This window comes from Jaculus jaculus, chromosome 1 (genome assembly GCF_020740685.1).
Source record: "Jaculus jaculus isolate mJacJac1 chromosome 1, mJacJac1.mat.Y.cur, whole genome shotgun sequence".
Lineage (NCBI taxonomy): Eukaryota > Metazoa > Chordata > Mammalia > Rodentia > Dipodidae > Jaculus > Jaculus jaculus.
Window position 1 is genome coordinate 90,057,639 of NC_059102.1, and position 144,179 is coordinate 90,201,817.

Consider the following 144,179-nt stretch of genomic DNA (forward strand, 5'->3'; position numbering starts at 1 on the left):
CTCTCTCTCTCTCAAGTAAATAAACAAATAAATAAAATAAAATATAAAGAAGTCCAAGAACTAAAAATGAATATAAGAGTTAGGCCAGTGAAGAAATCCATCAGAAAATGGTTTCAATCTATTGTAAAAATGACTTAAAACAGGGAATGACCTATGGCTGTTTCTAATCAAGCTCAGCAAAAGCATCCCTGCTGCTGTCGACTGTATATAACAAGTATGTGTAGCTCTTGATGTAAACCATCTCATCGCAGCGCTTTTGTCATCATGTAGCAGAGCTTCAGTACTGGTGCCAAATTCCTCAGGGGTGTTAGACACATTACACCAGCATATTTCATGATAAGCTCCATATGTGTTTTTATTCAATATTACAGTAAATCCCCACCTGCATAACTCTGAATTATATATTACTGTGGTAAATCCTTCATCGGGCAATGATTTAGACTGAGACTAAAAGTGCCTCGGGCAACTTGATTTTTATTCTTTGTTCCAGTGGCTTTAATCTACAGCTTACTTCATAAGCAAAGAATATACCAGTATTTCTAATAAAGCCTAAACCCTGTTTGGCTAAAGAGTGTTCTATAGTGAAATGAGGTCTATTAGTAACATGACAACTATGTTTAGCGATTCACTAATTTCATTTGTAAGACTGCAGAACAGAGAGCCAAGACAACCATTGCCTTAATCCTTTGTTCCTTAGCCTATTTCAAGTGATAGGCAGCCTCAACTTGCTCCAAGGGTAAAGCTTAGGAGGCTGGATGGAGCCATGCTCTCTCTCAATGGCAGAGTTCCCTCTACCCCTCCACCCTTCAGCTGGTCTAGCAAGTAAATACAGCAATCATTCTCTCCATCCCACATGGGCAAGCCATGGAATGTCCCTTAGTTCTAGCCCTTCCTTTCTATAAAGTTAGGAACTATGTCTTTCCTCTTATATATCCCTAACACATTTTAGTGCACATTCTAGAAATGTCAGAATGGACAGAAGGCACCCATAGTATTAGTGGCCTGGAGACACAGTATTGCTATATATTTTTTTTTTAAAAAAAGACTCAATAACTGTTGCATGAAACTTTCTTCCTGAGTAGACATGGACACATGTCTATGCTCCCAGGTAGGGCACAGACAACCAAAGCATGATTGCAACAAAATCAGTTTGAATGAACCAGTGAGTTTATTGGGGTTACTTACAAAGCAGCATAAGGGGGATTGCTTTCAGGAGAATGAATGACTCAAGGGCAGCTGCATCTCCAACAAACCCACCTCAGCATAGGTGACAGCTCCCAGGAACTGAATCTCTGGAGCTCACTAAAGGACTTCCAGGCAGGTCTTCGGGGCGGGTTGGAAAGTCTCCTTTCAAGCAGGTGTTTACCCTTTTTATGACATTAGTGAGTGTTTTTGCAATCTTTTTCCCAGGCTTATTGTCCTTCTAGGTCTCTGGGCCTCCCTCCTCTCCTCAGGAGGAAATGTGTCAACTTAGATAAAATTGCCCCTCCGCAGTTGGTTTGAGTCCCTATAATCCTGAGGAATGATCCTGTGAGCTTTTAAGTTTCAGCTCTACCAGACTTGACCTCCCTAGTCTCCTGACCCACCCTCTTCTCTTGGGGAGGGAATATTTCCATTTGATAAACAACAGCAATTTAGAACAGCCTACAATCAATCTCACACTGTGGATCTGCAGGTGGTGTGGTTTGGCTACTTTGTCGACTCTGGACTCCCAGGCTCAGGTTGGCTACACGTGGTTTCCACCTATTAATTCAATTCAAGGCTGTCCCAAGGTGTTTTTACTCTGGGGAAACAGGGGTTCAGGAGAAGTTCTTCTACTCAAATTCTGAGGACACAAAAAGGAAGCAGACCATGCAGGTACATTTCTGGTCTTTGTTGTATCACAACAGCCCTTTGTCTAAAAAAAGTTACATGGTTAAGCTCAAAGTTGAAGAGTAGGAAAAATATGATTCAGTAACATGAGGGCAAGGTGAAAGGGAGTGATGCAAACCTATCATGGACTAATGTAAAACTGAGGCCAAGACTCCACTTTGGGTCTATATCCAGGGGCTATTTTGAGCTTTGTGGTGAACCAATTTCTGGAAAGACAGAGGAGAAAGGGGGAAAAGAGAAAACTACATGAGAATAGTTATGTGTGTATTCCCAGCAATAAATTAAATTTGACAGTTCCAAATTGGGATAACATTAGCTGGTTTTATTTACTAATATCATCATTTCTTGCATTTTAGCATATTTACAAACTGTTCATTCCACCTCCTATAGTTACATTTCCCATTAGATATCCTTTTTTTTTTTTTAGCACTGAGATATATAAAACTTATGCTAAATCTATAGTTTGAAAGACTTGGGTTTCAAACACAGATCTATATTGTACTTGTTTAAAAACAAACCTTGCCAAGTGTGTTGGAGCACGCTTGTAATTCTAGCACTTGGGAGGCAGAAGTAGAAGGATTTCAGTCAATTTGAGGCCAGAATGGGACTACAGAGTGAGTTTCAGGTCAGCCTGGGCTAGAGTGAGACCCTACCTTGGAATAAATAAATAAATAAACAAATAAAATGAAACAAACAAACAAACAAACTTTAAGCAAGTCCCTCGGTGTTTCTTGGCCTATGTCTTCTCTCCTCCTGAAATTATAATATCTGCTGCAGAATTCTTCCAAAAATTAGACACAACACATTAGACATAACAGTGTATGTCTGGCATGTAATAGGAATGCAAAAAAAAAAAAAAAAGCAGGAACTCATTTTCTTATAATTTTAGTCTGCCCCCTCTGCCTTCCCTCTCACTACACCCACCACAGAAATGTCAGAGTGGTCAGTGGATACCAGTGAGGATTTGGGCCATGACATTGGGAGCTGCCAAGAGTACACCCTGTCACAGTTCAATAAGCCTTTGGCTTTGTTCTTGTCCTCTTTCAGGATCCAGCATTCTGGGCTATATCCTAGGGAAAAGGCAGACAAAGACTTCCAAGTGTGCTTGTATTTAACTGTATTGTCAGTTTCCAACTAACCTACAAAGAAATGCCACCTTTGGCCAGGATGCTTCCAGTCAATAGGTTTTAGAAGCTGTAAACATTCTCTTGTAAGAAAGGAGAAAGTGTCCATACTTGTATCTCCCAATGCTGATTCCCCTTCTTCTTCCTAACATATATCATAATTGGGATTTGCTGATGGACTCTGTAATTAATTTTTACAGAGTGTTTTAAAATAGTTGAGCTCATCTCTTTCTACCACTGTCCTTAGTGATGGATGCTATAGATGTTCTATAAATATTTGTCAGATAAATTAATAAAATAAAGCTATTGTTAAGCTTGAATTTTAAGCAAACTGGAGGAGTTCATAAGTAAATACAAGCTGAACTCAGTGCTCTTATTTCTCAATTCAATATGCATTTTATTACTCTTTCTTGTCATCTTTAATCCGTTCTTTCAAATAATTGTCAGTCTAAGTCCCTAATATTTGAATTATAATAAACTAGTCTCTAAAAGATTTACTGTGTAATGGCTACATTTCCTACTTTGTATGCATCGTACAGAATTTAGGTGTTAAAGAAGAGCTAATTGTGATCTAATCAGTCATTACATTTGAGCTTATAAAATGAAAGATAATGTTAAAATGAAGCTCTCATTATTCTGGATTGATGTGTAAACAATTGAATCTTAACTTTTTAACCCTTATTAGATTGTGTAATTGCCCATAGTTGTATTTTCTCTATTGCTCTTTCTTTAGAATAAAAAGAAAATATTTGACAATCACTTAAAATGATTACCATAAAACCATACTTCAGAACTGGAACTGAAGTAGTAGTTGAAGGGTTGCCAAGAACATAATATATTACAAACTTATATATATGTGTTTGGACACAATACATGCAGTATATTCTAATTTGTTACTTGATATAAGTATATACATAGAACATTACTCCATATTTTACATAAACTTTTACATACAATTCATACAAGGCAAAAGTATCATAATTTCAAACAATTTTTACAATGCTCTTTAGTGGAAAGTTCTCAAAATAACATAATTTTATTCTGCTTTAACTCATTTAATTTGAAATTTTGTGAAAGCTATAAGGAAAAAACAAAACTACTTATAAAAAGGGTAGAGACAGCTTGCTTGCTCACTGCCTGCTTGGACGTGCTCGTGGGCTGTGTTTCATCCATACCTCAGTTCTCCCTGGAAAGGGAAAGAGGCTTCATGGCTTGAGAGTGAGCTGCCTCCGTGGCAGTCAGCCTGAAGTCACTAAGACTTCTCTCAAACTTGTATGCTGAGGAGGCTCAGATGTTGGCCTCAGCTCCTAGGCTGAACTCAGCAGATTGGCTCATGAAAACTGATGTATTGAGACAAAGGAAAGAATCTGGCAGAAAGCAACATCTGTTCTCCTGGGCTTGGCAACATGCAAGAGGACATGTAGTGGAATGCCTGCAGTCTGAAAAGCACACTGAAAGGTGACAAAGAAGCAAAATACGGGTGGTGGAGATAGGTATAATATTATAGCCCCTCAGTCTAGAAATGTTAGTAAGAATCAACAACAGCTTACTAGACAGAAGACAGGAACAGAACTCCCAGATGAAGACTGTTCACACGAAAAAAGAATAAGGACATGATTACCACTCATCAGCAGCTGCATGACAGGCCATGCAAAATGGTAGGAAGAACAAATTGGAACTCTAGCCTATCAAGGCCCGCTTTGCTTTTTTTTTTTTTTAATTTGAGAGAGAGAGAGAATTGGCACAACAGGCCCTCAGCCACTGCAAAAGAACTCTAGTCACTTGTACCATCTAGTGGGCATGTACAACTTTGTGCTTGCCTCACCTTTGTGTGTCTGGCTTACGTGGGATCTAGAGAGTCAAACATGGATCCTTAGGCTTTGCAGGCAAGCGCCGTAACCACTGAGCAATCTCTCCAGCCCCCAGTTTGCTTTTTAACTCTTAAGCTAATCAGAACTATGCTTGAGCCAAATTTAGTGAGCCACCATCACCAGGTGTGTTTACCAAGCCACCAATCCAGTGGGTTCCAGTTTCATTTAATCCTTCAGATAAGAAAATAAAGACATTTCAACTTAAAACCGTACTCAAAGTACATGTCTAAGATGAAGTACTAATGTTTAAATTTAGCACTGCTTACATAGTTATCAATTGGTCTGAGCCAAATTGACTTAAGGAGGTAAAACTGCTAATTTACGAGTATAATCAAGACTATCTCATTTGTTTTATGTTCTGTGTGCACGGTGACATATCAATGCAATTTAAATAATTGTTCTTGATAAGATTGCCAATAAGTAAACTCAAGTGTGCCATTCACGTTGATTTAGGGAATGATAATTGACTTTTTAAATTTTCTATTGTGGAGACAGTTTATTTATAGTGAATCAGGTTAAAGGTTTCTAGATGACATATAAAAGGACTGAAAACAAAGTGGACATTAGAAAATTAAATGTCCTAGGGGCACCTAAACAACCTACTGCACTGCAAAAAGAAAATAAATTTTTAATGAAGCATTCATTTTACTAAATTGTACTTACTAATTGGTTTCTGTGTGCAGGTCAGTCAGGACTTGCTAGAATAAAGTAGTCTATGCCCCAGTCACCCTGATTTGGGGTCTCACTCTAGCCCAGGCTGGCCTTGAACTTGCAGTGATCCTACCTCAGCCTTCCAAGGACAATGGGATTAAAGGTGTGTGCCACCATGCCTAGCTTTGTCCCCATTAAGTACAGTGGATATGCATCTGCCAACAGATGAACTAATTGTTTAAAATAAAACTTGCTCAAAGCAGGGAGTTGTATAATGTTTTAAGTACCTAGAAAAGAAAGAGCCATGTGATAAGTTTATAACATATGTAAAGTTTTCTTTGATCCTACAAAAAGACTATTTTTGGTATAGATTTTCTGGATATATGACCATGGACTTTTTTTCTACTAGGGTCTAATTTTAAAGGTCCCCTATTGTTTTAAATTTTTGCCTTCATGCTGAAGTGTCAGTGTATGTACAGTTGATTTGGTTTTAAGATACACATCAAAGTAAATCCTGATGATAAGGTCATATTAAAAGATTTAAGGTGCTAAGACATTTCCTATTTTTGAGATGTAAAATGCAGTACAGGATCGCCCCTCTATTGCCCACTCTTTAAACCCAAAAATTCATTTTTGCTTTCACCAATCCTGATGAGTGCTTGATTCCAGTGGCTCTGATGCTTTTGGTGATTAAGTACAATCTAGGAGACTTATGCAAAAGGTGTAATCTCAACCCTAGGGGTAAAAATACTAATAGCAGTCAATGCCACTATCTAACTTGATACCCATATTTTGATGTTGACAAGCAAAATTAGCTAAGTTGTAATTCTCAAAATTCTGATGAGATAATGTGGAATCTACTTGAGTAGGGCAAGAGGAGATTATTATGGAAATAGAGGAAGACTTCCAAAAGTAGGAGGGGTCCTCAAAAGGAAGGAGAGGTTCAAATATTGAATCTTAATGGACTTTGCATAATACTTAATGTATATGATCTGAATTTAAAACATGAAACTTTAAAAATTCTGCCCAGTAGCTTGCTTTTAAATAAAAAGGGGGGTTGTAGATACAATTATACAACTCTCATTGCACCAGCCAGGGAAGACAGGGGGATTTCCGAGAATATTTTAGTATATTTCTTCGCTTATGATGATAATTTCATATGCGTGTATGATATGTCTATATAGAGGGAAGGAACAAAACCTAAGTCATATTGCACAAACAACATTGTTTTTTTTTTTTTTTTTTCCAGATAGGATCTCACTCTAACCTGGGCTGACCTGGAACCCTGTAGCTCCAGACTGGGCTTGAACTCTCCCTCCCAAGTGCTGGAACTAAAGGTGTGAACCACCATTCCTGGAAATAACTTTGCTTTTTACTTTTCTCATTCAGCCCAAATTATAGCATGAATATCTTGCATAATTCACTAACTGAAAATAGTGCAAATATATAGCATCCCATAGCATGTATTTACTCAATCCTCTAATGCTGGAAATTCCAGATGTTTAAAATTTATAAGGACATTAAAAAGACAGTGATGATGGTCTGTTGGTAACTACTCCATCATCCCCAGAAGCAGACATTAAACTAAGTAGTAAAAGCTGAATTTTTAAACCTGGCTAATTGGTTGGTCAGTAATTAAACTATAGATTTCTTGGCCTTTGTCCAGGTATGCAAGCCTGATTGAACCAGTCAGGGTAGGCAGTGATGTTTCTGGTTACAGGTGCTATGTGGCTTTTCCCGGAGAAAGATGAACAAATGTCTTCACCTGAAATATCTAGGGCACCCATGACCAACCAAAGAAATGATTCCACCCAAGTCTACCTTGGTGAAAAAATGGGTTACTTATAGGAGCATAAATGACTAAAGGACAGCCTCATCACCAAAAAGTCCACCCCAGCATCAGTGACAACTCACCAAAGCTGCAGCCCTGGAGCTGACTGCACAATTTGCATAGAGTTCCATCTGAGAGTTCCCTTTTCTCCCCACCCCATCTGCAATTACTAGCTGCTTATGTCACTATGGGGAGGGGCCTTGTGAATCTTATCTTTCATGGTCTTCCTGGGCCTGGGCCCTGTAGGTAGGTTTCCTTAGTTTTCTGAGCCTTACCAGCCTCCCTCCTTTTTTCAGGAGAGAATGCTGCAGTTCAAATACATAGCTACACAGCAAGGTAATGGAAAGTGCTACTCAGGGAGCAACCCCACATATTCAAACACAGGGAAGATGGCCATAGGCAGAACATGATCAACATCTGTTTCATGAGTAATATGGTGATACCAAAGAAGCAGCTTTTTGCATTAATTATTAGCGTAAGTTGTAGTAATGGCTTTTATTCATTCATCAAATAAATGTTTATTGAGAATCTCCATGTAAGCATTGGTGATATCACTATAAACACAGCAGGGAAATCTCTACCCTCAGAAGGTATATATTCAGCAAGATAAACAATCAAATAAATAAAAATGTTTGAGTAAATTCAAAGAAATGTGAAGAAAATATCAAAATGTAAGGGGATCAAAATGGTTGGGGTCTGGAGAGATGGCGCCAGCAGTTAGGGCCCTTAACCTGCAGAGCCTAATGACCGGAATTTGATTCCCCAGTTCCTTCATAGAGCCAGATTCACAAAGTGGCACATCCATCTGGAGGCTGCTTGCGGTGACTAGAGACCCTGGAGTGACCTTTTTCTTTGTCTTTTTTCTATCTCTCTCTGCTGGCAAATAAATAGAAATAAAAAATGGTTGGGAATATTTGACTTCATTTTAAATAAGAAGATCTGGGAGTTTATCTTCATAGAAGTTACTCCTTGAGTGGAATAAGGAAATGAGTAATGTGAGATAGGTTCCTTCTATCCCCAATTTCTTCAGGACTTTTGTCATGAAGGGGTGTTGGTTTCCTCAAAGCCTTGTCTTCATCTATTGAGATGATCATGCAGATTCGGTCATTAAGCCCATTTATGTGGTGCAAAAATTTTGTCACTTTGCATATGATGAACCATCTCCTTATCTCTGATATAAAACTTTAACAGGATGAATGATCTTTTTGATGTGTTCCTGTACTGTTTGCAGGTATTTTGTTATGAATTTTTGCACCTATGTTCATTAGGGAGATTGGTCTGCAATTTTATTTTTCATTGCATCTTAATTTCATTTTGATGAGACAAGCTTTGTAAAGATAGTTTGATACTGTTCCTTTCTTTCCTATTTGAAGGAATAGTTTGGGAAGCATTGGTGTTAGTTCTTCTTTGAAGATCTGGTAAAGTTTATCAGTGAATCCATCTGGGTCTGGAATTTTTGCAGTTGAGAAACTTCTTTATTATTGCTTTAATCTCCCTGCTTACTATAGATCTGCCTAAATTATTGATCTCATCTTGTTTAATTAATTAATTTATTTATTAGTTTTGTACTCAGTGAATACAGTCAACTTGGTACCATTGTTAGGCTCGTCCATGTCCTACCCCTCCCCCTGACTCATCCTGTTTTAATTTTGGTAGTTCTGAAGTACCTAGAAATTCATCTATCTCACTGATCTACCAATTTAATTGAATATATGTTTTTAAGATATGTCCTTATAATTTTCTGAATTCCATTGAAATCTTTTTATAGTGGCTTCATTTTATCTCTAATATCATTAATTTGGGTCTTCTCTCTTTTTGTTTGTTTAGCTAATAGTTTACCAATCTTGTTTATCCTTTCAGGGTCAGATCTTTAATTCATTGATTCTTTGTATTGATTTTTGGTTTCTATTTCATTGATTCTATGCCAATCTTCTTTCTTTTGGTCTACTGTTTCCAAGGCTGTAAGTATATCATTAAGTTATTTATTTGAGACCTCTCTGGTTTCTTAACATAGATACTTCAAGCTATAACCTTTCCTGGTAGGATTGCCTCTATTTTATCCTATATAGTTAGGTAAGTTGTGTTTCCATTACCATTTGATTCTGGGAATTTTTTATTTCCTTTTCAATCCATCACTCAATTCTATACTTATGTGTTTAAATCTGTAAAGGCCAAAAAAACTAGAAAGGGACTGTGAGAGAACAAAAATGAGACATGAAGTGGTGGATACTAGGATGCATATGATATGCAAGTAGAAGGGGGAGTAGTGGGAGTGGAAAACTTTTTTTTTTTAATTTTTTTTTGGTTTTTTTTTATTTATTTATTTGAGAGCAACAGACAGAGAAGGAGGCAGAGAGAGAGAGAGAGAGAGAGAGAGAGAGAGAGACAGACAGACAATGGGCACGCCAGGGCTACCAGCCACTGCAAACGAACTCCAGACGCGTGCGCCCCCTTGTGCATCTGGCTAACGTGGGACCTGGGGAACCGAGCCTCGAACCGGGGTCCTTAGGCTTCACAGGCAAGCGCTTAACCGCTAAGCCATCTCTCCAGCCCAGGAGTGGAAAACTTTAAGGGGGGGATAGATATGGTAGGATGCGAGAGACAAGGGAATGAAGAGAGGGTTGACCAAAGCTAAGATTTATGAACAACTACTACTTTGCCAGCTAATTAAAAATAAAATTTTAAAAAGAACTCATACTGGCTTAAGCAAAACATTACAGGCTATTGCCATTGCTCTTGGTTGCCCTTCAGAGCTAGATGGTAAGACCCCATTGCTGAAGACACCATGTGCTTCAGTAGTTTAAAGCATAAAAAGTCAAACTGGGATGGGCTGGAGAGATGGGTTAGCGGTTAAGCACCTGCCTGTGAAGCCTAAGGACCCCAGTTCGAGGCTTGATTCTCCAGGACCCAAGTTAGCCAGTTGCACAAGGGGGTGCATGCATCTGGAGTTTATTTGCAGTGGCCAGAGGCCCTGTCATGCCCATTCTCTTTATCTGCCTCTTTCTCTTTCTCTGTCCATCATTTTCAAATAAATAAAAATTAAAAAAATTAAAAAGTCAAACTGGGGCTGGAGAAATTGCTTAGTGGTTAAGGCATTCGCCTGCAAAACCTAAGGACTCATGTTCAAATCTTCAGATCCCATGTAAATCAGATACACAAGGTGATGTAAGTACACAAGGTCACACATGCACACAAGGTGGTGCAAATGCCTAGAGTTCAATTACAGTGGCTGAAGACCCTGAAACATGAATCCCCTCTCTCTCTCATAAAAAAAGGCCAGCCTTTAAAAAGCATTATTTACTTATTTGACAGAGAAAGAGGAGGAGAGAGAGATGGGAGGGGAGAGAATGGGTGTGCCAGGGCCTCCAGCCACTGCAAACAAACTCCAGATGAATGCGCTCCCTTGTGCATCTGGCTAATGTGAGTCCTGGGGAAATCAAACCTGGGTCCCTTGGCTTTGCAGGCAAACACTTTAACCACTAAGGCCAGTCTTTTGAGCTTGCCTCAAAAAACAAAAAACAAAAAACAAAAAACAAACAAACAAAAAAAAACACCAAATGTTTAATTGGAGCTGAGCTAAAAGCATCCTCCCTGCTATCTAACTTTCATAGCACTGAAAGGTGCTATGTGGGCTGCTTAGGGGAGAAAAGTCATAAAAAGCCATAGTTAGCTGTGGACCTTGCATGCAACTCTACTGACCGTCCAGGCAAGATGTGACCACTGGTGCAATAGTGGCATCAGTGTTATAAAGGCAATAAACTGCTTTCTAATTGGATTTGAGGCTCATTCCACAGGAAGGAATTAATACCTAATATTTTAAATTTGGTCAAAAGTCATGCCTTATAACTATTTATGTTCATGCCCATAGATTAGTGCTGATCTAAGATGGTCAAATGCTAAGGACAAATGACTTTTGAGTGAATCATCCCCCCTGTTGTTACCTTCATGTTGCTGAGGCAAATCACTCAAGTAGAAGCAGCTGAGGAGACTAAAAGGTTTATTTCTGGCTTACCATCTCAAGGGGAGGCTTCATGATGGCAGCAGAAAGCATGGCATGGGCACCGGCTGGATATCACAATCTTCTAACATCATGTGGAAAATAGTAGCAAGAGAGTGAGCTGAACTCTGGCTAGGGCTGGTCTATAATACCCTATTGTCTCCACTACCCAAATTGCCACCATCTGGGTATCAGACATGCAAATCACATGAGTTTATCAGGATAACTGACTCAAACTACCACAATCCCCAAATGTGACCTCCATATCACCCCTTTAAAGGCTCAGAAGGATAGAGCACAGAACATAGTGGAAGAGTGCACAGAGAGAATGCAAGTCCGAAGAGAGAAGTGCTGTGGGACTCAGTTTTTCTGAATATGACATGACCTTCACTCATGAACTCACAGCACCTCTGGTTACCTGTAGAAGACCTGAGCAAGATTGGGCCAGTCAACCCTCTATCAAGGAAGAGGGAGAGGGATCATGAGGCTATACTACTCCATGAAAAACTACTGGTAGCCAATGAATGGTTCTTAGAGGGAGTGGAGACATTTTCTTTAGTGATAAGTTGTCTACTATCTAGTAAATTACTAGCCACATTGTCCAACTGCCTTTTCATGGTACTGGGGAATTGAACTTGGGTCCTTTGGCTTTGATGGTAAGTGCCTTTAACCACTAAGCCATATCTCCAGCCTGAGAAAGAACTGTTGATTTAATATGCTGTGCTTTTTAGATAACCAGTGGAATTATCTGGTAGATATTCTGGTATACAAATCTGGAACTCAGCAGAAAGGATGGAGAGTGAATATAATCATCATGAGGATGCTATTCAAATTCATGCGCCTGGATCAGATTACCTAGAGAATGAGACTAGAAGAGAGTATGGGACCAATGTTCTCAAGCTAGAGCACTCTAACACTAAGAGCATGGAGAGAAGAAATGAGCAAAGGAAACTGGGAAGCTATGCCAGAAAGTTGTGAGGAAAATCAGGAGACTGTGGTTTCCATATCCAAGAGAAGAGTCCAGAGAAGTGTTCTTCAGTTGTACAATGATCACATAAACTCTGCTGAGAGGTTTCATAAGATGAGGCCTAAAACTGAGCACTGCTTTTAGCAGTCTGGAAATTGCTGGTGATCAGCTTGGGGAAAATGATAAAGACAAATCCTGACTGAAGTGGACTAAAGAAAGGAGAGGTGAGAAAGTATGACAGCAAGTGAGACTTTTCATTCTAAAGAGGACTTGCTTTAAAAGGAGCCAAGAAAGGTAGCTGCAGCTTGAGTGTAATGGTAACTCTAGGAAAGGTGTATTTTGCATTATTAAGATGGTTATGTCTACTTATGTTGATTTGTGAAGGGGAAAGTAGGGGAGGGGAAGGTATTATCATGGTTTATTATTTATAATTATGGAAGTTGTGAATTTAAAATATTTAAAATAAAAAAGGTCAAGTCAAAAAATGAAAATGGGGGCTGGGGAGATGGCTTAGTGGTTAAGGCATTTGCCTACAAAGCCAAAGGACCCAGATTCAATTCCCCAGGACCCACATTATCCAGCTACACAAGGAGGTGTATGTGTCTGGAGTTCATTTGCAGTGGCTGGACTCCATGGAGTGCCCATTTTCTCCATCTCTCTCTCTCTCTCTTCCCCCCTTTCTCTATCAAATAAGTAAATAAATAAAAATAAAATATTTTTAAAAATTAAAATGGGACCTACGTGTGGTCACAAGCCTTTAATCCCAGTACTCAGGAGGCAGAGGTAGGAGATTGCTGTGAGTTCAAGGCCACCCTGAAACTACATAATGAATTTCAGGTCAGCCTGAACTATATGAGAGACCCTACTTCAAAACAAACAAAAAAATGAAAGTAAAACAGAATTCAAGCAAGAGATGCAAATGCTGAAGAAAAACACAACAGAAAATAGAAATATAGTAACCCTCTTAAAAGGTTCCCAAGAAAGCTAAACCAGCAGAATACACAACATGGAGGACAGAATTTTGGAACTCTAGGACAAGACAGAAGAACTAGGCAGGGCCTCCAAAACATTGCCAAATTCAAAAAAGTGTGTGTATAGAACATGAAAGAACTTTGTGACACCTTTGAAAAAACAAATATTCAGATCATGGGCACACAAGAAGAGGAAGAAATAAAGTCCAAGGGCATAGAGAATATCTTCAACAAAATTATTGACTTTATTTTCTTCTTTGATTCTTTTGATTTCTTTGTCAGGCATTTCATCTAAATCAGTCTCACTGGAGGTAATTTCTGATGGATTTATAATTTTTGGTGGAATCATGTTGTCTTAATTTTCTGTGTTTCTTGTATCATAATGTAGAAATTTTTGCATCTTGAGTTAATTTGATCCTTGGGCTTTCTAACTATCTGTATATTCTTAGATGTGTAAATCCAACTTTACACATTTTTATGGTAAGAGATTAAGGTACCAGATATGGCTATAGCATTACTCCCAGAGTAATAGCAGAAGTAAGCCTAGGCGTGGAGTTTGCCTGCTGTGCAAATATTCTACTAGGCTGGGAGATCAAATTACTGACAAATCCTAAAATTCAACTGAGCAATATACACATTCAATTATAACCAGCAAGAGTAGAGATTAAACCAGATAATCTAACAAAATCAAAGTTCCTAAAGGTGTATGTTGTCCCACACTCTTAATCCTGTCAACTGGGAGGATTCGATTTCTGGTCTAAAATGTGTTCCAGGTCAGCCTGGGGCCAAGTGGGACCCTGCCAGAAGAAAAATACAAAAGCCCTATAAATCAGGAAATGTCAAAGGCAAGAATAGTCAACACCAAAATACACCTTATTTGAGAAGGGTAAAGCCAACCAAGAATATATAAATCAAATCTAACACATAACCTGTCCTGACATGGAAGGTGAGATTAGCACTTCTAATGCAGGCCTATGTACCTGGCTTTGGGTAAATAGGCCCTGTTACCTTTTGGGATGGCTTCGAGTCTCACCTGTGCTAAGTGTTCTCTCTGTTGCACTATGGACTCAGTTATCAGTTAGGCTACTTAGTTCACTGGATCTGGTCTTATTTTATTTTATTTTATTTTTTGTTTTTTTGAGGTAGGGTCTCGCTCTGGCCCAGGCTGACCTGGAATTCACTAAATAGTCTCACAGTGGCTTCAAACTCACTTGGTTTCTGATTTCCTGTGCAGGATGCTGCCTGGCTGGGGGTTGGACCAGTTCTCTGGTGGTTCCCAGCACTGGCAGCTGGGGGAAGAGAGGCTAGGCTGTACAGGGTACCTGGAGTAGTACCAGAGCTGCTCAGCTGGTCCCTGCCATCTTCCCCTATGGGTTTCTTGACTGAGAGGAGGCTGGTGTGAGGGGGAAATCCCTGTACCTGGCTTCTCCTCCTGTGCCTCTGCACCTGGCTCAGTAGGGCACAGACCAGGGCCACTGACACTCTGGCAGGAGAGGATTCTGGCTGGTTTCCTGCTTGTGAGAAGCTCTGGGTCTCTCCTGCTTCTCCACTGTCATTGATAATTCCTTATACACCTTCACCTTTTGGTAGAAGACTGTATTTTGCTATTTTTCTGCTTATTGTACCCCCCAGGCTTGCTTTGGTGTGACCACTACACTGCCAATTTTTACCAGAAGTCTTGATTTGACCTTTTTACTGTCTCTTGGGGTTCATTCCTGCATCTAGCTATGTCCTCATTGAGCTTGTTCCATTGGCCCATGAGCTTGTTTACTTGTTGGTTGTCCTCAGATTCCTTCAGCCTTCTGTTGATCCTTTTTTAAAAAAGAAATTTTATTTACTTATTTGAGAGAGGGGGGACACATAGAGAGAATAGGAACTTCAGGGCCTCCAGGCACTGCAAATGAACTCCGGATGCATGCACCCCCTTGTACATCTGGCTTACGTGGGTCCTGGGGATTCAAACTTGGGTCCTTAGGCTTTGCAGGCAAATGCCTTAACTGCTAAGCCATCTCTCCAGCCTGTTGATCTCTTTCTGATTGTCTTCAATTTCATTAAGCCATCTGTGCAGTATTGTTTCTTGATATTTCTTTCAGCCATTTATTGTGATGTTCTTGTTGAGTATTTTCCATTTTCTTCATCCATCCTTTGACAATATTTTGGTTGTCTTTCTTTCAATTCATTGAGTCAAACTTTGCCTCATATTTTGAATTCTTTTTGCCAATTGTCTTCCATTCCCTTCAGCCATTCTTGGACTTGCTATTTGATTACTCTTTGTACCCTTTCTTCCCATTCAATAAGCCATTTGTTCATGGTTTTATTAAGTTAATTTAAAATGCTTGTTGAGATTTCGTTCTGGGCTTCTGCACCTTGGTTTTCCTCTAGGTTTTCATTGGAGGCTTCCATTGTGGGAGTAGGCAATCTTGGTGGGGATCCCTTTGCTGGGTGTTGTTTGTTGTTTGCCTTGCTTTGTGTTCTGCCCATCTTGAGTTGTCGGCTCACTGAGGATGTAGCAATAGCAGCTCTTGTATAGTCTGTTTTGAGTATCCTGGTGTAAATTGATCAAGGTGGGTGTGGGATTGGAGACTGCCTCTTGGATTGGGGTGGGTGCACTTGAGCCTGAACAAGGTCTACTTTGAGTGTGGCTCCTCTGGTCAATTCTGAGTTATACCTTAGAAGACCTGGATTTCTATAGTGTCTTAGCTGGGCACTTCAAGCTCAGCCACATCTCACAATGCTCACAATGGCATGCAGTTGGGCCCTCCTCTCAGCTTCTCTTGTACTGGCCTTGCCCTCCTCGACATCCACCCAGGGATGGCTCTAGCCTTGGGGTGTGACTGCCCAGCTCAACCCCAACTCACAATGGGGTGCAGCATGGCACTGCTCCCAGCCTCTTTTGTACTGGCCTTGCCCTCTCAGACAGCTGCCCAGGGATGCCTCTACCCTTAGGGCATGGCCACCAGCTCAGCCCTGATTCACAATGGCATGAGACTGGGTCCTGCTCCCTGCCCTTCTTATGCTGGCCCTGCTGCCACCCAGGGATAGCCCTACTCTTGGGGTGAGACCCCCAGCTCAGTTCCCTTCTTTCCCTCCCCTACACATCAGTGGATACAGCATTGAAGTGACTCCCCCTCCCCCAGCAACCACTTATAGCCAATGGCTCCTCAAGGAGGAGTGGTGCCTCAGAATTTCCTCCCCATCTCTGATGGAATGTTAATAGGCCCTCGTCTTTTATGTCTTGTGCAGGTAACCACAGCTGCTGCTGTGAGTTCATAAGTGCAATGACAATGTCATGTCCTACAAAGAGAGTTCCACAGACTTCCTCTCCTTCCTCCAGCTCTTATATTCTTGCCAGCCCCAGTTTTGCAATGTTTTTTGAGAGGGAGAGAATAGTATCCCATATCAGGCTGAGCACCCAGAAATCACTTGTCTACAGCACTTTGACCAGCTCTGAGATTCTATTAAACTCAGCCACTGCAAATAACAAGCTTTTCTGCCCAAGGCTGATAGCATCACTAGTCTGTGACTTTAAACATAAATATTTAGAGGGCAGTTTAACAACACACCCATCTCAGCAAAACAACAGCAGTAGGTTCCTCCATAGGGTACAAAGCCTCCTTTGTCATGGGCTTTTGACCTGGATTACAGTATCAGCCATGACTTCCTTCTTGTAGAATGGGTTTCAAATCCAATCAGAAAGCACTTGGTTACCCTCATAGAGTCATGCCGTTATTACAGCAGTGGGTACCTCTTGCCTGGCAGATCAGCATTGGAGCAAGAATAGGCCACACTGCTGGGTGAGGTCATTGATGGCTTTTCTCCCCAGTAACACTTCTTGACACAAATGAATGCTGCTGATAGGAAGACAGCTTCTAATTCCATTCCAGCTTGTTTTCTCTACATTCTGCAACAGGAAGAGTCTTGAGCAAAGGTTCTTATTTCTCAGTTCTAGTGGGCAATCAAGAGCAATAGCCATATCTGGTATCATTTGAGGAGCAGGAGCTCTTCTGACAACTCATTTGAAGGCATTTCACACCTGACTCTTGTTTTTATTTAATAGATAACCCATATCTTCTGGAGACAGAATTATACAACTGTGTAGGATACCTCTGTTTATGCTTTTACTTTTTAATTATATTCTATTTAGTTGACAAAGTAGTAAATTTACAATAGGGCTTTTTCATATCTCCTAAGTTTTGACTAACCTTGCCCCAGTCCTGTCTCTCACTCAGCCCACCACCCTCATCCAAGCATTCCTAATACCTTGAAATACTCCATATTCTGCTATGCTCCCACCACTTTAAGAATTAATCTCCAACCCACTCCTGGCCTTTTTCTACATTTCTGATCTTTAAGATACTCTTAAGTTACACATACAAATATGAATTCAAAGTTAGGAATCACATATGAGAGAGAACATGCAGCAGTTTTGAACCTGGATTACTTCACCCAATATAATATTTCACCAGTTTCATCCATTTTTGTGCAAATTCCACTATAAAAAAATGAAGATGGGCTGCAGTGATGGCTTAGCAGTTAAGCACTTGCCTGTGAAGCCTAAGGACCCCTCCCTGTTCAAGGCTAGATTCCCCAGGACCCACATAAGGCAGATACACAAGGGGGCGCATGTGTTTGCAGTGGCTGGAGGCCCTGGCACGCCAATTCTCTCTCACTCTCTCTGCCTCTTTCTCTCTCTGTTGCTCTCAAATAAAGAAATAAAAATAAACAAAAACAAAACAAAATTTTAAATGAATAAAATCCATTGTGTATATGCACCACATTTTCATTATCCATTCAGCATTTGATGGACATCTAGGTTGCAGACCTATTCTGAATGGAACAGCAGTAAACACGGATGTGCAAGCATCTCTGTGGTAGTATTTGGAGTCCTTAGAGTATATGCCCAGGAGTGGTATAGCTGGGTCATATGGCAGGTCTGTTTTTAACTTTTTGAGGACTATCTACAGTGATTTTCAGAGTGACTACACTAGTTTACACTCCCACCAACAACAAATAAGTGTGGCAAAAGAGATTTGCCACCACACTAGAAAATATTGTCGTTTTGGAAGAGTAAGAGATTGAGCCTTATAAAGGGATATATGCCAATGTATGGATGGCAGTATCTTTAATGACCTGGACTGTGGTTACTGAGCCCAGTCTTTCAGTCTTTTAGAGAAAGGTGGAGAATTACTACTGATTCCTTCCTTCCTGGAATGGGTGTTGGGTACATGTGGTGATGAAGCACTTGGATGGACCTGGGTGTGTGGCTGAGAAGGAAGCCTTTGAACCTCTAGATCCCTTTGCAGCAGGAGAATGGGTATTGTCAAGGGATGGAAGATAGCAGTTCTGTTGTTTGAACCGTGAGCACTCTTAAAATCTTTGACATGGCAGTTAAGTGGTTGGAATCTCAGGTCTCACAAAATTATACTGTCATCATTTGTTTAGGCATCTCCTTACAACTAGTCTGGAAACAGCTTCAGCAGAATCCTTTTATTTATCTTCTTACCCACAGCACTGAACATCATGCTCGATATGGAGCAAGTGATTATTATTAAATGTCTGATTATAAAAATGAACTGCTGGACAAGTGAAAGATAAGGATTTTTTGTGTTACAGTGAACTAAACAAATGAGGCAAATAATTGTGTGAACAGTTCTGAATTGTAGCCTGTTGCAGTTAGGTTCTCATAGCTGGCAGAAATCACCAGACCACAAATGGGTAAAAAAAGGTTTATTTTGGCTTATGGTCTCAAAGAGAAGCTCCATGATGGCAGGGGGAAACGATGGCATGAGCAGAGGATGGACATTACCTCCTGGCCAACACCAGATGGACAACAGTGACAGGAGGGTGTGCCAAACACTGACAAGGGGAAACTGTCTATAACACCCATAAGCCTGCCCGCAACAATACACTGTCTCCAGGCAGCATAAATTCCCCAAACTCCATCAGTCACAGTTTTTCTTCATGCACACAGGAAGAGAAAGGTAATGATTAAAACTCATCAGTTTGAAAGTTCCTAACACATAGAAACAATAATAAAGAGATAGAAGTGCAAATTATCCTGATTTTTTTTTGTTTAGTTTTGTTTTATGTGTGCTTGATTTTTTTTCAGACAGGGTCTCTCTCTGTAACTCAGGTTGGCTTCAGACTCCAGATTATCCGCCCTGAGCTCCTAACTACTGAGATTACAGGTGTGCACCTCTAAACTCAGCCTAACTACCCTAAATTCATTATTACATATTTTATATACACATGTGTATATGCACAGTAACTCCAAAATAAGTGACAATGTTATATGGCAATTAAAATAGCTTCAAAGAAGGAGACCTAATCTGTCATATTTCTAAGACACTTTGAATTCTAATGAGAATTTTCCTACAAAATACAAAACAATAAATTGCATGAACTATCTTAAATACTATATATATTCTATAAAATTCTATATATAAATATGTAATTTATATCTGGGCATGGAGGCGCACGCCTTTAATCCCAGCACTTGAGAGGCAGAGGTAGGAGGATCACCAAGAGTTCAAGGTCACCCTGAGACTACATAGTTAATTCCAGGTCAGCCTGGACCAGAGTGAGACCCTACCTCGAAAAGCCAAAAAATAAAATAAAATAAATAAATAAATATGTAATATATGATAACATAAGTTTAATATATATGATGGTATTTCTGAGGAAGGGCACTGTTGAGGGAGAAATTTTATATGCAATATACACGATATTGTATGTGATAGTATATGAGTATATACCTGGAAGTTATCACATCCTCCTAAAACAAACAAACAAAAATACTGTCTTAAAATTATGTCTTGAAAAGTTACACTTAGAAAGGACATTTAAAAAGCTCTCACTGTTGCTATCACTAGGACATTTTTAAGTAAAATGTGACTCAGCAGAAAATTTGTTAGTTAAGTAGTTAATTTGAACAAATCTTGAGGAATGATGTCCCAAGCCTAAGTTTTAAAAACCTAATATGTGTTATTCCCAGTCAGAGCTTCTGCTTTTCCTTGAAAGGATCGTGGAGGGGATGACTGGAAGGCATTTACTGCCTGGCATTGGAAAGGAAACTGAGTTTCTCAAGTCTATGGGAGGGTAGCTGGGATTTAATTTTAATATGAGATAGACGGTTAGAAGACCTTCACACCGAGTCAATTCTATCCAGCTGCTAGATCCCATTTCAGGAATTATTTCCTGGGTATTCATAGACAAAATTTGGGGGAAAAACCACTCTCTCATTTCCTTTTTCCAGACACTAGTTTACATCTAACCACAGATCAGAATCAATTACTTCTGGGCCATAAACTCTGCCCCTCTCTTGGGTCTCTGCTTTGAATTACAATTATTGGTTTTCAGCTTGATTTCCTCTGAGAAGGATAGCCTCTTGGAGGCCAAAATCTGTGTCACTCATTGAGTACACCCTATAGCTACGGTGCTTTATAAATGAGTAGTCAATCTTGGACAATTTGGAAAGGGAAATGGGTATTTGATACATACCCCAGAACAACAGGTATAAAACTGAATTAGATCAAACAACTGAATTCTATTTTTATTTTGCCTCCATATTTCAACACAAGGCATGGCAGAGGCAGGACTATAGTCTCTGTTCAAATACAGTCAGTCCAATTATGATTCTAATATTAGCTACCACGTTGGCCCTGAGCATGTTACTTATCTCTAAGCTGCTGTTTCCTTGTCTGTACAATGGGAATAATATGAATACGCATTTCATGCTGTTTTGACAATTAAATGAGGGAATTTGTAAGAACATGCCATAATGATATGTATAGCATATTAAATAATTTTCTCATTGCTGTAACCAAATACATGACAAGAAACAAGCCAACAGAAGATTTATTTGGGCTCATGGTTTCAGAGAGAGGTCAGTCCTTCGTGGCTGGGAAGGCATGGTGATAGGAGCAGTGCTTCTGCAGTCAGGAAGCAGAGAGAGGTGAGAGTGGTACTCAGCTGGCCTCCTCCTTTTCCCCTTTGTATTCAGTTCCGGACCCCAGCCCATAGGGCACGGCCCACATTCACCATCCCAAACAATCCAGAAAACTTGTTGTGGAGCTATACAATGTTAAGAAGCAGTAATCCGGACCCAAACGGCAATGGTACCATAAAATTCTACTTCCTAAAAGACAGACCAAATGACTGAACCTTCACTAGTCCCTTACAGGAAACACCTGAACCACAAGACACTGGAGAGGGTAGGATCAAGACTGACCTAAATCTCCTACATCTTCCCTCCCTCCCTCTCCCCCTCTCCCCTCTATCTCTCTCCTCTCTAACTCTTGTATATTAGTTATCTTTTTCCTCAATTTCTTAGTGGACACTGACCTGTAACCCCCACTTCCAGCTTGGGCCTACAATCCACAATGAGCTTTTGATCAGAGAAACCTACAAGGTTTCCCAAAACAATGACAGACTTCTGTCAGAGTAATTGATGACCCACCAAAGGCCAGTGGTAAGACCCTATTGCTGAAGACTCCATACGCAGCTGACACGTAAAATGGAATGACATGGCTGGAAGCCAGGAGAGAGTCAGTCCCCAGACAGTCAGCGTGTCTAGTGCCAGAAGGCGCTACATAGGCGACTGGGGGAAGTGACCAAGATCTGTCCAAGCAACACATTGTTTAACCTAAGTAGCAACAATTAACCGGATGTGATACCCACACAAGTGCAATAGTGGTACACAGCCATGGTGAGGAATCAATTGCTCTTGATTTGGCTAACTGATCCACTCAGTGGTACTAGACCCTTAGCTGGAGCTGGGAAACAAGTCAGAACCATACCCAAACACAAGCCCACTCTACAATATCAAGCTACCATCAATCACGGGGTATAAGAGGGCCTACACCTATCAAACTGTCTATCAAAAAAGTAAGTGTTATCTCAATTTTCTGGGTGCTAACTTACTCTCCGTTGGAGAATCTGCTTCTCTTTTCCAGATAGATGCAGATCCTAAGAAGAGAGCTGCCCCAACATACCTCAGAAGGGGCCCAACTGAAACTAAGGACAACTGGCGAAATAAGCAAGGGTGTTGTTTTCCTGTGAACTGGATACCAGCACAAAGGGGAAGGAGATCAATGCAGAGAAAAATCAACTCCTACCAAATCAGAGAGCCAGAGCCTCAGAGGCCCCCAACACCTTAGCACTGAAGCAGACCAAAAATGAACCCAACATGGCTCAGGGAAATCTTGCGGAAGAGGGGGTGGAAAGAATGTCAGAGTTACATGTTGGGTCATGATTTTCAGAGACATTTATCATACTAATAACTGGGGGCTAACTCCACAATGCACGACCCATTTTCAATAATAAGGAGGGTCTAATGGGAGGGGGTAGATCACAGATGAGCCTAAATAATGGTACCAAACTGCCTGTATTTACTGAAAAGAAAACTAATAAATTAAATTAAATTTAAAAAAAAAAAAAGAAGCCATCAACAATCCATAAAAGTTTTCTCTTTTTTCTCCACTGGGCATCTGCTTACCTAATATAGGTACTAGGTAAAACACACACATTATAGAATGCAGTAAGAGTAAGTAATATGATGTCAGCTCAACCCACAAATTAGTATGGGAACCTATTGGCAAATTATAGCCTGCTACTTTTGGCAAGTGAGCTAAGAGGCCATAATAGAAATTTGAGCAGGTTTGGGTTTTCTGGTTTTGAATGTTGTGCAGGGAAGTTATACAGAGTGTGCATTCAAATTTATGCATTTAAATATGTCTGATATAAGAACATGGTAATTACTTTGCTATAATACATTCTTAGACCATTTAGAAGCACTGACTGTTAATCAAGAACACTGTTTTAGATTCAAAACTCAAATCAGTAAATGGAGAATATGGCATGGTGGATTGAAAAAAATCACGATATACTTTTATAGTCTTTCTATTGTAATTCTAGATCTCCAGCTCACCACCTTGGTTTTTTTTTTGTGTATGTGCCAAATCAGATCAATGTGAGGTTTCACCTACACACAGCTCTGTCCCCTACACCCCTGGGCCAGGCTGCTGGCTGTGTGTGTGTGTGTGTGTGTGTGTGTGTGTGTGTGTGTGTGTGCGCGCGCGCGCGCTCATGCTTGGGGTCACGCTGCTCACTCTGCTTTTTGTATTCTGGCTTCTCATGCCTCACTTTGTTATATGATAAAGAAGGAAGGCAAAGAACAGTTCTTAGTAACTTGCACATAGTCAGAAAACATGACATAGTTTGTTGCATTAAATCTTGGGGTAGTTATTAATTATGCTGTTTGAACAGATAAATGTAATAATACTCAAGGAGTTGAGGCTGGGCTAAAATAGATTCAACAATGAGTGAGTGAATGTTAAAGGGTGAAAAGGTTCCAGTGCCACACATCTAAGCTAGTATACTTCTCTCCACATTCAGCACCTTGACTACCAAACAGACCTGCCTTCCAGGTATCTGTATCTGCACTCCCACTTCAAGGAACGAACACTAGCAACAGCACCTTACAGTGCAGACAACTGTAGCCGGTATGGGCTCCACACATGCTCCGTGAATGTCACATGTAAACCCCAAGCTGAAATCTGTTTATCAGGGATGAGCATAACTCAGTACAGGGCCTTCTATACCTTCCCAGTCTGTATCAATAGACTAGCCTGTGCTCAGATGTCCATTTCATGTACCATCTTGTCTAAGCTATCCTGCCAGCTGTTCCACAATCTAGATGCTGATGAGAAGGTACTCTTTACCTTCATGTTAATGTGATTAACATTTACTTCAAAAGTCTTTAGGGAAGGGCACATCACTCTCCATGATGTGGGTGAATTTCATGTAATCAGTTGTAGGGATTAGCAGAAAAGACCCTTGTCCCCCAAGGAAGAAGAAATTCTCCTTCCAAACTCTTCAGACTAGAGACTGCAGCACCTACTCCTTCCTGGGTTTCTAGCATATCTTAATGGCTCAAAAATTTCAGACAACTCCCACAATGAAATAGAGATGACAGATAGATAGATACACATAAATATGTATATGTCAACATGTATACATTCTATTGGTTCTGATATGTACATTCTGTGGTTCTGACTATACATGTGATGTGTATGTGTGTGTGTGTGTGTGTGTGTGTGTGTGTGTGTGTGTGTGTGTGTACAAGCATATACATCATATCGGCTCTCTTTTTCTGGAGAAACCTGATGTTTCTAGAATAACTCTCCCAACCTGGAAGCAACCAGTGTTTTTACAAAAGCCCCAGACTGAGTAAAGGATTGGCTTGTCTCCCTTCTCATCATTATCTTCTATCTTCCCACTCCCTGGAGCCGAAGGAAGTAGGTGTGAGATGCTTCATGATCATCTGCCTCACTCTGTGATCTGTTCTGGGCCCAGCTGCTTCAGTTCTACCTCTGCGAAATTCCCAGGGGCTTGAACTGTAAGCCAGGAAATCCTTGCATCTATCTATATCTATCAGTGCAGTTTGCAATATATCTTTCCCAAAAAAAGCCATAGATTACCCAAAAATGAGATATTGCCTTTACTAATAACAGCATATTTCAGATGCAAAACCTAAAGGAAATAAGTGCACTATAGGAAACTTTGCTGCCTTTTAATAAGGGCTATTTTGTACCAGCCCCTCTCTTGATATGCATTCCCTTTAGACCTTTCTAGATGTGTCAATATCTGATTTTACTCCCTCATTGTAACTTCCAACAGGGCCATCTGTTGATGCTTTAAAGTAGCTACCAACCTAGAATAAAGGTTATTTTCTTAAATTTCTAGACCCACCACAAGTTTCTAAAAGTAATAATTATATACAGTTGATGGAAAGATCGATCACTCTTTTATAACAAAATTTTTAAAGTTAAAGGTTGGGCTGGAGAGATTGCTTAATGGTTAAGGCATTTGCCTACGAAGCCTAAGGACCCAAGTTTGATTCTCCAGTACCCACATAAGCCAGATGCACAAGGTGGCACATGCTTCTGGAGTTCATTTGCAATAGCTAGAGACTCTGGTGCACTCTCGCTTTCTCTCAATCTCTCTCTCTCTCTCTCTCTCTCTCTCTCTCTCTCTCTCTCAAATAAGCAAATAAATAAACATATTTTTTAAAGGTAAAGGTTGTAATTCTCTTTTTAAACTATTTAGAGTCTCTTGCCACTGCAAAGGAACACCAGATTCATGCACCACTTTCATGGGAAATTGAACCCAGGCTGGCAGATTTTTCAAGTAAACTTCTTTAACTACTGAGCTGTCTCCCCAGCCTCAAAGTTATAACTTTCAAAGAATGAATTCCATTTTATAACAAACCCTAGCAGTAAAATGTAGTGGCACTCAGTTGTCCTAATATGTGTCCAGTCACTGTTTATGATGACATATTTAATGATCCTGGGAAGGGGAGCCATTCTCTGCTGTGACAGCCACAGGTAAGTGATGAGCAAAGAAAGAACACAGTGGGACTGATGGATGTAAGGGATCATATGTAGGGTACATATGATCAAAATACAATATATGTGAATGAAAATTACATTAATCGATTTTTAAAAGCTATCTTGTTCTTTAAGCTGTCCTTCACACAAAAATACAAATCAGATCACAACAGAATCTCCTGCCTAAAGAAAACCAATGTTCTGTGTACCTTGGAGATTAAATCAAAGCTCCTCAGAGGGATATATAAAGACAAGACAGAAATGTTTGTGGAACACAAGGTAAGGTCAATGACTGAGAGACTTGCAACAAGCAGAAGAATATTATCCATTTATACTGTGCAAGGACAGAAAATGAAAGTGCCAGACACCAAACTTGCTGGAAATACATATTTTTCTTCTTAAAATTCCTAAAACTCAAATGTTGACACCTTATTTTTTGAAAAGAAAAACAAACCCTGTGCAAGCCAAAGGAAACTCACTGATTTCTAGCCCATGGGCCCCTACCACAGTGCTAGACTCTGACCTCTGTCACCTGCTGGGCTTCACTTCTCCTTCTGTCCTTGTAAACACATAGTCCATCCTCTGATCATATTCCAATATGGGCAGCTCTGGAAAGGCAGTTTGGTGCCTTTAGTCATGTGTACTCCATTCACATGTTTGAAAGCCTCTGGTGGTCCCCTTTCTGACCTGTGAACACATAGAAAGCATTTCTCATCCTCACTCATGTTTCTAAAAGCCTCTTCTTGGTCCCATTTCTGACCTGTACATACAGAACATATAGAAGCATTTTTCACCCCTATCTGGGCCAAACTTAACATATCATCCCTTATGCTCTTCCATCACAAACTGTAACCTCATATTATTCCTATGTTTTGATTATATTCATTTGCCTGACACTCACTAAAAGCCTGTAAACTTACCAACAGTAGGGACAGCATCTTGTCATTTTCTGTATTCTCAATAGCAGCTCCTGGACTAGCATCACCATCACTGTCACCATCACTGTCATCATAGCAAAGAGTGCTAAATTCTTTACAAATATTAACTGGATTCTCACACCAACTCTGTGTAGTCAACCTAATTTAACAGATAAAGAAACTGAAGCAGAGTGTGATAAGATTCAACAGTCTGGGGTCAAAAACAATGGTTTTAGCCCATGCTTTTTCACCATACTTTCCACATGGAACAGTGTTGTTCATTGAAATTAAAAGTAGGGGGCTAGAGAGAAAGCCTGAGTACTTAGGTTCAATTTCCCAGTACTAATGCAAAGCCAGATGCACAAAGTGGCGCATACATCTGGAGCTCATTTGCAGCAGCAAGAGCCTCTGGTGTAGCCATCTTCTCTGTCTCTTCCTCTCCCTCTCTCCTAGCAGATAAATAAATACATTCCTAATATTTTTAAAAGAAGAAGTAAGGGTCTGGAGAAAAAGGAGCTTGCCTGCAAATCTAATAACCCCAGTACCCACAGAAAGCCATGCATCTGGAGTTTATTTGCAGTGGCTGGAAGCCCTGGCATACCCACACCCATTCTCTCTCTCTCTCTCTCTCTCTCTCTCTCTCTCTCTCTCTCTCTCTCCTTGCAAATAAATACAAATTATGAAAAGAAATAAAAGGAAATATAAGCCTTATTCCTAGCAGCTCTCCATTTTTCAATACTCCCAATCCTTTTGTTATGTATTTTTCAGTTGCCAATAAAATACTAGGGTTCAGAAATGGTTTTCTCAGGAAGGACTTTATAAAAATAGTGGCATTCAAGAACTCTAAACCTATCCAGCCTTCCTGAATTCATGTGAGCTTGCTCCAGCCACGGTGGAAACAAGAGAGCAGCCTGACCCAGTGATAACCCCATCAGGCAGGTTCTTTTGGTGCAAACAGCCATTTAAGCAAATATGCCCTTTTGTTTTTTCTAGTGCTCCTTGTTATTGTAGGGAAATCCAAGTTGGGCTTCATGTGGGAAATCAAAGAGAAAAGACAGGGAGATTTTTTGTTATACACAGAAATGCAAAAGAATGGTTTTTATTCCCATTCAAGCAGTTATTACTTATCTGTAGGCTAAGGAATGAGAAATCTGAATAGGAACTGAATGCTAGTTTGAGCTCTGCGCCTTCGCCCAGATGGGAGTTTCACAGGCGTGTCTAAGGTTTCGGGTCAAGTCCTGCAGTCTCAGAAACCAGTGGGGTCTGCATTTCATTTTGCACTGAAAGTGCTCTGGCTACAGACATTGTTCTTGTTTTTATCTGATTACAAATATCCAACTAAAATAGCTAACTGTTTAGAAAAGGTGAAGACCTGATAATGCCTAAGAGACTCTGTGGTGCTCTGTTGACACTTAAATAATGTTGTCAAGGGCAACTAGGAAATCATTTCATGCTATTAATCAGTAATCTTCAGGCATTGTATCTGTGTGCAGTGTCTTTCTCTTGGCTAACATCTGTGAATTAACTGGTGTTACAAAATCTGATAAAAGAGCATTCTAAAAGTTCATGGGAAAATACAGATGATGGCCATCAATTTTAATTCACCATTTGTAAGGATTAAACTTGACTTTTGACATTTTCATTATCAGTTTGCTTCAAAATTAATTATGTACCCCTGGTTGTAATTCTACCTTTTTATTTTATACTTGAAATATAAGAGGTTTAATTTTCTATTTAATATTGATTTCACTTCTTTTACTTCTAAATAAATATTTTATCCCCGCTATATACATGTTTTATTTTTCCCTCCCAAGATCTGGTTTCATGGGAAGTGCTGCCATCTGCTGGCCACCATCATATTAACTTCGTATGAATTGGGAGTTCTCTAAGGGGGGAACCACGAAAAAACATTGTTTATAGCTGAAGTACAGTAACATATGTTTATCACGTTATGATTGCCCTTTAAATTATATACTTTTCACCCTCTTATCTTATTTTCTTTAACACAGGAAACTAATATTATTAAGGGCTAGGCAATGTTGAATGCAAATTTGGAAAAAGAAAGCAAACTTTTACTGCCTCCTGCTGTTCATGTACTTTAGCATTTCTGAATTTTTATTCACTGTTTACATGTATGGTTTTTGGTTTAACTAAGACCAATTTATGAGGTGCAATGTGATCTGTCAATTCTTGTGTGCAAGGTCTAATGATCATATCAAAATAATTGGCACAACTTTCACCTCTGGCATATGTCATTTCTGTGTTGGGAACACTCAAAATCCTCTTTACAAGCTATTTTGAAATATTTGAGTAAGTGTTGTCAACCATTATCATCTTATGGCAGTGTAGAACATTAGAAGTCAGCCCAATTGCCCAACTGAACCTCTGTACCTGTTTGGCTTAAACCAAAATCGAAATGATTAAAGTATAGGTTCATTTGATAATTTGTCATTTACTCTGTGTGATAGTTAATCTCTGGTTGTCCACCTGACAGGACTTAGAATCACCATGGAAACAAACGCTGTGAGTTATTTTCTAGGTAAGTGGGAGGACCCACCTTAACCCCTGTGGGTGGCATGATCCCATGGGCTGGATTCTGGTACTGCATTATGAAAGAAAGGAAGAAAGAGGGAGGGAGGAAGGGAGGGAGGGGAGAAGGGAGGGAGGAAGGGAGGAAGGGAGAAAGCAAGCTTGAATATTCAGTGTTCATCACTGTCTACTTCCTTCCTGGTGATGTGGCAATATGAACTGGCTTCCCATTACCACCATGCCACAATGGACTCTACCCTCTGGAATTGTAAACTGAAATAAACTCTTTCCTTCCCTAAGTTGCTTTCAGTCTGTTACTTATTCACAGCAATGAGAAAGTAACTGCTATACTCAGTTATTCCTTTAATGAATGAATATAAATTATACTATGAGACTCTGAACCATATTCTATTCTGTTATGACAAGGAAAAAAAATAAAGAATTTCACAACAAAATTTATATTATATAAAAGTTGGGGCTGGAGAGATGGCTTAGCGGTTAAGCACTTGCCTGTGAAGCCTAAGGACCCCGGTTCGAGGCTCGGTTCCCCAGGTCCCACGTTAGCCAGATGCACAAGGGGGTGCACGCATCTGGAGTTCGTTTGCAGAGGCTGGAAGCCCTGGCGCGCCCATTCTCTCTCTCTCCCTCTATCTGTCTTTCTCTCTGTGTCTGTCGCTCTCAAATAAATAAATAAATAAATTTTAAAAAATATTTTTAAAAAAGTCTACTGTGAAGTGTTTCTAGCATGATCAGCTTAGTTGAAGCAAGTCTGGTTGGCACTTTTAATACTGGCTCTAGGAAGAGAAGGAAAGAAGGCAGAAGGAAATAAGGTGGAAGGGGGATGGAAGGAGGGAGGCAAGGACATGTGAGGCAAAGGAGGAGGTGGGTAGGTACTGTGAACATGATGTAACCCATGATGGAGGGGACCACTTGATGCTTCCTCTTTAAGAACACAATAGGGATGAAACTCTTAAATAAGGAGCTAGTCAAGGGTCACAAGACTATATGACTTTCAGGGTAAGATCTGGGTCTAATGTTTTAACTTAATGGTGACAATTATTGTTTAATCATTTAGCAAAACCTCTTGCATCTGGCACGAGATCTCTGGGGAAGCCTACAGAGCTCAGCAGTACCACCAACCCAATCTCTGATCTATTTAGCCAGCAAGGGATATTTTCACAATTGACTCAGAAAGTTCTCCAGAGAGTTCAATTCCCTGCATAGTGCTTAGTCCAGCCCCTTGGAGTAACTGGCATATCACACAAGTCCACATCGCTGTGAAATGCTACCCCTTGGCTTAAACTTGGGACTGACCTCTTTCTGTCCTCCTCCAAGCCTCTTTTCATAGAACTATCCTTGAGTGCTCCATCGCAAACTTCCCCCTAACCCACTCAGATCTGCTGCTAATGTGGCAAGTCACATTTAACAATTTGCATATTTGATGTTTAACAATTTGCATATTTGATGTATCCTGTCTCCCAAGGATAAATCCCATGTGATCGTCACACACACACACACACACACACACACACACACACACACACACGAGCCAAGGTGTGCATGTCGAGGACAAGGAAGTTGTCTATACTCCGCCTTATTTTAAACAGGGTTTTTGTCAGTGAAAATGAGTCTGACCCATGAATGGTTAACATAGGTGCTGGGGAATTGAACCCAGGCCAGTGGGCTTTGCAAACAAACATCTTTAACCACTTAGCAATCTAGGCATCCCCATAATGAGTATTTTTTAAATTTCTTCTTCTTGACAGCTTCCATAGATATAGACAATACGCCATGATCAAAGTCCCCTCCACTACCCTCCATTTTCCCCCTCCTAAATCCCCCTACACTGAATGGTGTCTTCTTTCCAACTTGATGAGTATTCTTTCAATGTGCTGCTGCTGTTTGTTTACTGATATGTGAGTCAGCACATTAACAGACTGTAGTAGTTTGATTCAAGTGCCCCCCATAAACTTAGGTGTTCTGAATGCTAGGTTCCCAGCTGATGGGGATTTGGGAATTAAAGCCTCCTGAAGGGAGTATATTGTTAGGGGCGGGCTTATGGGTGTCATAGCCAGTTTCCCCATGCCAGTGTTTGGCACACTCTCCTGTTGCTATTGTCCACCTTATGTTGGCTAGGGGGTGATGTACACCCTCTCCTTATGCCATCATTTTCCCCTGCCATCGTGGAGCTTCCCCTTGATCTGGAAGCCAAAATAAACCTCCTTTTCCAAGAAGCTGCTCTTGGTTTGGTGATTTCTACCAGCAATGCCAACCTGACTGCAACACAGACTAAAGAATAAAAATCATGGCTGGAGAGATGGCTTAGTGGTTAAGCGCTTGCCTGTGAAGCCTAAGGACCCCGGTTCGAGGCTTGATTCCCCAGGACCCATGTTAGCCAGAGGCACAAGGGGGCACATGTGTCTGGAGTTCGTTTGCAGAGGCTGGAGGCCCTGGCGTGCCCATTCTCTCTCTCTCTCTCTCTTTCTCAAATAAATAAATAAAAATGAACAAAAAAAAATTTTTAAAGAATAAAAACCATATAATCATCTCAACACATAAAGAAAAGCCCTTGATGACCTTATCTTTTCAAAATTAAATATCTCTCAATAAATTAAGTTCAGAAGGAATGGTTCTAATAGAGTAAAGGTCATATGTGGCAATCCCACATTAACATCATACTGTATGGTAAACAGTTGAGGATGCTCACTCTCACCACATCTATTCAACAAAGTTCTGGAAGTTCTCACCACAGCAGTCTGGCAAGACAAAGAATTAAAAGGCTTCTAAATGAGAAAAGAAGAAATGAAACTGTCAACATTCACTGACAACATGACGCCACCAAAAAACTGTAGTAAGTCTGCAGTATGCAAAAATTCAGTAATACTTCTATGAAGTAAAAACAAACTATCAGAAAAATAAATTAGTAAAACTAAACCTATAGTGGTCTTGTTTCTCTTTACCCTCTACAAATGTTGAGCCCCCCCCCATCTCTCCCTGATAGAACACCATTCCTTCAATGAATTGGAAGAGATATGCTGAAGAGATGCTTAAAGTTGATAATTTGTGATTATTAAAGCCATGTGGGATGATGTGGGAATTAATGATGAAGGAGGTAGTGACCATGTTACTTTACCAATGGTTAACAATGATATTAAAATATGCCATTCCAAAGTGGCTGTACCATCTTACAGTCCCACCAAAAGGGGATGAGTGTTCCTACTTCTGCAAATCCTTGAGATGCCTTACACACCCAATAAGCATCTCGTGGACTAGACAATGGGTGGGGAGGGAGGGGAGTGCAATGGAGGGGGTGAGAAACACAAATATAGACACAAATGGCAATAGTACCATAAAATTCTACATCCAAAAAGGCAGACCAAAGGCTGAACCTTCACCAAGCCCTTAGAGGGAACACCTGAGCCACAAGACACTGGAGAGGGTATGATGAAGACTGACCTTATTCTTCTACAACTTCTCTCTCTCTTTTCTCTCTAACTCTTGTATATTAGTTATCTTTTTCTTCCTTTTCTTAGTGGGCATTGACCTGTAACTCCCAGTACCAGCATGTGGCTGTCATCCACAATGAGCTTTTGATCAGAGATATCTACAAGGTTTCCTAAAAGAAAGACAGATTTCTGTCAGAGTACTTGATGACCTACCAAAGGTTAGTGGTAAGACCCTACCGCTGAAGACACCTTATGTGGTTGACACGTAAAATGGAATGGCATGGCTGGAAGCTGGAAGAGAGTCAGTCCCCAGACAGTCAGCATGTCTAGTGCCAGAAGGTGCTACATGGGTAACTAGGGGAAAATAACCAATATCTGTCCAAGCAACTCATGGCCTAACTTACTTAGCAGCAAATAACCTGTCATGATGTTCACACAAGTACAATAGTGGCACACAGCCATGGAGGGAAACCAACTATTCTTGATTCAGCTAACTGATCCCCTCAGTGGTACAGGACCCAAAGCTGGATCTGGGAAACAAGTCAGAAACATATCCAAACATAAGCCTGCTCTCCATTAACAAGCTACCACCAATTGTGGGCTACAAGAGGACTTACACCTATTAAATTCTCTATAAAAAAGTAAGGGTTATCTCATTTGTCTGGTGCTAACTTACTCTCTGTTGGAGAATCTGCTTCTCTTTTTCAGATAGATGTAGCTCCTAAGGAGAGAGCCACCCCATCATACCTCAAAAGGGCCCCAGCTGAAACTAAGAACAATTGGCAAAACAAGCAAGAGTGCTGTTTTCTTGGTGAACAGGGTACCAGCACAATGGTGAAGGAAATCAACACAGAGAAAAATCAACTCCTACCAAATCAGATTATCCAGAGACTCAGAGGCCCCCAACACCTCATCACTGAAGCAGACCAAAAATGAACCCAACATGGCTCAGGAAAATTTTGTGGAAGAGGGGGCAGAAAGAATTCCACAGCCACATGTTGGGTCATGATATGCAAAGACATTTATCCCACCCATAACTGTGGGCTAACTCCAGAATGCATGACCCATATACCTCAACAAGGAGGGTCCATGGGGTGGGGGTAGGACATGGATGAGCCTAACAATGGTACCAAATTGACTGTATTCGCTGAGTACAAAACTAATTAATAAAAAAAGTTAATATAAAAATTAAATAAATATGCCATTCAGAGGAGCTACAGAGGTGGCTTTTATTCTACCCAACGATAACAATATTATTAAAAGATGTCACTCAGGGGAGCTGAAGAAATTTCTCAATGGTCAGGTGAGCTTCCTGTGCAAGCATGAAGCCCTTACAGGGCCTGAGACCACTTGAGTTTGGCCCTCAGAACCCATGCAAACAGCTAAGCATGGCCACACAGGTCTTCAACCCTATAGTAAGCAGAAACCAGAGAATCACTGGGCCTAGTGAAAAAAAAAAAGGGCAAGTTTCAGGATCAGTAAGAGACTGGCTCAAGTACAAGTGGGTGGAAGGGCAACGAAGGGAGCACCCAGCGCTCCTCTGTGCCGCCACAGGTGAGAGCACCCCACTAAAGCAAGCACACTGGATGTTGCTTGGGCACATACATGTGCATACCACAGACAGGCATGCCACCACTATCACATCATACTACGTTACACACACACATGTAAAAGAAATTTTAAAAAGAGGTATTGTTGGGAATATGGCAAAAAAGGAAGCCTTTGTATATGTAAGTAAGAATGAACAGCCATTTGGAAAAAAGGTAGAGATTCCTCAGGAAAATAAAATTGTAAATACCACATGATCTAACAATGCCACTTGTATTCAATACAAATGAAATCAGTGTGTTGAGGAGATATCTGTGTTCCAATATTCATTAGAACTTTAGTCACAAGAGCCAAGATATGGAAGCAGCTTTAAATTCAGTCTGTCAGTGGATGAAGAGTTTATGGGATTGAAAGCTGGGTGTAGTGACACATGCCTTTAATCCCAGCACTCAGCAGGGGAGACACAGGTAGGAGGATCGTCATAAGTTCAAGGCTACCCTGAGACTACATAGTGAACTCCAGGTCAGCCTGGCTAGAATGAAACCCTACCTTGAAAAGCAGAAACCAAAAACAAATAAACAAAAAGAAGTTATGGGATTTATATGCCATAGGATGCTATTAAATCTTGAAAATAGACTTCCGGTTAAGATGGCGGCGTAGGTACCACGCCAAAGCAGCCTAGGGGGGAAAAAGACCAAAAAAACTCAGCAAAATACACACTTTTACTAAAAAGTGAGGTGTATAGGAAATTGAGGCGGCAGCGGAGAAGTAGAAGAGTTATAGAGCATCCAGAGCCCGCACAGGCGGGAAAAGTGGCTCCAGCGGCTCCGGCAGCTCAGCCTACCGCCGCAGCCGCGGCGCAGTAGAAAGCCGCCAGTCTCTCGGCTCGAGCCGCAGGAAAAGCCAGGTGCGGGATTTTCCCCTCACACCGCGCTCTCTGCAACTCGGGAAACGTGAGGGGAGAGCGGCAGCGAGCAGCGGAGGAGCAGAACACGTGGAGCAGCGAGAGAACCAGAGCAGCTGCGGCTCCCTCCCCTCCCCCACCGCCTGAGCCCAGCTCCAGCGAACACAGCAGCCGCCCGGGACCGGCCACGCCAACTTGGGCTGACAGAGGGACCCAAGCAGGAGCAGAGTTCGGCAGCAACTTCAGCGGCTCCAGCACCGGTACCAGCGGCCCCAGCAGCAGCGGACCCAGGTGCGGCAGCGGCGGCAGATCCCGCAGCAGCGGCTTCGGGGGGAGCAGCGGCGGTGGTCACGGCAGCAGCAGCTTCAGCAGCGGTGGTGGCTCCGGTGGTGGCAGCTATGGCAGCAGCAGAGGCAGCAGCAGCGGCTCGGTTTGCCCTGTAGGAAAAACAAGTGCCCAGCTCCAGAAATCAGAACAGCAGCCCGACGACCCAGGCAGCAACTTGACTGAGACCAAAATCACCCAAGGTAACTGGGATTGCACCAGGGAAGGGTCTCACTTGGTCACAAGCTGACTTGGATCCCTCAACAGACCAGAAATCTAAACCTCTTTGTTGATAGAAGATCTGGTCATTATAATAACTACTCTAGCATACATACTCGGGGCTGTTTTTGATTGAATGTGTACAGTGTTTAGTTAAATTTTAGAATCTACCTGTATTTTATTCCACTCAGCCTGCTTGAATACTCCTATAGCAGGGAAACTCAACCCCTAAGAACATCTTTATAGATACTCTGAGAGTCTTAAGAGCCACACCTAATACCTTAAGGTCCTACCCTGAAAATATATTACATCAAATCAATTGATACAGCTAAGAATACACAGCTAGCTAGAAAATCCAAGCATTAACTTAATCCAAGATGCAAAAATATATACATTATAACACAAGAAACACTAAAAAGCAAGATGATATAAATCCACCTAAAAGTATTAATGCATCAGAAATGTCCTCCAGAGAGAAAGAGTTAGAGGAAATGCCTGAGAAAGAGTTCAAAAGAATAATTATAAATATGTTCAAAGAGGTCAAAGAACACATGAAAACAATCAAAGAAGAAATCAAAGAGGAAATCAAAGAGGAAATCAAAGGAATCAAAGAAGAGGCAGGACACCAATTTAATGAAATAAAGAAGGCAATACAAGACATAAATAGGGAAATAGAAATAATAAAGAAAAACCAGTCAGAATTACTAGCAATGAAGAATACAGTTAATGAAATAAAAAACTCTGTAGAAAATCTCACCAATAGGATGGATGAGGGAGAGGACAGAATATCTAAGCTAGAAGACCAGGTGGCAGACCTAATGCAGTCCAACAAAGAGAAAGACAAACTTATAGAAAAGTATGAGTGGGAATTTCAAGATATTCGGGACACTATGAAAAGATCCAATATAAGAATTCAGGGCATAGTAGAAGGAGAAGAACTCCACTCCAGAGGTATAGTAGGCATCTTCAACAAAATCATAGAGGAAAATTTCCCCCAAATTGGGAAAGAGGTGCCAATACAGATACAGGAAGCCTTTAGAACCCCAGCCAGACAAAACCCAGAAAGAACCTCCCCTCACCATATTATAATCAAACTTCCAAACACACAAACCAAAGAAAAATTATTGAAAGCAGTTAGAGAGAAAAATCAAGTTACCTACAAAAGCAAGCCCATCAGGATTACAGCAGATTATTCAACACAAACTTTTAAAGCCAGAAGGGCTTGGAGTGATATATTCCAAGTTCTGAAAGAGAACAACTGTCAACCAAGGTTACTTTATCCTGCAAAGTTATCCATTCAAATAGATGGAGAAATAAAGACATTCCATGACAAAAGCAGGTTAAAGGAGTATTTGAAGACAAAACCAGCTCTACAGAAAATACTTGATAGAATCCTCCATGCTGAACAAAAGGAAAAGCACACATATAAGGAACCTAGAAAAAACAAGCTATACTCAAATACCAGTTAACAGAAGAGAGCACAGATAGAACCAGTAACACACACACACACACAAAAATGGCAAACATAAATACACACCTTTCAATAATATCTCTTAATATCAACGGTCTCAATGCCCCAACGAAAAGACATAGATTTGCAGACTAGGTTAAAAAGCAGGATCCTACAATTTGTTGTCTCCAAGAAACTCACCTTTCTACAAAGGATAGACATTATCTTAGGGTGAAAGGTTGGAAGACGGTGTTTCAAGCAAATGGGCCTAGAAAACAAGCAGGGGTTGCTATCCTAATATCAGACAGGGTAGACTTTAGTCTGACGTTAGTCAAGAAAGATAAGGAAGATCACTTTATATTGATTAAGGGCACACTCCAACAGGAGGACATTACAATCCTAAACATATATGCACCTAACATGGGGGCTCCCAAATTCGTCAAACAAACACTATTAGAACTAAGGTCACAGATAACACCAAACACAGTGGTGGTGGGTGACTTTAACACCCCACTCTCATCAATTGACAGGTCATCCAGGGAAAGAATAAACAGAGAGGCATCTGGTCTAAATGAGGTCATAGAAGGAATGGACCTAACAGATATATACAGGACATTTCATCCAAAGGCTGCAGAATATACATTCTTTTCAGCAGCACATGGAACATTCTCTAAAATAGACCATATATTAGGACACAAAGCAAATCTTAACAAATTCAGGAAAATTGAAATAATTCCTTGCATTCTATCTGACCACAATGGAATTAAACTACAAATCAGTAGCAAGAAAGGCTATAGAGCATACACAAAATCATGGAAACTAAACAATACACTACTAAATGATGAGTGGGTCAATGAAGAAATCAAAAAGGAAATCAAAAAATTCATAGAGTCAAATGATAATGAGAACACAACATACCAAAATCTCTGGGACACAATGAAGGCAGTTCTAAGAGGTAAATTTATAGCCTTAAGTGCCTATATTAAGAAATTAGAAAGGTCGCAAGTAAACGACCTAATGCTTCGCCTTAAAGCCTTGGAAAAAGAAGAACAAGGCAAACCAAAAATTAGTAGACTGGAAGAAATAATAAAGATTAGGGCAGAAATTAATGAAATAGAAACAAAAAGAACAATCCAAAGAATTAATGAAACAAAGAGTTGGTTCTTTGAAAGGATAAACAAGATTGATAAACCCTTAGCAAATCTGACCAAAAGAAAGAGAGAAGAGACACAAATTAATAAAATCAGAGATGAACAAGGCAACATCACAACAGATTCCAGAGAAATTCAAAAAATCATAGGGACATACTACAAAAGCATATACTCCACAAAGTATGAAAATCTGAAAGAAATGGATGATTTCCTTGATCTATATGACCTACCTAAATTAAATCAAAATGAGATTAATCACTTAAATAGACCTATAACAAACATGGAGATCCAAACAGTTATCAATAATCTCCCAACTAAAAAAAGCCCAGGCCCGGATGGATTCACTGCTGAATTTTACCAGACTTTTAAGGAAGAGCTAACACCATTGCTTCTTAAGCTTTTCCAGGAAATAGAAAAAGAAGGAATTCTACCAAACTCCTTCTATGAGGCCAGCATCACCCTGATACCCAAACCAGGCAAAGATAGAACAAAAAAAGAAAATTACAGACCAATCTCCCTCATGAACATAGATGCAAAAATTCTCAACAAAATATTGGCAAACAGAATACAAGAGTATATCAAAAAGATCATTCACCCTGACCAAGTAGGCTTTATCCCAGAGATGCAGGGATGGTTCAACATACGCAAATCTATAAATGTAATACATTACATAAACGGGTTGAAGGACAAAAATCACATAATCATCTCATTAGATGCAGAGAAAGCATTTGACAAAATCCAACATTCCTTCATGATAAAAGTCCTACAGAGACTGGGAATAGAAGGAACATATCTCAATATAATAAAGGCTATTTATGACAAGCCTACAGCCAACATATTACTAAATGGGGAAAAACTGGAAGCTTTTCCACTAAAATCAGGAACAAGACAAGGGTGTCCACTGTCCCCACTTTTATTTAATATAGTTTTGGAAGTCTTAGCCATAGCAATAAGGCAAGAGACACACATAAAAGGGATACAAATTGGAAAGGAAGAAATCAAGTTATCATTATTTGCAGATGACATGATTCTATACATAAAGGACCCTAGAGACTCTACTAGCAAGCTGTTAGAGCTGATCAAAACCTACAGCAATGTAGCAGGATACAAAATAAATACACAGAAATCAGTAGCCTTCATATATGCTAACAACAAACACACAGAGGATGAAATCAGAGAATCACTCCCATTCACAATTGCATCAAAAAAAATAAAATACCTTGGAATAAACCTAACCAAGGAAGTCAAGAATCTATACAATGAGAACTTTAAAACACTCAAGCGAGAAATTGCAGAAGACAAAGACAAAGTGGAGAAACATCCCTTGTTCCTGGATTGGAAGAATCAATATCGTGAAAATGGCAATCTTACCTAAAGCAATCTACACATTTAATGCAATCCCTATCAAAATTCCAAAGGCTTTCTTCATGGAAATAGAAAAAACAATCCAAAAATTCATTTGGAATCACAAAAAACCTCGAATATCTAAAATAATACTGAGCAACAAAAAAGAGGCTGCTGGTATCACCATACCTGATTTTACCCTATACTATAGAGCCATAGTAACAAAAACAGCATGGTACTGGCACAAAAACAGACATGTAGATCAGTGGAACAGAATAGAGGACCCAGATGTAAGCCCAAGTAGCTATAGCCACCTGATATTCGATAAAAATGCCAAAAATACTCATTGGAGAAGAGACAGCCTCTTCAGCAAATGGTGCTTTGAAAACTGGATAAATATCTGCCGAAGGATGAAAATAGATTCTTCTCTCTCGCCATGCACAAGAATTAAGTCCAAATGGATTAAAGACCTTAACATCAGACCGGAAACTTTGAAACTGCTAGAGGAAAAAGTAGAGGAAACCCTTCAACATATTGGTCTTGGCAAAGACTTTCTGAATACAACCCCAATTGCTCAGGCAATAAAACCACAGATTAACCACTGGGACCTAATGAAATTACAAAGATTTTGCACCGCAAAGGACACAGTGAAAAAAGCAAAGAGGCAACATACAGAATGGGAAAAAATCTTCACCAGCTATGTATCTGATAGAGGATTAATATCTAGGATATACAAAGAACTCAAAAAGTTAAATAATAAGGAATCAAACAAGCCTATCAAAAAATGGGCTATGGAGCTAAATAGAGAGTTCTCAAAGGAAGAAATACGAATGGCATATAAGCATCTAAAAAAATGTTCTATGTCAGTAGTCATCAGGGAAATGCAGATTAAAACTACATTGAGATTCCATCTCACTCCTGTCAGATTGGCCACCATCATGAAAACAAATGATCATAAATGTTGGCGGGGATGTGGAAAAAAAGGAACCCTTCTGCACTGCTGGTGGGAATGCAATCTGGTCCAGCCATTGTGGAAAACAGTGTGGAGGTTCCTAAAGCAGCTAGAGATGCTACCATATGACCCAGCTATAGCGCTCCTAGGCATATATCCAAAGGACTCATCTCATTTCCTTAGAAGTACATGCTCAACCATGTTTATTGCTGCTCAATTTATAATAGCTGGGAAATGGAACCAGCCTAGATGTCCCTCAACAGATGAGTGGATAATGAAGATGTGGTACATTTATACAATGGAGTTCTACTCAGCGGTAAAGAAAAATGAAGTTATGAAATTTGCAGAAAAATGGATGGACCTGGAAAGTATTATACTAAGTCAGGTAACCCAGGCCCAGAAAGCCAAGCGCCACATGTTCTCTCTCATATGTGGATCTTAGCTACAGATGACTGGGCTTCTGCGTGAGAATGAAAATACTTAGCAGCAGAGGGCAGTAAGTTGAAAAGGAGACATAAAGGGTGGAGAAAGGAAGGGAGGAGGATACTTAATAGGTTGATATTGTATATATGTAATTACAGTGATTGTAATGGGGAGGTAATATGATGGAGAATGGAATTTCAAACGGGAAAGTGTGGGGGTGGGGAGGGAGGGAATTACCATGGGATATATTTTATAATCATGAAAAATATTAATAAAAATTAAAAAAAAATCTTGAAAATAGATAAGGAAATTCTGTCATTTGGTACAATCTGAATAAAACTGGAAGACATTGTACTAAATGAAACAAGCCAGATACATAAGAGTAAATATTGTATGATTTCACTTATACATGGAATTGTGAAATATCAAGTTCACAAAACTAGAAAGTGAAATGGTGGCTGTCAAAGGGGCTAAGGGTGAAGGCAAAGGGTTGGTTTGGTTAGACAGGAGGAATAACTTTCAGTAATATAATGTATAGTAAAGTGACTGTTCTTAGTATAATGTCTTCTGTATTTCAAACTTGTTAAAACAATAGTAGTTTGAATGTGAATGGACCCCATAGCCTGAGGTATCTTTGATTAAGCCCTGCTGAAGAAGGTGTCACTGGGGTCAGATCTTATAGTCCAGCCCTAAGGTGTGTAGAGAGCAGTTTGAGCTCTGGCTGTTCATTTTTGCTGGATGGTTGATGGTGTCTTTCTGCTACAGATCTATGGAAATGAGCCAGCTTCCTCTATTGTGATGGAGATTCCCCTGATTCTGTAAGCCTGAAATAAACCCTTTCCTCCTGCGAGGTGCCTTCAGGGTGTTTGTTGCCATGAGTTCAGTGCAGCAGTGACTGAGGAGGACTTTATCATCTTACCATCACCAGTGTGTGCACACAGTTATTTTGTAACATAGCATTGTACCCCACGTATTACATGCATAGATATGAATTGTAATGATACATCAACAAAACATCTATTCTATTTTCATCAGTGCTTCATGAGTTTAGCATACAGATTCATGATGGCCTTTTTTTCCCCCTTTTTTAATTCTTTATTTATTTGAAAGAAAGAGGCACAGAGAGAGAGAGAGAGAGTCAGAAAGAGAAAGAGTCAGAGAGAGACCGGATGTGCCAGGGCCTCCAACCACTGCAAATGACTTCCAGAAGCAAGCATCCCTTTGTGCATCTGGCTTACATGGGTCGTGGAGAATTGAATGAGGATCCTTTGGCTTTACAGGTAAACACCTTAACTGCTAAGCCATCTCTCCAGCCCATGATGGCCTTTTTTATACATATATTCAGTGCACTTTATTCTTACTTATTCCTCTACACCACTACCCTCACCTCTTTGTTATGCCCCGCTTGCTCATTCTCTATCTCTCATCAAATATCCCCCCTCTGCTTCCATGTTGCCTTTAAGATCTCGTCCTTCTTATGATCCTCTTTAACCTCCCCATGAAAATTTAAATCTATATCGTATATATGAAATACTGCAGTACTTGTCCTTCTGAGACTGGCTTACCTTGCTTAACATGATGATGTCCAGTCAGTCCCATTATGGTGTCATTACTTCAGTCTTCTGAATAGGCATGTGAAATTGCTTAGTGTACATGGCCCACATTTTCTTTAACCATTTATCTGTTGACCGACATTGTAGCAGTTACATTTTCATTACTTGAAAAAACACCCAACCAGAAGCAACCTTAAGGGAGCAAAATGTTTATTTCAGGCTTAGAGTTTCTAGGGGAAACTTCATCATGACAGGGAAGCTGGCTCACTTCATCATACATCCATAGTGTAGCGGAAAAAAAAAAAAAATCCAGGGCTCAAGGTGGCTCAGAACACACCCTAGGGATGGACTCTATTCCAAGGTCTGCCCCTGGTGCCAGACTTCCTCCAGCAGGGCTCCTCTTCTCAAGCACTCCACTTAATCAGAAACACCTGAGGCTATCGGCACATTTCAAACACCACAGAAGTCTTGGCTGATTCCATTTCTTTGCTATTACGAATAGAATGCTAATAAACATGGATGTACAAGTATCTCTATGGTATGTTGACTTATACCCCTTTGGGAATATATACCCAGAAACTGCATAGCTGGATCATATAGTGGTTCTATTTTTTTAATTGTTTAAAGAACTTCCATATATTTCCACACTTCCATATTTGTCCAGTTTATGGTCCCACCAGCAGTGTATAAGGAAACCTCTTCCCTCATATTCTCACCAGTATTTTCCATTATGTGTTTTTTTGTTTTGTTTTGTTTTTGAGGCAGGGTCTCGCTCTAGCTCAGGCTGACCTGGAATTCACTATGGAGTCTCAGGGTGGCCTCGAACTCACAGCAATCCTCCTACCTCTGCCTCCCAAGTGCTGGGATTAAAGGCGTGCGCCACCACACCCGGCCCATTATTTGTTTTCTTGATGATGGTCATTCTGACTGGGGTGACATGGAATCTGAAAGTGGTTTTAATTTGCATTTTGCTGATGGCTAAGGATGTTGAATATTTTTCAAATATTGACTGGCCATTTGTATTCTATTCAGTACTCACGGAAAGCCCAATGTAAAAAGTGGCACAAGCATTTGATGTTCACTTGTAGTGGAAAGGGACTCTGGCACACACATACATACGCACAAATAAATTATTAAAATATTTTAAAATATATTAAAAAAATAGCCAGGCATAGTAGTGTACGCCCTTACTTCCTTCTCTGGAGAGGCACAGGTAGGATTGCTGTAAGTTCGAGGCCACCCTGAGACTCCATAGTGAATTCCAGGTCAGCCTGGACTAGAGTGAGCAGTCTGGTTTCTATTCCTCACTACTAACATAAAGCACAACACAAAAAGTGGCACAAGCATCTGATGTTCACCTGTTGTGGAAAGGTACTCTGGCATACACATATGCACAAATAAATTATAAAATATTTTTACAATATAAAAAAAATAAAATAGCCGGGCATAGTAGTGCATGCCCTTATTCCCTGCTCTGGAGAGGCAGAGGTAGGATTGCTGTAAGTTCGAGGCCACCCTGAGACTACATAGTAAATTCCAGGTCAGCCAGGGCTAGAGCAAGACTCAATCTCGGAAAATTAACAATAATTCTTAAAATAAATAAGACACAAACACAAAACCTTTAGGCTTGGGTCACAGCCACAAGAGAAGTGGGAAAAAAGAAAGGGCAGGAGCTTTTTACCTTTCCTTTTAATACTTTTTCGCTAAGTGCTGCCTGTTTTGGTTTCCAATCGAAAAAGTAAAAATGATAAAAACCACCTTGATGGCTTTACATGGGCACTGAGGAACTGAACCTGGGTGGTCAGGCTTTGCAAGTAATTTGACCACTGAGCCATCTCTTCAGCACTCCCCTTAGAAGTTTTTTTTTTGTTTTGTTTTTTTTTTTTTTTTTTTGGTTTTTCGAGGTAGAGTCTCACTCTGGTCCAGGCTGACCTGGAATTAACTCTGTAGTCTCAGGGTGGCCTTGAACTCCTCCTACCTGTGCCTCCGGAGTGCTGGGATTAAAGGCGTGCGCCACCTCGCCCAGCACCTTTAGAAGTTCTTGAATGCTGTCCTCACAAAGAAATAAAAAGGATGAAATGATGGATTTGCTAATTACCCTAATTTGGTCATTACATTGTTACAAGATATATGTATCTGTCATCATATTATGTCCTATGAAAATGTATAGCTATATGTCAAAGAATTAAATAAAAATCGGGGGGGTGGGGAAGGAGGGTATTACCATGGGATACTTTTTATAATCATGGAAAATGTTAATAAAAACTGAGGAAAAAAAAAAATTTTAAAAAAGGAGAAAAAAAAACCACCTTGAAAAGCGGGAGTCCTAAGGCGATCGCACGTAGTTCCCAAGGCCGCCGCTACCCAGTCGCCACGGCTCCCGCGGCCTCGCAGACCACCCGCGTCCAGCGCCCGGGCAGGCCACCCGCAGCCCCGGCCCGGCCCGGCCCCGCGCTCCCGGCGGGTTCCCCAGCGCGCCGCCCGCCGCCCGCCGCCCGCCGCCCGCCCGCCGCCTTACACGCCGAGGTGCTGGCACGACAGGACCTTCCCGCCCGCGATGGCGGTCGAGCCGGGCTCCAGGCCCAGCGCCCGCAGGAGCATCCAGAGGTGCTGCTTCTCGAAGGCGGTGACCCAGGCCGAGCTCATCTCGGCCCTCCGCCCCGCAGGGCCGGCCGCGGACCGAGGCCCAGCCGGCGCCGGGACCCCGTCGAGCGGCCCTCCCTACCGGCCGCCCGGGGTCGCGGCGGCCTCTCCTTCGCGGCCGCCTGCTGCGTGCTCGCCCGGGGCCATTCCGCGGCGAAAGGCCGAGGGGCCGAGAGGAAAAGGAAGCCTCGCGCCACAAAGAGCACGTCGGGCCGCCAGGGAGAAGCCGCCGCAGACCGAGCGTCCCGCGCTGCCGGAAGAGCGCTGTGCCTTGACTGGCCATTGGCATTTCTTCATTTTTATTATTATGTGTGCATGCATGATGTGTGCATGTGTATGTGTGGTCATGTGTGCTACTGTGGGCACATGCATGCCAAGGCACTTGGTTGCGTGGACTCATCAGTCATCACTTCCACCTTGTTTCAGGCAGGGTCTCTTCAGCACAGCATGGCCAGGCTAGCAGACCATCAGCTTCTGGGATTTCCCCTGTTCCCACCTGCCATTTTGCTGTGTGAAGGCTTGGATTACAGAAAATTGCCACCGCAGTAGGCTTTATGTGGGTTCTGGGAATCCAAGCTCAGGTCCTCAGGCATGGGCAGCAAGTGCTTTCGCCCACTGAACCACCTCCGCAGCCTGTTTCTTCTTTTGAGGACTGTCTACTCAGCTCATTAGTCCATTTATTGAGCAGAGTTTTGGGGTTCTATTTTTATAGGTTTTACACACAGACACACACAAACACACACACATAGTTATATATATTTATATATACAGTTAATCTAAAAGGTAATTATTTGATGTCTAGTTAGCAGAGTTTTTTTTTTTTTTTTTTTCCTATTCTATAGGCTGTCTCTCCAGGCTTCCCTTACCATGTAGATTCATTTTGTTCTACTTGACAATTCTTGGTGTAAGTAAGTTCCTGTACTCTCGGGGTCTTTCTCAGAATGTTCCTGGCTATGCTGTTGTCTCAAAATGTTTTACCTATGCTTTCCTTTGCCACCTTCAAACTTTCAGATCTTATGTTCAGATCACTGATCCATTTTGAATCAGGTTTTGTGCATGGTGAGATCTATGCTGTACATGGTGAGGGATGTGTATATAGTTGCTCTTTCACAGGTAAATATCCAACACCATTTCTTGAGGGCTAATTTTCAAAGACACTTCAAATAACTTTGTGAAAAAGTAGAGGGCTGGGCTGGAAAGATGGCTTAGCAGTTAAGCACTTGCCTGTGAAGCCTAAGGACCCCGGTTTGCGGCTCAATTCCCCAGGACCCATGTAAGCCATATGCACAATGTGGTGAATGCATCTGGTGTTCGTTTGCAGTGACTAGAGGCCCTGGTGCGCCCATTCTCTATCTCTCTCTCTCTACCCTTCCCTCCCTCCCTCCCTCCCTCTTTCTCTTTGTGTCTGTTGCTCTCAAATAAACAAATAAAAATAAAAATAAATTTTAAAAAATTAGAGGGCTAAAAAGATGGGAAGATGGTTCAGAGGTTAAAGGTAAAAATTACAGGATTTTAGTGGCATAGGTTTACTTCTGAACCATCTATTCTATTCTGTTGTTCTACATATCTGTCTTTGTGCCAGTACCATGCTGAGTTCTTTTATTTGTTTGTTCACTTTTGGTTTTTCAATGTAGGGGCTCACTGTAGGTCAAGTTTACCTGGACCTCACTTGGTAATCCCAGGCTGGCCTCGAAGTCAATGATCCTCCTACCACTGCCTCCTGAGCACTGAGATGAAAGGCATGTGCCATCACAACCAGCCTGGGTTTTTTAAAATTATTTATTTATTTATTTGTCTGTTTATTTAATTTGAGAGCAAGAGAGAGACAGGCAGGTAGATAGAGAGAGAATGGGCATGCCAGGGCCTCTAGCCACTGCAAATGAACTCCAAATGTATGCACCACCTTGTGTATCTGGCTACTTGGATACTGGGGAATCAAACCAGGTCCATTAGGCTTCACAAGCAAATGAGCTAACCACTAAACCACCTCTCCAGCCCCACATGCTGTTTTTATTTTGTTGTGGAGGCAGGGTCTCACTTTAGCCCAAGCTGATCTGTGACTCACTCTGTAGCCCAGGCTGGCCTCTAACTCTTTGCAGTCCTCCTACCTCAGCCTCTGGAGTACTTGGATTAAAGGCATGAGCCACCACGCAGGGCTCCATGCTGTTTTGTTGCCATGGTCTGAAGTGTAGTTTAAAGTCAGGTACTGTGATGCTGACAGCACCATTCTTTCTGCGTGAGGCTGCTTTGGCTCTTCTGCTATCACACGGATTTTAGCATATTTTTTCCTATATATATGTGTAAAGAAAGTCATGGAATTTTGATGGGGATTTGTATTTAATATGTAGATCACTTCAGTAATGTAGCCATTTTATCCCCCTCTGAGCAACTGTGCTCTTTTTTTTTTTACTTTTTATTATTATTATTAACAACTTCCATGAGTATAAACAATATCCCATGGTAATGTCCTCCCCCCACCACTTTCCCCTTTGAAACTCCATTCTCCATCATAACGTCTGCTGCTGTCTGGCTAAATGTATAAACTATGCTTATCAAACTGCCCAGTAAACACTTTTCTTAATGTTCATACACAGCAGACATTACACCCCTAGGGCTCATGACTACCCCTGTTTTATATTTTCAGTATCAGAGATATATTCCCTCCCATGGAGCAGGACTCCAGTCCAATCAGAGGGCAGTTGATTTCCACCATGACAGATGTGCCACTATTGCACCCCTTGGCTCATTTGGCCTGGCTGGCCAAATATAAGGCTTGCCATGTCCACTGTTGAGCATCTTCACTGGTGATTTCTCTATCTCCCACTGAACTGCATTCAGAATGGCTTCCTCCAGCTTTCTGTCAGCTGGTAATTTGCCATTTTTTATGATACTAATTCCACCAATCCATGGGCATAGAAGACATTTCTGTCTTCTATTGTTTTCAACTTCTTTCTTCAGTGTCTTAAAGTTTTCATTGTAAATATCTTTCACCTCTTTGATTAGAAAATTAATTTATTTCTTTTTCAGAAAGTTTGCTAAGGGCATATAGAAAGGCTGCTGATTTCTGCATGATACTCATTTGCTTAAAGTATTTATTAGATATGAGCCAAGTTAAGCAAAAGAAAATGAGAAGTGGAAAAGAATGTTGCAAATGGGGAACAGAAAAGAGCAAGTGACAAAAAAATGATAACATATATATATATCTCCCCAAAATGAGGTGCTTTGGATATGGCTCAGCAGGTAAGAGCACTTGCTATATAAGCATGTGGGCCTATGAGGGCCTGATTCATCCTGAGTTTGATTGGCTAGAACCCATGTAGAAAGCTGGGTATGGCCATATACACCTGTAGCCCCAGTTCTGTAGGGAACAGAGACTGGAGAATCACTGGGGCTTGCTGGTAACCCATGTGACTGAAAATATGGCAGCCACAGTTTCAATGAAAGACTCCAACTCAAGAAACCATCATGGATCAGTGACAGAACACCCAATATTCTCCTTTGGCCGTCATCCACACATGCTTGTGTATAAATATCTGCACACATATGCATAAAACACACACACACACACACACACACACACACACACACACACACACACTGGGCTTTTGTTTTGTTTTGGTTTTGGTTTTTTGAGGTAGAGTTTCACTCTAGCTCATGCTGATCTGGAATTCATTATGTAGTCTCCGGCTGCCCTTGAACTCATGGCGATCCTCCTACCTCTGCCTCCTGAGTGTTGGGATTAAAGATGTGTGCCACCACGCCTGGCAGAAAAAATACTGTTGCTTTTAATTTCAGTGAAGAATGGCATTAGAATTTTGATGGGGATTGCATTAAATCTATAGATGGCTTTTGGTGAGATAACCATTTTCATGGTGGTGATTCTTCAATCCAGGAGTATGGGAGATGCTTCTATCCATATTTTTCTCTCCCAAGTGTTAGGAGTTTGAGAATCAAACTCAGATCAGCACTCAGATCTGTACAGAAGGCATATTTTTGTCTTCATTCTTTCAAGATCTTCGAAGTATTAATCACCCTACTGGAGGGATGCAGCAGTGGGTGCCAGGTAGATCACTGGAGCTTCGGAAATTTCAGGCTCTTTATCAGCGAATGGCTGGTAGGGGAATGCAAAGGGTGAGCAACCTGGCAACCTTGGGATATCAAACTCCAGGGCTGTTCTCAGTTGAAGAGATCTGCTCTCCTCAACTGAAGGCAATGCTGGGCTTTTACCTATATACTTCTCTTCCTGAGCCAAGCCTTCTGATATCTATGCCTTTCAACTTCTCAGTTTCTGGTCTTGCCACACTCCGCAACTGCCTCCCATGGCTGTCTATTGCTCTGGAGCTGCCTACGACTATGTCTTGTGTTATTTCCCTTTCTCAGACCCTCAGGGTAGCTCAGTTTCAAACAATAGATGCCTTCTTAAGTTGGTACACATCCCTTGCCCTCTGAATCATACAGAGTGACAAAATGGACAAAATTCCTGTCCATTGCGGACTCATCCATTAGAGGAATCATTGTTTCACCAAAACCCACAACTAGCTTCGAAGCTAATGAGGACTGTACACTTGTCCTAAGCAAAGGACTATCAGTCTCTTTTCACCAGGGCTGCCTGGATCACCTTTTAGAAGGGGGATTCTTGCTCAAAACAATTTGCTTGTGCATATGTGGTGTGGTGTGGTTGCATGTGTATACATGTTTGTGTGTGGGGGGGGTGTGCATGTCCATGTGCATATGTGCACATAAACATGTGGAGGCCAAAAGACAACTTTGAGTGTCATCCTCAGAAACACCATCTACCTGGTTTTGAAATAGTGCTTCTCATTGGCCTGAAGCTCATGAATTATGCTATATTGGCTGGGGCTGCAGGTGCATGTGAGCATGGCCAGCAGTTCGCATGGTTGGTGATCAAACTCATGCCCTCGGGTTTAAAGGACAAGTGCTTCACTAAGTGATCTGTCTTCCCAACCCTAGAAATCTTTTTTGGTGTTGTTGTGTTTTTCAAGGTCGGGTCTTACTTTAGCCCAGGCTGAGCTGAAATTCACTATGTAGTACCAGACTGGCCTTGAACTCACAGGGATCCTCCTACCTCTGCCTCCCGAGTGCTGGGATTAAAGGCATGCACCAACCATGCCCATTTTTATTTTGTTTTCAATTTTTTCATCATAAGGATAAAAACCAACTATATTCTTTAAAAATTTATTTATTTACTTATTGGTAAGCAGTAAGAGACACAAGAGAGTGAGAGAAGGAGAAAAATACAGGCACACCCGGGCTTCTTGCAGTTACAAACTCCAGAGGCATGTGTCACTTTGTGCATCTGGCTTTAAGGGCACTGGGGAGTTGAATGCAGGCTTTGCAAGCAAGTGGCTTTACCCATTGAATCATTTCTCTCTAGCCCCAACTATAATTTTGTGATAATCAAACATAACCAAAAGAGAGAGAGAGAGAGAGAGAGATAAACACGTGTTTTAGCTCAGTATAGTGGCACACACCTTTAATCCCAGCACTTGGGAAGCAGAGGTAGGAGATTGCATGGAGGGTTTTTTTTTTTTTTTTCTTTTGAACCTGAATTCATACCAATTCAGACCTTTTTAAAGTCATTGTACTTGCAAGGGCTTTGCCTGAAAATTCTGAAGTGGCAATTTTTTTAAATTGACAAATGTTATTATTGTTATTCCATTTTGATGGGCTTCTTAAGGTATTTTGCTGACAGTGTGGGTAGGTGCTAATAGAACTTTAGCTTTTTCACCAAACTACCAAAACCATACCCTACTGCATTGACAAAAGTGATGGACAACATGCTCCTACCTGTTGGGTCACAAGGGCACACATGGAGCTCCAGCACTAGGGAGGTGGAGGCTGGAGGATCAGGAGTTCAAGGTCATTCTCATAGCAAGTTTGAGGCCAGACTGAACTACATGAGGTTCTGTTTTAAAAATTAAATAAGAATGGCATGGCTGGAAGCTGGAAGAGAGTCAGTCCGCAGACAGTCAGCATGTCTAGTGCCAGAAGGTGCTACATGGGTGACTAGGGGAAAATGACCAGTATCTGTTCAAGCAACTCATGGTCTAACCTACTTAGCAGCAAATAACCTGTCCTGATGCTCACACAAGTGCAATAGTGCCACACAGCCATGGTGGGGAACCAACTGCTCTTGATTTGGCTAACTGATCCCCTCAGTGGAATGGGACCCGTAGATAAGCCCGCTCTCCATTATCAAGCTACCACCAATCATGGGCTACAAGAGGGTCTACACCTATTAAATTCTCTATAAAAAAACAAAAAGGAAGGATTATCTCATTTGGTGCTAACTTACTTTCTGTTGGAGAATCTGCTTCTCTTTTTCAGATAGATGTAGATCCTAAGGAGAGAGCCACCCCATCATACCTCAAAAGGGCCCCGACTGAAACTAAGAATAGTTGGTGAAACAAGCAAGAGTGCTGTTTTCTTGGTGAACCAGGTACCAGCACAAGGGTGAAGGAGATCAACACAGATAAAAATCAATTCCTACAGAATCAGATATCCAGAGACTCAGAGGCCCCCAACACCTCATCACTGAAGCAGACCAAAAATGAACCCAACATGGCTCAGGGAAATTTTGCGGAAGAGGGGACGGAAAGACTGTCAGAGCCACATGTTGGGTCATGATATGCAAAGACATTTATCCTACCCATAACTGTGGGCTAACTCTAGAACGCATGACCCATATACCTCAACAAGGAGGGTCCAGGGGTGGGGGTAGGACATGGATGAGCCTAACAATGGTACCAAATTGACTGTATTTGCTGAGTACAAAACGAATTAATAAAAAAAATAGCAATTAAAAAAAAAAAGATTGGGACTTATGAGGATCCTGCCTTGTAGCCTGTACAGCTGACAGGTTGTTAACATTCATGCATGCAGACAGACATTGTTGGACTGCCTTGCTCATATCCTACAAGCTAATCTAATCCATCCCCTTTATAATACATATTCATTTTATCAGCTCTGTTCCTCTAGAGAAGCCTGGCTAGTATAATTGCTTACTGGATAAAATACAGTATTACCAGGTAGAAGGATCTTTTGCATAGATGATTGTAATTTATAGTACTGTATATTCCTTTCTTTGAATACAAAAATAAAACCTACAAGAAAGGAAAAAAAATAAATAAATAAGTTATAAATAAATAAATAAGCATAAGAAATACTCTAAAAACATCTGAGTCATAAGAAGGCATCATGGTGCTGGGAAGAAGTGACAGGAGTGCTCAGCACTGCAATATCTCTATCACATCTTCCAAGGCTCAGGGTCCATTACGGAAGAGGTTGGGGAAAGAATGTAAGAGCCAAAGGAAAGGTAGGACTCCTTACAACGTGCTCCTCCAGACACAAAGTGGCCTGAATATCCATGAACTCACTGTGCCTGACACTACCTACACAAGACCATCATAATAGGAGGAAACGATGATGACATCAAAATAAAAGAGACTGATTGAGAGGGGGAAGGGATATGATGGAGAATGGAGTTTCAAAGGGGAAAGTGGGGGGAGGGAGGGCATTACTATGGGATATTGTTTATAATCATGGAAATTGTTGATTAAAAAAAGATTTCAAAAATCTGAGTCATGCAGAACTAGAGATCTGCAAGGGTACTCCTGTCTCACTTAGAATTGTTATTTCAGATGGTTTCAAAGCTGTGAGCTGCTTCAGCACATACCTCCACATGCCACTATCGTAACTGATCTAACATCAATGCACCGGTCAGGAGTCAAGATTCATAGTTGGCTGCGGGGACACATTCTGGGCTTTTTATGAATACTTCCTCCCAAATGTTTGCTAGTCTTGGAAGGGTTTGAAAACTGGTCATAAATATGTAACTTAGTCATGTTTAAGAGGCTGATATAGCTTCTCCCCTACAGGAGTACTGTGGGTCATTGAGAGGCCAATTACTCCACATCTGATTTGACAGCTATCTGTGACACCATCATGGCAATTAAAGGTGGGGAGATCATATATATATGTGTATATATATATATATATATATATGTGTGTGTGTGTGTGTGTGTGTGTGTGTGTGTTTTGCTTTTTTCGAGGTAGGGTCTCACTCTGGCCCAGGCTAACCTGTAATTCACTATGGAGTCTCAGGGTGGCCTCGAACTCACGGTGATCCTCCTACCTCTGCCTCCTGAGTGCTGGGATGATTAAAGGCATGCGCCACCATGCCCAGCTTGAGATCATTTTTTAAAATAATTTTATTTATTTGCAAGCAAAGAGAGATAAAGAAAAGAGATGGAGAGAATGGGCACAGCAGTGCATCCTAGCTTTACATGTGTTCAGGGGAATCAAATCCTAGTCACTAGGCTTTGGAAGTAAGCACCTTAACTGCTGACCCATCTCTCCAACCCAAATATTGTTCTTTTTTTAAAAAATATTTTTTGTTCATTTTTTATTTATTTTTTTGAGAGCGACAGACACAGACAGAAAGACAGATACAGAGAGACAGAATGGGCATGCCAGGGCTTCCAGCCACTGCAAACGAACTCCAGACGAGTGCACCCCCTTTGCATCTGGCTAACATGGGTACTGGGAAACCAAGCCTTGAACTGGGATCCTTAGGCTTCACAGGCAAGCGCTTAAACGCTAAGCCATGTCTCCAGCCCCCAAGATTGTTCTTTTAAAGGGAGTTATGCCACTGAATATTTGTATGGCTTCATAAATCAGAACTTTCTAAGGTGACCCAGGTACTCATGTAGAATTATCTTCAGAAAACTAAATCTATGCATTAGTTGAGGAAAATCAATAGGACAAGAAACAAAAGGTGAGGAAAGATATTACTTTCATAGATCAATTTTTGAGACTTCTCTTGTCTGAGTAGTCCCCACAGCAATCCCAAAAGATCACCAAGTATTTGATATTTCGTCTTCCTTTTATTCTAGAATTGTTGGGTGGAAGTGTGAAAATAGGGCAAAACTAACAGCACTTACCTTTTCAAATCACTGCACTGAAGCAGTGTGTGGCAAGTCTGCAAAGAGACCTCATTCACGCTCTGAGGAGTAAGACATGACCAGAGTGCTCAGCCCAATCCAACACATCTGAAGATAAGATAATCTAAAGTCACTGGGGGAAACTCAGGAGGAAAACAATATTTTCTTATGTGTGAAATTCAAATGTTAGTGCCCACAAATACAGTTGTATTGGAATGCAATCATATTTGTTCCATTAGGAACTGCCTTTTCTTTTGAGTTTCATAGGCTCCTCGATTTTGCCTATTGATAGACAAGGTTTGACAGCCACTTTCCTAAGGGAGATAACTTGTTTCATTGCTTCTTATATGTGGGAGTTGATTCTGTGGTATTAGGTAGTTCCTGTAGAAAATAATGTCATGTTTCCCTCAGCTACAGATGTAAATGGTATCTGTTCCTAGGAAAGACTTCCATAGAATGTGGTTTTATTGTCTTACAAAAACATACATTTTGCATTTCAGTTTTAAAACTTCTTTTTCTTCTGCTCATTGTTGCAGCTTATTATACCTTTCTTTGAGAAATCAGGCTGTCATTCTGCTGGCTTTTTTGTTATTAATGAGTTAAATATGTTTCAGATAATAGTGGACTGTGTTTGTTTCAATATTATGTTTTTAGCTTTCTGAACATTCATTTTGTTACAGTCCTCTAAAATAGATTATTTTGTTTAAAGAATCCTGTAGTAGTCATTGTAATTTCAGATCACATGTTGTTGACTTTTTCCCAAAATGCAAGCAGATTCCTTTAAGGGGTAAGCCATCCTCCAGCCCCTCAAAATGCAAAAGTGTTGAGTACCCTTAGAAGGTAGACTTTTTTTTTTCTTTCTTGAACTACATGTCTACCACAAAGAACAAAATAGTGCTTGACAATTTATGGGTGGTTATGTCATTTCTTAGAAAATTGCTTACATTTTGTCTAGAAATACATTTCTTCCCAGAAATAGCTTACAAATTGTATCACTCAGAAAACACAAACTAGCAAGAGTTTTATCTTTTTGGTCATAATTACCACAGTTCCCATCCCAACTCCAGAGTAATTGGCAGCCTTTCTGGGACCAACCTTAAGTTGGCTGCTATCTAGCATTTTGTTTGGGAGCCCTTACTCTATCAAAGGTTTCACTAATTGTCCCAGTAGGGAAGGGACAGGGGCTGTGAGGGTGAGGAATTATCCTAGTGGAAGGCAGCTTGGCACTGGGACAAAGGCCCTGTTAGTATTAACTGAAGGAGACACTGGTCTGGATTCTGAGTCCTGGTAATGCCCTCTGGCATAGGAAGGTTTTTTTTTTAAATCTGTTTTTATTATTTTTATTTTACTTATCTGTTTGCAAGCAGAGAGGGGGTTGGGAGAGAGAACTATGGGTGCTCCAGGGACCTCTTGCCACTGTATACAAACTCCAGATACATATCCTACATTGTGAGTTGTACTAGTCAGGGTTCTCTAGAGGAACAGAACTGCTAGAATGAATTATTTAATTTATTGGATTAGTTTACTGTAGGCCAATAGCAGTTGCAGGAACCTGGTAGCTGCTCAGTCTACCAGGCCAGATGCCTCAGCAGTCCCAATGGGCCCTAGAGGCCTGGAGGCTTCCTGAGGAGCTGGGTTTGGATCCGCGGGTCTTCAGTTGATGCTGGTGTTCAGTCCTGGCTGGTCTTCAATCCACACTGGAAGGCAGCAAGCAGCTCCCGCAGCCAAGTGGGAAGAGGGAAGGGGCTCTTTTCCCAGAGCTTCCTTATATGAAGTCCCCCTCTGGGCCTGCTCTGGGAAAAGTGCTCACTGAGGGAAGGGCTTCCTCCTTCAGTTAATCCTTCCTGGAAGCAACCTTTGAGACCTATGGGAAAAGGATTTCTGTGGATTACTAAACAGATCAAGTTGACATCACCTTAACTATCACATGAGTCTTGCTTTACATGAGGGTAAGGGCAACCCGCGTGGGAACCCAGGTCGTTTGCAAGCAAGCACGTTTAACCGCTGAACCATTTCTCCAAAACCAGGCACAAGAATTTTTTCTTTTGCTTTTTGTTGGTTTTCTGAGTGAAGATTGAACCTAGGGCCTACTTGGCCCTTGTTAAGCTGAACTAAATTCTCTACTCTCTTCACTTTTTGAGACTCTTGGTGCTTTGTGCAAGTTGGCCTTGAATTCACTCTGCAGCCAAGGCAGGCCTTGAAAGTTTCCTGTCTCGGGCTCCTGAGTAGCTGAGATGACAGGCCTGAGCCACCAGGCCAGGTAGGAAGGAATAAAGATGGCCCTTCCGTGGTACAACTAGGTTGGATGCTGGATAGGACGTCACCGGTAAATCGGTTCGATAAATCACAGCTTGGAGAAAGGCTAATCCAGTGCTACCTTATCCTGCGTCTAGGGTCGACCCCAGCCCGGGAGCCCCAGTAAGGTGTCCGGGGCACTGAGATGCAAAGGCGGTGGGATGAGCCGGCCACACCCTGGCCGGCAGCCCTCGCCCCGCTCCGCCAGCGCTGCGCCCGGCCGTGGCCGAGTCCCGCGGGACGGGGACGAGAACGCCCCGCGAAGCCCTCCGCGCGCAGCGGGCGCGGGCGGCGGGGAGGCGGGTTCGAGGAAGGGGGCGGCGGGGAGCGCCCACGCCCGGCAGCCAATCGGGCGGCCGCGGGGAGGAAGAGGAGGAGTCGGGCCGGCGCGGGGCTCCGCACTGCTCCGTCCGCCCCGCCGCGCCTGCGGGCCCGCGCTCTCCGCCGCGCCCCGTGCCCGTGCCGTCCCGTCCCGTCGCGCGCCGACATGGCCTCGGGGGCCGCCAGCGCGGCCGTGAAGGTGAGGTCCCCGCGCACGCCCCGGTGCCCGCGCGCCCCAGCCGGCCCCGGCGGGCTCCAGGGCGCGGCAGCCCGGGCCGAGCTGGCCCCGCGCCCCGCCGGAGGACGCCGCCGCGGTCCCGCTCCCGCCCGCAGGCGCCCCGGGGCTGCAGCCGCCCGGGTGGCCTCCACGTGCCTGGCGGGACTCGAGCTTCCGCTCGCGCCGCTCGCGGCCCACGTGGGAGAGCTGCGTGCTTGCTCTTTTGCAAGCTTCCGGCTTCTTTTTCCTCCAAACTTAGATTTCTGGTTTCCCCTGCAGTGCAGTGGAGCTCTGAGACTTTGTTTTTTTTTTTTAAATACCGAAAAGGAGCATCGATGTTCCCGAGGGTTGGAGGCCTCTGTCTTGAAACTGCTTTGTTTGCTGCCTGGAAAGTTAGAGCTCGGTTTCCTGGGCCCCGGGGATCACTGTGCATTGGGAAGCCCTGGGAAGGGGGCATGAGTTGTGAGGGGTGTAGTGGGTCTTTGCTTTTAAACACTTTTTGGTCCTGGTTGATGGAAAGAGACTGGGCAATTACTGTGCACGGGACAATTCTTTTTGTTTTAAGTAAGGCCTTTCTGAGCTGTTTATTATTAAACAAGAACGCAGTTAATTTAATTCACTTTTCGAAATTTCTGGTAGATAGTACCAGAGATCCTCTGCATTCTCCAAGCGTGTTGTCTAATCCTGGTGCTCTGCAGTGGTCGGTGTTGGGAGAGGCAGGTCTCTGCAGTTACTGTGCAGTCTGCCAGGGGTCATTAGCTGATGAGGTCCTTGCAGTACTTTCCGGAACCGCCTAGGATGAGAGGAGGGGGTGAGGATGGGGCACTCAGACTTGTTGCAAAATTTCTTTTGCCAGAAAAGAACTGTATGTATAGAAAGCCTCAGCCAGTTAGGGGGTCACAAGGCAAAAAGGGGGCTGATGAAACTCCTGTGCAAAGAATTCCCTTAGGTATGTGTTTATAAAATGGGAGTTTTATGACTGAATTTTCAAGGAGAGTTAGAATTATATATTGTCTGTTGCACAAGGTTGAGTGTTTATACATGGGGAACCTGAAAATCACTCTTTTGTTGGAAAAGAATTCTCTTTTTCCAACCAAGTGTCATTACAGAGGGACACCTCCTCTTTGATATCAGGGGGACTAGTTAAAACAATTTATACTTGACCTTAAAAGTGATACCTGGACTTGCTCTTCACTGTGGAATGCAAGACATTTCGCTGAAGTAGAAGGCTTGTGAAGTTTTGATTTTGTTTGCCACCCTGTGACCCATGATGAACCTTAAATGGCTGGTACTTCTTACTCAGTGGACCCAGTCATTGTAACGTTCATGTAAGGACCAGTGTGTTATCTTGGTGGAAGGAGTCTCACTTCAGTCTGGTTATCATTCTTCCTGACACAGTTTCCCTGTAAAATTAATGTGGTACGTTTAAGTGCAGAGTGGGCAAAGTGATTTTAGCTCTCATATAAAGATTGAGTGACACATTTTTGGTGTTGGCAATTCTCCGGGTATGAAGGTAAGAGGTACAAGTGTGCTACTGGGTGATTTCTGTCTTTAGAGTAGAATGGGCAGGTGCCCCCCCCCAACTGCTAAGGCAGCCTCCTATCTGGAAAACGAGGTGCTAGTGTCCACAGCAGAAGAGGCTGTGAAGAACCAGGTTCTGGCTGCACTTGGGCCAGTAGTACTGGTGATTTTTCACTCAAGACCATAAGGCCGTGCAAATTCCTTTTTGCATATGTGAACCTGAGGCCCTCAAAGATTAACTGAGATATCCAGGGTGGTGGTTTGAATAGAATAGATGGCCCCAATGTATTCAGTTCTTTATTGTTGGTAGTTTGCATTCTGCGGCCTCCTTGGCGATGTCACTAGGTGAATCTTTAGGTGTGGTGATGGGTTTCAGGTTTCAATCTAACGGTATGCAAAGTGTACCTAGCTGGAGTTCCTGAAGTGTGCTGTGGCTTTTGGCTTTTTAGCTTGTGCTTCTCTCTCTGTGTGCTTGGGGCAGGCCAGCTTCTTCTGCCATTATGGAACTTCCCCTGGATTTGTAGGCTTCAATAAATATCCCTTCCTCCATAACTGTGCCTGGTCTGGAAGTTCATCTCAGTGAACCTGAAGCTGTCTGCTACATCCAGTATTACACAGCAAGGCCTAGAAAATGACAGAAATGGACCTAGAACCTGGCATGCCACCAACTAGATCTGAGGCATTTCTGAAATCTGAACCGTGGTCTCGGAGCTGTTTGACCATGAGAGTACAGAGGTCCTCCAGTCTTGGAGAAGAGTGTGGGTTGCACTCAGAAGCAGAACACACCTCCCTGAACGCACTGGGCACTGTCCCACTCATTCACATACTGTCTGCATGTTAGAGTCACATTTGTGTCTGGCAGGTGACATGACCTATCTCACTGGCACCATTTCAGCTGCCCATTGAAAAGCAACAGTTAGGAGTGAAGGGGTAGGGGTACCCTAACTCAGCTTAAGGTGGTGAGGTGAAAGAAAGCCATGGATCCCAGGGACCTGGCCTCATGTTCCAGAGCTACGGCTTCCTGTCAGCAGTGTACCCCCTGAGCCCTAGGGTCCTCAGCTCAAGGAGAGCACCAGTCATGCCCACTTTGAGAGGTTGTTGGATTTAAATACAGTAACACTCAACTCAGTTCTTGGCAGTCCATAATGCCCATCCCAAGACCTTCCTTTGTCAAGTAAAATATGCGCAGAAGTTGGAGCTTCAATTCTATTAGTTTAAGAGCAGCAGTTTGACCATGCAGGTGACAAGCACTGTGTTTTGCCAGTGATATATTTGATATGTCACTCAAATAAATTCATCTTCTATTGGGGCTGGAAGACCAGCCATTCAGTATAAGAGAAAAGGCCTCTAGGGAGGTGCATTAAGCTGTGTCACCAACATGGTGGTATTAGGATATGGGACCATCAGGTGTGGTTAAGTCTTGATGGAGGTCTTTTGTGCTAACAATAGTTCCCATTATAAAAGTCACTGAGACCTTAAAAACCGCCTTATCCCTTTCCACCATACAGGGGAAAACCCATCTGAGCAAAAGGAGAGGCCCTTCGCAGACTGAATTTGCCTTGGTCTTGGGTTTCTCCACCTGCAGATTGTAATTTTTAAAAAAGTTTCTAAGTCTGGTTTTGTTAAAGCAACTTAAACAGATTGAAGACAGGTCTATACAAGGAAAGGGCTGGGAGATTCCTCAGAGGGCAAAAGCACTTACCCTGCCCTGAAAGCATGAGAGCTTGAGAGGGCCTGAGACCTCCCAGGGTCATTTCTCTAACACTCATATAAAAAGTTGGACTTGGGCTGGAGAGATGGCTCAGCAGTTAAACACACTTGTTTGCAAAGCTTGATAGCCCTGGTTCAATTCCCCAGTACCCATGTGAAGTCAGATACCTAAAGTGCCACATGTGTCTGGAGTTCGTTTGCAGTGGCAGGAAGCCCTTGGTGTGCCTATACACACGGTCTTGCTCTCTCTCTCCCTTCCTCTCTTTCTTTCTGCCCCTTTCTTTATATCTATCTCTCAAATAACTACAAATATTTTTTAAAGTTGATAAAAAGCTGGACATGGCCACGCATAACTATAATCCTACTTGGAGCTGGCAGGGATTGGAGAATTGCTGGAAAAAAAAACAGCAGTTCCAAGTTGAGTGAAAGACTCCATTTCGAGGAAATAAGTGGGTGGGCGATAGGTGACAACTGACATTCTCTGGTGTCTGCACAGGGCGTGTGCATCTGTGTATATGTACATGTAACACACACAAACAAGAACAATTAGCAGGCAGTGCTCAGGTCTCAGGAAGAAGTTAACTCTGGCCTGGGCATGGAGATCTCAGTGTGGGTGCACGATGGGTGCAGCATTATTGGCCCTTCTTAGGTAAAGAGCTTGAATTTGATTCTGGCTGTTTCACAAGCCACTGGAGGGTTCGGCTCAGAGAGGTAGCATCTGATTTATATTTCTAAGTGATTGCTTGGCTGCTGTGTAGAGAATAGCCTTGGAGGGGGGAGGGTTACATCTGGCTGGAAGCCATGTCACTGGTGCCCAAGTATACAGAGTTAGTGAGAGTCGGCAGGGAGGACAGAAATGGAGAAGAGGAGGGGACCAGAGAGAGAAGGAAACGATGAGTTCCGTGTCTGACTGTCAAACCCAAGGAATGAGAGTGTTGCTGAATCATCTGCCTGTGAGAGATGGTGGGGGTGTGTGTGACTCTTTGGAGCAAGGAAGGTAAATACTGGATTCCATCCTCTGTCACATTTCTGGGTAGAGGGCCAGGGCTTGAGATTCTGAGGGAATTCTTTACTATAGTGACAATGGGTGTCAAGTGGGTGGCAGCTTGAGGGTGGAAGCCACATAGAGTGAGAGTCATGGAGGCAGCCTTGCAGTTCACTGCATGTGCATGTGGTCCACGTGTGGGGCAGGGATGAGTGGAAGCAGCGGGCCTTGTCACTAGTTGTTCAGCAGACTGCAGGACGACAGCTTCAGCTGTGGGTCTTGTAGCATGCCTGGCAATGCAGAAGGCCAAACTGATATTTGGTAGGCAGAGAGGGGGGTCCTGGGGGGCCTCTTTCAGTGACCCATGACTTACCTGGCCACTTGACACTATGGGTTGAAGAGACAATTTGTTAATCATGTTTGTGGTGACAAAGAGATCCCAGTATAGGTAGGTAGTAGGCTATATAAGCTCAGTGGTATTAAGTGAGACGGCAAGTCATGGTATCCCGGCTGTGGAGGGTGGGCCTTGAAAACTGCCCTTTAGTAGGACTGTTCTCATCTTTGCTGCCCATGGGATGCATCCTCAGCCCCCTCCCCTGTCACTATGACAACAAGAAACATCCTATACTTACCCACTTCTGCAGGAGAGCCATATCATGCTGTTGAGGACCTTGGGGCCATAGTTGTGTTGATGTGTGTGTGCAGGGGTGTGTTTTGCTAGAGATGGTGGGGTATACTGAAACACTGATGTACACTAATGCAGTATTTCATTTTGTTTTTCCTGCTAGTGCTAAAGGTTAAGCAAAATTCTGACTCATAGGTGAGAAAGTTGAGAAAACAGATAACAGGTTCTTGTCTGCATGCAGAGGACTCTGACCCTTAGCTGTGACTGTAGTCATGGTCATCTGGCCTGTCCCTCAGATGCATCTAAAGCGAGGCTGTCCTAAGGGTGCTGCACCCTGGCTGCTCATCTGTTAGACTGCAAAGCTCTGGCTCCACCCAGTCCTGCAGAACCAGAAAGTTGGCAGGGGGAGCCCAGGCATCTGACTTCAACAAGCCCCAGGATATTAAATGCCACGACTTTCACAGCACTGACATACATTCTTGCAAGCCCCTCAGGTGATTTCTACTCACTGTTCCTATTGCTGCTGGAGCAGTTACCTCAAGCTGAGTGCCTTCAGACATCAGTGTGTGTATGCTTGTGGTTTGGGCTGATGGAAGTCCAAAATGAGGCTTTGGGGGTGAAGGCGAAGGCGAAGGGTTCACAAGGCTGGTTGCCTTGGGTCTGAAGTAGGGAGGCTCTGTCTGCCTGACTTCCAGCATTCCTCAGTTCACCACGCCACAGCCACACCCCTTCCTTTCCCTCTGTTTCTGTTATCACCTCACCTTCTCCCTTGTTTAACCTTCGGGGCTCTCTTTTACAGGGACTCTCAGGATTAATTCCATCTAGAGCTTACCCAGGTGATCCAGGATGATGATCCCATCTCCTGGTCTCTGGTTTATTCACATAAAGGAGCATTCATGGGTTCTGGGAACTGTGAGATAAGCAGGCTCTTTTAAGATCCTAAATGTCTCCTGAAGACTCATGCCAGACTTGGAGAGAAGGCTCAGCAGGTATGAGTGCTTGTCACACAAAACTGAGGACCTGGGACACCCCTGAGTTTTAAGTCCCTAGCGCCCACATAAAAAGTCAAGTGTGGCTATGCATACCCATAACGCCAGGCCTGCCGGGCGCTCAGACCAGAGGAATTGCTGGTACTCATTGGTCAGCCAGTCTGAAGGAAAACTGCAGCTTCGTGTTCACATAGAGACTCCATCTCCAAGAAACAACACAGAAGGGGGGCTAGGAGGGAGGGAGGGAGGGAGAGGAGAACAGCTGGTGTCTTCTGGCCTCCATGTGCTTACACCTTCACAGACACACACAGAGACCAAAACAAAGTGTTAGCCATGGCCTGTATTACTGTGTGGAGATGGTAGGAGCTTTAGGAGGTGGTGCCCTTTGTGAAGGAATTTATATGGTTTCAGACATGCTCTTGAAGTTGATATTGGAACCTCCATCCTTTCCCTTTTGGCTTCTTGGCCTCCATAAGGCCAGCTGCTTTCCCCAGGATGCCCTCCCCACCAGGATGTTGGCCACAGGCCCAGAGCATCAGGACCGAATGACCACAAGCTAAGACTGTGAGCCAAAACAACCCTTTGCTTTTTTAAGTTGATTTTCTGAGGTATTTTGTTGCAGTGACAGAAAGCCGACCAACATAGGAGTCATTTTGGCCCAATACACTCTCAGCTGGCCCACATTTAGAAATTTATGTTTAAGCCTTGGAGCAGGGTGATCCAGTTCTGACCATGGCATAGAACCACCTGATGAGCTTTGAATTGGAGGTACGTCTTGGCTGTTAGTCAGAATCTCTGCAGTTTGGGACCTGAACCCTGCCATTTAGGGATTCTGATCAGCTGTTTGTGCGAGGAACTGGGGCCAGATCCTTTCCTTGTTCCAAAAGCAAAGGAGGGCTCTAAAGAGTAAGTGAAGGGTACCTTTAAGGAAGTTGCATTCAGCTGCACTTTGCCATGTCGCCAGCAGGTGGTGCCATTGGCCACGTGCTGGCCCTGCTGGCCTCTGTCTTCAAGGCCCTGTTCTCACGGGTTGCAATAGTATTCTTAGCTATTCTGTATTCCTTGTAAGAAAGATGTTTCCATGAAGAGTGGGAATCCGTTGATGAGTGGATGGGCTTGTCTGTAGACTAGCAGCATGACCTTTCTGGTGAGTGACAGCCACATGTTTCCATGTCAGGGAACTACTGTACATGCCTTGCTGGGGCTGAGTTGTCGGTTACCTGATCAGAGCAAGGGCAGTCGGGAGGCTGCTGCCTGTGAACCCAGGGAGTGTGCATCCCCGCAGGAGCATGCTTCCATTACCAGCCCATGCCTGTCTGACCTGAGAGCATGAATTCAAGACAGACTTAGACTTGTTTTGTTTCATGTATATAAGCCTTAGGTCCAGCATGAATCCAGCATCTGGGAAGTTGTGGCCCGTGGACACAAAAACAGTCAAAGTGGTCATAAACACACCAGATTTTTTTTCCCACAGGGATAGGGAGGTGGCTCAGTGGATAAAGCGCTTGGCCCTGCAAGCTTGAGTGTCCCGAGTTCACATTTCCCAGAATCCACACAATCCCAGGTACCATAGTGCATAGTGTGATTCCTCGTGAGAAGAGAGGACTGGGCAGAGACAGGGAGACCCTCCGGGAAGTCCACAGGGCCAGCTTACCTGATGAAGAGTAATGATGAGCGCCCCTGCTGCAGACGAGGCGAGGACTCGCACCCGGAAGTTGCCCTCTGACCTCTGTAGGCATCGTGACACACACTCACATACACACAGATCATTAACATGCAACCCAGACTGACCTCCAACTCACTGTGTAGGTCAGGATAACCTTGATCTTCTGACTTGTCTGCCTCCTAGTAAGTGCTGGGGTCAAAGGTATGCACCATCACACCTAGTCTATGCAATGCTGGGGTCGAACCCAGAGCTTCATGCATGCTAGGCAAGCCCTCTGCCAACTGAGCTATCCCCCAAGCTGTGGATCTTAAATATATCTACTGCCATTTTGAACTTAATGACTTAAATGGATTGGATTAAGTAAACACTACTATTGATTTGAAATCTTCATTGGTTCTTCCTTTTTTACTATAGTGTATGTAACTTGCTGTAATTTCAACAAGCTACCACAAGGTGGCGCTAGCACCAAGCTGGTTTAGCCTCAGGAATGTGGCAACCCTACACAGTTCCTTCTGTAAAATCTCACTAAATTGCTCTTGTTTTTCTTGATTTGTTGACATATTTTCAAGAATCTGAGGAACAAAGAGAATTATTTTCCTACAGGTTTGTATAATCAGTCTGTGTAACATTGTATAATTCAGGTTTTTTTTTTGTTGAAATTGTCATTTCTGGAACCTAGAAGCTTTTGTTGTATTTAAGAGATTTTTTTTTCTCAATAGGTTTGGACCTTTTCATTGAAAAACTCATGCTCATGTCACTCTCCATGAGCTTTCTAGCAAAACACCATGTTTTTGAGCCTGTCATTGACTGTTTATATACCTTTTCCTTTAGGGAGTGGGTCCAGGAGAATTTTCCTAATGGGTTTTGTTTTGTTTTAGCGCTTTATTTAATGCTTATATATCTTTGTAATTGGTCTTCTTTGTGTTTCTGAGTCATCAGATTAGATTAACTCTTAGAAGGCAGAACCAGGTTTCCTTCTATATCACTTCTGAAAAAATGAATTTCTAGATAATCTCTTAAAACTGAAATAAAGTGTTTGAACTTTAAAACAAAACTGCTTTTTACTTATGTATTTTATAGGCCTATGAATTTACTATGTATAGTATGCAGTATATGTAAAATATTGTTTCTTGTATGTAAATATGAACATATGTACATATTAAGGATAGATTAATTTCATAAATATTTTGCAGGCTAATCTTATAATTCCCCTTCTGTCAGCTCTGTAATTATAGAGGCATAGGAAAGGACAGTCTCTCTTTTCTTGAGTCAAATAGCATAATGAAGAGAAATCATTATCAAGCAGACATACCTAAAACTGTATCCCAGCAATTTTTGAACTCTATTGTATCTAGTAGGGGAAATAAACTTGGTCAGAAAGAACTTTCTACAGCCATATTTGTTTACTTGTGTTTCTATTTTCTAAGCAAAACCGGAATTCTTGTGCTTATTTGTAATTCAACTGGAAACAGACCTTTAGTCCAAAAAGGTGAACATACATGTTGATTATTTCTATATAGAAGGCCTCTAGGTGTTTGTTGGTTATTCATCTGTAAGTTTCATGGTTTTTTGTCTTAACTGAGGCTTAGCAGACAAGGAGGAGACTATGTGTGTATGAATAAATGCATTTGCATGAAGTAATTATTTTGTTTCTAAAGAAATACTACTCAATATAATGGCTTTCTTTGTCTTCTCTTGCCTCACTTAGATCGGAATAATTGGTGGAACAGGCTTGGATGATCCGGAAATCTTAGAAGGAAGAACTGAAAAATATGTGGACACTCCATTTGGCAAGGTTAATATGTTGTGGAGAGTGGACTTTTGTATTTCTTCTTACGGGCTTGAACTGAAGGCATCAGTTGGTTTTGTCTTGGCAGCCTAGAGCAGTCTGCTCCAAGGCAGCAGAACCAGCAGTGCTGGGTTTCATGCGTGAAGATGGTGTCTTGAGGATGCCTCCCCAGACTCCACTACAATGACAATTTGCTGTTGCAGTCAGGTTCGCATTGCTGCCAGAAAACACTTGACTGAGAGCAGCTTGTGGGGGGGGGGGACGACGACAAAAAGGCTTATTTTGGCTGACAGACTGAAGGGGAAGCTCCATGATGATAGGCGGAAATGATGGCATGAGCAGAGGGTGGACATTACCTCCTGATGTACAGCAACAAGAGAGTGTGAGAAACTGAGTATAACATCCATAAGCCTGTCCTCAATAGTACACTGCCTCCAGGAGGTGTTAATTCTCAAATCTCCATCAGCGGGGAAGCTAGCGGTCAGAACACCTGAGTTTATGAGGGCCACCTGAATCAAATCACCACACTTGGCTTCTCAGTGAATGTTGCTGGAAGAAAAGACACACACACACACACATTGTACTTTTCAGGTCTGCCTTAAGATCTGCTTCTAAGTTAGAACCTGGGTCCTGTCCCAGTCATTTCACAGATAGGCTGATGGTCAAGAGGATGGGGTATTGTCACAATTTGATGTTTTCTGAGGGAGGCTTGTCTTCAAGAAGGATTATCTTGGGGCTACAGAACACACTTGTGTTAGTAACTAGGAGTAAAATTTCTTTTTGTAAGACAGGCTAGGGCTGGAGAGATGGCTTAGCAGTTAAGATGCTTATCTGCAGAGTCAAAGGACCCAGGTTTGATTCCCCAGGACCCGTGTAAGCCAGATGCACAAAGTGGCACTTGCATCTGGAGTTCGTTTGCAGTGGCCCATTCTCTCTCTGTGTCCTCTCTCAAATAAATAGATGAAATATATACATATATATATATATATATATATATATATATGTATGTATGTATGTATAACAGGCTAGCTATTCTCCAAGCCTCTGTATCACCAGCCTAGGGCATAGTGAGGGTGTTTGCATACTCCTAATTCCATATTGTCACTTCCATGCGATGTGGTTATCCTGATGGCTTAAGGAAGATCTTCCATTCCAAGCAAACCCTTTCAGCTAAGTTCTTAGACGGACCTTGTGTCTTCCTAGTTCTGCTCTCACCGTGACGTACTTCTCAGCGTCATGCTTTCTCAGCTCCCTTCGTTCTCAGGGACCTTTCCTACTTGGTCACAAGTCATTCCATGGCTGTCCTAGACCAGGTCAATACAAGCAGACAGTTGCACTGCTGAGCTCTTTATGCCTGGTCAGTGGCTTCCCATTAGGACCTTTTGGGCTTTTACTGTTAACTCTGCTTGTTCATAAAGCTCCAATACCCTTGACACATCTACATTTGGCTAGTGTACCATCAGAGTCCCCTGGGGTACTTGCTACTTACAACTGTACCTACACTGGTACCCCACGCTGCCTATAGTGCCTGGTGGGTGTGTCCCAATTAAGAGTCAGTATTTATTGAGGCTTGTGTTTAGGAAAATCTAGACTCCTTTTTCTAAGCTCTGTCTTTAAGCTCCACATTTCCATGAATCTGTTTTGGTTTAATACTTCAAATGGCAGCTATCTAAAATTTGTTTATATGTTCTTCAGAATCACTGAATTGTAACTGTTCTTTATTGCCTGCAGCCATCTGATGCCTTAATTTTGGGGAAGATAAAAAACGTTGATTGCGTCCTTCTTGCAAGGTAATGTATTTTTACACTCTTTGAATATTACTGCTAATGGGAAATTTAAATTTAGCTTAAAATCTAGGAAGTGCAATGATGTCGGGCGTGAGTTTTTATGTGTGAGTTCACTCAGAATACCTCATTTACTGAGTATAGCGTTGGAGTAAACTCAGGTTATAAGTACCTAGGAGATGAATGGCCCCTTCCCTGAGGTTGGAAAGCTAGGTCAAATGGTTGTCACTGTGCTCTGGTTTCACTCGTAACCACAAAACAGGATTGTTGCCTTTGTTCGTTTCCTTTCCGTTAGTTATCAGTGCAGATGCTTTGTTCATGACTGACCCCTTGGGTGGCAGATCTAGCTGTGTGTTTGTTGGGAGGAGCACTAGGACCCCCCACACTGTGGTGGCTGTACCCTGTTTCCTGGACAGAGGGCAGTGCTGCTCTTTGTTACACAGCAGGCAGAATTCTTACCACATAGACATCCGTCAGCCTACGTGCATTATTTCTTCATGACTGTGTTACAAATTAGAAACTTTTACATCAGGCAGGCTTTGTTAGGTTGTACTTGGGACTCACAAGATCCCACAGTTACATTCAGGGCTCGGCTCAGCTCCCATCTGGAGCTCATGGTTGTCAGAATCCACCTTCTTGCTGTTCTGGAACATTCAGCTACCAGAGGCAGCACAAGAATAGCAGCTTGCACTGGAAGGCCAGTAGGATCTGGAGCATGCCAGCAAGGTGGATCCTCGTCACAGGAGTGGCTTCCAGTTGCTTCGCCATAGTCTAGTGGATGGAAACAGGTCTCTGGTCTGCCAACACAATGGGGACTTTACAAAGTCTGTTGCTACTCTGCATGTTTTGAAGTGGAACTGGATTGTTTGGAAGCAAGCAAGCCTAAATCTCAGTTATAGAAGGCCACCTGGCATGGATTTCAGACGATTTCTTTTCTTGGTCTGTGGTCATTACTAGAGAATCACTTCATTTTCTCAGGTGACTGGAGGAAATAGTTGGTGGCTTGATGAAGAGTTTCTATCTCGCAGAACTGCACTGTGTCAGCTGCGGAGCATGTGACCCCATATTGCAGTGTCTCTGAACTCTGATTGCTTAATTTCTTTTGAAAAATTTACTTGGAGGTTTGGAGACCAAAAGAAAAAAAAAATGCCTGTGTTTCTGAATAGTGATGGTCCCCATTTTCTGAGCTATTACCTATGAACTCAGGGTATATTGCAGTCAGGTTCACATTGCCGGCAGAAATCACCCAACCAAGAGCAGCTTGTGGGGGGAAAAAAAGAGGTTTAATTTGGCTTACAGGCTCAAGGGGGAGCTCCACGATGGCAGGGGGAAACGATGGCATGAGCAGAGGGTGGACATCACCCCATGGCCAACATCAGGTGGACAACAGCAACAGGAGACTGTGCCAGACACTGGCAAGGGGAAACTGGCTATAATACCGATAAGCCCACCCCCAACAAAACACTCCCTCCAGGAGGCATTAATTCCCAAATCTCCATCAGCTGGGAACCTAGCATTCGGAACACCTAAGTTTATGGGGGACCCCTGAATCAAACCACCACAGGATGGAAACCCTGATGTGCTCTGTTCGTCTGCATTTATCAATGATCCTTTAATACTTCTGTTTCTAATCAAGTGAAGACACTAAAGGTTATTTTTTGATAACAAGGTAGTATTTAGTAAGCCTATAGAACAGCCTTTTTGTTTTCTGTTTTACAGATAGAATAAAAACTCTGCTCCCAGTGACTAGCAAGGTCACAGGGTGATTCAGTGACAGAGCTTTGAACCTGGAAACGCCAAAGCCCAAACCTTCTTTTAATATTTAGATACACTTATTTCTAACCTTTTTTTCTAAAGATGATACATGAGTGAATGTCAGTATTAATCACTGAACAAAGGAAGGTTTGTTTGTTGTGTATTACATGCATATTTCTGCATTATAACATGCAAAGGAAACTTCACTCTTGACCCTGCCTTTCTGTGTGCTAGATTACATGTTTCTTTGTTAAGCAGCCCAGTGTAATACTAGATTTCTGTATGAAATACTGCTTGTAAGTGTGTGAGGAATGTCATCTAGCAGATGTGAATTTTTAAATTAATTTTAGAAGTTGAGTATTTACTAGGTATTTACTGGAATTCCTCCAGAGGGAGGGTGTGTGTGTGTGTGTGTGTGTGTGTGTGTGTGTGTGTGTGTGTGTTTTCACCCATTCACACACATGTGCATGTACTTAGTGTTTTAAATGCTCAAAGACTTGTAACCAAACACCTTTAAACAACAGATTGAACTCCTCACATGAAGGTGTCCATGAGGAAGGGAGACATGTGCATCACCCTTGGGGCTGATGGTGGTTGGAAAGGGGTTACTAAAGGAACTGCCATGTTGGAGGTCCTGAAGGGGCAAAAGCCAAACTCAGTACACAGTGATAGGACCTCGATGCAGTGGTTAGAGAAGTACCCCTTGACCTTGGGGCTGAGACTAGCGAGGACCAGGTGCCTTGGCAGGGATGAACGTGAGAGAGCAGTGAGAAGTCCAAGAAGCCCTGGCTTAGGAAGGGATAGAAGAGCTGAGGTTATGTTAGGCTGGATGTTAGCTCCACAGGAAGGTGCCATATTTTATCAAAACGTGATAGGAAGTCATTAATGTTCATATTATTTTGCAGGGTCTACAGGTATAGTACCACAGCCAGTCAGGCCTGAGTATCAGAAAGTAGTTTTTATCATAGTCTTGGAAATTGGAACACGTGAGTGAGATCAAGGTGTTAGCACAGTTGGTCCCTTTGAGGTCGCTCTCCTGGCCCGTACATGGCTTTCTTCTCTGTGTCCTCACCTCCTCCCTCTCTGTACAAGTCTGTCTAGATTTCTCCTGATAAGGACACCAGTTATTAGACTGGATCCCAACAATTTAAAATTTTTTTTTATTTATTTGAGAGCGACAGACACACAGAGAGGCAGATAAGAGAGAGAATGGGTGTGCCAGGGCCTCTAGCCATGGCAAACGAACTCCAGATGCATACACCCCTTTGTGCATCTGGCTCACATGGGTCCTGGGGAATTGAGCCTCGAACCAGGGTCCTTAGGCTTCACAGGCAAGTGCTTAACCGCTAAGCCATCTCTCCAGCCCTGGATCCCACCATTTTGACTGCATTTTAACTTAGTTCTTGAAAAAAACATTGTCAAGGGCAGTCACGTTCTGAGGTACAGGTTGGTGTTCATTCAACATAAGAATTTTGTTGAGGGCTTAGCAATTGAGACACTTGCCTGTGAAGCCTAAGGACCCAAGTTCAATTTCCCAGTACCCACGTGAGCCACATGCACAAGGTGACTCATGCATCTGAAGTTCATTTGTAGTGACTAGAGGTCCTGGCATGCCCATTCTTTCTCAAATAAATAAATAAATAAATATTTTTTAAAGAATTTTGGTGAGACACGGTTCAGCCCTTGATATGGTCAGCAATGACTGCTCAGTTCTTGGTCAGAGCCCATTACTGTCATCTTAAACACCTGGGAGCTCATATATTGAACAGTTTAATAATTTACTTGGGTGATTAGGCAAAGACTAGAGGGAAACTTGGCTTTCTATTTCTGTATAGTTGGTGCCCCTTGTTGTTTGCATGATGGCAATGTGATACCAGGTGCCTCACTCTTAGGTGCTCACAGAAGTGCAGTACATCTTCCTGGAGTGTGGATTCCGAGAACATAACTGCCTATACTGAATAGAAAGTTGAACACGCGGAATGTAGGGCTGCTTGGGTTTAAGAGGAGGTGATTTGTGCTTGTGATAGGCCAGTCACTGCCTCACCTCTTCTAATGCTGCCTCTGACAAAGTGCATTGGTGGAAGAAACAACAATGCTGTAGGTCAGTTTTCTTTTGTAATATCTTAAAATGCCCTGACACTTGTCTGCCATTTCCCCTTAGACATGGGAGGCAGCACACCATCATGCCTTCAAAAGTCAACTACCAGGCGAACATCTGGGCTTTGAAGGAAGAGGGTTGCACACATGTCATAGTGACCACAGCTTGCGGCTCCTTGAGGGAGGAGATTCAGCCTGGCGACATCGTCATTATTGATCAGTTCATTGACAGGTAAGCAGTTACCTAGAATGCACTAGACTTGAGTTAGCAGTAGTGTCTGATTCTTGGTGTCTTACTTAAAGAACTGCAAAAAACCGTGCACAGAGATAGCAAAGCAGCAAGAAACTTTTAGAGAGTAAAGCAAAAGTTCAGAGGGGTGGAGGGAATACTCTGCCAGGGAGCAGTGGGACCCTTGAGCTAGATTCCTCAAGGGCAGCAGATTACTGTTTGGGGCTTGTCTTTATGGGGCCCAGGAGAAGGAGCTGGTTACTAGGGGCTTAGTTCAGATGGTTTTCTGTTTTGATTGACAGGGTTGAGTTATAAACGTCTACTGCACATGCCCCTTCACTTGATGCATTTGATTTTATTATACCTAGTTATGCATGGTCAGAAGGTGGTAAATGGGCCATTCTCCCAAGAAACTCCCTTAGGGAACACAATTGCTTAGGCATGTCCCCAAAAGCAGTCCAGGCCAGATGTTATCCTGTCTCCCACAAAAGGGGTACCTGAAGGTTTCTGTGGAAGGGACCACAGAAGAGTATATGCAACTAAGCTGGGGTTGGGGGGCCCTGGGTTGTTAGGTGCACTGTTAGGAAAGGGTGTACTTACTGCCCAACTCAAAACAGTGGCCCAGGTTGCTGAGCTGCCTCCCTGGTCATCCCCATCTTGGGTGGATGATGAACGGAAACATGGGAAGAAAGGTAGCGCTGGACACGCCCACTTGAAGCTTTTCATTGTGGGAAGTTGTTTTGCTTCTTTTGTTTGTTTGTTTTGGTTTAGTTTTTTTTTTTAATTAACAGAGAGTAATTGTATATCTCGATGGCTACCATTTATATATAGGAATTGTACAATGATTGATTATTCAAGGTAACCCAGTTATCACCTCATACTTACCAGTTTGGATAGTAAGAACATTGATTTTTCACATTTTATTATGTTGTTATAATCAACTTGTTATACAACAGATATCTAAAACATAATCCTGCTTAACTGAAATTTAGCTGCCTTTCATCCCAAACTTCTGGTAAATGCCATTTTATATTTTACTTTTATGAGTCTTACTTTTTTAACTTTTACATGTAAGTGAATTCTTACAGGATTTGTAAAGAATACTGGTCTATTTCACTTCACAAAATGTTCTCCAGTTTCATTCATTTTGTCACAAATGACAGCTTTTTTTGTTTGTTTGTTTTGGGTAATATTTTTTATATGACAGACAGAGAGGGAGAGAATTGGCACGCCAGGGCCTCCAGCTACTGCAGTCAGACTGAAGACGTGTGCACCACCATGTGCGCATGGTACATCACCTTGTGTGTCTGGCTTACCTGGGACCTGGATCTGGAGATGAACATGAGTTCTTAGGCTTCACAGGGAAGCACCTTAACAACTAAGCCATCTCTCCAGCCCAACAGTTTCTATGATTGACTGATACCCCATTGTGTCAATCTGTCACATTTTCTTGGATGCTAATGCATTGATGGGCACCTAGGTTGCTTGTATAACTTGGCTACCATGAGTAGAGCTGGGATAGACAAGGGAATGCAGGTATCTCTGTAGTGTGCTGACGTAGATTCCTTCTGGCACCTACACAGGACTGACATATATAGGTAGTACTGTTTTTAGTTTCTTTGTGGTACCTCCATGCTGATTTACATAGACACATCATTATCAACATCCGTCGCTTGTTTTCTGAGAATCTCAATTTACGTTATTTATACTTAGCTGATGGTCAAAGATGTGGAAATTTTTTCTTTGAACTTATTTGGCTGTTTCTATTTATATTGAGAAATGCCCATTCAATTCATTTGCCCATTTACTGGTTGGATTATTTTTTTTCCTTTTGGTGCTTAATATTTTGAAATCTTTTTTATTTATTTAAGACAGAGAGAATGAGGCAGACAGAAAAAGAGAAAGTATGGTCATGGTAGGGCTTCCCGCCACTGCACATGAACTCCATACGCATGTGCTACTTCGTGCGCCAGGCTTCACGTGGGTACTCGGCAATCAAACCCAAGCCAGCATTGAAAGCCAGTGTCTTAGCTGCTGAGCCATCTCTCCAGCCCCTGAAATCAATTTATGTGTTTATTGCAAGCAGAGCGAGGAGAGAGAAAGTATGTTGCTCCAAATGAACTCCAGGTGCATGCACCACTGTGCATTTGGTTTTGTGTGAGTACTGGGAAACCAAACACGGGCCAGTAGGTTTTAACCTCTGAGCTATCTCCCCAGCCTGTATTTGAATTCTTTATATAGTCTGGATACAGCCCACTACCGCTTGAGTAGTCCACAAAGATGTCCTCCCCCTTTGTAGGCTTTCTCCATATTCTGGTAGTAATTTCCTTTGCTGGGCTATGCAAATAATTTTCAGTGTGATGCAATACTGCTTGTCAATTCTTAACTACTATTCCCTGAGATACCAGAACTTAAAGAAATCATAACATATGCCTGTGTCTTGAGTGTTTTCCCTTTGTATTCCTCTAGTAGTCTCAAAAGTTTGAAGCTTTGCATTAAAATATGATTCATTCTAAATTGATTTTTTTGTTTGTATGCATGTGAGAGATAGGGGTCTACTTTCAGACTTCTTTGTGGATATATCCTATTTTCCCAGCACCATTTATTAGAAACTGTCATCTTCCAACATATATTTCTGCCACCTTTGTCAAGAATAGAATGAGTGAGGGCTGGAGAGATTGCTCAATGGTTAAGGCGCTTGCCTGCAAAACCTGATAACCCAAGGTCAGCTCCCCAGTACCCACATAAAGTCGGGTGTACAAGGGGATGCACCCATCTGCAGTTCGTTGCAGTGGCTGGAGGCCCTGGCATACCCATTCATTCTTTCTCTTTACAAATAAAGAAAGAAAAATATTAAAAAAAATAAAAAAGAATAGAATGACTGAGTTACCTCTGATCACATTATTTTTTATTTCACTAATTTCCAGTTTGGCTTACTCTTGGTTTTTTTTTTTTTTTTTTTTTTTTTTAGCGACAGACACAGAGAGAGAGACAGATAGAGGGAGAGATAGAGAATGGGCACGCCAGGGCTTCCAGCCTCTGCAAACGAACTCCAGACGCGTGCGCCCCCTTGTGCATCTGGCTAACGTGGGACCTGGGAAACCAAGCCTTGAACTGGGGTCCTTAGGCTTCATAGGCAAGCGCTTAACCGCTAAGCCATCTCTCCAGCCCTTACTCTTGTTTTTTTAAGGCTTTGAGTTGCATCATTAAATTATTTACTTGATGTTTTGAAATTTCCCTCATGATTTCTTTTTTTCAATTATAGAATGTTTTTATTTTTATTATGAGAGAAAGAGAGAGAGAGAATGGGCACAATATGGCTTCTAGCCACTGTAAATGAACTCCAGATGTATGTACATCTGGCTTATGTGGGCTCTGGGGAATCAAACTTGGGTCCTTAGGCTTCACAGGCAAGTGCCTTAACTACTAAGCCATCTCCCCAGCCCTCCCTTGTGATTTCTTTAATGACCCACTTACTGTCCACAAGTACATGGTTCAGTTCTCATGTTTTGTATAAAATTTCTGTATTTCCTGTAGTTGTTGATTTCTGCTGTCATTCCGTTCTGGTAAGAGTCAAGAGATTATTTCAGTTTCTTTGTATTTGTAAGACTTACTGTGTGGCCTGAAATGTGGTCTGTGTTAATTAAGCAACATGAGAAGAATGCGTTCCTGAGCTGATGAGTGGGATATTCTGTAGATATCTGTTAAGTCCATTTGATCTGAAATTTTGTTGTTGAATTTTCTGGGTGGGAAGGGGTTCTGGGTGGTCTTTGTATTTATGAGAGTGAAGTATTCAAGCCACCTGCTACGTTAGCATGTCAGTAGTGTTTTCGTTAGGAAGTTGGGTACAAGAACGCTGTACATGTTTACAGTCATATTTGGATGGATAGTCAATATGTAGTGACCTTCTTTATTTTGACTAATGTTGGTGTGAAATTGGTCTGTTGATGTGAATGTAACTTACTATTGCTTGCCTTTGGGTTCCCCTTTGCTTGAAATACCATGTTCCACCTTTCACTGTCATTCTGTGTACCTCCTTACTAATGAGGGGTTCTTGAAGATAGCAAACAGTTGAGTTTTTTTGTTTTTTCATTTAACCTACTCAGCCATCTGTGTGTGTGTGTGTGTGTGTGTGTGTGTGTGTGTGTGTGTGTGTGTGGTTTAAGACTTTATTGGAAGGGATGACAGAGGGTTAGGGTGTAGGAGGGTGCTCCAGGTAAAGAGCAAGAGGGGGGGATGTGGCAATAGAGGGAAGGGGGATGGGCAGTAAATGCACCAGGGAGCACAAAAGAGCTGTGCTTTTTCATTTGGGAGTTGACAGCAATTATATTTTGGGTTATTATTGGAAGTTAGTGCTAATTGCTGTTCTTTTATTGTTGTTTTCTAGTTATTTCAAACACTTTCATTCTCCCTTATTCATTTTACTGAGTTAATAGTTGAATATTTCTAGCTCTTATTTGTTATGCTTTTAGATTCTTCTTTCCTGAACTCTCCTGGTTATTCCTTTGTTCTGCCCTGTCTCTATATAGGATTCCTTTGAGTATCTTCTGCAGTGCTGGATTCATGGTCATGAATTGACTTAACTTGTGTTTATCTAGGAAGGTTATATTTTCTCCTGCAATTTCACAGAATGACTTTGCAGGATGCAGTAATCTTGGCCAGCACTTACTTTCTTTCAGAACTTGAAATGTATAATTCCCTGTTTTGCTTGCCTTTAGGGTTTCTGTTGAGAAATCTGTAATTCTGAGTGTGCCCTTGTAAGTGACGTGGCACATCCCATCTGCTGCCTTCAGTTTCCTTCTGTGTTCCACACTCTGGCATTTTTAAATATGCCGTGACTTACTAGAGTGAGACCCTACCTTGAAAAACTAACTAAGTAACTAAATAAATATACCATAACATGGAGAAGTTCAGATCATGTGTATTTGGTGTTCTAAATCTGTTCTGTACCTGGATATTTGTATCCTTTTCTAGATTGGGGAGATTTTTCTGTCTGAATTTCCCTGCTTTTGTCTATATCTTCACTCCCTCTTTAATACCAAAAACATGTACACTTGATTTCTTAATCAGGTTGCAGAAGTCCTGAAAGTTGTGGTCATGATTTTTTACTTGTATTAGTATCCTCCAATGGTAGCATTTTGTTGGCCTTGCCTCAAAGACTTGGTCGTCTTTCTTTTACTTGCTCTCATCCACTGGTAATTTGTTCCACTTAATTATTTTTATTTTGCATGTGGAGGCCAGAGGTCGACGGTGCCTGTCTTCCTTCATAGCTCTTTATTTTGTGTATTGAGGCAGAGTCTTGCTGTTGAACTCAGAGCTCACTGGTTTGGATTCAGCTAGCCTACCTGTCAGCTTGCCCTGGGGTCCCTTTGCTACCTCAGCCCTGAGATTACAAGCAGGTAGCAGCACCCATCTAGCATTTATTTATGTGGGTACTGGGGGCATAAAATCTCAGGTCCTCCTTTTTATGTGGCAGGCACTTTTTCCACTGAGCCATCTTCCCAGTCCCTGACTACTTAGCATTTTAAAATTTGGTTTATTTAATTTTCTTTTTCAAGATTTTATTTTGCTTGCTGTTTTTTAATTTCTATTGTGCATTTCCTATATTGTCCTATATTGTGCATTTCCTATATTGTCTTCCTTCATTCAGCCATTTATTCTATTCTTTTTGAAGTAATTGGAGAACTAGGAACTCTTTGAGGAGTCATGATGCATGGCTTTTTCATACTTTTAGTATTTCTCTATTGGGACTTGCTTATCTGTTGTGAAAGACGTATCTTCTGCTGTTTTTTTTTTTCAACAACTTCCATGATTGTAAACAATATTCGGTGGTAATGCCCCCCCCAACTTTCCCCTTTGAAACTCCATTCCTCCAAAGGATCATATCCTTTTCCCTTCTCAATCAGTCTCTTTTATTTTGATCTTTTCCTCCTATTATGATGGTCTTGTGTAGGCACTGTGAGGTCATAGATATTTGGGCCATTTTGTGTCTGGGGGGAGCACGTTGTAAAGAAAGGAGTCCTACCCTTCCTTTGGTTCTTACAGTCTTTCCACCACCTCTTCTGTAATAGACCCTGAGCCTTGGAAGGTGTGATAGAGATATCACAGTGCTGAGCACTCCTGTCACTTCTTTCCAGCACCATGATGCCTTTTGAGTCATCCCAAGGTCACTATCATCTTGAAAAGAAGATTCTCTATAAAAAGTGAGAGTAGCATTAATATATGGGTATAAACATTAAGAGAAGTGCTTAGTGGACAGTTTGATAAGCACGGTATATACATTTAGCCAGACAGCGGCAGACGTTACAGCCCTAGAGTTCATGACTACCACTGTTTTAAGTTTTCAATATCAGTATTACCTCCCATGGAGTGGGCCTCCAGTCAAATTAGAGGGTGGTTGGTTTCTCCATAACAGATGTGCCACTATTGCACCCATTGGCTCATTTGGCCTGGCTGGCCAAATATAAGGCTTGCAGTGACCAGTGTTGAGTATCTTCACTGGTGATTTCTCTCTCCCATTGAACTGCGAATGGCTTCTTCCAGCTCTTCTGCTTTCAAATGAGGTCTGTTGAGCGCTCAGTCCCCATTCAAAAAACCATACTAACAGCAACACAAAAAAGTACATATGTTACACGAAAAAATTAAAAACATTTAATATAGCTCTAAGAAGCTAATTATTGTAAAGGTTAAATGGCAGGAAAAACAGATGGGAAGGAGGGAGAAACATAAAAATAGGAGAAAGGGCCTGGCATAGTGGCACACCTTTTAATCCTGGCCCTCAGGAGGCAGAGGTAGGAGGGTCGATCATTGTGAGTCCGAGGCCAGCCTAGGACTATTGAGTAAGTTCCAGGTCATACAAAACCAAAAAAAGTCAAAACATTTCTCCTTGTCCAGGCTCAGATTTGGAGGGAAATGGGAGGACTTGCTTCTCAGATGCAATCAAACAAGTCAGACCACATGAGGTGTTCTGGGACTGAGCCAGCCTGGCCCTTCCTTGGCTGCCAGCATGAGCTAGGACATGACTGACTTAGGAAGACTGTATTCATGCCAGTGAGCTTGGGGTGGACCTTGGGAGGGAATCTGCAGTCCTCCTGGTTTCCCACAAGTTTTTGGACTGCTTACATGAATGTCCCTTCATACCCAAGGCCTTCTGTTGGTACACCTGTAGGTGTGGGAAATGCCCAAGTAGCACCAGTGCATGTAACTGTTTCTGAGCTTCTGAGCGGTAAGAGATGTGTGCTGGGCAGGCAAGCCGCCACAGGCACGGAGGGGAGGGATCCTGCCAGCTCCAGCAGCACCAGTCTCGGTCTCAGCCTACGTGAGTCATTGCACATTTGGTCTTACTCCTGCTTTCAGAGGTTTTGTGACTATTCATGAATAAAAAAGTGCCTTCCACTTCTGTGTGTGATGCAGACCTCGCTTCCCTTCTTCCTGTAGACTGTACTTCCCATCTGTAGTGACATCGCAGTGTCGCTTACCATGAAATCCTGAGCTTATGGGTTAGTGGTTACAATTTCAGGTATATTGTTTGTATCCATAAACTTACCTGCAAGTCACAGTCACTTTCCTGAGCCTACAGTGGCTCTTAGGGCCGCCATCTGCTTAGCCAATGTAAAGCAGAGGCCACTGGGTCTTGAAAGTATGAATGCAGGGGCTTCTGGTGTTCCCAGATATAAGGGGAAAACACAGTAGGATGCCTATTAAGGGGTTTTTCCTGTTACAGCACCTACTGCTAAGCTGGGAAGTGCCAAGGATTCTTTTCCTGTGTCAGCCTGATGTGTAGAGATGTCCTACCTTACACTGTGAGATGCTGGATCCCAGGCCTGTGGGACTTCCATAGCCTTTGCTTATAGCTGCTGAGGGAAGCTGGAGAGATGGATTAGCAGTTAAGGCACTTGCCTGCCAGGGTCCCATGTTCTACTCTCCAGATACCATGTAAGCCAGACACACAAAGGTAAGGCAAGCACAGGCCCACTAGGTGGTGCAAACGTCTGGAGTTCAATTGCAATGCCAGAGGCCCTGGCATGCTGATTCTCTCTCTCCAAAATAAATATATATAACTGCTGAAGGGAAGATCCTCCTCTTTCCCTTATCATACAGCTGCACAGCACAGTCTTGGGCTCCCTGTTTCTCTTGTAATTATAAAGTCCAGTATTTTGGGGTTTCACCTAGTGTACTGAATTGCCTTTCTACACCTCCATACTTCCTGTGTCGCATGTCTGATGCTTTGTTTTAGTCTCATGGAAATGCTGGAATGTGTGGGCACAGTTATTGAGGAGGGTATGTTGGCAGGAAGAGGCTAGTAGTTAACATCAGGAAAGATAGCTTACCATGAAATTTCAACTTTTAGATTGCTAATGTATTAGTGATTGGATTTTAGATATATTAATTGGAATAAGACTTTAAAGCTAATGTTACTGTTTTTAAACTTTTATAATGTGTCCACTTGAAATTTTAAAATTCCATATGTGGCTCATATCTTAATGCCACTGACAGCATCATGTCTGTGGTACCTGAGCTGTCCTAGGTATGTCTGAGCATCTCATAAAAGAAGGGAATATGAACATTGTCTTGAGTGTGACATCTGCATAAGCAATACTGAATACACATGTTGTACATTGGGTCCTGATGTGTGTGTTGATTTAGGAGCCTGACATCCCACACTTGGTGCAGTTATGGAGCATGAATGGTGAGCCTGTGGTTCCTAGAGCCTCATCCACAGCTAGTGGTCTTCTGTATGCTGCCCAATAGAGTCTAGTGGTCTTCTGTAAGCCACCCAGTGGAGTCTAGAACTCAGCGTAGGCTCAGAAGTTTAGGTCACCTACCAAGGGAAGAGTTATTAAACCTGTGACTAGAAGACAGAAATGGGACATGAGAAGACAGGACATTTTTCTGCTGTTGAAGTTCTGGACCAGAGCATATTTTGCTCCCTACATTTTCCCTGGTCACAAGTAAAATGATCAATTACTCTCTTCAAGACCCCAAGGCATTTCCTCGCATACCTGAAAAGACACCAGGTCCCAGGTTGCATAGTCCAAATACTTTTAGACCCACTGCCAGCTCTAGCTAGTGCTTTGTCCTACTTCCTGCAGGATGGCACACTCATAGCTTCCCTTTCCCCATTCAGGGGTCTTTACTTTATTCTTTCAAATTCATGTGAGAAGGTGAAAATTTTTCACAAAAGGGTGTCCTCACTTTCTGCAGTTTCTATCTTGCCTGTTAGATTTGTTCAAGAGCATATGTCTTGTTTTATTTATTATTAGAATAGAAATCTAATGGTTGTAGAAAGGCCTCATAGGCACCCTCAGTCTTGGGTATGCATGATCTGGCTACCTGTGAGACGTCCTTCATCAACCAAAAGTGGAAAATGGGAATCAAGCACAGCAGATTTCCTGGCTGCTTGATGTGCTGCCCTGCTATCCTGGGTTTGCTGAGTCCATTTTTTCAACCTTCTAGAAGCCCCTCATTGTCAGAGCCACAAGTCATTTGACCTTTGAAAATAGAACCTGGCTCAGATAGGTTTGTTTGCTTACTTGTTCCCTTTCTTTCTTTCTTTCTTTTCTTTCATTTTGTTTTTCGAGGTGGGTTCTCACTCCAGCCCAGGCTGACCTGGAATTCACTATGTAGTCTCAGGGTAGCCAGGAACTCATGGTGATCCTCCTACCTCTGCCTCCCGAGTGCTGGGATTAAAGGCATGTGCCACCATGCCTGGCACTTGTTCTATGTAGTCATTAAATAGTCCACTTGAACAGAGAAAAGAATTAGTCTTATATGTATCCTGAGAAAATCGTGTATGGAATTTCTGTTTTAAAAGTTTTTGGAGGGCATACACTATCAGAGTGATACTTCTGAGCTTTCTCTCTTATGGGACATACATACCATTATATGTGTGGGGCCAGTGTGCTTTTCATCCTACCACCTGTGGGGAACTGAAGCACCATGTTCTGCAAACGAGGGGAGAAGATTAGACCTCACAAGGAGTCAAAGTAGGTTTCCCTCCCTGGACTCTGGCTTTGCCATGTGATTGGAGATGGCTCAGCTGCTCTCAGAGCCCCTGCTGGGATTTTAGTTTCTCACTCCAGTTTTGTGCATGTCTTCTGGGCATCCTGGAATCTTGTGAAGATCACTCTGCTGCTCACCGTCCAGGGAGCAGTTACGTGAATCACCTTGTGAGTTGCTTGCTGATCACTTCTGCGGTTATTTCCTCTTTGGACTGTGACAGTTCTTTCTGAGATCTGGTAGCTTAAAAGATGGAACTTCCTCCTTTGAGCCCACCCAGGATCTGCCAAGCATTTTATAGAGCCAGATGTTTGTGTTACCTCTTCCCTTCCTGTGGCCTGGCAAGGGCCTTGTAGAACCTAGCTGGATCCTAAGAGGAGGCTGTGAAATTCAGAAGCATGACTGTGCATTTGTCTGGCCTTGCTAATGTTTCTGTTTATCAGCCTTGTAGCCAGAGGCTTCTCATTCACATGCCATTCTGAACATTTGGCTTTAACACTAGAATGTGTTGCGTAGGCTGGCTTCTGTAAGAGGCATTTTGTTGTCTCTTCCCGGTGTTCCTTTGGCACGTGGTCCCTCCATTTTCTAACTACTTCTTGTTAGATATTGCTACAAGTTCTTCTGTCTGGGCAGGAGAATTGTGATAGGGCCTTTCTTTTACCACACAGTTCTGTTTGCCCATGTGATGTGACATAGATAACAATTTCTATACATATCCTCCCTCCCTTTGCCATCAACTGCCATTGTTTTAGAAATTTGGTTCACCATAAGGGAACAAACTAAATGTAAAAACTGTTTGGAAAGTTTTATGTATTAAGCTTTTAAACAGGTAATTATCTGGGGATAAAGCACCTGCCACACAAGTGTGAGGACTCAAAAAAAAAAAAAAAAAAACTGAAAAAAAGAAAAGCCAGGCGTGTTGGCACACACCTTTAATCCCAGCACTCAGGAGGCGGAGGTAGGAGGATCATCGTGAGTTCGAGGCCTCCCTGAGACTACATAGTTAATTCCAGGTCAGCCTGGACCAAAGTGAAACCCTACCTTGAAAAAAAAAACAAACAAAACAAAACAACAAGTGTGAGGACCTCAGGTCAGAACCCAGATGTTGTGTCAGGCATTGGTAATCCCGGAATGCCTATGGGGAAAAGGAAGACAGGGACCCTGCCTTCAGGTGGAAGGCCAGGACCAACACCCAATGCTGTTGTCTCACACACACATGCTTGTGGCATGCGTGCCCCTGCACACGTGCACACATATTATACCCCCCCTCCAAATCAAACTAGTAGGACTTGTTTCTGTGACTCAAAAAATACCTCCTGATGAAACAAACACCAGTAAGAAGGAAGGAAGCTTTATTTTCTTAATAGCTGCATTTTCAGGAAAGTTCCCAGATAGAAATTTGTTATTGTTTTGTCATGAAAAGAATGTAGCAACAACAATAAAAAATAAACATGGGGGGCTGGAGAGATGGCTTAGCCGATAAGTGCTTGCCTGTGAAGCCTAAGGACCCCAGTTTGAAGCTGGATTCCCCAGGACCCACGTTAGCCACATGCACAAGGGGGTGCATGTATCTGGAGTTTGTTTGTAGTGGTTGGAGGCTCTGGTGCGCCCATTCTCTCTCTCTCTCTCTCTCTCTCTCTGCTTCTTTCTCTCTTTCTCGCTCTGTTACTCTCAAATAAGTAAAAATTAACAAAAAGTAAATAAAATAAAGATGAAAGAAAGGTTTGAGCCCCAGTGTCAAGTGGTTTTTCTAAACTGGTTACCATGCTGCTCTGTGGACCCTGTTTAGGTGGCGTGTAAAGAATGCACTGGCAGAAGTACCACCCAGGAAGTCAGGACATCCAGTTTTCTTCCTGGCTCTGCCCCGATTCTCTCATCGCTTAATGTCCTCATCTGCTACATGACGATGTTGGGCTGACTCCTAGGAGTTTTGGGGTCCTCCCTTGGAAGATTGTTTTCTTTAACTTCTCTTCTTGCAGGAAGAATTAGGAGGGGTCTGGAACAGCCTTTGTGAGGCATTGTGACTCATCAGGAAAGTCCCGCAGTAAACACTCAGTGCTGAAGGATGGATTTTGCCCATTTCAGTCCCCCTCCCAGACACAACCCAGCCTCGGGCTTCTCCCGTGATGTCATCCTTTGAAGTGCTCGGGCTCCTGAGGTGGTTTGCTCTGCTGTTAGGTTTCACCCATCAGCCTTTGCTGTAACCCTGGAAACCAGTTGGTTCTGAAGGTTAGATATGGAGGTTCATTCACGGGGCTTGTTGGTATATACCTATAGCCCCATCCCACAGGAGGCTGGGGCAGGAAGATGGTGTGTTTGAGAATAGCCTGAGTTAGGTTACAAAAAGGGAAAAAGAATGGAGACACATAACGATCAGGTTAGCAGGAGCCTTTGTATCGCTCTGTCCTTCTGGGGGCTACCATCCACCATGACTGTTTCTGAATCTTCCTTCCAGTCTTCCTGGCTGGCTCTTCGCTAAGAATGGCGTCATGAACTTCACAGGGAAACCAGGCAGGCATGGGCACCCCCAGCACCTGACTCCATCCTCCCTCCCAGCAACTTGTATCCAGGTTTTCCTTTGTCATCTTCTTGTCCTAGATGTCCTTGGTGTGGTGTCCACCCTCAGTTTGAGGTCATCTCTGTGGCCCTGTGACCACATGCCCTAGAACTGAGGTGTCGGGCTGGGGAGGTGGCTCGGTGAGTGCAGTGCTTACCTTGCAAGTATGAGGCTCTGAACATGAGTTCAGGGCCCAGGACCCATTTGAAAATTCCAGGGTTGGTGTTCTACCTAGTGGTGGTAATCCCAGCCCCGGGGAAGTGGAGAGAGGCAGGTTCCTGGGCCTCACTGGTCGACCTTTCTAGCTTAGTTGGTGATCTCCAGGCCAACAAGAAGCCCTGTTTCTAAAAAGGTGACTAGCACTCCTGAAGAATGACACCTGAGGTTGTCCTCTGGCTGCCACACAACTGTGCACACGCATGCACCTGCAGATGCCCATTTTAAATAACTACACCACCGATTCTTAGTCCCCGCTGGGTGCCACAGTTAGTCCTGCTATTTGCATGCAGCGGTTCCTCTCCCCATCCCGGTTTATGTGAGGAAACCAGTACAGAAACGCTGCCACAGGCTTGGAAGTGGGAGGGCTTGTCACCTCAGCTGCACCTCACCACGGGCTTTCAGCTCTGCCCGCCCCGATGACGTCCACACCGGCTGCTCAGTGCGGGGCAAGGAGATTTTGTAACTCCATCGTTTCCCTGGTTGCCTTCTGTCTTCTTTTTGTTTCCATCTCTCAAGTTTGTGACACTGTTGCTGCTTGCCCCTCCATGGTCCTTGCGTGGGAGCCTCTGCCACCCTATGCCAGTGACTCCACATCATGACTTCCTGTTGCCTGTGTGTGCTTGGGCCACCTTCTCTTCTTGTGTCTCCACTGCTTTTCTCCTTGTCGGTTCCTTCCTGAACAGTCCGCCCTTCTCCTCCAACGCCCCTCCAGCTGCCTTCCATACTTCTCCCCAGAAATGTGACAAAAACCAAGAGGTCAGAGGTATGGGAGCCACATTTGCTGCTTTCTGTGGCCAGCAGCAGCTTACAGGGTTTCTGAAGTAACAGTGTTGTCCGGAAGGAAATGATGTCCTTTAAGCGGTTCAGAACCTCAGCCCTTCCTGTAATTTGGTATAACTTGTTCTAGTTTCTTTAATATTGAAGATTTTTGACATATAATTATCTCCTGTCACCTTTGAAATTTTTTTTTCTCTTTTGCTTTATACTTAGGAAGCCAGGGTCCCTGTGTGTTTCCCTCTCTCCAGTGAGGTATTGATTGTTTTCTGAGCACTCTGGTTTCTGAAGATGAAGTCCTGTTGTTTCTGAATGATTCCAAAGTTAAAAGTATTAAGTTCTTAATATGTCGGATGGTTTTAGGCCATTAGAATGATGACTCACTTTGTTTCTCTTTCTCTCTCTCTCTGTGTATAACGACTATTGCTATTGAAAATGGTTTAGGACCCCTTAAAAGGATCTGACTCATTATTAAAGTCTGACACGTGTAAGCCTTTCCCACCAGCCTTCATTTGTTTTGCATGCTTGCAGTTCCGTGAATAAAACACGAGTGGTTCAGTGCTACTGGTATGCCAAACGCTTTGTTTTTTTTGGTGATGAACCTAAGGCTGTGATTACACAACCGCATCAAGCTGCTAGTACCGTGGCCTAGAGCCGTTGTCTGGGGCGTGTGTCGCAGCATTTCAGCTGCCTCTGCGAAGTATCCGAGCACTAGGAAGCACACCCTACATTCCTTGGTGTCTCTCCTTTTACTGGTGAGCAAACTGAGGTGGACAGATTTTGGTCACCACTCATGTTAGAGCTAGGACTTTTGTTTAGCAAGTCCTCATAAAATACTGCAGAAAATATGGGAAAACTGAACCCTATCTGTTGAGCAGTCTGTAATCATTAGGATGTAAACATCCATTGCTTTTGTGGGTTTTTTGTTGTTGTTTTGGCATGAGCACTTAGAGGTACTCTTGAGGTTGGAACAGTGGGATAACAGTAATGAAATTGTCCAGAGTCCTAACTTTGCTTTTCCTTCTGGTTAATGGAGTGGGCCCATTCGACTTCCTAACCTTGTTGCTGCGTTTGTTGTCAGGATTCCCTTGGAACTCAGCACATTACTGTTGGACTGCACTGATGCGGGGAGAGTCCCTTCCCAGAAAGGCCCTCCGTGTGAGGTGCGTGCAGCCATTGTTGCTTGGTCGGTGTATTCGTAGCTCTTGTGCCTGTGTGATGGGGGATGGAGGCCACAGTTGAAAACATCTCAGAGGTAGTTGTGTTTATGACTGCTGGAAAGCAGTGGTTTTCCTCAGCTTCTTTGCACCTTCACATTTCCCACTTCAGGGGTCTCTGTTTCAGAAACAGCTTGTCAGTCAGTGGGCTTTTCTCCTGTTGTGTCTGCAAGTGCCAGGTGTTCTTCTTTAACGACCTTTACAGGCCAGAGCCCCTCAGCAAGGGGTGCAGTGGGGGTGGGGGGTTAGACGTACTTTTTTTCTGGACTCTGCATGCTGTGTGAGGTGATCCTAACCAACGTGGCCAGTGGCCAGGCTCACTTACATAACGTGATCACACCTCAGTCATGTGGGAGGTTGCATAAAATCTCAATTTCTAGCTCACTGGAAACACAGTCCAGAAGTCCGTGGGGCAGCCATGTTGCCAGCCTGTTTACATGCTTTTCGTCCTGGCCACTCTCATCCCTGCGACCTTGTACTCATTCTTCTTGCCTGTGAACAGTTTCCTTCACTCTTCAGTGACAAAGGTGATCTTTGTCATTGACTTTTTTTTTTTAGCACTTCTCCCTGCCTGGCAGCCTTGACAGGGGTGGTTTCCTTGATTTGAGGCCTATCAAGTATTGGGTTCCTATGTTTATAGAAGAGAAAGGAAGTGTCTAATTTGCCATGAACAGTCGTTATTCATGCCAACCATTGCAATACCTCATCCAGTCCTCACATGGACTATCTGGGATCAGAGGTTCTATTTCCATTTTTTCTCCCCTGAGGTAGGGTCTCACTCTAGCTCAGGCTGATCTGGAATTCACTATGTAGTCCCAGGGTGGCCCCAAACTCACAGTGATTCTCCTACCTCTGCCTCCTGAGTGCTGAGATTAAAGCATGTGCTACTACACCCAACCTCTGTTCCCATTTTTAAGTCTAATGAAGTTCATATCACTGAGATGCAGAGAGATCCCAGTGGCATATAGCCCATGCATAGAAGAGTCGACCTGATCAGTCAGTTCCTGGAATCCATGTTACACCATGGGATCCCAAGTTCATGGGAAGATGAAGTGAGTCTCTTTGCCTTGACAGAAGGGGTTACCAGTTAAAGGAAGAGAAGAAGACAGACCTTTAGCAATAGTTCTTTACTAATGTAGAAACTATAGCTGGGTTAATCCTATTTCAAATTACTGTGTGTCAGCTTCCTATTGCTACTATAACAAATTAGCAAAACTGAGGTACCTAACACAAATTTGTTATAATTCTGTAAGTAAGAAATTTAAAACCATGTCTCAATGGGTTAGAAAGAAAACAGTAATGTTGGCAGGGCACAGACTCTGTTCCCTTACTGGATATCCTCCACACTCCGTGGCTGATGGCCCCATCCATCTTCAGAGGCAGCAGTGAGGAATGAAGTTCTTGGCATTCTGCTTTCCTTCTGTGATGACATTTGTCCTGCCTACTTAATCCAGAATAATCTATTTCAAGGTCTGCTTCATAGTAGCCTTGAATTCCATCTGCTGTCTTAGTTCTCTTTTCCCAGGAATGGTTAAGTAGTCCTCGGTTCTGGGGATAAGTGTGTGGGTATCTTGGGGGAGGTCATCAGTGACATGTAACATGGAGGTGTTACTGTACCGCACTGTACGGAGATGTGGTCACTGGAAGCTTTTGTTCCCTGCTTGCATGTTGAAGCGGGTGTGAAACTGTTTAGGTTACTGTAACAAAATACTGTAGACTAACTAGCTGAGGAACAACAGAAAGTTCTTCAGGTCTGAAGGCGGAGAGGTAAGAAAAGTTGCCAGCAGACCCGAGTGCTGGGATTAAAGGCATGAGCCACTGTGCCTGGCTCAAACTTCTCTTTTTAAGGCCAGTAGTACCAGTCATTCTCTCTGCCCCTCATGACCTGATTGTAGCATCCTGGTATCATCTCCTTAAGTGTTGAGACTTAAGTGTAGAAATCTGGGGGTGTACATGCTTTCAGACTGTAGCAGAGAGGATGGTGCTCAAAAAGAACGCAGGGATAGTCAGTAACTTGCCTAAGATAGATATTCTGTAACTTGTCCAAGATAATTGTTCAGTGTGAAATTTCAACACAGAGGAAAAAAATTACATGTCTTGTGCATGTCAGTCACCAAACCAACCTATCAGTCAGGGTGTGAATCTAGAAGAGCAGTTTTGACTGGAAATAGGCAATAAAGGCTTAGGTAACAGCCCCTACTAGTGGGCTATGCCTGGCAGGTGTACTCTGGGCTTTTGTATCCAATTACTCTGATAAAGGAGAGCCAGCCCTCAGGAGAGGTCAGGTACTCTTAAAACCACACACGTTTCATTTTCTTTTGAATTTCTTTTGGTGGCGTCATCCACTTTACCATTGCTCTGAGTTAGAATTGCAATGGTACCTCAGTGATTCATACTATATAGGTATGTTGCTGTTTATGGGAATTTAGGATTCATTCTTTAAACATCTCACTGAACATATTAACACTTGGTGCAGAACACCCATCAAGAATAGGTGGGCAGGCTATGAAAGGGCATCTTTGTACCTTCCCTTCCAGCATGTTCCCAGGAATGAGAAACTCTTGTTAGTGCACTTGTCTCTTCCTTGGGCCCCTGACAGCGTGGGGGCCTTAATCTGGTTTCATCCTCAGTTGCCTCGAGCTCAAACCTCACTTCTGACCTGCTTTGCCTTATCAGGGTATCTTGATTGAGTTTAATCTTCCTAACACCTGTACAAATAGAGCACTATATTTTATGATTAGAAAAATCAAGATGTTGGAGAAATCTGGATATCGTCTGAATCAAAACCTACATTTCAGGAACATGTGAACCTGGACAGTGGAGTTATTTCCAGATTGACTTCCTGAGTGTCTGCCTGCCCTTCCTGCACACATAGTTGACTTGTACTTACAATCCCTGTTCCATGTCAGCCAAGAGCTACAAGAGCCAGATGCCATCTTGAAAATGCTTTGTTAACAGTTAACTTTCATCTTCTCTGTAGCTGGTGATTGCTGCTGAGTGACCTAGATATTGGAGTGGTTTACTAGCCCTAGAATGATAGAGATGGTGCCTAAAAAAATTTTTTTTTAAACTTTCACTTCATTTTTTTTGTAGGACATCCAGAAGACCTCAGACCTTGTACGATGGAAGTCATTCCTGTACCCGAGGAGTATGCCATATCCCAATGGCTGAGCCGTTTTGCCCCAAAACAAGAGAGGTTTGTAGTCTTTCTCGAAGCACACCAGCATAGAGCAAGAGCGCAGGGGTCCTCAAGCAGATTGGCTGGCGGAGCAGGTGGTGCCTGCTCTTCCCTTGGCTTCACTTGTGACAATAGCTTCGTGGATCCTTGTTTCAGTCCTTGTAGGCGGAAACACTCAGCTGCAAACTTCCCTTTGTTAATAAATGGTGATGTTGCTCTCAGGATGGCTTTTAAATAATTCAGTACAGGGAAGCATGTTAATCAAGAGCCAGATTGAAGTGCCTTACACCATGCCTGCCGGGTTCAGAGTGCCTAGCCAGTGGCTGGTGATTATCTTTATAAAACTACATGTTTATTGATAATCTGAAGGAACATGGTCATATTGGGGCCTTAGTACTGAGTTTTCCAGCCTGTTCTCCAACACAGTAGTGATATCTCAGAAGCGTGGTCAGCTTTGTGGGCCAGTGCTGTTGAATTTGTTACTTTACCCATTGTTGTGACCAAAACACCTGTTCAGAAGTAACTTAATGGCTGTTTAGTTCAGAGGGTTCAGTCGTTGGCAGGGAAGGCATGGAGCAGAGCTACTTACCTTGCATCCAGAGTCAGGAAGAGAGGACGATCAGGAAGTGGGCCAGGCTATGAAAAAAACCTCAAAGCTTGTCCTCAATGACCCACTTCCTCCAACCATGGTCTATCTCCTGAAGGTGACACAATCCTCCTAACAGTGCCACCAGCTAGGGACCAGCTATGAACACACATGAGCCTACTGGGGACATTTTACAACAGCAGTAAAAATGAATCTAAGCTTCATCTCCCAGGGAGAAAAAAATTGTCTGCCATGACTCGGAGGTGCATTGTGTGGTCCACAGGGGCTGCTTTTCTTCTTCTCAGCTTCACAAGTCAAGTACAGTTCAAAACATCAGTGATATTGTCAGAATCACCTAACTAGTAAAATCTTCTTCATAAATCAACCTACAGGAATGAGGTGTGGCTAAAATCCTTGTTCATGTTAGTACGGGGTGGCTTGTCTTCAGCAATAGGATCTTATCATCTAGTTCTGATGGGCAACCAAGAGCCTTGGTAGTAGTATTGATTTGGGAAACTCATGGGTCTCCCTGGCCAGTAACTCTCAGGGGGTGACCTGGCACTGGGATTACCTACAACATCCTAAGCCTTCTAGGCACACCAATCTTTGCACACCAGTCTTCACAATCAGGCATTTGCTCGTGTCCTCTATGAAATCATTTGGGTGTCGAGTTCTTTCAGTTGATTGAACTTTCTTGGATTTCATTCAGGTGTTTACTCATGCCCTCTGTTGCTGGCAGAAAACACCTGACCAAGAGCAGCTAGTGGGCAAAAGTTTATTTTGGCTTACAGATTCAAAGGGAAACTCTATGATGTCAGGGAAAAACAATGGCATGAGTAGACATGGTGGACATCACCTGCTGGCCAACATCAGCAGGAGGGTATGCCAAACACTGGCCAGAGGAAGCTGGTTATAATACTCATAAGCTCGCCCCCAACAATACATGGCCTCCAGGAGGCTTTAATTCCCAAACTGCTGTCAGCTGGAGACCTAACATTCGGAACACCTAAGTTTATGGGGGATAACTAAATCAAATCACCACAGCCTCTTTAAGTGTATTGTATATGTTACTCAAGTTGTGTTTTGGGATTCTTTGTATGGGGTTTCCTCTATATAGTTCTCCTTAGAGGCTTCAACTACAGGACTAGGCAGTCTTGGTGGGGATATCTTGCCTTGGTTTCATATGTTAGTTGTTTGCATTCAGGTTTTCCCATCTATAGAAACTCCCTTTTTCTTGTCAGGAATGTAGCACCAGTGGCTCTGGGGAACAGAGTGGGCTGGTGGGGAAGTGAGGGGAGCCGACCACAAAGTCACTGTGCCTGGACAGTGGCTGCTCTATCAATGGACATGTATGCAGGATTGGGTGGCTTTAATTTTTATTTATGTCGGGGTGGGGGTATGCATGCCACTGAGTGTATGTGGAGGTCAGAGGACAGCTTGAACGTCTGTGCTCCACCTTCTTGGAAACAAGGTCTTTTGCTGTTACACACAAACTACCAGACAGAAACAGACCTTGAACTAGCTGGCTTGTGAGCATCAGGGTCCCCCGGCCCTGCCTCCTGTTTTTGTATATTCATTGAGATGACAAATACATGAATCATTTTGCAGCTGGCTGTACTTGGTGTTGAGAAATTGAACCTATGCTGTCAGGCTTTGCAAACAAGTGCGTTTAAATGCCAAGCTATCTCCACAGCCCATCCATTATTCCTTTTCGTTTTTTATTTTCAAGATGAGGTCTTGCTCTAGCCCAGGCTGACCTAGAATTCATCATGTAGTCTCAGGCTGGCACTGAACTCATAGCAATTCTCCTACCTTGGCCTCCCCAAGTGCTAGGATTAAAGGTGGTGCCACCATGCCTGGCCGTTAATGCTTTGGTTTTGGTTTTTTGTTTGTTTGGTTGGTTGGTTGGTTGGTTTGGTTTTTTTGTTTGTTTGTTTGGTTTGGGGCTTTTTTTTTTTTTTTTTTTTTTTTTTTTGAGAGAGAGAGAAAGAATTGGCACACGAGGGTCTCCAACCACTGAAGTTGAACTCCATACTTGTGTGCCACCTTGTGTGCGTGTGCAACCTTGTACACTTGCGTCACCTTGTGTGTCTGGCTTCCATGAGACCTGGAGAGTTGAACATGGGTCTTTAGGCTACACAGGCAAGCACCTGAACCATTAAGCCATCTCTCTAACCCATTCCTTTCTTTACTAATTTTTTTATTTATTTACTTATTTAAGAGAGTATGTGCATGCTGGGGCCTCTTCTTACCATGGCAAAGGAATTCCAGCATATATGCCGCATTGGGCATCTGGCTTTTACATGGGTACTGGGGAATCAAACTAGGAACAGCAGTTTTTGAAAGCAAGCACCTGTAGCCACATAACCATCTTCCCAACTCTCCATTATTCTTCAAAACCATTTGACAAAGGCAGGACTGATTTCTGTCTTACGTTTGAAAAAAGAGAGGAGGGAGGAGGCAGTGTATAAGCCCTTTCATTTTTACCTATATTTTCTGTAAAAAATTTCTTTTAAGCCAGGTCAACTTGGAACTCATTCTCTTGCCCAGGTTGACCTCCTAAGTAAGCTGTGGGCTTATGGAAAGAAACAGTTGATTTGCTTATATGGTTAGGATATGTGCAGATAAAACTTTGACCTAGACTTTTGATTTTGAGACACTCCATTTTATTTATCTGTTATCCCAGCAACCTTTGCCAATTATTTGGCAAGTTATAAATGTTGCCAATATTAATACTCATTAGAAGACCTCTTTACCATGTACTAGTATTTACAGTGTCCTCAGCACATGTAATGGTCACATCATCTCTTGAGTTATACAACATTCCCATTTTACACATGGCAAAAGCAAGGCATACAATGGTGCTTCTTAAGCTAATAGTTACCAAGTTGGAAAAAGATAAAAGAAAAAGATAAAAGAAATTAAATTGAAAATCAATCATATTAATTAAAATACTAAACACAGTGATGAAAATTTTAATGTTTCTAAAAATTGTATGGCTGGCCTTGCCATATGCCCCTGGAGTGACATCAGGCTAAGAATCACTTTCTATAACAGAGTTTTCCCAGAGTTTACAGAATCTGTGTAAAAGAGCAGTGAATATTAACATCCCGTGCAGCTTAGAAATGGAACACAGCACAGCTCTTCATGCGTATGACGAGAGGCCTTAGAGCGTGGGGAGTCATGAGCTCAGGCAAGTCCAGATTTACAGGCCGGCTTAGTCTCTGGAAGTACTCAACAAGTAGATGAGTCCTTAAGCTGATGCCTGGAACACAGATCAGGCTCCGTGCTGGCTCTGATGGTAGGAGCTGTATGTGCAGGGGCTTCGGAGAGCAGGGTTGTCAGTGAATGCAGGCCTCGAGAGTCTGCGCTCTTCTTCAGGGTTTCCTGGGGTCATTACAGTAAAAATTCTACTTAATTAATTTGTTAAATAAAATCTTGGACTGCTCATGTGTTTTGAGTTTGTGGTTCTTCCTCTTCAGGTCCTCATAGAGACAGCTAAGAAGCTAGGACTTCGGTGCCACTCCAAGGGGACAATGGTCACCATTGAGGGGCCTCGTTTCAGCTCCCGGGCAGAGAGCTTCATGTTCCGCACCTGGGGAGCAGATGTTATCAATATGACCACTGTTCCAGAGGTGATTCTTGCTAAGGAGGCTGGAATTTGCTATGCAAGCATTGCCATGGCAACAGATTATGATTGCTGGAAGGAACATGAAGAAGCAGTAAGTGGGATTATCTTCTGGACAGGTGTGGTGGGGTTCCGTGTCCTGAGCCACTAAGAGAAATGTGTTCACTATTACTGTTGTGTCACGTGTATGAAGTGCCTCTCTATGGAGTTTAAAAGACTTAGAATGGGATGGGGGCGGAGAGGTGGCTCAGCAGTTAAAGGCGCTTGCTTGTAAGGCCTGACAGCCTGGACTCGGTTCGCCAGTAGCCCTGTAAAGCCAGATACAGAGAATGGTACATGCCTCTGGAATTCATTTGTAGTGGCAAGAGAGCCTGGTGTGCTCATTTTCTCCTCTCTCTCCCCTTCACTCCTCTCCTCTTCTCTGCTGGAAAATAATGAATTGAAAAAAAGAAAATAAAGACCCTAGAATTAGTAGTAAAGAGTGCAATGTAGGCATATTGTAGATGTGTTAGGAATTAAATTGAGAGTTGGACCTTCCTTTAAGGATATAGACATATTTTAAGTATAATTTTCTTATACGATGTTATAGTTCATTACGTTTATTTTCTAGGGTTCAATTCCAGTACCCACATAAAACCAAATGCACAAAGTGGTACATGTTTCTGTAATTTGTTTGCAGTGGAAAGAGCCCCTAGTGTGCCCATCCTCACACACACTCTCTCTCAAATTAAAAAAAAAAAAAAAAAAATATATATATATATATATATATATATATATATATATATATATATATTTTTTTTTTTTTTAAATAAGCCAGGTGTGGTGGTATACACCTTTAATCCCAGCATTTCGAAGGCAGAGGTAGGATTACCGTGAATTTGAGGCCACCCTGAGACTACATAGTGAATTCCAGGTCAGCCTGGACTACAGTGAGACCCTACCTCAAAAAACACACATACATACATACACACACACACACACACACACACACACACACATACACACACATATATTTTAAATAAAACGTAGAAAGGAATAAAGCCATGTGAAAGCTGTGAAGGGAGAAGTAAAAAAGTAACTGAACTTACAGGACATGACTGTCAGGCTGAGAGTTCTTGTTTTATCATTCAGTTTTACATAAAAGAGAACCCAAGAGTCTTACTCTGTCCATGCATGCATGTGTTGGGAGACATAAGTGATCCCAGATTCTTTGTTTTTAGAGAATGCTTTATTCTGACTCAGTGACACACACTGCAGCCAAGCATTTACCAGCTGGCTGTATCTGGCTTGGCAGCTTTGTTGAGCTACAGGATAGCTTGCTTTCAATGAATAGGAAACTTTAGCTCCTGCTACTTCCTGAGAGCAGATTGCTTCCTGCCTCCTCTGCAAGAGTAGTAGTGATTGTTACACCAGATGAAGGCTGGAAAGCTGGCAGTCAGAGCTGCTGTATAGAAACACAGAGATTAGGGCTGGAGAGATGGCTTAGCGGTTAAGCGCTTGCCTGTGAAGCCTAAGGACCCTGGTTCGAGGCTCAGTTCCCCAGGTCCCACGTTAGCCAGATGCACAAGGGGGCGCACGCGTCTGGAGTTCGTTTGCAGAGGCTGGAAGCCCTGGCGCGCCCATTCTCTCTCTCTCCCTCTATCTGTCTTTCTCTCTGTGTCTGTCGCTCTCAAATAAATAAATAAATAAATTTAAAAAAAAAAAGAAACGCAGAGATTCTAAGCTCTGTTCGTGGTTCGTGGTTAAGGCATGATGATAAATAATGTCAAACGTCACAAGAGAGACTCACATAAACATGACATCGACTCAGCCACCCATGTATGTTACCTGAAGTATTGTGCCTCACTGGCCTTTAAAACAAAAGTGCAGCTGGCTTGAGCCCACCCTCTATTTACTTGTGACATGGCAAGTTTTTTAACCTGTTTTCTTCTCTGTGGAAATGAAGCAGGACATAGAGTGGAGGATAGGAGTTCTTTGGTTCATTTCATCTGTATTCCCATCCATAATTTTAATCCAGAAATAGACCAGGAAGCACGTAACATAATCACCTAATTATTCTAATAGTCATTCCTTAATATGCCCAAGTAAAATTCTGGTTCTTGACTAAATTTTATAAATGATTTTTTTTTTAATTTTTATTTATTTATTTATTTGAGAGTGACACAGAGAGAAAGACAGATAGAGGGAGAGAGAGAATGGGCGCGCCAGGGCTTCCAGCCTCTGCAAACGAACTCCAGACGCGTGCGCCCCCTTGTGCATCTGGCTAACATGGGACCTGGGGAACCGAGCCTCGAACCGGGGTCCTTAGGCTTCACAGGCAAGTGCTTAACCGCTAAGCCATCTCTCCAGCCCGATTTTTTTTTTTTAAAGTTGTCATGATTGAACCTAAGACCTTGTGCATGCTAGGTAAGTATTCTACCACGGAGCTACATGCCACATGAGTGGGTTTCTTTTTTTCTTGCAAATTTTATATAAAGAAACTAAGGTGTCAGGCATGGTAGCACATGCCTGTAATCATAGCACTTTAGAGGCAAAAGCAGGGGAATCATGAATTTACAGTCAGCCTGAGTTACATAGTAAGATCCTGGCTCCAAAAAAAAAATTGTGGGTGTGATGGCACATCCCTTTCATCCCAGTGCTCTGGAGGCAGAGGTAGGAGGAGCACTATGAGTTAGATGTCAGCCTGGGCTAGAGTGAGTCCCTGCCTTGGAAACTGCCCACCCTCCAAATTGGGCTGGGAGGTTTCAGGAAAAGGGAGAAAGAAAAAAAAAAAAAAGGCCCTTGTCCTGTTGAGTTTCCCACGGTCTTAAATTGCTTCAAATTTCTTAGAGTAATTTAACAGTAATTCCGTATCTTCTGTGTTGGTAGCTAGAACGACAGATTTGATCAAATTTAAATTTCATACCTAGTGCTTTGTTTGATTTCTAGAAGTATGTGATGGTGGGGATTATTCTGAGGATTTTTAAAGATATTTTATTTATTTGCAAGAGAGAGAGAGATAGAAGAGAAACAGAGAGAGGAGGGCACACTAGGTCTTCCAGCCACTGCAAACAAACTACAGATACATGCACCACTGTTCATCTAGCTTTATGTGGGTATGAGAAATTGGACTCTGGTCATTAGGGCTTGCAGACAAGCACCTGAATAGCTGAACCATCTTTCTAGCCCCTGTCTTGGATTTTGTTACTGTTGTTATTTTTGTTTATTTCAAAGGATGCTTTGGGGGTTTCTTTGAATTTGGTTGAGTTGTGATATTAGCAACCAATCCATTAATTCACTAGGGGTCATTAAATACAATAATTTGGCTCCAGTTTTTTCCTTTAAAAATGCCTTTAGAAAACTCACCCTGTTTGACAATATAGCAGCAATTTTAGGCTGGAATTTATTATGCTATCAGTAAGGAAGAGCTTGATGTTTTTCAATATTTGCAGTATTGTCAAATGTCATTAAAATCCTGTGCTTTTTTTTTTTAATTTAGGTTTCAGTGGACCGGGTTTTAAAGACCCTCAAAGAAAATGCCAATAAAGCCAAAAGTTTACTCCTCACTACCATACCTCAGATAGGGTCAATGGAGTGGTCAGAAACCCTCCACAACCTGAAGGTGAGTATCTTTCATTTCTGCAAACCCATGACTTGGGTTTTTTCTTACTTGCATTTTACCTTTGGCCCATCTCCTCAGGTACTTTATGCAAGTATGGGTGAGTCCACACGTTCGCATGTCTTTATTGTGAGCAGCCACATCTTCTAGCTGATGATGCATAACCACTGGAACCTGCAGTGGCAGGCTTTGTGTGTCTCGGTTCTTCACGTAGTCCTAGAGCATATCTTTTGAGTCTCCCTTCAGAAGAATCCTTCTGTACATGGCTTCCGTTGTTTTCAAAGCTACTTTTTCTTTGATAGATTCATGCAAAGTGGTAGCAGCACTTTTAATATATCAGCACTGATATGGTGCCAGGGAATAGCTGCTTGAAGTCAAGAGTTGAAGATCAGTAGCTTTCCTTTATTTCCATGCGTATAAAATTGACTGCTGAACTGGGTGCATAATTTTTTTTTTAAATAATTTTTTATTTATTTATTTGAGAGTGACAGACACAGAGAGAAAGACAGATAGAGGGTGAGAGAGAGAATGGGCGCGCCAGGGCCTCCAGCCTCTGCAAACGAACTCCAGACGCGTGCGCCCCCTTGTGCATCTGGCTAACGTGGGACCTGGGGAACCGAGCCTCAAACCGGGGTCCTTAGGCTTCACAGGCAAGCGCTTAACCGCTAAGCCATCTCTCCAGCCCTGGGTGCATAATTTTTATTTAGACAGTTTATGACTCTTGATTAAACACAGTGGTAAGTTGCCCCAGGTCATTTAGTTTCTCCATTTCTCTTATATCTAAACAGTGTGTATCTTGAGGTCTCCTAGAACATACATATGTAAATCAGGTCCTATGACAGTTAGTGAGATGTGAAAGGTTGGTAGAAGCTCTCTCTACGAGTTACCACCTAGGGGCTCTGGAATGAGCCATGGTTTTAATAGAAAGAAGACACTGTGGTGGTAAACAATGTGTAGTGTTTGCTGATCTACATGGAATAAATGTTCCAACACAGCCAATTTGAAACCACCACCAAGTTGGGAAGTAGTCCTTGCAAGTTGGCACAAGCAGGCTGTGGCAAACCCAAGAATGTTAAAATGGATAATTTGTCTTCCCTAAGAGGATACATAGCCATTGGTAACTATGATAAAACACTTCAACTATTTGAAGTTTGAAAAAAAAAGTAAAATAAAAATTGGAATGGTAGTTTATACTAAGCACAGCTAGTTGTAAACAGTCATATTCAGCTAAGAAACAGTCACATGTTCATTTGCTGGAAATGTGACTCACTACAGCTTGCTGCTGCAGAGCCAGGGTTATTTTCCAGATGGGATTAAGGTGGGGTTTTTCAGGATCCCAGCTGGCCCCATCTTCATCATAGTATCAGACTCAAAGATAATTTCTTAAGGAAAAAAAATGTTCAAATGATAGAAATCAGGGTTCTCTCTTTAAGCATATAAAATTGTGGTTTTTGTATGTATGTGTTTTAAAATGGGTTATTTTCAGTGGCCTAGAGAAAGAAATGAAAATTGCTGCTATAGATAAAATTAAGTGTGATGGCCTCCATTCTGCAGTAATAAGGAACACCATACTAATAATTCTTATTCTAGATCAGAGGTAAGTTTGAAGGATTTAGGTAGAGGAAGAAGTTGGATAAGTGATAATCCAAGGTGGAAGTCGTTGCAGACAGTGTGTCCTAGTGCATGTAACCGTAGGTGGATGTGCTTGTGGGAGCGTACTTGACTTAAGAGCAGGGCAGTGAAGAACCAAGAGTTGAAGAGTTGTGCTTGCTTCTCTTTATGTGAACACACACACTATTTGTTCCATCTGGTTAGTGATTGGTGGAGTTTTAAGTTTTGGTAAGCATAAAATTACCTGGAGAATTTATTAAAACTGCATGTTCCATGAATCCTCACTCTGATCCACAAAAGGTGGATTTTCGGATTTTGCTTTTATGTCTGTACTGTTACGCAGCATGTTCACTACTGCTTGTCACCTCTGCCTATTTCTTCCTTTTAGAATATGGCCCAGTATTCCGTTTTATTACCAAGACATTAATAGCATGACGGCCACCAGAAGACTTTCTACTAATCATTTTGAGAATTTTGCTTAACTTTGAAAAACAAAAATGGGAAATGCAATTTCATGCGCTTGCCTACAAAAGAAGAGCCTGCAGTGAGAAAGCCAGGGTGGAGAGTTGCACAGCATCGGAGGCTCCGCCCAGAAACATGGACTTCTCCAGAACCCAGAAGAGCAAGTAGCATGGCCAGCAGAGTAGATAAGGGGCAGTCTGACAATGGAGAGGGGAAGAAGTGAGAAATTCTCATTCTCACATTCCTGGATAAATTTGCAATGATCAGGACTGGGGAGAACAGTCCAGCTTCCTGTGCTGCTCAGTAATGAGGTGGGTGGGTGGAAATCGCTGCGTCTTTCTGGAGAACAGTTTGGTAAAAACACATGTGCACTTTGGTACTCTAGGAATTTCTCTTTATAAAGTTATGAGATTATACAAAGAGCTGCATGTAAAGAAGGATATTGGATTAGTGTTACTTAAAATAGCAACTATTCAGAGCAATCTGAATATGCAAAAATTACATGTGAATTATGTTTCCAACATAATTCTAACTGAAGGTCATGTTTTCATGAATATTTAATGTACTAAAGAAACGGTTGCTCTATAAAATGAGATAGAAACAGTGTGTAAGCATTTTGCAGTCCTAGTTTTATTTTTAAATACTATGTAAATGTACAAAGACTAGAGGGAGGATACATAATCATATTACTGTATTTGTGGGAGGGATGTTAGGTGATTCTTGTTTTCTTTGACTGCATATCTACATTTTTCTACAATGAATATAATCAAATAATAAAGTGGTAAGAATAAAACATGGAGAATTTTTGTTTGAAACAAAATTTAGATAGTGGTATAAAAAATTGTTGTTTAAGAAACTACATTTAAAAAACAACATTCAGGCAGTTGATGGCTTAGTGGTTAAGGCAATTGCCTGCAAAGCCAAAGGACTAGGTTCGATTCACTAGGACTCACATAAGTCAGATGCACAAGGTGGTGCATACATCTGGAGTTTGTTTGCAGTGGCTAGAAGCCCTGGCATGCCCATTTTCTATCTGCCTATGCCTTTCTCCCTCCCCCCCTCTCTCTCTCTCTCTCTCACACACACACACACACACACACACACACAAATTTTAAAAAAGAAAATGTTTTTTAAAAGCTTTCATAAAAAAGAACATCAGTGGTCAGCATATAGTTAGAACAGTGCTTGAGTTTGTAACTGCTTTCGGGGAAAAGCCAGGTACTCTATTCTGAGGTGTAAAAACAAAGTGCTTCCAGAACTGAATCCGCATGGTGCATTATAGTGTGTGAGATATTTCTAGGTTAATATTAGGTTGTGCTCCTTTGTCAGTGTTAACAAATGACAAGCCAATGGATTTTTGTTTTTCAATAAAAACGGAGACTTTTTCTTTAACTTGTTGTTGTTATTGATTTTATAGACTGTTTCCCAGCATGGAGAAATCTTAGTTTTCTCAGAATTACTGCTATTTAGTGTGCTTTGACAGGGTACCCGAGTATCTTTTATGAGCTGCGCATGTGTTAAACAAGCATCCAGTTACCCTCCAGTGTCGTTGTGGAGCCACCTGGGTTAGAGTGGCTAAAACTCCTGGGCCCCTATTACAGTACTTGCAGCTGGTTAGTCAAGATCTGGGGAGAATCTGACAGCTCAGATGTGGTCCCTGGTGGTTTTTATTTCACTGCTGTATAGTCAGTATGTTCTCTCATTCTTAGAATATGTGAGAATGTCAAGGGAGAAACCAAAAAAAAAAGTGGGCACTTGTCTTCCTGCCTTTAGCAAGTATAGTGTCTCCAGTGTGGAGAGACTCTTCAGTAACCGTGGTTTCATTCAGGAGGCCCCCGTAAACTTCGGATACATTTTTTTTTTTTTGGAGGTAGTGTCTCACTCAGTCAAGCTCAGGCTGACCTGGAATTTGTGATGGAATCTCAGGATGGCCTCGAACTCACAGCAGTCCTCCTACCTCTGTCTCCCAAGTGCTGGTATTAAAGGTGTGCACCACCAAACCTGGCTAATTTAGGTGTTTGGAATGCTAGCTTCCCAGTTTGTGGAGATTTGGGAATTAGCATCTCCTGGAGACACTGTATTGGTGGTGGTAGGCTTATGGGTATTATGGTCAGTTTCCCTTTGCCAATTTTTGGCACACTCTCCTGTTGCTGTTGTCCACCTGATGTTGGATGTCCACCCTCTGCTTATGCCATTGTTTTCCCTGCCATCACGGAGCTTTCTCCTGAGGCTGTAGGCCAAAATAAACCTTTTTCCCCACAAGCTACTCTTGGTCACGTGTTTTCTGCCATCAGTGCAAACCTAACTGCAACAGTAGCCTTTTCTAGCAAAGTAGTGTGCAGACTTCTTTGTTTTTATCCTTCTTTAATTATAATAAGATATATATGACATACAATTTGGCATCTTAATCATTTTTAAAGAGCATTGAGTACATTTGCTCTTTTTTATATATATTTTTAATTTTTTTGTTCATTTTTATTTATTTGAGAGTGACATAGAGAAAGAGGGAGAGAGAGAGAGAATGGGTGCGCCAGGGCTTCCAGCCATTGCAAATGAACTCCAGATGCGTGCACCCCCTTGTGCATCTGGCTAACGTGGGTCCTGGGGAATCAAGCCTTGAACCAAGCTCCTTAGGCTTCACAGGCAAGTGCTTAACCGCTAAGCCATCTCTCTAGCCCACATTTGCTCTTTTTTTATTACTAAAAAACACTACATTTCATGATGGCATTTTCATGTGCGTTTGTAATGTATTTGGTTGATATTCACTCCACACTACTCTTTCAACCCTTTACCCCCTTCTCTTAAATAAGCTTCCTTCTACTTTCATGTCATATATTTTTTAATCTATATGAGAATAAATACATACTTGTCCAAGAGCAGTGAATGATTGACAACTTGGATTCTGTGTGCTTTTTTTTCTACTGCCTATGTCCTTTCCCATAATGCACCTGATTTTAATCCTGTGTACACCCAGTTGCTGCGTTGGCATAAGATAATAAATATTCTCCTTAAATGTTCTCAGAGGACAGTTTGTCTTATTACATAAGTATCCAAAACCAGTCCAAGCTGAACTGGCCCCCCATCCACCAATCTCATATGTCCCTGGACTGTTACTAGGGAGTTGCTAAGGTGAGTAACATTGTTTGCAAAGGGCGTATGTGCAGCTGATGTGGGTGGGAGTCCCAGGTCGCTAGCTACGTGGTTAGGAAGGGGTGTTGACTGGCCAAGCTGAGCAGCATCCCGGGTTGTCACATATTCCCCAGGCTTGCCTACCTCAGCGTGTGTATACCACATGATCTTTGTCTAGTCATCTGTTGAAAGACGCAAGCATGTGTTTGCAGATTTCTCCAGTGAAAGGCTTGCCTGTGGATTGATGGGGCCTCTCTCACATTTCTGAGACCCAGCAAGTGCTCTCATTCTCACTTTAAGAACTATTGCAGCTGTTGCTACCTAGTCATCTGATTAGGCACCAGATCCCAAACTTCATCTGCCTACCTGGGGCATCACTGTCAACTCCACCTCTCTGCTACATCATTAGAACGTAAGTATGTTTTATCTCTCCATTTAACTTTTGTGTGGGGGTACTGTCAATCAAATCAAGGTCTCATACATGTAGGTTAGCACTCAGACTGAGCCAGACTCGCTGATTCCCCATTGAAATTCTGTGTTGTCTCATTTCTTTGCCTTTCTTTGGGATAGAACCCCTCCAGTTGGTTAACTATTCTCCATTGTTTAGATTACTTCCATTCTGATTTCACCACCTCTTCACCAAAGTTTCAGGGGTAACTCCCTAAGTCTGGTGGTCCATCCTCAGGTGTCACCCTTGTCCTGTGGGCAGCAGCACTTGCTATACCTGATCTCTCCTCTTGAGCAGCTCTCTACACTGGGCTTCCAAGGGCACATCTTGCAGATTTTTCAAGGTAGGGTTTCACTCTAGCTCATGCTGACCTGGAAGTCACTATGTAGTCTCAGGGTGACCTCAAACTCGCAGAGATCCTCCTACCTCTGCCTCCCAAGTGTTGGGATTAAAGGCATGTGCCATCACACCCGGCTGCGTTAGTCAATTTTGACGCTGTATTTGAACAAAGGGCAATGTCCCCCTGCACTGCTGAGGGCTTACCTTACCAGGATTGTTTCTCCACACCTCAACCCCTCCCAACACTGTTATTTGTATGTTTACTGTTTATTGACACCACAACTCCCACTCACTAAAATATTAGCTCTGGTGATGAGAATGTCATCCAGAATAATGCCTGGTACCCAGTAGGAATCCAGCCAATAGTATTTTGAATACAACTTCCTAATATTCATGGTTTATAGACCCCTGTGTGTTCTGGCATTTTCTGTCTTGTTTCAGCCTCTTGAACTTCATGGCAGTCGAGACTAGTGCTGTCTGGTGGAAGTAAAATTTGAGTTAATATGTAATCTAAGACTTTTCCAGGAGTCACATTAAAAAGTAAAAACCAGATGAGAATCGAGTATGGTGGCACACACTTATAATCCCAGCATTTGATGGAAGGTGAGGCAGGAGGATCAAGAGTTCAAGGTCATTCTCAGCTACATAGTGAGCCCAAGGCCAGCCTGGATTATACCAATCCCTATCTCAAAACAAAAAAATGGAATTTAACAGTATACTTTAGTTTGCTAGTTTGCTTAATATGATAAAAATGTGATCAATGGATGGCTTAGCTGGCCTGCAAAGCCAGAGAATCCAGGTTTGATTACCCAAGACCCATGTAAGCCAGATGCACAAGGTAGTGCATGCATCTGGAGTTTGTTTGCAGTGGCTAAAGGCCCTGGGTGCACCCATTCTCTCCTTTCTCTCTACTTTCTATCAAATAAATAAAAATATTTTTTTTAATTTTTTTTGTTCATTTTTTATTTATTTATTTGAGAGTGACAGACACAGAGAGAAAGACAGATAGAGGGAGAGAGAGAGAATGGGCGAGCCGGGGCTTCCAGCCACTGCAAACGAACTCCAGACGTGTGCGCCCCCCTGTGCATCTGGCTAACGTGGGTCCTGGGGAACCGAGCCTCGAACCGGGGTCCTTAGGCTTCACAGGCAAGCGCTTAACCGCTAAGCCATCTCTCTAGCCCAATAAAAATATTTTTAATGTGATCAACATAAAAATAGAAATTTTTGCTTTTCAAGTCTTAAATATTTGGAATTTAGGTGCGTCTTCTCCAGGTATGCATCTTAACACCAAGTAGATATCTCAATTCAATGTTATTGTTTCTTGTAGAATATTTTGTCTGTATTTAAATTTCATAGAAAATTAAAAGGTACACTCATAAAAGTTCCAAGCATATTGAAGTGGAGATCAAATTTAAATAATTTAACTGATATAAGATGATAATTTCATTTTCTCAACTTCCCTAGCCACATCTTAGTTGTTCAGCCACGTGTGGCTAGTGGTTACTATGGTGGGCAGCACACTCCAGGTTCTAGCTCCAGCTAGGCCAGGGTCCACCTTGCCTTGGCCTTTTGTAATCGGTATCCTCCATGTGGAACCCGCCCTTGTGTCCCACCGTCACTCCCTCTACCTGGCCCACTGCCTAACTTGGCCTGTCCTCTTGCTCCCTAAACACCCTGTGGTATTACATTGTCATACTCTACTATAATTGCCTGATTTGTTGCCCATTGTTACAGGGGATATATGTATATATATATCTGTCTGCTTTTTGTGTGCCCAAATTCTTAGCATAGTGGCTGTCACAGAAGAGGTACTAATACTTGTTAGGTAAGTGTGCAAGTCTGAAATTTTAGCTTAGTGAAGTTTTAACCATCTTCCATCTCCAGCTCAAGTCATTTGTTCTTAAGACCCTTGACAGAAGTCCACAGTCAACAGTCCTTCCTCTGTGTTCCAAGCACCTGGAGCCTGTGTTACTCAAGTCCGTTTGTTACACATGATTTCACTATGTACACATTCTGCCTCCCCAGCTAGAGAATGGAACCTGGAAGAACAGGAGCTCTGAAGGAAGTAACTTGCGTGCTAGGTATTCAATAAAACCTTGATGAACTACTTAATATATTGCCTGATTTGAGTCTGGTTTTGTTTTTTCCTGGAATGAATGAAACATATTTGCCGTTTATAAGAAAAAAAAAAGCAAATGATGATGTTGAAAAGAAATTGTTTTCCTTTGGATTTTAAAAATCAACCTTTTTAAAAACTATTCCCCAAATGCCTCTATAAATCGTGTTTGTGTGTCTATATGGTTGGTCATTCATCAAAGTGTCATTTGTATGTTAGACTTATTGTCTATTCCATTGGTGCAGAGAATATGACCATGTGCAGATATGCACGTGTTCCCCAGAGTTACAAAACTTACTTCTTTCCTTTATTCTTATGAGCTAACTCTTAACTAATTATTTTAATAGCAACGCCTGTTTTTGCTTTTGTTTTTCCTTTGGCATTGAAGTCTTCAAACTGAAGAAGAAAAGCACAATTACACAGTTACTGTTAAGAACTGTCCTGTGCAGCATAAATCAGGCATTAACTGCCTTACACATCTGAAGATAGGACGTGAAAACAAACCATTACTATAGGCCAGAGCCCCTCAGCCACTCACATGTTTCATGGTCATAGTCCTACCAGTAATCCCATAAGCACTGTGGGATCTGCCTCAGGTGAGTGTGGGACTACTATGTGCCTCTCTAACAGTTCCACTTATGATGGGAGATTATGGTGTCCTAGCATGGCAGAAAAAGCATGTGCATTCCAAGGAGGGAACAAATATGCTTCACTAGCCAAGCGAATATAGTGGTGACTTAGTTGAAGTCCCATTCCCATTTCCCAATTCATATCCTCTTGTTATTTTAGCAGAGTTAAAGAGTAATAGGGGTGTATTTGTGCCAAAACAAAAACCCCTAAGACTTTTGAGTCTGTCTACTGGGTTTTGAGTTGGCCAAAACAAATCATAAATTTATTCAGGTGTCTTAAGTTATTTACATTCTGCTGTTGTGTTATCATTTGTCTTCTTGAGGAGGGAACCTATAGGCTTTTGTAAATCGCAGGCTGATTAGCTGTCACTCCCAAAGGGCTAACATACCTTTTGCTTAAGGAGCATCTATTACAGTTTTGAGTATCCTCCCCAAATTCTCGTATAGAATCCTAATTCCTCATGCAACACTATCAAGAGATGGAGCCTTTGGGAGGTGTTAGATCATGGTGTCTCCCTCATAAATGTGGATCAATGTCCTTGTAAAAGAAGCTGAAAGGACCTGAAATGCCTTGCAGCCATGTGGGGACACAGCTGTAAGGCACCATTATGAAACAAAATGAGACCTGTATCTTGGACTTTGCATCCTCCAGAACTGATACATTCTGTTTTTAATTTTTCCCATCTAAGATACTTTGTTGTAACAACCCAAACAAATAATTTAGCAACCATTTTAAAAGTTTCACCTCATCGGCTGTTTAAACAGAGGCCATATAGATGGAACACCATACTGTCATTTCTAGTGGAAATGGCTTTAGCAAAAGAACAAAGATAAAACACATTTGCTTAAGAATATAACTGAAGAAGAAATTTCCTTGGTTTTCATATGTATTTTGTTGCAGAGCATACTTTTTTAGAATTAAAAAGTATTTGACTTTATTTACAGACATTCATGAGGAAGTTGTTAGTGTTCTCAAGCTGCCCCAGTTTTATGAATGATTCAGTCTATAAAAGTCTGCACATCAGAGTGCTGCTCTCATAGTGAATCTGATATCAACATGAGGGTGATGGTGATGGACACTGAGGACACTCAACATCTACCAAACCAGAGATCCAGAGGCTCCTGAGTGCCCATCACTAAAGTAGACTTAAGATGCTCCCAGCATGACTCAGGGAATTTTGTGGAAGAGGGGATGGAAAGATTGTCAGAGCCACAAGTTGGGACATTTTGCACAGAGACATTGCCTCTCCACCACCCCCATAATGCCTGACCCACAATCCCCATTGGATTGAACTGCATCCTCAATGAGGAAGGCCCCTTCAGAAAAGGAGCAGGGAGACAGGAAAGGATGGTACCAACATGTGATGTTAACATACAAAATATGATCATATCTAATAAAAAATGTTGCTTAATAATAAAAGGTATAAATTATTTGAAAAAAGTCTGCACATCAGAATGTGATATGTACTCATTAGCTGCTTTCCTTATAACCTCATTATTTTAGTTTACAAATTCCTTCCCTGTTAAAAAAACAAAACACCAAGATTACAAGGCTAAAAGAGTAAAAGGAAAGATAATTTCAGATATATACAAAAAGAATAAGACCCGGATGTAGTGGTGCATGCCTTTAATCCCAGCACTCGGGCCAAGGTAGGAAGATCACTGTGAGTTTGAGGCCACCCTAAAACTACAGAGTGAATTCAGGTAAGCATGGGCTAGAATGAGACCCAACCTCAAAAAAGCAAACAAACAAAAAAATAGTATAACAAGCTCCAACCCATCACCCAGTTTCAAAAGTTATCACCTCAGCACTTGGGAAGCAGGAGGATCACTCAGTTGGAGGCCAGCCTGGGACTATGCAGTGAATTTCAGGTCAGCCTGGGCTACAGTGAGACCCTGCCTTGGAAAAACAAATATATATATATGTATGTATGTATGTATGTATGTATGTATGTATGTATATGTATATACACACATATATATACACATATACATACATACATGTATATATATATATATGTGTATATATCCTAATAATCTGTTTCTTCTGAGACCCTATCAACTACCCACTTCCCATGTTATAACAATTTATATGTAATTTCATCAGTATTTCAGAACTATATGAAATAGCATATTTTTAGATATGTCTTATTAACACAGAGATGAAAAAAAAGTCTTTAGCCTCAGAAAATAGTTAATATTCAAAAGTTCAAGTGTCTTATAAATGCCGATGTTTACAAACTGTTCATTTGAGCTGAGATCCAACTAAAGGGCATGTGTGGTGCCACACACTTGTAATACCAACAATTAGGAGGCTGTGAAGCGTGAAGATCACCAGTTTACAGCCAATGTGAACTACATATTCTGAGGCCGGTCTGGACCATATGAGGAGACCCTATCTCAAAACAAAAAGATCCAATTAAAGGCTGGGGATGAAGTTAGTGCTTTACTGACATGGACAAAACCCTGAGTCTGAGCCCCTGCACCCCATTCACCCACAAATCAAGTCTCCCAAAGCTGGGCATGATGGTACATGCCTTTGATCCCAGCACTTGGGAGGCAGAGGTAGGAGGATCACTGAGTTCGAGGCCACCCTGAGACTACATAGTGAGACCCTACTTCATAAAAAAAAGTTTCCCAAAATTAAAGGTCACACATTGCAATTGGCTGTCATGTGTTTCTTGATTCTGCTAGTGGAGGTTTTCTCTTCCCTCTTTTCTATATCCTTGAAGATTATTTGTTGAAGAAACCCATAGTTTCATAGGGTCCACATTTTTCTTACTGCATCCTTAAATGTAGTTTAAAATATTTTTCTATATTTCCTCCAAGTTGATTAAATAAATCTAAACAAATTCACTTTTTTCCAGATTACTTTGGAGGAAGAGGATGATGTGTTCTCATAGCAAGAGACATTGTCTCATCTCTTTGATATTGGCAATCATTGACTTTCAGTGATGTGTCATTAATGCAAGTTGCAAAGCATGGCGTTCTAATTCATAATTATTCCCATTCAAACAAGGAAGAGTAACCCAATAGCATCCACATTTTAAGTAAGATTTAAAACGTCATTGTATAAAAAGAAGTGTTTCATAACATTAACTCATGGTGAATAAGCTTAGTAAACAAGCAGTCTCTTAGAATTCAGGAAGAGACATACTCTGTGAAATGCACATGCAGTGAACACTTAGGAGCAAAGTCACAGGAAGGGGAAGGAAGAATGAATCTTAAATACTAGACAGAATTTTAAAAAATATTTTTATTGGGCTGGAGAGATGGCTTAGTGGTTAAGCGCTTGCCTGTTCAAGCTCAAATCCCCAGGACCCACGTTAGCTAGATGCACAAGGGGGCGCACACATATGGAGTTCGTTTGCAGTGGCTGGAGGCTCTGGTGTGCCCATTCTGTCTCTATATCTGCCTCTTTCTGTCTGTCGCTTTCAAATAAATAAATAAACAAAATTTTTTTTTTTTATTTATCTGAGAGAGATAGGAGCAGGCCAGGACCTCTCGCCACTGCAAACGAATGTCAGGTTCAGGTGCTGCTTTATGCATCAGGCTTTATGTGGGCACTGGGCAATTAAACCTGGGCCAGCAACTTTGCAAGCAAGCAAGTGCCTTTAACCACTGAGCTGTCTCTCCAGCAGTTCCCCCAGCCCCTGCTGGCATATTTTTAAAAGAACTTGTTAGTGTGAACATTAGAGTTTGGAAAATTGGTAGCTGGATAATGTACTAAAGTAACCTGGGATAAAGAGAAACTACAGTGAGTTCAATTCAAGCATAGCAGATGGTCTAACATAAATCTTAAAAAGCATACATGTCTCAGAAGAAATAAACAAAGTGAATATCACTTTCATTTCCAGAATGACAGTGTGAGGGCTTGTTCCCCAGAAAAATTAGTGAAAGAATGTAAACCATTCAAAGTGTCCAAGGATATACAGTAAGTTAAAATTTTTTTCAAGACCATTAAAATTTTGCAAGAGCAGTGAGATTCTATTATCTGTACTGAGGCTTGCATCTCCCTTCCTCTCCACTGTGCTTCAGACAAGACAGAAACTGTATGTCAGACCAGAATAAACAAGAACATGGAGACTCAACTCCCACTTGGAAAGCTCACACATCCGCAGGGAGGGAGGAAGTGGGGGCAGACTGATCATCAGTATTTCTGCCCTTCCTCTTCCTCTGCCTATCTTGTTATAGCCTAAATTACAGAGAAGTGTGGGTGATGGGAGCTCCCTTCTGTCCAGTTCCCACTTTCTGAATACTACCAAGAATACTGGGGCTCCAATCGCCTTGGCAGCTTATAAAGCAGTGATGCCTGCCGGGATAGGCAAAGCTAGCATTACACACACACACACACACACACACACACACACACACACACACACACATGCTGAACACTCAGTTGCAAATTACAAGTGTCGTTCAGAGAGAAGGGCACCATCTTCCTTACTCCTGTCTCTAGTCATAACTCAAGAAATTGTTCCTGGAGGTGGAAATGGGCCATAAACGAGAGTGTTCTTAATCTTTTTATAATGGAACTGACCTCTTTGGAACACTTGGTGGAAATGTTCAAGTCTAAGGATCTTAACAATAATGGTTGTGTTGTTGAAAGAAATAAAGTAACTAGAGGTGTTGAACAGCTGGGAAAGTTAAAGGGAAGGAGATTGCTAGCTAGAGTCCTAGCCAAACCCTGTTATCCCCGAGTTGCTGTGGGCATTATCCAAGCATACATGTGCTCCCTGAGGAGAAGTAGCAGCAGCTTAACAGACATAAGCAGCCACTAAAATACTCCAGTCATTACTAAACTAAACAGGTAAGTAACAGGTTCTACAGGGTAAGGACTAGTGCCTAAAGTTGCTATGACATATCCAAAATATACAATTGTCAGCCTAGAAATATGACAGGTAAGCACATAGGATATGGAACCTAAACATTGGGAAATTAAATAATAGTAATAATAATAATGAAAGCAACAGAGATGACCTGTTAACAATGACAAGATTTCAGATTTAATAGATCTTCAAAAAACCATTATAAATATGTTTAACAAATTCAAAGGAAATACAGTTCTTTAAGTGAAGTGAGAAGTTCACTACAGGCAGTGGCAATGTTGTTCAGTGATAAAGCATGTGCTTAGTGTGTGGAGGTCCTTGATTCTATCCTCAACGCCACAGGAGAGAAAAATTCAAACCATGCTTAAGGAAGCCGCAGAAAGTCAACACTATATTCTCATTAACAGACTTAGAAGGGGAAAGGCTGAAAGAGACAGAAGCTGCATGCAGCAGAGAGAATGTAGAGATGCTAGGGAAACCCTCTCCTCTCCACACTCACAGAGAACTGAGCTGCAGTGAGACACAAGCTTACTAAGACTCCTGATGAATCAGTAGACTGCCAGCCACAGACTCTCTGTGAGCTGCCCTGTCAGGAAACTCAAACAAGAGTTATGGGACTATCTGCTTAAACATGACCAACAAATAACTTAAATTGCAACAAAGAAATTGCATTAACTCTATAGTATTCAGAGAGGTGGAATCCTGGTTGGAGACAGTCTACCCAAGAACTTACCAGACATATGTTCTCTGCAGTGTGCCCAGCACCAGGAAGACCAGGGGTTAGGGCCACCATTTGCAATTGAATTCCTAAAGGACCATCCAGAGTTGTGCTTAGCATATGGGACCTGACCCTTGAAGGACCATGTACCAACAGGATCAGATTTGCAACTCTAAACTCAAACTCTCAAAGAACTACTGGAAGCAAGAACAGTGAACAGAATTTGTATTCCAGCCCCTGAGGAACTTCCCAGAGGTGTGACCAGCATCAGTGACCCAATCCATGAAGGGCTGCCTGGGGAATGTCAGGTGCCTGAGACCATGGGAAGGAATGCTGAGAGCAGAGGCTGCAACCTGCCCCCAAGGGAGACTGAATATTTTATTCAGACTTCCATTCCCATCCAGCTCCCTCCCCTTCACACTTATTTCTCCTTTATCTAATGTGCAGTACTGACAGCAGGCCAGTTCTGTCCTGCTCTGTTCTTGTTCTCACTCTTCTCTCCCTCTCTTGCTCCCTCCCTGCCTCCCTCCTTTTCTGTTTTCTTCTTTTTTCCTCTTCGTTTATTTTTCATGTTCCCTTTGGTAGACTTTCTCAGAGAACAAAGGCTAACCTAGTTTGTAGGATCTCCATGTCTCAGCCTCCTGAGATCATCTGACTGCATTTCTTTATTTCTCTATTTTTATTCTACCTTTAGATCAAACTGCCTTGCCCCCACATATCTCTATTACTCGCTCTGCGATTTACTTTTCCTTCCTCTACTTATTTTCCGTATCAACCTAATGCTAATCAATAGTCTTATGCTGCTTTTATTCTTTCCACTCATACTTATAGCAATTAATATACTAATACATGCCATGCTATTGATGTTCCTTTACTTCAAAGAATGATTAGAGTTTAAGGTGTGGTTGTTTAATTATTACTATATGCTCATAGTGGATGTATATTTGTAGTGATTGTTGTCTCAAATAGTATTTTACTTTTAGGGGAGTCCTGGGGACTGAACCTAGTGCTTTGAGTACCATTCTAACAAAGAAAAATGACACTTCAACCCTAAGACAATGTAGTCCCTCTTGAACATTGCAGACACTTCTACTGAAAGAGTAAGGGTGAGTTTTAAAAAATGCAATGAATGACTTATTGATACATAAGTCCCAATGCAGAAACACAAGAAACACAACAAAGCCAATGCAACATGACTCCTCCAAAAATTACTAATTTCACAGTTATGTACTCCATTGAAAGTAAATCAGATGAAATCCTGGACATAGAGTTCAAAAGAATGATGGTAAATGTATCCAAAGAAATCAGAGAATACAAATAAACTACAGAATAGATTCCAAGAGAATATGAGTAAACACTTGAGTAAAATAAGTCAATACAATATATGAAAGTAGAATCAATTAAGAAATAGAAATACTGGAATAAAATAAACAGGAATACCAGGACTTAAAAGTATAAGTGGAATTGAAAACTCCATTCTAAACCTCACTAGTGAAATGTATCAAGAGGAGGACTGTAATCAGAGCTTGAAGACAAAGTAGAGGAATTGGAATCTTCAGATAATGACAAAAGTGAATTAAGCAAAAAGCATGAGCCAGTCGTGATGGTACACTCCTTTAATATCAGCACTGAGGAGGCAGAGGTAGGAGAATCACCATGAGTTTAAGGTTACCCTGAGACTACATAGTGAATTCTAGGTCAGCCTGAACTAGAGTGAAACCCTACCTTGAAAAAAAAAAAAAAAGAGGAAAGAAAGAAAGAACTGAACATCCAAAACCAGTGGAACATTATTTTAAAAAGTGATATGTAAGAGTCATAAACATAAAAGAAGGAGATCTTTCATGGTAAAGCTACAGAAAATTTTTTTTCAATAAAACCATAGTAGAAAATTTCCTAAATAATGAGAAAGAAATGCTGCTAATTAGGTATTCTAAATATTCATAGTCTAAATTCCCCAATGAAATTACATAGGCTAAAAGATCTGATTACAAACCAGAATATATCTATATGTTGCATTCAAGAAATGCCTCTCACTATTAAGGACAGATACAACCATAGCATGAAAGGATGGAAAAAAATATTCCTAGGACATGGAATCAAGCAGGTGTTACTGCCCAAATATCTGATAAAATAGACTTGAAACTAAAATTAGGAGAGGTAAAGAAGCTAACTTCATACTGAGTAAGGGAACAATTCATCCAAAGGGCACATGTGCACCAACATGGATGTTCCCAATTTTATAAAATGAATATTACTAGATGCCCGGTATAGGCTAACTCTTCAATAATGGGTGTTGCTGTCAGTTTCCAGTTGCTGGAAGAAAACACCCAAGGAAGAGCAGCTTGTGGAAGGAAAAGGTTTATTTTGGCTTACAGACTTGAAGGGAAGCTCCATGATGAAAAGGGAAAATAAAGGCATGAGCAGAGGGTGGACATCACCTTCTGGCCAACAGGTGGACAACAGCAGCAGGAGCATCTGCCAAACACTGGTAGGGAGAAGCTGGCTATAACACTCATAAGCCTGCCCCTAACAATATCCAGGAGGCTCTAGTTCCAAAATTGCCACCAGCTGGGGACCTAGCATTCAGAACACATAAGTTTATGGGGATACCTGAATCAAATCACCACAATGGAAGACTTCACACCCAAATTTCACCAATATATAAGTCATCTTGCCAAAAATAAATGGAAACATTGGTCTAAATGGCATCCTATGTCATCTATAGAACATTCTATCCAAAATCAATTGCATAATAGGACACAAAACACAATTTTAGGAAAATTGAAATAATTTCTTTTATTTTATAGGACCAAGGTGGAATAAAACTAAAGCATCAGCAAGAAATGCTTCAGAACATGCACAAACTCATGTAAGTTGAATAATACACTATTGAATGATTAATGGGTCATCAAGGAAATAGCTGAGGAAATTTTTAAATTCCTACAATTGAATGAAAATGTAAACACAACATACCAAAACCTGTGTGATACAATGAAAGCAGTCCTAAGAGGGAAGTTTTGGCTACAAATGCCAACATTAAAAAATCAGAAAGGAGGGCTGGCAAAATGGCTGAGTGGTTAAAGGTGCTTGCTTGCAAAGTCTGACATTCTTGATTTGATTCTCCAGTACTCAAACTGGTGCATGCATCTGGAGTTTGTTCGCAGTGGCAAGAGACCCATTCTCATTGTCTCTTTCTTTCTCTCTCTTTGCAAATAAATAAATAAAAATACTTTTTAAAAATCAGACAAGTTAGTAATTTGAGATCTCTCCATCTTTGTAATGAAAGCATTTAGTGCAATAAGTTTTCCCCCTTAGGACTGCCTTCATTGAGTCCCATAAGTTTTGGTAAGTTGTGTTTTCGTAAAGAATTGGGGAGATGACCAAGACTGCTGCTTCCATGGTGAGCCTGACAATCAGCACTAGGGTGAAAGAGATAGATGCTGAGGATACTCAACACATACAAAAGAAGAAATCCAGAGGCTCTTAAGAGCTCATCAATGAAGTAGACTTAAAACACACCCACCAAGGGGCTCAGTGAATTTTATGGAAGAGGGAGCCAAAAGATTATAATATCCACAGGTTGGACATCATGCCCAGAAGCATTGTCTCCCCCAATAACTAACTGCTGCTCCCACCATGCATAACCCACAACCCCATGGGGAATACCAGCAACCCCACTGAGGAGTGCCCCCAGTGGAGTGGAGTAATGGTGGAAGGAAAAATGGTACCCGCACAGAATGTATCTATACAAAGTATGTTATTAATAAAAAAATATTTAAAAAGTCACATAGGCATCAAATAAAGAACTTAGTGAACTTGGGGCCTTTGAAATAAAAGAAAAAGCTAAACCCTAAAACAGTAGTCAGAAAGAAATAATAAACATTAGGGGAGAAACTAAAGAAGGAGAAACAAACAAAAGAAATGCAAAGAATCAGTGAAGCAAAGAGTTGGTTTCTTGAAAGTTAAACAAAATTGACAAGTGTTTAACCAAACTAACCAGAAGAAATAGCAGGCCCAAAATAATTAAATTATAAATGAGAAGGGAGACATTACAATAGTGTGGTGGTTTGAATTAGGTGTTCTCCATAAACTCATGTATTCTGAATGCTAAGTCCCCAGTTGGTGGCCATTTGGGAATTGGAGCCTTGCTGGAGGAAGTGTGTTTGGGGGGAGGCTTATGGGTATTACAGCCAGCTTCCCCTTGCCAGGGTTGGGCTCTCTCTCTTGCTGTCTTTTTTGAATTGACAACTTCTATACTTACAGATAATAAACCATGATATTTCCCTCCCCCATCTTCCACTTCACAACATGCTCTCCATCATATCCCCTCCCTCTCTCCATTAGTCTCTCTTTTATTTTGATATCAACATCTTTTTGAGGGTCTTGTGAAGGTATTTCTGAGCACTGTGAGGTCATGGATATCGAGGCCAATTTTGTCTGGGCAGCTGCATTTGGCCCTTACATTCTTTCCGCCACTTCTTCCACAATGGACCCTGAGCCTTGGATGATGTGATAGAGATGTTTCAGTGCTAAGCACTCCTCCATCACTTCTCAGCACTATGTTGCCTTTTGGGTCAGCCCAGTGGTTACCTCCATCTGAAAAGGGAAGCTTCTCTAACCAAAAGTGAGAGTAGCATTAATATTTGAATATGAACATTAAGTGTAATGCTGCTGCCTCCAAAATATTACTTTTGCTAAGGCCCTGGTTTCCCAGGAGTAACAGATTATAAGATCCTATTGCTGAGGACTTCTTGCTGCTTTTTCCACCCACCGTGGCAGAAGTGATGTCCAGCTTCTGCTCATGCTATCTTTTTCCCTGCCATCATGAAGTTTGTCCTTGAGTAAGTCAAAATAAACCCTTTCCTCCCATAAGCTGCTTTTGGTCAGGTGTTTGTCTCAGCGATATAAAGGAAACTACAACAAACAGACTCCAATGGAACTCAGAACATCATAAGGATATGCCTTAATGATGCATATTCCATTACATTGAAAAAGATCTAAAAGAAATGAGGGAACTTCTAGATGCATATGACCTCCCCAAACTAAAAAAATAGATTTTAAAAAGTACTTGAGGACTGGAGAGATGGCTTAGTGGTTAAGCGCTTGCCTGTGAAGCCTAAAGACCTTGGTTTGAGGCTCGATTCCCCAGGACCCACATTAGCCAGATACACAAGGGGGCACACACATCTGGAGTTCGTTTACAGTGGCTGGAAGCCCTGGCACACACATTCTCTCTGTCTACCTGCATATTTCTGTATATCTTTCTCTCTCAAATAAATAAATAAAAATAAAATATTTTTTTAAAGTACTTGAATATATCTACAATCAATAGTGAGATTAAAACAATAACAAAGAAGTCTCCAAACAAAAAGTCCAGTACCAGAAAGATTCAATGTCTCTCAGACTATTCCATGAACTAGAAATGGAACACTCACCAAATTCTTTTTGCTAAGCCAATATTACCTTATTACCAAAACTAGATAACGACACAACAAAGAAGAGAAACACAGATCAGTCTCTTGGGTGAGCATATATGCAAAGATTCTCAACAAAATACTTGCACACCAAATTCACAAACACATCAAAACTATTATTTGCCATAATTCATTCCAGAGACGCAAGGAGGTTTCTGCATATGAAAGTCAATACATGCAATGCATCACATAAATGGGCTTGAGGACAAAAATCACATGATCATTTCAATAGATGCATGTCTTCTTTTTGTTTCCTTGAATGGAGTGTCTCACTGAACCCAGAGCTGCCATTTTTAGTTAAACTGACTGATCAGAAAGCCTCAGTAATTCTCTACTCTCTACTCCCTAGGGGTCCTGGGTTGCAGGTGTGTGTGGCCACATCCAGCTGCTTTTGTGTATATTGGGGATTTAAACTCAGGGCAAATTCAGTTCTCATATCTATGCAGTAGATGCTCTTCCTCACTGAATTGTATTTCCAGGCCCAGCAAATTTCATACATATCTGAGGGAGAAAGAATTGTGAATAGCCTTGTTTCCCTGCTTTACTTGTCAGCATGTTTGTTATTGACATATGGGTAGGCTACTACTGATTTTTTTTAAAAAATGATTTTTATTGACCACTTCCATACATGCAGACAATAGACTATGATCATAATCCTCTCCCACCATGTTCATTTTTCCCCTTCCATGTCCCCCCAATATTGAATCCCTTCTTCTTTCCAACTAGTATCTCTTTGATTTTGATGTCATTTTTTTCCTCCTCTTATGCAGGTCTTTTGTAGGTAGCACCAGTCACTGTGAGATCATCAATGTCAAGGTCACTTTGTGTCTGGAAGACAACATTGTAAACAATTTTCCCTTCTCTTGGCTCTTGCATTCTTTCTGTCACCTCTTCCTCAAAGGTTTCCTGAGCCTTGAAGGTTGTGATACAGATGTCTTACTTACTGCTGAGCACTCTACTGTCACTTCTTCTCAGCACTTTGGTGAGTTTTGAATCACTCCAGTGGTCACCGCCATATTAAAAGAGAAACTTCTCTAACCGGAAGTGAGAGTAGCATTAATATATGGACATAAACATAAGTGTTTAGAAGGCAGTTTGGTGGGCATAATATATCAATTTTGCTAGATAACAGTAATACTTTCCTCCACCCAGGGCCTATGACCTCCTCGGCCGTAGGCTTTTGACTAGGTTTTCAGCACTAGGTATGGATTTCCTCCTGAGGAGAAGGACTCAAATCCAATAAGAAAGTAGCAGTATTTCCCCAAAACAGACATGCCAGCATTGCACCACTAGGTACACTTGGCCTGAATGGCCAGCTGTAAAGCTTACAGGGTCCACTGATGGTTAAGACCATTGATGACTTTTCTTTTCCCAAAGGCTGTGGGCTGCCTAGCTCTTTCCAGCATCCTGACAGCTAGTTAATAGAGGGGAAGGCTTCCTGCTCAGCCCCATCTTGATTTCTCAGTGACCTGAAGGCCATGCATATGAAACCTTCAATAATAGAGTCTTATTTCTAGTGGACAACTAGCACTAATCTGTAATGTTTTAGAGGCATCACAAGTCTCTCTCCCTGGCTAACAACTCACAAAGATATCCCACCCTGGCACTGATTTTTTTTTTTTCTAATAACAATCTTCTAATAAGTTTTCTAAATAAAATGTTCTCATAATAGCTTCTGAACATGACATAATCTATCCCCATAGGATACTTCTACTCAAATTCCCTATTTTAAAAAAATATTTTATTTTTATTTATTTGACAGAGAAAGAGGGAGAGAGGGAAAGAGAGAGAGAGAGAATGGGCACATCAGGGCCTTTAGCCACTGCAAATAAATTCCAGATGTATGTGCCCTGTGTGCATCTGGCTAATGTGGGTCCTGAGGAATCAAACCTGGGTTCTTTGGCTTTGCAGGCAAATGCCTTAACCACTAAGTCATCCCTCTATTTTAACATATATATTATTAGCTAGCAAAGAAGTAGGTTTCCACATGGCTTATTCATAACATCTTAAATTTTGATTAACCCTCCTCCCTCCACCCCTCTCCTCTGTCTACTCCTCTTGGACTGCCCCCCCCCAGGATTCTATCCTCTACTCACTCATCTACTCTACCCTCCCCTTAAGCCTGCTCCTCCTCCCTGCCTCATAGTCTCTTTCTAACACATAGTAACAAAAACAACATGATAATGGCACATAAATAAACATAGAGATCAACAGAATAGAATAGAATACCCATATATAAGCAAACACACCATTTACTTGTGACCAAGATACCAAAAGGCCACACTGGAAAAAATTCAGCCTCTTTGGTAAATGCTGCTTAGAAAAGTGGATGTTCATATGAAATTATATTACCTACCTCTCACCCTGCACCGAAAGTCAACTCCAAATGGATCAAATACCTTAACATGAAACCTGAAACTCTAAAACTGCTAGAAGAAAAAGTAGATATGTTGAAAGTATATGTAGGCCAGGACTTTCTGAAATCTTGCCAACAAATGAGAAAGGAGACCTCATGAAATTCAAAGGCTTCTGAACAGTACAGGAAACAATCAAGTGAAGAGACATACTATATCCTGCAATAAGAGAAAAATTTTGCAGCTCTTTATCTGACAAAGGATTGATATTTTGAATATACAAAGGAAACACTAAACAGCAATAAATGCAAACAATCAAGCCAATAAATGAGCTAATGAAATGAACTGATAGTTCTCAAAAGATGGAATACAAATGGTTAATAAGCATATGCAAAAAACTTCTACATTACTAGTCATCAGAGAAATACAAATAAAAAATTGCAATGTAATGCCAATCCACTCAGAATGGCAGTCATTAAGAAAACAACTAACAACACATGCTGGTGAGGATATGGACAAAAACTAACTAGTCCTGTGGGAATGTAAACCAGTTCAGCAACTAAGTAAATCAGTATGGAAGGTCCTTAAAAAAAAAAAAAAAAAAAAAAAGTAAAGCCGGGTATGGTGACACATGCCTTTAATCCCAGCATTTGGGAGGCAGAGGTAGAAGGATTGCCATGAGTTTGAGGCCACTCTGAGACTACACAGTGAATTCCAGTTCAGCCTGAACTAGAGTGAAACCCTACCTCAAAAAAACTAATAAAATAAAATAAAATAAAAAGTAAATAGAGCCCTTATATGTTGTAGCTATATAACTCCTCAGTGTTTGTCTAAAGAACTCCAAGTCAATGTATGACAGACATACTTGCTTGCACATCAACATTTATTCCAGCACTTTCCACAATAGCTAAGTTATGTAATCAATCTAGATATTGAACAACAGAAGAGAGAATAATGAAAATGTGGTATAAGGCTAGAGACATGGCTTAGCGGTTAAGGTGCTTCCCTTTGAAGCCTAAGGATCCAGGTTTGATTTCCCAGAACTCATGTAAGCCAGTTGCATAAGGTGGCACATACATCTGGCATTTGTTTGCAGTGGTTAGAGGCCCTGTTGTACCCATTCTCTCTCTCTCTCTCCTTTCTCTCTCAACAAGTGAATAAACAAAATATTTAATTAAATTTTCCAGGCATAAAAATGGAGTTTTGTCATTTGCAGAAATGAGTGCCACTCCAGATAATAATGTTAAAGATATTAAGCTAGGCTCCAAAAGACAAATAGCATATGTTTTCTCTAATTTGTTGTTCCCTAGATTTTATATAAATAAATAAAATCATTATGTATATATGACATGGAAGCAGAAGCAAAACTATCCAGGGGGAAATAAGAGGGACTAATAAGAGGTGAATATGAGAAAGGAAAGAATAAGGGGGTGTGGGAAGGATGGGCTCAATGTACAAGGTACACCTGTGTGAAAGTGGTCTCATGACACAGCACCAGCTATGTGCAATGAATATGAAAACATAGAGATTATGCACCATGAAGAACAAAGAGAAAACGAATGAAGAAATGAGCAGTTTCCAAGACACATGAAGTACTACTAAGTACAGCAACATACGTATAATGGTATCACAAAAAAGAAGGGCCTGGGGAGCACACTCAGTAGATAAAGTGTTTGCTTTGCAAATTTGAATAACTGAGTTTGTATCCTCAGACTTCACATAAAAGACAGAAGCTGTGGTAGGCTTCTGTAATCCAAGTGCCCCTACACTGAGACAGGAGAACTTTCTAGGAGCTCATGAATTGAGCTGTAAACAAGAGACTGTGCTTCAGCGGGGAGTAGAAGGAAAAGACTACCCCAAAGGTTGTCCTTTGGCCTCCACAAACATGCCATGGTACATGTGTGCATGCATTCACACACACACACACACACACACACACACACACACAAATGCACAATGCACATATGCACCAAATGAATAAATACAATAAAATATAATGAAGAAAGAAGAAATAATTTTTAAATAATGCCAATTTCTAAAACTCATTTAAAAACATTGATTTTTACATGCATTGTACGTACATTTAAACAACTCTAGTTTAAATACAAGAGATGATTATAGCAAAAAATATTAAAAGTCACAGACAAAGGCTCTGGGTGATGGCTCAGTGGTGAAAGGTACTCACTTGCACAGCCTGCCAGCCCAGGTTCAATTCCTCAGGCAAAAACATAAGGCCAGACAAGCATTCAACTGCAATGGCAAATGTCTCTGGTGCACTCATACACAGGGAAAATAAATAAATAAATCATTTTTAAAAGGAAGCCACAGACAAGAAGAAAAGTTTGACAGCAAGAAGAGACAAATGACTTAGACTTAACAGGGTGTGATGGTTAATCTCAAGTTTTGTTGATCGATTGGCTCTAGAATCATCTAGAAGACCAATCACTGGGCAAAGCTGAGGGCATCCTTAGATCAGGCTAAGTGAGGTAAGAAGATCCACCTAACATTTGACAGCACCATTTCATAGGCTGTGGTCCCAGACTAAATGAAAAGGAGAAAGCAAGCTGGGCACTGGAATCCATGGCTCTTAGCTTCTAACTGTGGATGTAATGTGACCAGCTGCCTCCTGGTCCTGCCACCTGGGCTTCCCCACCACGATGGGCTCCATCCCCAGGAACTATAAACCCAAATAACTCCTTCTTCCTTTAAGATATTCTTGTCAGGTATTTGTTTACAACAATGAAAAATGTAATTAATACACAAGGGAGTCATAATAAAAGTAAAAACTTTCAAACCTTCTCAGCATATTACATGGAAAAGGCAAGTAAATAACCTGTTCAAAGATTAATAAAAGAAACTATTAGCTAAATTTTTGGTATTCACCAAACTTTCCTTTGTAAAATTTAAGGTATTCTCAGTTAAACAGAGAACTTGTTATTCATAGAACCTCCTTACAAGAAATTCTAGAAAATGTTCTTCAGGTTGAAAATAAATGATTCTGAAAGTAATACATTGCTATCTTCCATCCAAAGAAGAGCACTGGTAAAGATGATTGTAAGGTAAGTGTGTAATTACAAATAAAAGCCAATATAAATGCAGGCAATTTCAGAAAAACAGCATAAAATACATTGTATTCCTATACCATATAGAAATGTAAAGCATTTGCTTATGGCAACATAAAGGGTGGGAATAAAGTTATGCTGATCTAAGGAAATCATTCTGGATGGTAAATTGTATTGACCGTAATAAATGAAGATGAACAGAAATGAGCTGGGCGTGGTGGCGCACGCCTTTAATCCCAGCACTCGGGGAGCAGAGGTAGGAGGATCCTCATGAGTTCGAGGCCACCCTGAGACTCCATAGTGAATTCCAGGTCAGCCTGAGCTAGAGTGAGACCCTACCTGGAAAAACAAAACAAAACAAACAAACAAACAAACAAAAAGAAATAACAGATAGAAAAGGAAATATGTCATCAGTTATCAATGTGTTCTTTTATTTTTTTCTCTGTGTTACCTTAAAATATATAAATTAAAATAAATAATTGTAACAATGTCTTGATGAGCTTATAATGGTTATAGGATTGTGAACTAGGTTCCCTGAAAATTCTCTATCCGGGTGGAAGGCTCTGCAGACTGCTTTAGTGATTAGGCTGGGTGACTGTGCGAATGCTGCCTGTGTCCTCAGCATCCAAACCTATGCAGAGGCCACCCTGCTTTCCTGTAACTGGCCACCCTGATGTTCTCCCCCTTCTCACTGTGTATTAGTCAATTCATCCATGACTTGCCATTGTTCTGTAACTATAAAAGTCCATGGAGGGCTGGGGAGAAGGCTCAGTGGTTAAGGCACTTGCCTATAAAGCCTAATGACCTAGGTTAAATTCCCCAATACCCATGTAAATTCTGATGCGAATAAATAAATGAAAATATAAATATATTTTTTACATCCATGTAGCCTTGTCTATAGTGAAACATGGCAAACTGACCTGGGACATAGTCATGACCACTCACATTTGGCTTACAATAAACTATCTCCTATTCCCTTTAGAGGAAGAGCTGGGTTTTGCACCAGTGGTTTAACATCTGTAATAATGAGTAAAACCAAAGAAAGGGGGTACAGAATGATATGTGTGGTGTTTGGGGTTTCTGTTTGATGGTTGGTTGGGTTGCAGGGTTTGGGTTTCCTTCCTTCGTTCCTTCCTTTCTTCCTATCTTTTTTGTGAAATAGTTTCACTCTGCAGCCCTTGCTGACCGGAAACTCACTATATAGTACACCTTGACCTCACACTAATAGCATTCCTCTTGTCTCAGCCTCCCAAGTGCTAGAACTTCAGACATTCACTACTATGCTTGGCTGAGTAGTGTTCCATAACCTCACAAGAATGACTATAACCTGAGACTGATTCTGAGCATATATGATGCAGGTACTAAGCCACAGAACAATCATTAAGAATCTCTGCAGTGAAAAATCATTGAAAAATATCAAAATACTACATCAGACAATATTTACTTGTAAGGAGTAGTAAATAGAGGGGGAGCGTAAAGACATGAAGAAAAAATGGCATAAGTCCAGCTGTAGCAGTAATATTAAATGTAACCATATCAAGAAATCAAGTTTTAAAAAGTGGATTCTGTCAGCTGAATGAAAAAGAGGCAACTATAAACTGTGTAGCTGCTCCTAGAGAGTGGAAGCATCCTCAGTCCTGGGGTGAGGCAGCCTAGGGCTAGGAATGCCTCCCTCACAATGCCTTCCCAAAGAAAGATTGGAGAACAGAAGAAAGGATCCCTTTATAATAAAGTAAAGGAGAATGGCATGCACTAAAGAGCCAAGGTGGACACACCAGGAAAGAATAAAGAACATGGTGGCTTGTGTCTTTGTCCATTAAGGCTTTATTGAGGTAATCATGAAAATTGCATTCAGTTCAGGAGTATGTGAGCCTTGGAAGTTTAAAAAAAAAAAATGGGCTGTACCTTCTTGGACCAACTGAAGAAGTAATTAACTGTATTCTATTTACTGTTGCTTTGCAATCAGTTAAAGACTGTTTTATGTGGCCCCAAACTCAGTATGGGTACTTGATAAGCAAACCGCATTTATATCACAAGTTTATCTTTAGCACTGGAGCTTTGGCACAGGAAGGAATGGCTAATGTTTACTGTCATTAGTTTAACCTTTAGCTTTGTGGTAAACTTAAAGCTTGTGCTCATGTTTCATCTTTAGTCTAACAGTTAGCTACTCTTCTCCTTCTCCTTGTTTTTTTAATTTTTATTTATTTGGACATGCATGTTGGGAAGGGGTCGTATATTCCAGGGTCTCTTGCCACCGCAAACAAATGCCATACCAGATTGTCATGAGTGACAGAGAAATAGAACCCAGGCTGACAGGCTTTGCAAGCAAGTTTCCTTTAACCAGTGGGTCTTCTCCTCAGCCCCTGATCCTTTTTTTTTTAAACTAAGCAGTGACAGTTTAAAAGTTGCTTGCTTAAAGGCTAGTATCTGGAAATTTTAGGGTGACCCTTTGAGAATCTGACTTCATTCCAAGTTCCCCAACTTTTTCCCTCTCTCAGCATTATGGTTTAAACATGAAATTCCCCCACAGGCTGATGTTTTGAACTCTTGGTTCCCAGCCTTTGGTGTTATTTGAAGGCTATGGAGCCTTCTGGAGGCTGGTTGAGGTGACTCTTCGAAGGTCATACCTGCTTCTTCTGGTTATAGACTGCTCTATGTTTCATGACCTCACAATGTGAATATGCAACTTGCTTCACTGTCCCAATTCCATAGGCGAAGCTGCTCTGCCCTGCCTTCCCCATCATGAATCACTGAAGTCTCTCTGAAACCATAAACCAACATAAACTTTTATCCTGTTAGTTGTTTCTGTAAAGTATTTGGTTATAGTAACACAAAAGCAATATATGCTATCTCCAGGAAACATGCTTTAGATTCAAAATATAAATAGGTATAAAATAGGATATGTAAAGATGTACAAACAGAAATCACCAAAAAGCTAATGTCAGGAGAAAATAAAACATTAAAAATGTAACAAGAGACAAAGAAGAACATTTTATAATGATTAAAAATATCAAACTATGAAGAAGACAATAATTATAAATATACATTCATCAAATACAAAGGCATAAAAATACATGGAAAAAAGGGAAATTGAAGGAGAAGCACACAAATTAACAAGAACAGTTGAAGATGTCAATATTCTACTTTGAATAATGAATAAGATAGAAAAATGAACCAGGAAATATGCAAGAAAATGAAAGAGTTGAACACTCTGAAATAAGAACAGAATATACATTCTTCTCAAGTACACAAGGAACATTCTCCAGGATAAACCACAGATTATAAAGTAAAACTTGAAAAATGTAAAGTATATAGGATAGAAAAAAAACAAAGCATTGAGATATAAGTAATATGAATCATATGAGGAAGTTAGAACTCAGTAACAGAAGAAAAATTAAAATTCATAAATATGTACAAATTTAACCACACACTCCTAAATAACTTCAAGGTCAAAGAAGAAATCAAGTGGGAATAAGAAAATATGTGATGAAGAAACAAACAAAAACACAAGATGTAATAAGAAGTCTTCAGAAAGAATTATATAGCTGTGAAATATCTACATAAAGAAGAGCTGGGTGTGGTGGCACACACCTTTAATCCCAGCACTTGGAAGGCAGAAGTAGGAGTTCAAGGCCACCCTGATTACATAATGAATTCCAGGTCAGCCTGGGCCAAAGTAAGTCCCTACCTCAAAAAACAGCAACAGCAACAACAACAACAACAAAAAAGAGTAAAGAAGAAATAGCTTAGCTTAGTAACTTTCTAATTAAAGATTCTGGCGCAAAAAAAAAAAAAAAAATCTAAAGCAAGCAGAATGAAGTTAAGTGAAAAATTACTGAACCAGAATTGAAAGGCAATGGAGAAAAATTGATGATCAGTAAAATAGACAAAACTTCTGCTAGAGTAACTGAAGCAAAACAGTTGGGTCTCATATCCCAGATTATTGCAGGTAGAAATAAAAGAGGTAACACTACTATCAATCTTACAAAGCACAGGATGGGTTATGAAGAAATGCTACACACAACTGTATGCCAACAAAGTAGGGGAGCTAGCAAAGAAGGAAAGATATACAGAAGCAAACACTTCAAAGAAGAATCAAGCTGATATAACACGGGAAGCGATCATGTTAGTGATCAACATATTTAAAAAGAAAAGCAGGGCTGGAGAGATGGCTTAGCTGTTAAGCACTTGTCTGTGAAGCCTAAGGGCCCTGGTTTGAGGCTCGATTCCCCAGGACCCACGTTAGCCAGATGCACAAGGGGGCGCATGCATCTGGAGTTCATTTGCAGTGGCTAGAGGCCCCTGGCGCTCCCATTCTCTCTCTCTCTCTCTCTCTCTCTCTCTCTCTCTCTCTCTCTCCCTCTTTCTCTCCCTGTCACTCTCAAATAAATAATAAATAAAAATTTAAGAATTAAAAAAAAATTAAAAAAAGAAAAGCATATCCATGATGGCATTACCACTAAATTCTACCAACCACTTAAAGAAGAAGTAAAGCCACTTCTCAACTTCTCAACTATTACAAAACTAGAGGCAGAGCAAACACTTCCCGTCTTGTGAGATGAGGCTAATTTTGGCTCCCAAACAAAACCAGAGGCATCATGGGAAAAAAGTTCAGTCCAACATGTCTTATGAATATGGGTGCAAAATTCCTCAATAAACACACTGGAAGGCAGATTACAGTAACATATAAAAGAATTATTTGCACATGTATGCATTATCAAGATTCAGTCTAAAAGCTCAAAGTTGGTTTAAGATCCTGAAATGAACTAATATGACCAGTAAAATAAATCAAAACCAGCCAGGCGTGGTGGCACACACTTTTAATCTCAGCCCTTGGGAGGCAGAAGTAGGAGGATTACTGTTAGTTTGAGGCCACCCTGAGACTACATAGTGAATTCCAGGTCAGCCTGGGCTAGAGTGAGACCCTACCTCAAATAAATAAAAAAATAAATAAAATGATTTTTTTTAAAAAGAAAAGAAATCAAAACCAAAACTACACAATCATGTTGGTGAGCATTTAACAACACCCTTTCAAGTCTTAAAAAAAAAAATCAAAAAGCAGGAAATTTAAAGGACAGCTTTCTATCTGATAAAGAAACATCAGCTATTAAAAATACTTAGCTAGGGCTGCAGAGATGGCTCAGCTGTTAAAGGTACATGCTTGCAAGACCACATGGCCCGGATTCAATTCCCCAGTACCCATCTAGAGCCAGATGCACAAGTGGCACATGCATCTGAGTTCATTTGCAGTGACAAGAGGCCTGGCACTCACCTATCCTCTTTTCTCTCTCCCTTTCTCTGCAACTAAATAAATAAATACTTTTTTTTTTTTTTAATCCAAGGCCTGGAGAGATGGCTTACTGGCTAAAGGTGCTGGCTTGCAAAGCCTGATGGCCTAGGTTTGATTCCTCAGTACCCATATAAACCCAGATGCACAAAATTACACATGCATCTGGATTTCATTTGCAGAGGCAGGAGGCCTTGGAATGCCCATACTCACTCTCTCTGTCCATCTCTCTCTCTCTCAAACAAATAAACTTTTAAAAATAAAAGAATATGTAATTACAGATACGTGTAGAATTTTAAAATGGTAATAATTTTTAAAAATTCACCTAGGCATGGTGACTCATACCTTTAACCCCAGCATTTGTGAGACTGAGGTATGAGGATCACTGTGAGTTCAAGACCAGCCTGAAAGACTACATAATGAATTCCAAGTAAGTGTGAGCTAGAGCAAGACACAAATTTCAAGCCATCTACATTGAAAAATAAGTAAAACATTTCTATTCCTAGGCAATATAACCTTACATGAAGAAAATCTTCTAGAATGCACCAAACATTTATAACCAATAAGCCCATTGTGGATATAGGACACAATATCTATATACAAAAAGCAACATTTTCTATACATTTAAAATAACCCAAATTGAAATTAGGAAAGCAATTCCTTTTGGGTAATGTGCTTCATATACAATATATACATGTACAAAAGCCTAAAAAAATTAAAATTTAAGAGTTTGAACAGAGGTACCCTTTTTAGATGGGAAAAGCCACTCCCAGAAGCCATAAGATAATAAATAAAAATCCCATAAAGTATATGTTACCTCACTCCCTAAGGAGGGCTCTAAGTCACCCACCAACAATATAGGCTGAGGCTGTGGTTATTGGTTGCCCAAAAGAACTAGATGGTGAGATCCTGTTGGTAAAGAGACCACACACTTTGGTTGCAGGACATTAGCTGGGACTGAGCTGGCTAGTTTTCACAGTACCAGAAGTTGCTATAAAGGCTGGGACTTTGTGTTTAATGGGTATGAAGTTTTCATGCTCCAAGATGAAGATGCTCTTGAGAAAGGTGTGTAACATAGCATGTTAGTTACTTTTCTCATTGTTTTGACTAAATGCCTGACAGAAAACAGCATGATGGAGGAAGGATTTATTTTGGCTCTTGGCTTGAGTGTACAACCATCATGACAGTGGAAGCTTCTCTCTGGAGTCTATGAGATTCCTGTCCATGGAAATCTGACTTGATTTCTGTACCAGATATGAATTCTCCCTGGCTGAGCTGACCTCATGTCCAATCACAGAACAGTTGGTTACTTGCAAAAGCCATGTGCCACTATTGCACAAGTGTGTGATAGAGATAAACACACCTGAAGTTCTAATCATGAGTGCACATGTCTACACACACACACACACACACACACACACACACACACACACGTAAATTAATAAAAATAAATAAAACTCAGGTTACACCAGATTTTTATTGAAAAAGCACAGCTTATGCCTTCATGAGCCTACAATGATTATTCATAGTCACACTGAGGAGGATCCTAAGAGGAATGGGGGTGGGGGAAAAGGGACAAAAGAGGATAACTTGCTTGTGGTGGTGCTGGCCTCTAACCCCAGCACTTGGGAGACAGAGATAGGAGGATCACTATGAGTTGGTTGTCAGCTTGGAACTACAGAGTGAGGTCCATGTCATCCTGGGCTAGAGTGAGACTCTACCTCAAAACAAACAGAAAGGGCTGGAGAGATGGCTTAGCGGTTAGGCGCTTGCCTGTGAAGCCTAAGGGTCCCAGTTTGAGGCTCGTTTCCCCAGGTCCCACATTAGCCAGATGAACAAGGGGGCACACGTGTCTGGAGTTCGTTTGCAGTGCCTGGAGGCCCTGAAGCGCCCATTCCCTCTCCCTCTCTATCTGCCTCTTTCTCTCTCTGTCTGTTGCTCTCAAATAAATAAATAAAAATAAATGAAAAAAATTTAAAAACCAGAAAAACCCAGGATATCCTGAGGAAAATATGACTAATTGACAGTACATTTATATATAAATGTTACAAATAAAATAATAGAAACAAAGCAATAAAACTTCTGAGAAATAAAAAAAAAAAAATGAAGTCTTCTTCTTTGGGGCTGGAGACATAGCTCAGTTGGTGGAATGTCTGCCTGGTATGTAGGAAGCCCTGGGCTTGATTTTCATACTACATAAACCAGGTGTTGTGGCACATGCTTATAGTTCCAGCATTTAGGAGGAACAGGTAGGTGGTTTAGGAGTTCAATATTATCCTCTACTACACAGTGAGTTTGAGGCCAACCTGGGATACATAAGTACTTGTCTAAAAATAGGGGGGGTTCGGGTAGGAAGAAGAAAATGAAGTCGTCTTTCAAAATGCAGAAATCAGTGTTTATGAGCCATTCTAAGATGAGGTAGTGATATCAACTCTAATTTTCAAAGAAGTAGAAGAAGGAAGTGAAAAATATTAAAAAGAAAAATATAAAGGCTTCTAATGGCTTTTAGTGAACAAAATAGAATTATGAAAAAATGGGAAGATGGCACAGCAAGTAAGTATAAGGATTCAAATTCTAAACCCCAGTACCAATGTAAAAGGTAGGTACTGTGACAAACTCTTATAATTTCACTGGAGAAGTAGAGATAGGAGTATTCTCAGAATTTGTGGGTTAATTTGTTTAGCTGAATTGGTGATTTTCAGGCTTATTTAAAAATCCTGTCTCAAAAAAATAAAGTGCAGGTTATGGAGGGATGGCTCAATGGTGATGGCCCAGGTTTGATTCCCTAGTACCCACAGAAAACCAGATGTACAAAGTGGTGAATGTGTCTGGAATTTGTTTGCAGTGGCAGGAAGCCCTGTATACCAATTCTCTCTCTCTGTCTCCCTCTTTCTCTGTCTCTCAAATAAATGAATAAATAAACTAATATAATACAATATTTAATAAATTAAGTGGAGAATGATTGAGGAAGACACCCAACATTGACCTCTGGCCTCCACATGCACACACACACACACACACACACTCACACACAAACACATGTGCATAAGCATCCCCCATACAAGTGTGCTCATACACATATAAACATGTATGCACACACGTACACACAACACAACACACAAAAATAGAATTATGAAAATGAGAATATGTAGTTGATAAAAATCTTTGAAAGGGTTAAACATCAGTTTGAAGGATTAACTGCACGATAGACCTGAAGAAATTACCCAGAATATACAAGAAAGAGACAGCATAAAGGAGGAGAAAGGATAAAAGAATATGCAAGAGATGTTAAGAGGCATGATTGACTGATATAAACCTAACACAGAGTGACAAAAAGAAAAAAAAGAATGGAAGATTAATATGTAATGCTTGAGGGACACACAATAGTTGAAATATTTACTCAAATTATAGAAAAACTTGAATGCTTAAAGTTAGAATGTAAAGTCAATTTTAATCTGGAGGAATTACACTAAACTCACACCTAGACATATGACAGTGAAACAGCATAATTCTAACATAAAGTAAAAATATGAAAAGCAGCCTAATGTAAAAGAATAAAAGACTACCTGTGGTAGTTTGGATAGCCCCCAATACATTCAGTGTGTTATTGGCTTGATGTGTGGATCTACAGCCACCTGGCTGAAGGAGGTGTGATGGGTGAATTTTAAGGTGTGGTTGTGGGTTTGAAATTCCAATCTAAATATATGCAAAGTGCCTAGTTCTATCTGGAGTTCCTGAAGTGTGCTGTGTGGCTTTTGGCTTTTGGCTGTGGCTTCTCTATCTGCTCTGCCCTGAGAAATCAGGCCAGCTTCTTCTGCCATTATAGAACTCCCCCTCGATCTTCAATAAATATCCCTTCCTCCATAACTGTGCCTGGTCTGGAAGTTCATCTCAGTGAACCTGAAGCTGTCTGCTACACTACCTATGCAAGAACATTCATTAGTGTAATGCAGCTATTTTATTAGTAGTAATAAAGCCACAAATCAGTGGAATTACCCAGAACATACTAGCAACTGTGCCTTCTGATTTAAAAAAAAAATAAAAAAGTCTCAAGAAGAAAGGGTTGCTTGAATTGACTTTTCCTGTCAAAGAATGTTTGGCAGTATTTCAGAAAACTAACAGAAAAGTCTGGCAAAAATAAAAGCCAGCAATTTAAATGGGTGTTAAATCACTGGTATTTTCCACTAACAGGGGGCGTGTGATTCTAAGAAGGAATGTGGTTGGGGGAAGGGTGAGATGGGGAGTTTGGAACTTTTGTTGAAGAAATAGCCTTGGATGATTGCACACTATGCCAGATGGTGGGGTTAGCTCATCTAGACTTTGAGTACATAGAGACAATGTGTTTGGCAATTTTTTTTTTTTAATTTTTTGGCAATGTTTAATTTATATTCAGTTAAATTGCACCAATCTACAAGGACTCACATAATGTTCTTAATACTTGATGGTTTGTATAAAATAAGAGAAAGCTATCAATATATTTCACATGGTTTTCTGAAACTACAGGATTATTCTTTCTCATGAATGACATTTTATATTTTTTATTATAAAAGTAATACCTGCTGGGTATGGTGGTTCATGCCTTTAATCCCAGCACTTGGAAGACAGAGGTAGGAGGATCATCATGAGTTGGAGGCCACCCTGAGACTAAATAGTGAATTCCATGACAGCCTGAGCTAGGGCAAGACCCTATCTTGAAGCGCCCACCACCACCAAAAAAAGTGATACCTGTTTGCTGTAGAAAATTTAGAAGATATATATTACAAAAACAATTTTTAATTTCCTTTAAGCTTATCACCTCAAGAAAATATCAATCAGCCTTTAAGGATATTCAAGTTAATTTTAATTTTAATTTAAATATTAATTGTAGATTCTCATATGATTCCATGAAATAATAAATATTTATCCTGAATAACCGATGGTAACTTCTTGAAAAACAAGAATATGGTACCACAGCCAGGATATTAATATTGATAGGTTCAAGATTCAGAAGGTTTAATTTACCACAGGACCCCCCGCGTTACTGGTTCAAAATCGTATACCCAATGACTCCCTGGGCCCCTTTTTAAATTCCTGGCAACCACTACTAAAGTATTCTGTATTTCTATAAATTTCATTTCAATAGCTTTGTGTGATGGAATCACACAGGTATAAGCTTTTGTGATTGATTTAAGATAACTCTCTGGATACTCATCCAAGCTGATGACAGAATCAATACTTTTGTTCCTTTTTATTGGTGAGTTACAATTGCATGTGATGAATTTATCACAGAATTATGGTTTGTATCATTATTAGCGTGAAGACAGTTGGGTTGTTTCCTGTTACTGATCTTTGAAAGTAAAGCTGCCGGGCTGGAGAGATGGCTTAGTGGTTAAGCGCTTGCCTGTGAAGCCTAAGGACCCCGGTTCGAGGCTCGGTTCTCCAGGTCCCACGTTAGCCAGATGCACAAGGGGACGCACGCGTCTGGAGTTCGTTTGCAGAAGCTGGAAGCCCTGGCCCGCCCATTCTCTCCGTCTCCCTCCATCTGTCTTCTCTCTGTGTCTGTCGCTCTCAAATAAATAAATAATTTTAAAAAAGAAAGTAAAGCTGCCATAAAGATTTTGTGTAGTTTTACTTGCTCTGTGTCTTCATTTCTACAGGTGACATTGTTGAGTACTATGATAGTTGAAATTTTAGCTTTCAAGAACTATTTTCAGGGCTGGAGAGATGGCCTAGCAGTTAAGCACTTGCCTGTGAAGCCTAAGGACCCCGGTTCGAGGCTCGGTTCCCCAGGTCCCACGTTAGACAGATGCACAAGGGGGCGCACGCGTCTGGAGTTCGTTTGCAGAGGCTGGAAGCCCTGGCGCGCCCATTCTCTCTCTCTCGCTCGCTATCTGCCTCTTTCTCTGTAGGCCACTTTCAAATAAATAAATAAAAATAAAAATATATATTTAAAAAACTATTTTCAGAGTATTTGTACAAAGGTACTCTCTCATCAGAAACGAACTATAAGTAATTTAATTTCTCCACATCCAGCTCTGCGCGTGGGTGCTCCTGCGCGTATGTGTGTTGTCCCTTTCATTTGCTTGTTTCTTAGCCATCGTGACAGAAATGCAGTGATATCTCATCACTTTAACCTGTAATTTTAGTAAAATTACCTAACTATATATCTAGTGATATGAACATATCCTCATCTGACAGTTGGTGATATGTATATACTCTTCAGTGAAATGTCTTATCATAACTTTTGTCAGTATTCTAGCTGGATTTGGAGATTAGCTCAGTCAGCAAAGTGCTTGCTTCCCAAGAATGAGGATTTAAACTGGATCTCCAGGACCCATATAAAAGTGCTGGGTGCAGTGGCATGCACATGTAATCACAATACCGGGAAAAGGGAGACAGACAGATCTCTGGGGCGCTTATGGCCCAGCCAGTCTGCAGTAATCAGCTAGCTCCCAGCCAATGAGAGACTGTCTATCAAAAATGTGAGGGTTATCCAGGCGTGGTGGCACACGCCTTTAATCCCAGCACTTGGGAGGCTGAGGTAGAACTGCTGTGAGTTTCAGGCCAGCCTGGGACTACATAGTGAATTCCAGGTCCGTTTGAGCTAGAGTGAGACCCTACCTCAAAAAAAATTTGTTTAAAAGAAAGTTAATGAATTTGGGAGGCTGGAGAGATTGCTCAGCACTTAAGGCACTTGCCTCCAAAGCCTAAGGAACCAGGTTTGATTCCCCAGTATTCATGTACAGTCAGATGCAGAAAGTGGCACATGCATCTGGAGTTCGTTTACAGTGGTTAGAGATGCTGGTGTGCCCATTCTCTCTCTCTCTCTGCCTCTTTCTTTCTCTCCCTGCCTCTCTCTCAAGTAAGTAAATAAATAAAAAATTGTTTTTGAAAAGAGAGAGGGTGGAATTTAGCTCAGTGATGGAGAACTTGCCTAGAAAGTGCAAGGCCCAGGGTTTGGTCCCCACCACAAAAATCAAACAAACAAACAAAACCAGAGGTTGTTCTCTGGCCTCCATGTGCATACACACACCACCACCAACAACAACAACAACACACACACACACACACACACACACACACACAAATGCATTTTTTTTTTTATTTATTTATTTGAGAGCGACAGACACAGAGAGAAAGACAGGTAGAGGAAGAGAGAGAGAATGGGCGCGCCAGGGCTTCCAGCCACTGCAAACGAACTCCAGAAGCTTCACAGGCAAGCGCTTAACTGCTAAGCCATCTCTCCAGCCCCACAAATGCATTTTTAAGAAAAAAAGGCATGATCCATTTGGACTAAACTATTAAGCTTTGAAACTTGGATTCCAGTTCATTTCTTCTGTCTATGGATATATAATTTGTCAAGCAACTTTCCTCTCAAAAGGCTTGCCATTTCATTTTACATCAGTTGAGAATATTTGAATGTGGATTTATTTCTTATAGCATAATTTTATTTTTTATTTATTTGAGAGTGACAGATAGAGAGAGAAAGAGGTAGATAGAGAGAGAATGGTGTCCCAGGGCCTCCAGCCACTGCAAATGAACTCCAGACGCATGCGCCACCTTGTGCATCTGGCTTACATGGGTCCTGGGGAATACAAGCCTTGAACCAGGGTTACTTAGGCTTCACAGGCAAGCTCTTAACCACTAAGCCATCTCTCCAGCCCCATGAATGTGGATTTATTTCTAGGTTCTCTATCTGGTTCCATTTATCTGTGTGTCTATTTCTCTATCAATAACACACAGCATTAATTATCAGTATTGAAATTGGGTAGACTAAACCATCCTACTTAACTCTTCTTTTCCAAAGTTATTTTTTATAGTTTCTTTTCTTTACCTTCTCATGTATCTATTAGAAAAATCTTATTCATGTATTTTTAAAAAACTTAGTTGCATACTGATTGAAAGTGCATTAAACTTGTATATCAACCTGGAAGTAATGGTATCAGAATATATCAGATATTCCAATCTATGAATATGGCACATCCCACACATCTCTCCAGTTATTTTACTTTTCTTTAATCAGTGTTGTATAATATTCATACATGTTTTATTAGATTTACACCTAGATTCTTGTACTTTAAAAAATAACTATAAACATTATTTTTTAATTTAGGTGCCAGTGCTTACTGATAGTGTATAGAAATAAAACTGACTTTCCTATACTCATCCTATATCCTATGACCTTAACAACTCACTTATTAGTTCCAGTGAACCTTGTGTAGATGGCTTTCTAATCATATAATTCTAACCATATAATAATTAGCCAAGACAATTTCACAATGCTTTTGTTAGGTCTTTGTTTCTTATTCCCTTCATTGTTTCTTCTCCCCCTTCTCCCTCTTCTCTCTCTCTCTCTCTCTCTCTCTCTCTCTGTCTTTCTCTGTTTGTCTCATTTTATTACTTTGAATGGCACTGCTCCAATACTCATGTCCATCTGGAACCTGGGAATATGACCTCATTTGGAAATAATCTCTTTTCAGATGTCATCAAGTTAAGAAAAGATCATAGTAGCTTAGGCTCAGCCCTAATAGGATGATTGGCTCCTAAGAAATGTGAAATCTGGACATTGGCACAGGAGAGACGGCCATGTGAAGACAGACATAGAGATTGGAATGATCTGTCTACAAACCAAGAAATCTCCAGGACAGTTAGAAGCTAGAAGCCCAACCATCTATGAAAAATGAATCTAGAACTCCCTGAGAAACTTCAGAAAGAGGAATGCCTTGCCAATCATGGATTTCTAGCCTTTAGAACTGTGTGAGAAAAAAAAAATAGTTATGCTAAGTTCATAGTACTTTGTTATGGCCCCAGCAAATGAGTGCAGAATCAACTGTAGTCACTTGGGCAAGAAAAATACTTGGCCCAAACTAAGGTGATAGAAGGCAAGGAAATCATTTTGAGTGTTTTAAAAAACAGAGTAATAGAATTTACCAAGTGATCAGATTCAGGCTTTAAGGGGCAGGATGCAGTAGGGTAGGGTTGCGGTGGAATATAAGATGCTTAATCTAAGCAGCTGGAAAGATATAGTTATAATTAATTGGATGTGATAAGCTTTTTGTTAGAGCAGGTTTTAGGGAAAGACAATTAGATGCCAGGAAATTGACCCATGAAAACATCAAGTATGTACTTGGCTATGCAAGTCTGGAATTCTAGAGACAGTCTGCACAGGAGACAGAGATTTGTGAGTGGTACACAGGAAGAAAGTACTTTGTGCCTTACCGTGATCCTTACTAGAAGGTATCCCCAAGGAATGCATCTCAGAGGACAGAACAAGGACAACCCTGGGTACCCCAACATCAAGAGCTCAAGAAGAGGCACAACCAACAAAGGAAGAACTAACTGGTGAGATTCTAATGTTTTTCTTGGAACTTTCTTGAAGAAAGAGACACGTAGAGTGACCATGAAAGTGCAATACAAGGGTCCTTCAGATACCGCACATAGGACGAGATGAGGACAATACATGGACTATTAAATTTAGCACAGCTGATAAAACACTGTGGTTGTGAGGACTAGCAGTGTTAAAAGTGTTGAAGGCAGAGGCCTAATGATAGTGTGTTTACAGCTGAAAAGCAGACTTGGTACAACAATTTCTAGTACTTAAAATAAGAATAATTTCCAAAAATTTTTATTTTTTAAATTTTTATTTGAGAACGACATACAGAGAGAGAAAGAGGAAGGGGGGGTAGACAGAGAGAGGGAGAGAATGGGCGCACAAGGGCATACAGCCACTGCAAATGAACTCCAGACACTTGTGCCCGCTTATGCATCTGGCTAACGTGGGTCCTGGGGAATCAAGCTTCAAACCAGGGGTCTTCAGGTTTCACAGGCAAGTGCTTAACCACTAAGCAATCTCTCCAGCCCCCCAAAATATTTTTTATTTATTTACTTGCAAGCAGATAGAGAGACAAAGACCAAGACATAAAGAAAATGGGCATACCAGGACCTCCAGCTGCTATAAACTCCACATGTGTGTGACACTTTGTGCATCTGGTTTTATGTGAGTACTGGGGAATCAAACCCAGGTTGTTAGGCTTGGCAGGCAAGTGCCTGAACTACTGAGCCATCTCTCCAGTCCCTAAAATAAGAATTTTTATTATGTTGCTAAAGAAGTGGCTCAGTGGTGGAGAATACTTGCTTGTAAAGCCTGATGGCCTGGGTTTGATTTCTAGTACCCAGGCAAAGCCATATGTACAAAGTGATACATGTGTCTGTAGTTTATTTGCAGTGGCTGGAGGCCCTGGAGTCTTCATTCCTTGTCTGTCTCTCTCTCTCCCCTCTCTTTTCTTGCAAATAAGTAGGTAAAAATGTTTTTAAAATATTTCTTATTATGGAATATTTAGAGCACATAAGAACAGAGGGGTTAGGGAGATAGTTAAGTGGTTAAGATACCTGCTTGCAAAGCTTGATAGCCCAGGTGCAAATCTCCAGCCACCCACATGAAACTGGATGCAAAACGTTGCCCAAGTATGTTTTATGGTGGCAAAAGATTTTAGTGTGTATGTGTGTGCATGCATGTGCTCACACACACACAAATATTTTTTTCACATGAAATTCTGTGTACCCATCACTGAGATTCAAGCATGGTTTACCTATAGCCACTGTTGCTCATTTATGTTTATACACTGCCTACCAGATCAGATTATTTTAAAGCAACTCTGAGGCATCATTTCATTTTATTCATAAAGATGTATATTTTTATTTTGAGGTTGCTGATGCTTTCTTTTCCTGTAAGAAGAGTAAAGTATCAAATGGCAACTTCCAGGTGTGCTGTGAGCTGTGAGCAGAGAGATGCTCTTGTAACTCCCACTGAGTTGTTTGAATTCAGGTGTAGACTAGCACAGGAACTGAGTTTCACTGGGATTTTGATTTTTTTCCAAGTATAGATATAATGTGAGATTGAAGGGAGCCTGACTATATGCATTAAATTGGGTAACATCATTGGGTGAAATACAATAAATTTTAAAAAGTGGCAGAATTAAGTGTTAGGGGCCATGAAAGGCAGCAAGTCAGCATGAGAGTGGGTGCTGGGACAGGGTAAGATGAGTGACAGCGAGAGTATGATGGTTACAGTTGCATTTACCCATGACCCAGGGTATGGTAATCAGGGTGAGGCAGAGTAGAAGTCAGTCACAGGAGAGACCTTTGAGACAGGGAAAAGCCAAAGAATATCCATCCATTTGTATTCTGAGGAATTATAAGAATAGATTTACAGAGAGTCTGAGCTCAAGAGGTAAAATCAGTGAAGCTGACTTACAGAATGATAGTGCTGATCTGTTTTAGAAATGGGGGAAAATGTTTTAGCAAATCAGTTAGCATGAGAAGAAACTTGACTATGTCCAGAGAGAGTGGTATGAGAGCAGAAAACAGCCAGGACTTGCAAGGGGTGTAGGGGGTTGGGGTTGCAGCAGAGCAAAGGAACAGAGGTTTTTCTTGACCACTGTGTTACTCTTTTTTTTGCCAACATGATTTTTCTCTCCATGATGTGGTAGCCACATTTGTGAACCAGTCCAAATTTTGTGGAGCCTAAAACTTACTTAATTTGGAGGACAGTTTTATACAAAAAGGCTCTATTAAAAACCATGATTTTAAAATTGTACCCTGCCACCCAAGGATGATCATGTGAACCCATTATCCACCCACCTGCAGAACTTAGGAGGAACTATGAGGAAGTAATTTTCCAATAGTGACTTCAAAAGATGACTTTGGTGTTCTGCATGGCCCAGGCTTTCTGAGCAAGGAGTAAACCTGATTAGATTATTAAATAGTAAAAATGCCTTGCAAGCTAGACTGTCTATCACCCCAGAAAGATTAGACTCATTTCCCCTGAAGCCACTTATAGAGAAGCAGTGCTGGAAATCTTCGCATAGTGTGTTATCTATCCTTGAAGATTTATGTATACTCTAGAGACAGCATCCGAAAGGAAACATGGACAGATGTGCCACAGTTATGAATCTCATTATTGCAAGGTTCCTATCCTCTCTTACAAACATCTGAAAACACAAGTAGTCATCTGGCCATCATTGCATCATCCCATGGGGAGGGGGATGGGGGAGGTAATTTAGCACTGCAATGCCTGGTGAGTAATAAGAGCATGTACTCTGATTCAGAGACCTGTTTCCTGTCAGAACATCTATATACAATCAGGAGCCTTAGCAAGTGACGGGCTAAAGAGTTCATAAGCCTTATCATCACCCAGTTCTTGCATCTGGTGTAGAAAATTGTGGTGTGCAAATATGTACATTTTTACTCATACCAAACCTATTTTCACTCTCATTCATGACTTAACTGAAATCATACAATTTTATCATTTCATGATCAACACAGAACAAACTGCCAAGGGAAAATTTTGTCATCTTTCCTTTGCTACTGTGTTTGTATTCCTCCTCTGCTTTTATCCTTCCCCTTCACCATCTTTGTTTCCTTGTTCGTCTTCGACTTCTTAGTCTTCATCTTTTTTTCTCCCTTTCTATCTGTCATCCTTTTTCCATCCTTACAAAGAATTAATCAAGTTAGCAAAATTCCTCCAGTGCCCCAACCTGTGCCAAGGGCCATCAGCAAATCTCACTGATGCAGGAAGTCAGTAAATGAAAGGTCAGATAACAGATGTGAACTTCCTTAGGATGCCTAATGAGAGACTGTGTCTCCTGGCTAGAAAGACAAACCTGGTCTGTTCCAGCTACTGTGGTATAAGTGTAGTGACTATGTTAAGAGAGTGTAAGTATCAAATGAAAGGAGACATTTTATCCACATATAAAAACTACATATTTTTAGTTACATCAACTTTTGAAGAGTTGATCAGAGTATAAATAAGTAACATTTTGGCAAACAATTGACAGCCTTTATCAAAATATAAATGTTTTCACCCTTTAACCCAACAACTTCACTTCTTTAAAAATATAACCCAAAGAGATGGTGGAGGAGAAGAGTGGTAGGAGAAGAGTTAATAAAAATCAAAGTTGTTAGGAGTAAAGCATATGGAAAACTACTTCTTTGCTGGTTACTAATAATATGTTTAAAAATGAGTTTGTGAATAAATACCCTTGGGGTGGGTAATGCTATGTCCAGAAACCATAGATTGCTTAAAAGGTTTTAGTGCCAGGGAAGAGACACTTTCCAGCGAGCTATTGTCCAGGGAGGACCCTGATGTCCCCCACCTCTACAGGCTATTGCCAGCGCTCTTGGTTGCCCACAACTAGATAATAAGACCCTATTGCTGAAGACTCCACATGCTTGGGACACAGGTCACTAAAAACTCAAGCTGCAGCTGAGCTGGAAGGCTCCTCCCTATTAACTAGCTGTCAGGATGCTAGAAAGAGCTACGCAGCATGCAGCCTTTTAGCAGAGAAAAGTCACCAACAGTTTTAACCAGCAGTGGACCTTGAAAAGCTTACAGCTGGCCAGACAGGCCAAATGTGCCAACTGGTATGGTGTCATGTCTGGTTTAGGGGAAATCATTGACTCTCTGATTGGACTGGAGGCCCATTCCATAGGGGTAATACATACCTGGTACTGAAAACCTAGTCAAAAGCTTATGGCTGGGTAGGTCACAGGCCTTTAGGGGGGAAACTACTACTGTTTTCTGGATAAATGAATATAATATGCCCACCAAACTCCTGTCTAAATACTTGTGCTTTGCTCATATGTCAATAATACTTCCACTTTTGGTTAGAGAAACTTCTCCTTGCAAATGGTTGTGACCACTGGGGAGACTCAAAATTCACAATAGTGCTGAGAAGAAGTGACAATGGAGTGTTCAATACTAAGTGAAACATTTCTATCATACCCTTCAAGGTTCAGGGACCATGGCAGAGGAGGTAGAAGAGAAAATATAAGAGCCAAAGGAAGGGATGACTGCTTAAAATGCTATCTTCCAGACATAAAGTGGCCTTGATATTCATGACCTCACAATGGCTGGCACTAGCTACATAAGATATGCTTAATAATGGCATCAAAATATAAGACCGTGTAATTGGAAAGAAGAAGGAGTTCAGTGCAGGGGGATGTTGGGAGAAGGAAGTTGGAGGGGATTATGATCATGGTATATTATCTATACTTATGGAACTTTTCAAATGTATACATATATATATATATATATGAGTATCTCCCAATGATGGGGAGATGACTCAGTGGGTAAGAATACTTGCTATGCTAGTTTGAGGACCTCAGTTCAATCCTCAGCGTGTACATAAAAATCTAGGCATGAACACTTGTAACCTTGTAAGTGCAGTGCTGAAGGGGGAGTGGAGAAAGGAGGATCACATGGGCTTGCTCGTCAGTCTCACTGAAACACAGCAGGCTCCAGGCTCAGTGAGAGACTCTAGGTGAAGGAAGTAAGAAATAAGTGATAGAAGTGCACATCCTCCTCTGGCCTTCCCTCATGTACTCACAGGTACGTACAACTGCACATGTATGCGCACATGTACATATATCGTGGTTGGGTTCACATCACTGGCAGCAAATACCTGACCAAGAGAAGCTTGTGGGGGAAAGGGGGGCTTATTTAGCTCAGCTCACAGACTTGAGGGGGTGTTCTATGATGGCAGGAGAAAATGATGGCATCAGTAGAAGGTGGACATTACCTCCTGGCCAATATCAATTGGACAACAGCAACAGGAGAGTGTGCCAAACACTGCCAAGAGGAAGCTAGGTATATGACCCATAAGCCCACCCCTATGAATACACTACCTCCAGGAGGCTTTAATTTCCAATTGCCATCAGCTGGAGACCTAACATTCAGAACACCTAAGTTTATGGGGGAGACCTGAATCAAACCACCACAACATACAAATATACTGCATATACTCATATAAAATCTAGCCCAGTTGACATGCTGATTACAACCTGTATGGGTAAATGAAGACCTAGTAAAGCTGCATGAGGAGCCCTGGTCCATAGAAAGTGTGAGACAATAACTGTGGGCTGTTGTTTTAAGATGGTAAGTTTGTGGTAGTCTGTTGTATGGTTGTTGTGACGACTATGTTGTTTCCAGAATTAGAGCAAATTAAATAAGATGACCTGTTTAAATAATATGTATGTGTTTTAACCACCTTCATGTTGGTGGACAAAACACTCAACTCAAAGCAGCTAATGGGAGGAAAGGGTTTATATTGGCTTATAGTCTTGACAGAATGCTTCATGATGGCAGGGGAAAACATGGTGTGAATAGATGCTGAACATTACTTCTTGAAACAGGAGGTAGAAAATAGCAAGAGAGTGAGCTGGTCTCTGGCAAAGGGGGACCTGGTTATAACACCCCAAAGCTTGCTCCCAAAAACTCACCTCCTTCAGCAAGTCTCCACCTCCCAAATGATCATCAGCTAGAGACCAAGCATTCAGAACACTTGAGTTTATGGGGGGCATATGATTCAAACCACCACAATATGAAGTAATCTGAAATGTTATTGGGTTGAAATTAGTGAGAGTAAGATTACATTTGGGTTAAATTAGTCATCACATGAAAACTGAAAGTAAAATTATCCCAGTGATTTCTGAATCATATTTATTCCAAGATATTGCTTAACCCAAACTCCTACAACAAAGATAATCTCTGAAATAAGAAGGTTTATTGAACCATTACAGTGATTACCCAGGAAATGGAATAAATCTTAGGAGGAGTTTCTACAAAGTACCAGAAGGAACGCTAGGTAGCAGCTGGAAAACTTCCACCAGACCTAGAACTATGAGTGTTTGTATGAACATGGAGAAGGAAAGTGTAAGTTATTTTCACTGAAACTATATTGGCTACAGGTTAGAGGGACTGGATGATGTGAAGAGGCAAGAGAAGGTTTGTTATAGAACAGTTCATAACAAATAGTAATTATTGTGTCAGAATGATTGGTGTTAATAGCCTGGAACATTTATATGTGCATAGGATGAGTGGCTCTTGTAACTGGCTATGATGGCATTTAGGTCAAGATTTTTACATAAATTGTGCCAGTATGTGATTAACATCCACAATGAGCTG

General features: G+C 41.5%; 1 protein-coding gene and 1 long non-coding RNA gene across 3 annotated transcripts; one reads left to right on the forward strand and one right to left on the reverse strand.

The window, feature by feature from the left end:
- Positions 1-35,406: 35,406 nt before the first annotated feature.
- On the reverse strand, positions 35,407-45,093 carry LOC123460043. Its single transcript, XR_006636755.1, has 3 exons — positions 44,952-45,093; positions 42,446-42,561; positions 35,407-35,454 (listed from the first exon to the last, which is right to left on the reverse strand). It is a non-coding gene; the product is annotated as an uncharacterized LOC123460043 (long non-coding RNA).
- Positions 45,094-56,776: 11,683 nt separating this feature from the next.
- Positions 56,777-100,644, forward strand: LOC101603099 (S-methyl-5'-thioadenosine phosphorylase). Of its 2 annotated transcripts, XM_045141787.1 has the most exons (8): positions 56,780-56,854; positions 66,077-66,163; positions 67,889-67,947; positions 71,858-72,025; positions 89,882-89,984; positions 94,035-94,274; positions 97,659-97,781; positions 99,778-100,644. In XM_045141787.1, exons 1-8 carry the CDS (start codon positions 56,822-56,824, stop codon positions 99,814-99,816), a joined length of 852 nt encoding a protein of 283 aa, XP_044997722.1. In that variant the 5' UTR covers positions 56,780-56,821; the 3' UTR covers positions 99,817-100,644. The 2 variants fall into 2 exon arrangements, with proteins under 2 accessions (XP_044997723.1, XP_044997722.1); XM_045141788.1 differs by lacking the exon at positions 94,035-94,274 and having other exon boundaries at positions 56,777-56,854.
- Positions 100,645-144,179: the final 43,535 nt, after the last annotated feature.

Bases quoted from the DNA above. Each gene is read 5' to 3' on its own strand.
- LOC101603099 (XM_045141787.1), top strand. From the start codon at position 56,822: ATGGCCTCGGGGGCCGCCAGCGCGGCCGTGAAG. The intron at 56,855-66,076 runs GTGAGGTCCCCG...TGCCTCACTTAG, and splicing joins CCGCCAGCGCGGCCGTGAAG to ATCGGAATAATTGGTGGAAC. The intron at 72,026-89,881 runs GTAAGCAGTTAC...TTTTTTTTGTAG, and splicing joins ATTGATCAGTTCATTGACAG to GACATCCAGAAGACCTCAGA.